The sequence below is a fragment of the Amphiura filiformis genome, chromosome 12, assembly GCF_039555335.1.
Source record: "Amphiura filiformis chromosome 12, Afil_fr2py, whole genome shotgun sequence".
Classification (NCBI taxonomy): Eukaryota; Metazoa; Echinodermata; class Ophiuroidea; order Amphilepidida; family Amphiuridae; genus Amphiura; species Amphiura filiformis.
Window position 1 is genome coordinate 58,730,545 of NC_092639.1, and position 129,364 is coordinate 58,859,908.

The 129,364-nt window shown below is 36.3% G+C and overlaps 4 protein-coding genes and 3 long non-coding RNA genes across 7 annotated transcripts; 2 read left to right on the plus strand and 5 right to left on the minus strand.

Moving 5' to 3' along the window:
• Positions 1 to 25,506: 25,506 nt before the first annotated feature.
• LOC140165445 (uncharacterized) lies at positions 25,507 to 28,672 on the minus strand. The gene is made up of 3 exons (XR_011860723.1): positions 28,570 to 28,672; positions 26,451 to 26,558; positions 25,507 to 25,608 (listed from the first exon to the last, which is right to left on the minus strand). It is a non-coding gene; the product is annotated as an uncharacterized lncRNA (long non-coding RNA).
• Positions 28,673 to 29,011: 339 nt separating this feature from the next.
• Positions 29,012 to 29,395, plus strand: LOC140166950 (uncharacterized). The gene has a single exon (XM_072190432.1). The coding sequence runs from the start codon at positions 29,012 to 29,014 to the stop codon at positions 29,393 to 29,395; it is 384 nt and encodes a 127-aa protein (XP_072046533.1).
• Positions 29,396 to 29,423: 28 nt separating this feature from the next.
• LOC140165446 (uncharacterized) lies at positions 29,424 to 32,639 on the minus strand. The gene is made up of 3 exons (XR_011860724.1): positions 32,539 to 32,639; positions 30,779 to 30,886; positions 29,424 to 29,525 (listed from the first exon to the last, which is right to left on the minus strand). It is a non-coding gene; the product is annotated as an uncharacterized lncRNA (long non-coding RNA).
• Positions 32,640 to 39,338: 6,699 nt separating this feature from the next.
• On the plus strand, positions 39,339 to 40,217 carry LOC140166951 (uncharacterized). Its single transcript, XM_072190434.1, has one exon. The coding sequence runs from the start codon at positions 39,339 to 39,341 to the stop codon at positions 40,215 to 40,217; it is 879 nt and encodes a 292-aa protein (XP_072046535.1).
• Positions 40,218 to 40,903: 686 nt separating this feature from the next.
• Positions 40,904 to 45,139, minus strand: LOC140166952 (uncharacterized). The gene is made up of 9 exons (XM_072190435.1): positions 45,097 to 45,139; positions 44,666 to 44,779; positions 44,174 to 44,287; positions 43,592 to 43,705; positions 43,099 to 43,212; positions 42,531 to 42,644; positions 42,039 to 42,152; positions 41,106 to 41,219; positions 40,904 to 40,911 (listed from the first exon to the last, which is right to left on the minus strand). Exons 1-9 carry the CDS (start codon positions 45,137 to 45,139, stop codon positions 40,904 to 40,906), a joined length of 849 nt encoding a protein of 282 aa, XP_072046536.1.
• A 114-nt stretch (positions 45,140 to 45,253) lies between these two features.
• LOC140165447 (uncharacterized) lies at positions 45,254 to 47,987 on the minus strand. Its single transcript, XR_011860725.1, has 4 exons — positions 47,889 to 47,987; positions 46,321 to 46,434; positions 45,740 to 45,853; positions 45,254 to 45,361 (listed from the first exon to the last, which is right to left on the minus strand). It is a non-coding gene; the product is annotated as an uncharacterized lncRNA (long non-coding RNA).
• Positions 47,988 to 50,272: 2,285 nt separating this feature from the next.
• LOC140166953 (FRAS1-related extracellular matrix protein 2-like) lies at positions 50,273 to 80,845 on the minus strand. The gene is made up of 15 exons (XM_072190436.1): positions 80,833 to 80,845; positions 70,288 to 70,407; positions 68,540 to 68,854; positions 63,457 to 63,714; positions 60,778 to 60,891; positions 59,277 to 59,522; positions 56,092 to 56,208; positions 55,680 to 55,934; positions 54,691 to 54,807; positions 54,297 to 54,551; positions 53,304 to 53,420; positions 52,901 to 53,155; positions 51,881 to 51,997; positions 51,411 to 51,665; positions 50,273 to 50,568 (listed from the first exon to the last, which is right to left on the minus strand). Exons 1-15 carry the CDS (start codon positions 80,843 to 80,845, stop codon positions 50,273 to 50,275), a joined length of 2,850 nt encoding a protein of 949 aa, XP_072046537.1.
• Positions 80,846 to 129,364: the final 48,519 nt, after the last annotated feature.

A 129,364-nucleotide genomic window follows, 5' to 3' on the forward strand; every position in this document is an offset into this window, starting at 1 on the left:
TTAGGGGGGCCTAAAATTCTCTAGGGGGTCAAGAAATTTCTCTTTTTTTTTAATTGCTCATAGACATTGGCACATGGTTATTTTGATATTCTTATTTGATATCAGAAGGACATTCTTCGTATTTAATTCGTATGTCTGATGTGCTCTCATGTCCCACAAAATATACTGTGCAAACGTTCATACCAGAGCCTTTAATATATACTTACACAATATGGCACCACTAGGATTAGAAGCTCCTTTACAAAGACAGAAACTGAAATCTAAATCCACACCAGTAGTTTCAGTAATCTGGAACGTTGTTCCTGCGCATTGCATGAAGCCATACTCTGGAAAGAGTATTACAAAGCAATTAATAAAAGTGGAATGATCTGTCTTTATGGGTAATTTGAAAAGGTAATCAGTGGGTGAGATTTAGACTGAGACGGTTGAACCCGGGACCTCTGTATTGCTCGTTAAGGGTGGTCTTAGCCCTGGAATTATGGAAACTTTCGGGCTTCAAAACTGCTAAATTGTTAGTCTAAAGAATATAAAACTATACATTTTTAGAATGGCAAAGACTTGATGAATTCATCTGTGAGGTAAAATTCTCATTTTCGTAGAAAATCCACACAAAAAATGTCTACTAATTTTTAATAACCAGATAAAAATATCTAGGAACAGTGTTTTTTTTAAATTTTTTTACCAACTTTGAGAAATTTGCGCCAAATTGCCAAAGACTTGATGAATTCATCAGTAAGGTCAAAATTGGGCCAAAATGCTCATTTTTGGAGAAAATAAAATATAAAAAATCTATTAATTTTTAAAAACTAGATAAAAATATCTAGGAACAGTTTTTAAATTTTTTTTTATTTTGGCCAACTTTGAGAAATTTGCACCAAAAATACTCAAAAAATGCTAAGTTTTCGAAAAAAATCATAAAAAGCCTGATTTTTGCCCAAATTTCATATGGTTGTGGTGACGTTTTCTCCAAAAAGGAGCATTTTGGTCCAAATTTGACCTCACAGACGAATGATCACGTCTTTGCCATTCTAAATATGTATACTTTTATATACTTTGTTTACCCCGGGGTGGTGATTTGATTTATGGGGGGCAAAGTTTTTTGGCAGGCAAAAAAAACAACTTTTTTTTTTTATATTTTTACTTTTTTGACACCCTAAACACGATACGCGCGTATCGTGCCTACCCACGAAAAACTACCCTTTTTCCGCGTTTTTATTATCGCGGATGGTGTACAGGGTGAGGCCACACTAGGAGGAACAAAATATTGGTCATTTTGCCGAAAGGTGTGGGGGGGCATGTCCCTTCTGTTCCCCCGGGATTGACGCCCATGGTTGTTGTGGTTGATCTCAAGTGCTATTTACCTGCCTGCTATCACTACATATTCAAGTGAATAATAATAGTGCATATCTATACAAACCTGCTGAACTTGTATTACATAATAGTTATTGACCTTGACTCGTTACGCCCTTCAATATCAAAATAGCTGCCAAATACAAACTACTTGTAGCCATGACTAATTTATATAACATTACCAACACAATGCTGGTATTCAAGATTTGTTGAGTTGCTCCCATTTTAATTATTTTGATTTAGTACAGTCCTTTAGTTAAACTTGAAAGGAGATCCTGTTGGATGTTGCAAATACATGTATGGGAATCGGCCAGCTTTCATTATTTTGGTAAAACAGAACTGTCTTTAAATGTGTATAGGTAGGTAATTCGGTTATTATGTACAAGAAATGTAAAAAAAAAAATTAAAATTAAATCGTGAGAAAATTGAAGACAATTAAGAGGCAATGCTTACAATTTTATTATTTACCAAATACCATACCCTTTTGGGAAGAAACTATGTGAAAATCATCAGAAAGTCTTAATTACAATGTTGATTATATGCAGTGGCAGCACCACAGGGGGGAGGTTGTATGGTAGTCTCCTTCGCAGCCAATTTGGTTACGCTCCCTCCAGTCTGTCAATGGCCACTTATAACGACGTTTCTGATTGGCTACACGTATGTAGCTGTAGAGCTGTACATACGGGAACTTGATTGACCTCAATCAGCTGGCGAGATGGGGGGACAAAATTGCTCATGAATAATTAAGTAGCCATCTAGCCGATCGACCAATCAAAAAGGACCAGTTCGTCATCATTGGCAGACTGTTTGTGTGGAGGGAGCGGAACCAAACTGGTTGCCGTGGAGACTAGTTGTATGGGGGAAATACTTCCATTCAAAGATCTCCCCCCAGTTGCCCCTCCAATTACTCCCAATCGACAACTGCGGCAATTTAGCAAAAATAACATGATTTTGACCCCCTCGGGCCGCCGCTGCTTACATATTCCTGCCAGACTCAAACATTTTAATTACGTTATTCCTTCAAGTTTCGAGCACCTCAAGCATAAGGCCAACCCATGTCCTTCAGTTAATTCGTTTGTTCGTTCGTTCGGTTTTTTTCATTTGCTTGTTTCATACTCTCATGCGACTTACCGCTGACACGCGAGCATTATTAAACAATCAAGGCTTATCTTTGGCTGATTAGCCACGCCACTTTTTTAAGTAAGCAAGAGGATGAGGCTATGGTTCACAAGAGTTTGATGATTAATTCATTTAATAGGAAAAATAACCAACGTTGCAAACATTATAACAAAATTGGCAGATCACAAAGACAATAATTTCACGACAAAAGCTGTCACGGCTGTTTGATGTATATAGAATTGGCATCATTATTAACTAATTGCAAATTATAGATGGCGCTATTTATCCTGAATCATATTTCTTTTTTGTAAGGGTTGGGTGATTAATACCGCCATTAAAACAGCTGGAATAGGTGAAACAAGCAACAAGGAAATTTTATAAACATATTTTATCAAACAATAAAAGGAATTATTTGTATTAAAAGCTTGAAAGGGTAATTTCCAGTAACTAAATAGCGCAACCAATTTTGTCATTAATAGATACATTTTATATTCTAAAAAGCTTTAAAAAATACTATAAAAGTGAATAATATTGTAAAAGAGGGGGAATTAAAGTTGAGAATGACTCAAAAGCATCTGTATGCATTAGCATGATACCGTATTTAACTGTTTTAGCCAAAAATTTGGGAAATTAAAGTTGAGAACGACTCAAAAACATCTGTTTACATTAGCACGATAACACTTTTAGCTGTTTAAGCCTAAAATTTGGTTATACATGATGTTTTGTTTGAAAAACTAATAAATGACCCCATCAAACAACTTTGCACTTCTGGACATTGAATAAGAAATGATTTTTAAGTTGACCAACTTCAATAATTGTATTTTTCAAATGTGAACAAGTTTCCAAAAGGGAGCAGAGGTGGGCGCTTTTTAAAGAAATTAACAAATGTACCGGAATAAACTTAATGTTTCGCAAACGTTACAAAAATTCTGACAAAATCGACACAAAAACACAAAGACAGTTTTTTTCAGCAACGTTTTTTCGTATTCATTTCATTCATTCAAATGTTGAGGTCCAATCCCATATCATGGAAGCTACATACTTGTTCAGGATCAATCAAATTCTGTATACGGAATAAGAAACGTTTTAAAATAATTAACTTCAATGACTGTAATTTCCAAATGGGAACAAGTTTTAAAAAGGAGCAGAGGAAGATATTAAATTTTGAAGAAATTAATGAAAGTAATTTGAACAAACGTGCTTTGCTTCTAGTAATTATTTTATTGCATAATGAGAATACTTGGAAGATTTCAAATTTCGCTCTTATCCTATGTCTCTATTTTCAATTTGTCACCAATGATATAATGTTAAATAATTCAAATGAAATATTTCGCCAGTTTCGGCCCATTTTAAGTAGCTATAGTAATAGTATAAATTATGTTGGAAAAGATCATCACAATTCCTATTTAAAAATACTCACTTTGGTGCCACATTTTTTTAAGACGTACCTGTGAAGACGAACCTACTGAGGAACAAGAAATTCGTCGTAAACATATCGAAAGACTGGTGAGTAAGATAAGCTTAGGTCGTGATAATATCAAATCAGATCTGATTAGATTTTATGTCCCGGGTTACAGGCCCGTACGCAGGATTTCAGTGGGGGAGGGGGGGTGCTGATTTTGAAAAAGTGGACTTTTTTCAAGGGGGGCGATTTTGTGTAAAGTGGACTTTCTTCCCAAAATGTTGAGCTTTTTTGTCTAAAAAGCATAAAAAATCAAATTGTGAAATTTTGGGACTTTTTGTATACATTTCCAAATTGGGGGGGGGCGTATTGCTTCCTTGACCCATTTCCTATGAAAAGTGTGGGTGTTCCAAGCACCCACGGTTAAACTGGTCCTGACACTAACCAATTGATTTCACATAAAGACTTGCCTCTATCAAGCCTTTTAGTGTTTAGTGTTTTTCATTAACGTTGGTGTCAATTGACATTAGTGTTTTTCATTGACGGTGTGTTTTAATTATGATTATGTAGCAGCATTTTTATCTAGTTATATCATATTTGATTTTTTTTACAATTTGGCTGGTCAAGTCTATGTGCAATATCTTGTTTTTCATTGAATTGAATGTACTCTCTAAATGTAAAAGAGTGAAAAACTACTCTAAAAGAGTGAAATCTCACTCCAAAAAAAGAGCCGCCAGGGAGACCCATCTTTTAGAGTCAAGTTCGCTCTCAAAAAAGAGTGAAAAAATTCACTCCGGAAAAGAGTGAACCAGAAAAGGACATTTATTTATTTATTTATTTATTCATTTAGGCCTATTTTATATACAAGAATATCATAGCAAGTCATAACAGCTACTATGTGCTTCAAATTGTTGTAAGGCTAGGCCCAAGGCTAGGGTAGGGCCCGATCTAGGAACGTTGAACTGATCTAAAGCTTAAGCACATAGGCCTACACAATGTGTCGAATTCAGTGTGGGATGAATGGTGAAAAACTATGAATTTAGTGAAGCTAATAGTCAAACTGTTAAATGGTGAGTACACATAGGTGTAGGACATAACACTTGGCATTTACCGTGTTTACAGACCACAGTCTGGAGAAGCGTGAAGCGGCGTAATCTACATATGCGTACATGTATACCGGCAACTGGGCCGGTAAAAAACTGCCAAACTGCACACATAATCATGATAATAGACATATATGACTTAAGCTTACTGCCGCCGTTGTCTCCAGACCAAGTGTATACTTGCTACGAGTTATGACCTACACATAAATGTAATTACTATTGAGTATGCTGTCTATTTCTTCATCAAATCCGCTTTCTTTTCGCCATTCATACACACACTGTTCGCCATCTTGTTACACAAGTTCAACAAATATCGGCCGATTTTCGGCGCTTCTGATTGGCTGACAGTTCACTCCAAGAAAGAGTGAGATTTTGTGCGAGTGAAATATGTGTACCGTTTTCACTCTTTTAAAGCTAAAACCCACTCTAGAGCTAACTTTAATTCACTCTGGTTTTTCACTCTTTTACATTTAGAGAGTAACGTCATTGAATGAAGTTTTTAATGCCTGTGTTTATTTGTGTATGAGGTCTGATAATCTGGTTGTGAGAGTATTATGAGCATTGTGTGTAGAAATACGATGGGTTGTGCGAAGGCTGGCGTGTGTGTGGGGGTGTGTAGGGTGACTCTATGTATGCACTGGGGTGAGTTTATATTTGGAGTGTTTGCAGGGTCGTGTGGATATAATTGAGTTTTGAGAATTTTGATTTTTTATTCAATGTAAATTTAATATGTGTTTTATGTATTCAACTGCTTTAGTAAGTGCAATTAATTTCTTTTAATAATCTTATTGTGTTTTTCAATGTAAATTTTTATATTTTTTATGTCATTATAATTGTAATATTTCATGAAATTTGGCCTCTGGGCCACGAATTGAAATAATTTTAATCTGAATCTGAATCTGAATACAATCAACCATGCGTCGTGTAATGTTTCAAATGTAAATAAATTATTGCTTAACCAGAAGAAACCAAATATATTATATTTAAAAAATAGATTTAGAGATTGAATGTATAACACTACAGCCATATAAGTATTACATAAAGGGTGAGAAACAGACCAGACCAGAAACAATTGGTGTCTTGTAGAGGTATGGTAATCAAGTTAGTCGCAATTGGAAGGTTCGACCCCTTCCGAGCGACTAACACGCTTACCATACTTCGCGAATATACATGAGCTCATGCATACTCACGAGCTTATTAAATACGAGTGAGGCGGGCATGGATAATTAGCATATCTTAATATTCATGAGGCGGGTGATGCTGGTGGTGGTGGATGTGGATAGTTTTATCCGGTTATATCCGGTTTTATTCTATTTCGCGATTCCCCTTTGCAATTTAATAGTACGCCACAAATACCCATTTGTATCGACGCATTTTGCTACGCAACGCAATTTGGCACAATCTGTTACACTTTGATGCATTTTTGCCGCAATTCGTTACGCAAAAACGAAATTCATTTTGATGCAATTCGTTACACAATTTAATAATTGTGACGCAATTTGTTACGATTTGACGATGCAATGACGCATTTTTGAAGCAATTCGTTACGCAATTTTTTTTAACGCATTTTGATGTAATTCGTTATACTTTGAGGCATTTTTGACGCAATTTGTTACGCTTTGGCGCATTTTGTAACGCAATCGACGCATTTTGACGCATTAGTGCATTTTGTTGCATGTGGGGGATATGAGAACCGGTTTTATTTGGTTCTATATCGCATTTGTCCTTTGGGAAATATTGGAGATTTTCGACATTCAACGCACCTTTTAAGTATAGGGAATTTGTGTTGTAGGACTAGCGGCGTGTCGGATTGAGCGGTGAACCCCGACTTGGAGCCCCACTTGTTAGACATAATAATGGTCAACTGAGTATTTTCCCAGTCAGAACTGGTATTTGGCAGCGTGGAATCATACCCATTGAATTGCCTGTGGCTCAATGTATAGAAATTGAACTTGTGAATTTTGGCATGCCACAGTAAAGACTGTCGATTTATATTATAAAGGCTTCCTTTTACATACAAGTATAACAAAATCATGAATTGGTCGACATCATGCTACACACCACCAATGCAAAAATAATTTCAATATTCCTTTTCTTCTAATCGGAAAAATGGAAAATTTTGTTTCAGATATACACCCTGTGCAATACAAAATGTTGTCTGATTAAGAAAAGAAATATCATGTACGCAACTCCCAAAGTGTGGTTACTTCGGTTGGCAGCTGGTATAAGGACTTACCTAAACCCACCAGATCAGGCGATGTACAAGTTGAACATTGTTGTACTGATCGTCCAAAGAACGAAACTAAAATACACAGAAACAGTTGAAATACGTAGTATCTTCCGTACGTAAAGCCTTTTAAATCCATTTTGCCTGATACATCATTTGCCAACGTTTATAATAATCAATTCTTTTGAAGAGAAACTTATATGCCCTCCGTCATTACCAAGATTGAAACAAACAAATGTGGTCTTCACAGTTCATATAATCTAGTTTCCAAAATATATCATTTATATATACCGGTACCGTTTTTTAAAAGGTCATATTGAAAACCCCGGTATTCTTGAGAAATTCCAATCAGACTGTTTCTTTGTTTGTACATTAATTCTGCATTTGAAGATTTAATAAACCATGAACGGGTAAATATTATTTGCTTATTTAAAATGCCCGTGTAACATGAAATATATACTCTGCTTGTTGCTTTTCATCTTCTACTATTTCTTTGTCTTATGCCGCTTGTTCTGCTCTGTTTTGTTTGTACATTATTTCTGCATGCCAACATCAATGGACCATGAACGGGGCGGGGAGTTTGAACAAGTAAACTGTAATATGCCCGTGTGTTCAGGAGGGCTGAAAATTGAAGGTGAGGTTTAGGCACCTCAAATGCAACACTTGAAATATATGTATACACTATGTACACGGCGATGTTCGGTTATGACACCTCCAAACACCATCCAAGTATCTATGTACACACAGAAAAGATTTTACACAGCATAAAGAAAGTACAATGTATAGAGCCTCATAATAATTAAGTACAATTTACCTCTCAGAACTAGGTAATATTTAATTAATTATAATTATGTAAAAATGTAATTAAGTAAAATAAAATTGTACATAATTTATTAAATATTACATACTAGTAATTTCAAGGTGAAATTTACTCAATTATTACGAGGCTCTACACTTACATAACTTTATGTACAATTTTTTTATGTGTGTACACTGGAAGTGTACGCCGGACGCGTGTTTATTTTATGCAACCATAATTTGCCGCAATACGCTAAACCTTATATCCTTACCCTAACCCTAAGAACACGTTGCTTATCAATTAAAACTTTTAATATCTGGATTAACTTGCATTAATGTATAGGACATGTTTTGTTTTTGCTATAGCCCCCGAATGAAATGTATTTAATGTTTGTACTCACTCAGGTAGCATTGTGTGTGAATTTTACATCTGAATTTTACATCTTTTTTATGGGCATTATTTTAGTGTCTAAAATGGCCCAAAATTAGAGTTTTTCAATATTGCCGTCCATTTCTAATCGTCACCTCCATAGGCTTTACATGTAAAATAAAAAGGGTCGTAAAAATTTGATAGCCTCTAGTTCGGATGTAAAATTTACACAAAATGCTTTTTGAATGATTACAAAGATAATTAAATACTTTTCATTCGAGGGCTATGTGGAATTGTTTTTTATGTATTCCTTGTACAATGACATTTCACAATAAAATGTCCATTGGAAACAAAGGTGGGGGTGTTCTCACAAGGCAATGCTTGTTGTGTGCCTTTTTGGAGTACAAAACCAGCTTGTGTGTCGATTTTTTTCTTGTGGGCACACAAGTAAGATCATGTAGGGGGCGTATAGAGGGGTGTAGAGGTCATTTGTAAAGGTATTGACAAGGACACACAAGCAACAACCAGTGATAACAACAAAAGAGACACATAAGATGGAAAAAAGGACACACAAGAGGTCCGTCGGGTCAAAAAGGCACACAGGAAAAGTCACAAAAGTCTCACAGACACACAAGTAGGTGGGGGTGAGTATATGGCTGTCTGTCAGTGTTTAATAGTAACTCATATTATTGGTATTACTTCTACTTCTACTTCTACTTGGTTACTCGTCAAAGCCTTCTCAGCATCTAGACGAGGGTGCTGCCGACGATGGACGGCTCGTGCATGTGCCAAATATATACAGCCAAGGTGCAAGTAAAAACAGTGATGCCAACTACTCGGTGCTGACGGCTTCCTTGAACTGCTCCAAGGTGGGCAGCTCTATGGTGCTGTGAGGAAGCTCGTCCCAATCTTTCATGGTCCGGGGGAAGAAACTATACTTGTATGAATCTGAAGATGTGCTCAGTCTAGTGAATTCAATTATTTACAGAGTTTTTGGCTCACGTACTCGCGCACCGGTGGACGACAGCTACAAATTTTACTTAAGTGAATGTGGAGTGTGAGCCGACGAACCTAGGCGTTTTGATGGTACGACACATCAAATCGTTTTGGTTTCAGACAACTCAAGTGGGACCACATGGCCAGAACTTGTCCGAAACCCCGAATTACTTTTACATCACTTACAATGTTTGACCTCCCTCTGCATGGACACAACTAGACTATAGATATTGTTAGGTTTAGTAAGTTAGGTGTCTTCCAGTCTGTTCGTTCGTTCGTTAGTTATTAAAAAACGCGTGGTAAAACAGGCTGCACAAACTTTGAGCTGGGTTATGTGTGGAACGTATACGGTGAGGATGTTTCACGGGTGATTGAAGATTTGTTGCTATTTAAAGGAATCCTGTCAAGCTCGACTATTGCGTGTAAATTGAGCGTACTTAACACCCGCAATGGTTATGTAGGTATTGGTTTGCACGCTTATTTACGCGATCAAACAATAAATTGAAAAGTCTGCATCCTATATACTCCTAGTGCCCATTTCTATTCATCGTTATGTATTCTTCTCCCGTGCATTATATTGTAAATCATCTAGGTAAGAGAAATTGTGCTCTATTTTGAACTATCATTGCCATAAATTACGATTAATAAACCCAAATAAATCAAACATCAAGTTAATGAGAATGATCGAGCTTCTGTTAATTATAAAGTACTAAAAATAGGGGTGATCATATATGTGACCCTCGGCACAACTGAGCCCTGGCTGAAGTCGCCAATCATCATTTTTGAGATATTCAACCAAAATATTCTGCTTGAAATTAGCTTTAAAATGATGTATATCATATCTATAGTACTTGACATTTGAGTAGTGAAAAATCAATAAAACAGTCAATAAATCCTTTGTTTCCTATTGTTTATTGTTAAGTTCGATGGAGCATATCTCAATAGTGGCACTGGCGACATCCGGGCTCAGTTGTGCCGAGGGTCACATATAAAAGTATTTTACAAATGAAATATGTCTAGGCCTATACACATATAAAATATGCACGGGAAATACACACTAGCGCATAATATCATGATCATGCTTGATAACACTGTACAAATTGTAAAATTTCCATTGTCGCGTGTTTTAATATAAATAGATTTTAAAGTTCAAATTACAGAACTATAAAGTCCCGTTAATATTGCTTATAAGTTTATTTACTCATCTCCTCCATTCGCCATAACGGGACATCAAAATCGATCGTTGCCTGGTCAACTGGTTCATGTTCTCTGTGTTCAGAACCACGATAAAAATGATCACAACATAAAGTCAATTAGTTCGTGAACAAACTAAGGTATGACGTATGGCGCAATCGATACCATTGATAGTTAACTTATACAGTGATCGATTTTCCTGACCAGTTACATGCAGCCTTGCTAAAGGGTATTTAAGATATTTTCCCTAATGTTCAAGCTAAAATATTGAATGCAGCAATTAATATTGCCTATTGATTTAATATGCTCGAAGTATATGACGCATAATGTACTCATGCAAATGCATTCGTCAAGATAATTGCACTTGCCATGGAGTTATTGCATTTAGCTATAAACATAAACTCGGATATATGAAAAAAGAAGAAAGAAAAGGAGAGAAAACAGAGAGATATAAAGAATGAAAGAGAGCTGGAGAACTAACAAAATAAGGAGAGAAAAAAATAAGAGAGTGAGATAGGGGGACATGAACAGGTTGACATCGGACATGACTCCCTTCAAAAGAATATTTTCTAGTTTTTAAAACGTTTACCCCATAATTTCCCTCATTCTTCAAGCCCTGCCCTCTTTCGGGGGCTAATTTATAGTTTAAGCTTGTTGGATATCAATATTTCGCGGTTAGTGCTTCTCTGTAGCTCTCCCTTCGGAAGAAAATGACAGCCCCGTCAGACCGCTGCGCTGCTTACGAGATTCTGTCGAACTTGTTTTCTTAAAGCCGGTCGATTCTCCTTTGTTTGTACACAGCATTATTTCTGCATTTAAACATCAATGGACCATGAACGAAAAGTGTGAACAGTTAAATATTAGTTGCTTTAAATTAACACATTTGTCATGCCCGTGTAGACACTTTCAGCCTTATTGTAATAATTGTGTGTAAGTTTTATATGGGTGGAATATGTGTCGGAAAACTACGATTCAGTTGCGATTGAGGATCGCCATTATAACGTTATGATAGATGTGTCGAAAAAATGGTTATATCATGATCTAGTAGCGCTATGGTATCGCTACGGATAGCGCTACGGGAGCGCTACAGTTTTGAACATTTGGTGTGTCATAGACCGTCCAGTTGGCTTATTCTGCACATCAACCGATCAAATCAGGTCTTTCATTAGTCTGAAAACGGTGTAAACCGAAATATATAAACGTTTCCAATTAGGGTTTAGGGCTAGGATTTAGGGTTTAGGGTTAGGGTTAGGGTTAGGGGAAGGGTTAGGGTTAGGGTTAGGGTTAGGGTTTTTAAAGCCTTAAAAGGCTAGGGTTTAGGGTATAGGGTTAGGGTTAGAGTAAGGGTAAGGGTTAGGTTTAGGGTTTAGGGCTAGAGTTTAGGGTTAGGGTTAGGATTAGGGTTTAAGGTTAATGTTAGGGTTTATGGTTAGGGTTTAGGGTTAGGGTTAGGGTTTAGGGATAGGGTTAGGGCCCAGTATCAACATAGAATATATTTTCTAGTTTTTTCAACTTTTACACCATAATTTCCCTCATTCTTTAAGCCCTGCCATCTTTCGGGGCTAATTTATATTTTAAGCTTTTTGGATATCCATATTTCGTGGTTAGTGCTTCTTTGTAGCCCTGCGGGGCAAACTAGTTGGATATCCACATTTCGCGGTTAATGGCTCATTTTTTAAAGTCATCATGGGGATGATTGTATGGACCATCCCCTATCAAAATATCGGGGGGGGGGGGGTACCCCCACTCCGGTATCTACGCCTATTATTTTAGGCTAAATGGCATGTCTTTGGTTGTATATGGACCAAAATTTCAACTTTCTCTGATTTGGGTAAAAATTGTAGTAAATTGTTTGTGTCGCTGAAAGCTGAATAGACTGGTTCGGGCCGGTCTCTGGATAATATAACGATACATAATATCCAATAAGAATATACTACAGTCCTTTAACCCCCCTCCCACCCCACCCCGTCTGCTTCTAAACACGCAACGCCAAAAACCAATTCCTCTTTCTTCACAAACACCACACTGATTACACCTCCTATGTTGAACGCTTAAATTCAGTAACCGCTCCCTACGCCGATTGGGTGGATTTTTAATGTTATATAATCTACATTACCAGTCGTTCTCCATGGACCCGAGGGAGGGTCTAGTAGCTGAATAGAATCAAAAAAGAATAGTTGTGCCTATCTGCTTTGTTCATTCACTGAGATAAGAATACAAATAAGGTCAAAGACCATTTGGTGGCAATAGTAGGCCTACTACTTTCTCGGCTTCCTCTGTGACCGCATGTTCAAACTGTTGGTACCTATCGTATGTGTTATTGGTGCAGATGTATCAAATCTATTTGCCAATTTGGAACTCTTCTCTATAGGAGTGTATTGTAGTAATTTTTTCTAGTCAAAACTCTGGTCTTCCACAGGGTTCCCCTTGGGTAGTTGCTGACAATCCGGTTGTCTAAATCTAATTCAACTGAATTGTAAGATATGCGAAGAGGATTGGACCCTCAAATACATATGATTCAACGGATGTGTCGACCCTGCTGGATGCACCCCTGTTCACTGATGATGTCTAGGAAATCGTATTTGAACTGCGGGACGAAGTTTATATTCCTCACACATGCTCACTACTAGTCTCTATCCGTTCTTGTTTGTTGTATCGTAAAAACTGTGGCGTTCAACTTCCGAGTGCGAGAGATGGCGGTAAGTTCTAACTGTAATATTGTTCAAGTCCCCCACAACCAGGTGAATATTATGTCGTTCGAACTGTTCTAGACGATTTTTTACAGTAAAACTCATGAGTAAGCTTTGGGTTGCAATATAAAGTACCAATGCTAATGCTATTTGAAATGGATTTGATGCTTTGTATACACATTTCAGTTCATGTGCCTCCGGTTTTTCGTTAAAATACAATGACTATATACAAAAACTGTGTGGGAAATGTGAATGAGTTTTTATTACAATGTCCTAATTAAAAGAAATATGTCGTAATCTGTAATAGCCGATTCATTTAAACTAAACAATTGCAGGTTTTAGAATTGTTTTTACACCAGTATAATCAGTGCTCAGGCGACTCGAGAAAGAGAAGGATGGTAAAAGTTACTCTTCTGTGCTTTTAAAAGGTTAAAAAAATATCGCAACATCCGAAGGATCCGACAAACTCAAGTTGAACGTTCATCCAAACTGCTGTCGTTTTCACATTTCATACTAGATGGCAATGTTCTTTGCTGACATCACGTGCGAGATATCACAAAATACCCAGATGCCTTTGCAATGGTTGCAAAAATCAGTATGCTTCGACTATATTTATAAATACGTATTTATAAATACGCACGTGACTACCTCCGCACTACCAAAACAGCTTGTAGACAGTAAGTGACCTTTTACATAGCGGGTGGTCTTCCTGTACATTTGAATGCAAACTCGGCAAACACAAAACCATTTTAAAAACTTTTTAAACGAGTTATATTTGGGGTTTTGATTGATTTTTTTTGATAACAATCTGCATATTTCGTGTTATATAAAGGTTATGAAAACGTTTTTAAAACATTTTGTATGAAAACACACTACAACAACATTTTTGAAATGATGTCCGAATGTTATTGTAAAATATATTTTACAAGCATTTTTGCCAAATATTCCATCAACACCTAAATAACGTTATGTAAGAATATTTCCTGTAAGTGTTCAAAAAATGTTTTTGAATGTTATGCATGACGATTTATACCCTTATATCCATTACATAAACCGGCTTTAAATATTTTCTGGCAACCTTTTTGCGAATGATGTCGAAAAAGGTTTGTATTAATTTGCTGGGAAGACGGTAAGCAACACGAGACTAATGTTCAGCAAATTTGTCTATTTTGTTCATTTTTGTGATTATACTGCAAACGTTTCCGGCGATAAATAATTTTTCCGTTGATAAATACTTTCAAAATGTTGTTTTTGATAACAAATTCGGAATCCCCCCATGTGTAATAATGTTGCTATTCAATTAATACTTAAATTTGATGATATTAATCTAAAGAGTTCCTATCTTTTTAAATGGCATGGCATGAGGATCACGCTTGCTGCTCTTGGTATGTCGTGCCCATGGGCATGATGGGTCACGAATATAGTCGAAGGTAGCTGAAAATGTTCAACTTACAGTTTGACGACTTCTTCTTTTTTAGCGATATTGCAATACTTTTGGCCAGTGTGTTTTGGCCACTGCATACAATTTGATGGCCGCTGGACATTACAACCCTCCCCTTGTTATCGTAACAATAATAAATATTTTCATAACACATAAAATGAGGCAGCACCTTTCTTTATTCCGGTATTTTATAAAGCCATTTATTTTATTTTATTTATTTTATTTTAGCAACTTACTTAATTCAACAGTTTATAGGCTCGGAGAGCGACGTTTTCAAGTATTTTTAAGGGACCTGAGCGCACATCAGACATATCGAATTGTATTTTGAATACGAGGAATGCCCCCGGGGCACTGCAATTTGAAATGGATATAGGTGTAGGGCTGGCGCTTTCGCACTAAGGGGCATTCGGTGAGAGCAACATGTAAAAAATATGGGGTCATTGGGTGAGAGCATGATTTTTGGCATTCGGTGAGAGCAAAATGTAAAAAATATGGGGTCATTGGGTGAGAACATGACCTTTTTTTAAATGGAATCTTTGGGTGAGAACCAAAACAGCGCCACAAAAACCTTGAAAATCGAATTTCTAGTTCTAAATGGCTTCAAATTTCTTTATTTTTTCAAAATAAGTAACAAAATCAGTGATAAATGAAAGTTGCTGTTCAAATTGAAGTTATAAGGGTCTTTGGGTGACAGATCAAATGGAAAAATAGGGGGTCTTCGGGTGACTGAGCGCGGAGCGAGCATGTGTTCGTAAAAAAATATGGGGTCTTTGGGTGACAGCGATGCTGAAAAAGGGGGTCTTAACAGCCCTACATACGCGTCACCTCCAAAGTTGGAGTGCCCCCCCCCCCGGGGAATGCCCTTCTGATATCAAATCATTCTGGTTTTTTTTTTAAATTCGCGATATTATACACATTTTGCGACAAATAATTGAAAATTGATTTTATGAAATTTGACAGTCCTCGAAGTAAATTGTATAAATCTATAAATGATATGCTTATAATATATGTAGCTGGGATAAAATGCCGTTTATCATATAAAAATTTTGACCTTATTGACGATATAGATTTTTTCCCCCAAATACCAAACAAATGTAGGTCTTTTTGGCAAATGTATATCTTCAATATGAAAGGTCAACATTTTCAATTGATGGTCGGCTGTTCATCCCAGCTACATACACTTTAAGTACATATTATTAGATTTACAAAGTTTGCTTCCAGGACTGTTAAAATTCCCAAAATGTAAAGAAGTGTCAAATTTTAATAGTTTGCGGTAAAATTTGTATTATATCGCGAATTACAAATTATTTGATATCAGGTCCCACAAAAATACTGTGCAAACGTTGCTATACGATTCCTTAACTTCAACACTTCAGAATATATTTGCTCAAGTGGAACGTTTTGACCAGCGCGGCAAATGGGAATGCTGTGATATTATCTTGTTTACAGAAAGAATAGTTCTTATGATGATGACGTCAAGGACATAACGAAGTCATTGAGGATGTTATAGACGGCTGTTCCGCCTTCACTGTTTATAATAATACAACAGCATCACCAACTGCTGAAGACGTTATATAAAGGCAAACTAGTAAGAATGTTCCAGGTGAGCGAATATTGTGTAGTGTTTAATTATTTTTAAGAATCACAGTTGATTGACATGTAGTTAAGCGTACAAGCTTGAAGTTTACACACAATAAATTGAAATGTTAGGCCTACATTTATTTTATAACGTAATGGTATATTATGAAAAGCAGATCATTTAACAGCTATTTAGTTGCGCATTTAATCCAACATAGAATTCGACTCAGCTCTGTCTGCAGATATTATTAGCGCCCTCTAGCAAGGTCACGACATCATTTCAATAACAATATGCTATTCAAATACGAAATTGGACACATGCTACACATATTAGCGCCCTCTAGCAAGACCACGAAATCATTTTAATAACAATATGCAATTTAAATACGAAATTGGACACATGCTACACATAATAGCGCCCTCTAGCAAGGTCACGACATCATTTTAATAACAATATGCTATTTAAATACGAAATTGGACGCATGCTAATAAGCAATTGTCATATCCTTTCCTCTTACTCTCGTCAAAATGAAATTTGGCTCCGTTCAATTTATTATCGATTGCTAAAAATAAAAAATATCTTTCTTGATCGTATTCAATTCAAAATTGATTGTAATTACAAAACGACTCATTTCATTTGATTGTGTGGCTAATACCTATGTATATACTATCGTACTAACTACATAATTATTTACAATTTAACAAAAATATAAATGATCTTTCAATAACAAACATAAATGTATGAAGATACTTATACACAAATATAGATGACAGTGCACTTGTACTTTAAAACATATTTGCTCTATGTCGTTTTATGTCACATTTTCTTTAAAAATTCAAGTTTTAGAATTGTACATTTTATGACCATATTTGGAATCAACATGAACAATGCATTAAAAAGAGTACAAACAAGCCAAGTATAGTTTCAGTGATACCTGAGATGGCTCTTGACATTGCATTATATGCTTTTTATCTTGAAGCCTATGGCTATCACACAGAGCATTAAACGCTTTTTAGCACCTTTGTATATATTACAATAATTACATGTAGCTATATTATTTACAATTCAACAAAAATATAAACTTATCTTTCAATAAAAATATACATGTATGGCTATATTATAACCAACAACATTGATAACAGTGTCTTGGTTACTTTTAAACATATTCTTTTATGTTGTTTTCACACATACATTGACACATATTGTAAAACCTGCATAATATAAAAGTGGCCATGGTGAAATATTATTCCAAACATTATTTGATTTCTTTAGATTTTTAATGGTGTTAGAAGTGTTTAAAAGTAACTGTTGAAAATTCGACACACAAAAAAGTTGACAATGAAATTTCTGAAAACCATGAAAAACATACAAGGGTCGGTCATATTATAATATTCCTAACAAAAAGTAGCAATACAGAGATGTTATTGCTTAAAATTAACGAGAAATTTGCATTTACATTTTACCCGTATATTTGAAGTTGAGATTATCCATAAAACCCACATAAGTCATTACATTTGTATTTACATCTTCTTTAGTAGAGTCCACCTTCATCCACATACCATGGACGTGTTTCAACTGGATACAGTGTCTGAAATTAAATAAACACAATCATAAAAAATAAAGCACACAATGTATGCCGCTGCCATAGATATATGAAACGTCAACATCCAAAAATATAATTTGTGGACACATTAATTTAAAATGGAAACCAAGGGGAGCAGTGGCGTACCGTGGCCGCTCCAACCCCGGGGGGCTGAAGAAAATAAAATTTTACAGCCCCTTCCACAAAAGCCAGAAAAGGTTGACCCAATTTTTTTTCGGTGGTTTGAAAAAGTGAAGAGCAAAAAAACCAAAAAGGATTTTAGTCGCTAGCGCCCTAAAAGCATAGTATAGTACCATTTTTTTTCTACTTTTTAAAAAATTTCCGCCCTTTTTTCTTTATAATTCTTTTTGCCACCCCCTTCTTCTTTTGCCGCCCCTTTCTTTTTTTGCCGCCCTTCTTCTTCCGCCGCCCTTCATTTTCGCCGCCCCTACTTTGACCCCGGGGGCTGGCGCCCCAAAGCCCCCCCCCAAAAAAAAAACGCGCATGGGAGCAAAGCAGCAGTGTTACTAGACATGTTAGACCCGGGTGCTAGAGATACTCAGACTCAGAATGTACGCCAAGTAATATGATACCAATATTGATCTCAATGTCAAAAATGAACGTTTTGTTTTTTGATTAAAACGGTATGCAGTGGAGCAAGTCAAATCAAATGCGAGAAGGAACAATGTTGTCCATCGAACGATTGGACAATTCCAGTTGAAATCCATACATCATTCCCTTTGGAAGGCATAACCTGAATGTCTCGCACAGGGGGGTGTAGATTTCAAATGGAGTCACCCGTTTAGGCAACCCCATTTGAAATTCACATCCCTGGGTGGAGGATAAGGGAACAGAAAAAAGATTTGGTGTCAAAAGTGAAAAACATATCGAAAGGTTTGGCTACAAAATTGACACTCTTGCATGTAGGCACAATTTCCACCTCGATACACCTGAGTACACACATTTGTCCAAGCCCAGTGAGTCTAGCAATGCATTGTTTCTACACAGTCTGTGTTTACACTACACGATTGAGTGTATAGCATCATAAGAGCGAGCTGTGTGAGCTTCTAGCTGCTGACTAGTGGAAAATACGACCACATGACCGATTGTATCATGGGAGGCATACGTGGGGATGGATCTGGCTATGTTTTTTGGTGCGATATCCTCACATGAATCTATGTTTTGAAGAAAATAATCCTAAAACATGGATCTCCTTAAAATACCACATTTTTGCGCGCTACGTGCGCATATTGCTTCAATTTTAAGCCCTTTTTGGAAGATTGAAGACTTTATAGTTTACATGTACAGTTTCTCTACAAAAACATGTACATATCCCACTGACAATACAGGGCCAAATTGAAGAATTTGTTTAGTCTTTCCCCCGAAATTTATATCCCCCCCCAACCCACCAAGAAAGCTGGAAATAAAGTTTTTGGTGCCACGCGAAATTTAGGTGCTACAAAACGTAAAATTGGTAAAAATTAAGCAAAACGAAAAATTGTTGAAAATATAGAACGATTAAAAAAATTTGTCTCACCGAGGAATAAAAAAAATATCTCGACGAAGTGTCAAAAAATTACTTCATTGAGGTGCTAAAATATATTTTTGCTTCCCCGAGGTGCTAAATATTGTCACGGTCCAACCCTAAAGTCATGCCTTCAACAGGGAGTGTATATTTGATAGCATTCACCGACACTGTGTTATTTGGGATCAAGCGCAGCATCCGTGGATGAAGTAATTTTGCACCATACTAAGGATCCCTATGCTTATGCAGAGAAATCTTCACAAGAAAGATTGGTGGAAGCGCCATGTGATGTCAACAAAGTTCAACAGTCTGCCACATACAATGGCAGCGTTTAGACCCCATTGTGAGCATGCTCATTACCTGACATGTTATGCATGGTTGCCGGTATGCCGGCTGCTCCAACTCTAGACCCACTAATGAATGGATGGATCAAAATTATTCAAAACTTCTCCTTACATGTGATTGCCCAGATATCGATTAATGTTATTGCTGACGCGTGAGCCCGTAATCAGAAAGCGCAGTAAGAGCCTTCCATAATGGTCATTGATGACAGGAAATATCTATGCGTGCTGACAAGGTTTGATCTCGGTATCTCATCCGGAAGGTTATGGGATAATTATAACAGATCTTCAGATTTGAAGCCTTCCGGTTAAACATGCAATGCAACAGGGTAGCTGCTCCAACTGTCCTCCGTTGATTCAGTGGTTTAATGCGCTGATCCAGGAACTCCTCCTCTGGTAGTCCAGAGGTTGATTCGCATAACTATTTTGGATAGATCAAGATGGGCTAAGGAGGGCTCTTTGGGAAGGCTGGCATTGTTCCAGAGGAGCCAATCGAAGGTTCTGCTTTGTAATTTTCTGGCGTGTGTTTATTATCATTCTTGTAGCATGGTGTGACATTTGCATACTTCCACTGAGCTGGCACGTGTCCTCTGTCGTAACACAGTTGGAAGAGGGGGGGTGCCAGCTCTGTAGCATAGTAATCGTCAGGTCTGGAAGCCTTGTTGGAATCCAGCTTTATCAGCTGTTGTTTTCTAACCTTGCTGGGCCAGAACACATGGGTGGAACATGCAGAGGTCCTCGGTTGTAATTCTCTGGGTCTTGCTGTTATCAACATTAAGGATAATAGTTCTTGTCACTGAACAGGAAATGAAAAAAACATTCAGCTTATATTCTGATAGTGAAGTGATGTAGGTTTGCCCATTGGCCTTTAGTACAGGGATTTCTGACTCGCCTTTCATCTCTGCCTTTCTGCTGGCTATCGACTACCATAAACTTTTGGAGCCAGTCTGGAGGTCAGTAGTCCTTCTCTCCTCAACTCTCAACAGCCTTCCCACATTCTTCACCATTCAGGATGGCTGACAAAATGAGCAGACAGACTTCTGAGGAATGTAAGTATACATCACACATCATGGATCATGTTTATGGCGTTAGTACATGCCATCTCTGGACCATCGTTTGTCAGGAGATTATCCCAGCAAGATCATTCCTGGGTGGAAATGGTTTTGAGGGAGGAGATGCATCAAGCGCAATCTTGATAAGATAGTAACCAGAGGTACTGTTGTAATCTATCTCTGTTAGGGTGAAGATGTTAGGTGTATCGGTCAAGATCAAGCTATCATCAGGAATGGCTTCAGCGATGAGAAGTAAATCAGGCTTAGAAATGGATGGTGTGTGGCAGATCCTTGCTTCTAATTTGCATTTGTTAGATATGTTTGTCAGCCATATGTCCATTGTCTTAACTCTTGGTCGAGCGGTGTTTCCAAACGTGCGATCAGTCCATTTTCGAAGCTTCCTTTTTCCATTCATAACTTTGCAGAAGAGAATCCTCATCTCCATTAATATAATCTCTAGATAAAGCAAAAGAGGTTGCCCTCATGCCTTCAACCTGTATCTTACTGATGGACTGTCAGTTGCAATAATCTCATCAGCTGTGTCTCATTGTATATATGAGTGGCTGCACACTCAATCAGTTGCACTAAATCAGCCCTATCTTGTACACTGAGACTTCAGCCAATGCACTGATTGAAAATCTCATGAAAGCGATGTCACGAGAAGAAGGAACAAAAATGCTCAAGGTTTCGCAACTACGACTCATCAGATTCAGAATCATCAGGTAAAACTAAAACTGAAAGAAACATTATAATCATAACAAAACAAGGTTCCATGGTCTCTAGCTTGGACTACGAGCTTGACATACCATTTCCTTTTACTAAAACCTACCTGTAACTGTTGAAATATAGGCGGTTGACGTACCACTTCACGTTGCAATGGGCGTATTTCAGTAACTCTGTACCTTCTACAGAGGTACCACCATGCAAGTACCAGGAGAATAATAAATAATAATAGAATCACGTCTATTATTATGATAACTATATTAAATGGTGTTAAGCCTGTCGGGAAAGAATCATAAAAGAAAAGAATTTTTCATGCGAGGTGCTGAGCTTTGACAAAACATAGATTTATATAGTGCAATTATATAAGATCATTGGGTTAATACAGAAAGTCTCTTGCCAATTTGGCACACCTTATAAATCATTTAACATCATTATCATCCAGGGATGTATACAGGCGCGAAAACAAAAATTAACACTGCGAGGACTTGAACTTCCTTCCGTCCTTCCTTCCACATACGAGTTTACCTCAACTGATTCAGTATCAACGCACGGGCTTTACATGCGTACACAGTTTCCCCCTCCTCGATCCTGGAAAGTAGGATTGATTGCAGATATCAGCACCGGGGATAGCTCTGACACTTAACGTTCACAGGGTTTGACTCTTCCTGTACACGGGACCAACGGCTTAACGTGACTTCTGAATCACGGACGTCGCACATACACAACCTATATCTGCACGTGCTAAGTAGTGTATGGGCGAGAAGAAATTCTACAATTGAATTATGTGATGTAACTGGACTTAATTGAAGAATTCCCGACCATATAGGAACTTTTCACCTAAGGCAAGCCCAGGGCTCGATCCATCTCCCGGATCGGATGTCCAAACGTAGCATCGTAATCGATCGTACGTGGAATCTATTCAAAATCCCGTTACAGCAGAGTGATTTTGAATAGATTCCACGTACGTTCGATACGTACGTTTGTAAATTGCAATCTTTCTCATATGAACAAACGGGCGCACGTTGTAAGGAGTAAGGCACATCACTCTGAAATGCATATCCTAATGGTCCCATAACCTCTGCGTATCACACCATTATGTGCGTCCCAGTCTCATTAAATGACATACGCACACAGGCGCAGTGGTTATCGATATATCCATCATTCTGCCTGTGACTTAGCGAAGAATTACAAGGCTCAAATGACTTCCTCTTGCGTGCGCGCATTATTTGCGCGGAACATTCAGTATTTCCGAAAATACCGAATTTGCACATAAGTCCGTTTTGGCATGTTCGATTTTTTTAAGGACGTAATGTAAATTGATTATTTAAAAAAAATAATAAATCGTGAGATTTAGTCAAGTTAGGAGTTAAAAAGTGATATGAATCTAATTAATTACTTTGCGTCAGTTATAATTATGTCGGGCATTGTGAAAAAATCTAAACATTTTGCTTTTGACCTCGAAATACATACACCCAGAAGGATATTCCTCGGTTCCAGAGCCAGGCAAAGTGTTAGATTAAGTTGACAATGCCCTCCAGATAACAAATGCACAGCTATTAACCTATAATTGAACTTCTTTAAAGCAACATACCAAGCTCCGAGTTATCTCCAGTAAAAACTGAAATACACACACCAGGGCTAACACAAACACTTCCATTATTGCATCCTACACCCGATTCTACATCGCATTGTGCTAAAAATTAACCATAAAAAACAAATGTTTAAATACATTCACACTTCCTGATTTCGAGTCGCGTAAAGAGAACTACAGTATGCAGTCATTTTCATGGGTGTGGTGCATAACATAGGGATAGAAACACTATTTTTTATGAGCACTTGTCTGATAGGTGCCCATTTCTAGGATCACCTGCATATATTAGCTAATTTCATTCCTTCAATACACAGGTATGACACAATTATTCCCAGATACATTCATTAATTTAAACATGTATCGCACCTTCTTTTATATACAATATTGCATTTGGAAGAACCAGGCTTTTCAATAACTATCAAAACTGCTGGGTACCAATCTTTTTGTTACAGCTTGTAGGTAATTTGTTCATGCAAAAGGAACCAGTCGTTTCATCCTTCAAACAAATATCACCATAATATTCAATTATACCATGCAGATAAGGCCTTGATAAGATGCTTATTCATGTCAAACCTATAGTTTTAAAAACCAGGGGGAGATGAGAGCATTGAATGACAAATTTGTAATTATATACTCTAGTTATAGACAGAAAATATAACCAAACATTACTGTGTAGATATGTTTTCAAAATTATTTGAAGCATGGAGGTTTCTGGTTTTTTAATACTTACATCATGTTCAAGAATAGGAATTAAGTTTCATTTGGCCCTGGCTTTTGGCAGTTAATTTTGGCTGTAGTGAAAGTGTATTTTTCCTACATGCCCAGTTAAGCCTTAACACTTGGTAAACAATTGCTCACCAATCACTAAAACCTGTTATAATCATGTGGTGGCTTGAATCCAATAGTAAACATGATAAAAGGAAAGGCTAAAATTTTCATACACTGTACAGTTTCATGGCAAGATTAAACGGGTTAAATAGTACGTGCCATGTGGAGCAGGATTAGAAAAATCCATACACACGAGGGTATGAGATATTAGGAATTATTTCCTAGCCTGTTAACTACAGGGTTGCATGTTATAATAGCTATTCAACACACATGTAATTTAAGGGATAAACTGTGCATATGAGATGCGGGTGCAAGTGGCATTAAAGTTCACTTCGTGAAAAAAATATTATGGATTACTTTAAAAAAAAGATGAATTTTTATGCTAACAATATTAGTATTTAAGGATGTACTTCGTTACTTCTACTTCTACTTGATTACAACGCCAAGATCTAACAGTTAGGACGTAAGGGCAAGGTCCTCTGGAACTTAACTCAGAGGAAGTGATTGCAGGTATCAGAACCGGGGATGGTTCCCCCCTTCTCTTTTCGGATAGATTTGACACTTTAACGTGCACGGGGTTGAGTCCGAAGGACCGCTAGTCCGAAGGTTCGCTAGTCCGAAGGTTCGCTAGTCCGAACACGTATTTCAATGGAGGACATGACGGTCGCTAGTCCGAATTTGAAAACGGTTCGCTAGTCCGAAAAAAGGTTCGCTAGTCCGAAGGTTCGCTAGTCCGAATGCTCGCTAGTCCGAATTTATTAAAAGGTTCGCTAGTCCGAATTGTTAATCAGGTTTGCTAATCCGAATTTAAAAAAAGGTGCTCTAGTCCGAATTTTAAATAAGGTCCGCTAGTCCGAATTTTATATACGGTTCGCTAGTCCGAATGATAAATAAGGCCCGCTAGTCCGAATTTAACAAAAGGTCCGCTAGTTCGAACTTTACATAAGGTTCGCTAGTCCGAATGTTAAATAAGGTCCGCTAGTCCGAATTCTAGTCGGCAATACTCACATTATCTTCTTTTTTGTCCGTTTTTTATTCGGACTAGCGAACCTTATTTACAATTCGGACTAGCGAACCTAAAATCAAATTCGGACTAGCGGACCTTATTTACAATTCGGACTAGCGAACCCTAAATCAACTTCGAATTAGCGGACCTTATTTCAAATTCGGACTAGCGAACCTTATATATAATTCGGACTAGCGAGCCTAATTTAAAATTCGGACTAGCGAACCTTGTTAAATTTTTGGACAAGCGGACCTTATTTAGAATTCGGAATAGAGAACCTTCGGACTAGCGGACCTTCGGACTAGCGAACCTTCGGACTAGCGAACCTTCGGACTGGCGGGCCTTCGGACTAGCGGGCTGTAACCGTTGACACTGCTGTACACGGAACCATCTTTACGTGACTTTCCGAACCACGAAACGCCGTTGATACACTACCTTGTTCTGCACATGCTAAGCAGTGTATAGGGGTGAGAAGGATTCTACATTATATTTATGTACTGCTTGAATTACTCATTAGTTTAGCTACACTTTTGTCAACATTTGTATTAAAATCGTGTTAAATTGTACATTAAGTTAAGTTTACCTGGACCGCCAAATTGACAAAGGTTTCCGGTAAAACCACTGGTACAGACACAGACGTCGGTTGCTACACATATTCCATTATTAGCACAACCATTCCCACCATTACAAACTGAAAATTATAAAAAATTTTGAACGAAACAATAAGCTAACCAGATCACCCATCGAGGTTTTTGTGCGTATTACTATATATATTTTAGGTTAGAGCAAATGAGTTTTTTTTTGTTTTTTAATGAAGGGGGACTCAACTTTTGAAGTGACTGGTACCAGCATCGGAAAAAGTGGCAAAGTGGCCGTGGAACTAAATATTTTGTATTGAGATTAATTTGTTATATTATGGATTCTTAAACGCTTGAAAACATTCCTGCAATCTTATTGGTTCTTACCCGTGTGATATGACATGATATCACACGGGTTAGCGCGTGCGCATCGACGCGATACGCGTACGCGCTATTTAAACCAATCGAAGGCGCATAGCAACAACGGGACTGATCGATTTTAAGACCTAGGGTATAATTCCTTAAAAAATGTAGGATTTAATTTGATTAAAATTGGTAATACTTATGATATTTTTATTTGAATTGAGTTTTAGCGTAAAACAACTCGGCTTCGCCTCGTTGTTTTACTTAAAATAATGATGTCGCCCGTGTTATATGAGACGATAGATGCACTCCAGGGGCTAAAAACAATACCTTTATTCTCTAATTACTAACAAAGATGAACTTTCATGTTAACAATATTAGTATTTAAGGATGTACTCCGTTTTACCATGGTTACTTTTAGTTAACTACATTTTTGTAAACATTTATATCAAGTGGTGCTTTTGGAATATAACCAACAGTTATGAAGTTGGACCTGGACTTGAAGTGCCAAATTGATAAAGGTTCATCCTTTATAATATTAAATCGTTTCAACTAGTACAATTGGAATAAAACGAACAGTAATTAAGTTTACCTGGACCGCCAAATTGACAGAAGTTTCCGTTAAAACCACTGGCACAGACACAGACGTCGGCTGCTACACATATTCCATTATTGGCACAACCATTCCCACCATTACAAACTGAAAATTATAAAAGTTTGCCAAGACTATATAATTATTTTCATTTTGAAGCAAACAATAAGCTAATCAGATCACCCATCGAGGATTTTGTGCGTTTTACTATATATATTTGAGGTTAGAGCAAATGTGCTTACCAGCGCGGCGTCGGGAAAAGTGGCAAAGTGGCTGTGGCTGTGTAACTAATTTATTTGTATTGAGATTAATTTGTTATACAGGGTGTCCCCCAAAAAAGAGGCCCCTCGTTGCGCCCTTTTTTCTCCTATTTTTGACAAGTTGATTAAATATATTTTGGTATGTAAAGAAACCTTTAATCGTTAGCTTTAATAAACCAAAACAATTATTTCAATCGGCTCACAACGTTTGAAGATATGCCCTTTTGAATAAAAGTACCCGTTTTTTACTCTGTCCACGGATAGCAAACAGAGTGGATGGGATGGCTCATGCTGTGGAGTGGCCTGCACGATCACCAGACCTCACACCACTTGATTTTTTTCCTTTGTGGCAAAATCCAAGATCTTCGCAAACGTATTACTGAATGCATTCGCAAGTATCCGGCGCACAAGGATGGTACGCAACGCAATTGATGCAATGAGGACCAGGGCTGAAATTTGGTGCTACGTGTATCTCATTAAATGAGGTACACGTAGCACCAAATTGAGGTACCTATGAATACGACCTTCATGCCCATTTTACACTGTAACTCAGAATACAATTGAGGACATTTACGGCTCATTCGTGCTGTACGGTCACATATTGTAAATGAAAAAAAGAAAGCAAGAAACAACAAATTAAGAAAGTAAGAAACATAATAAAACAAAAAGGCATAAATAACCAAGAAAAAAATAAGTAATCGCAAGTAAAGCAAAAGAAGTCCCATTCGGCATCCATTTTACAAACAAATTAATGACACTATTAACAAAATCCATTGCCCATAAACCCACCGGTAAAGCCCATTCCATAAATAAAGTTATTTTATAAAGTTATCATTGAGGAATGTTTGATATTCATGCATGGTATGTGTACTCCTTTCAATCTTTGAAGTAGACAAGCCTTCTCCGTGGACAGAGTGAAAAACGGGTACATTTCTTTAAAAGAGCATATCTTCAAAAGTTGTGAGCCGATTGATATGATTGTTTTGATCTATTAAAGCTAACAACTTTACATACCAAGTTTACATACCAAAATATTTTTGATCAACCTTTCAGAAATAGGAGAAAAAGAGGGCGCAATGAGGGGCCTCTTTTTGGGGACACCCTGTATTATGGATTACTAACAAAGATGAACTTTCATGTTAACAATATCAGTATTTAAGGATTTACTTTGTTACCATGGTTACTTTTAGTTCAGCTGCATTTTTGTCAACATTTATATTAAGAGGTGCATTTGGAATATAACCAACAGTAATGAAGTTGAACCTAGACTTGAAGTGCCAAATTGACAAAGGTTCATCCTTTATAATACTAAAATCGTTTCAACTAGTGCAATTGGCAGTGTACTTCAGTTATATCTATAAATGCGCTTTTATAAATGCGCACGTGACCCATTGGCACGACATACCAATACCAACAAGCGTGACCAAATCCTCATGCATTGATACAGAAAGGGATAGGAACTCTGTAGATAAATATCATCAAATTCATCAAATTTAAGTATTGAATTGCAAAATTATTACACATTTTGCAATTCCGAATTTGTAATATGTTATCAAAAACAAAATTTTGAAAGTATTTGACGACGAAAACAAATTCAACGAGTACGGAAACGTTTAAAATATAATCACAAAGTTGAACAAAATATACAATTTTGCTGCACAGCAGTCTCATGTTGTTCCGCCTTTGCATTCAAATGTATAGAAAGACCACTTGCTATGTAGAAGGTCACTTCGAGACTTACTGTCTATAAGCTGTTATGGCAACGCGGAGATTGTCACATGCGCATTAATAAAAGCACATTGATATATATATAACCGAAGTACACTGATTGGAATAAAACCAACAGTAGTTAATTTTACCTGGACCGCCAAATTGACAGAAGTTTCCGTTAAAACCACTGGCACAGACACAGACGTCGGTTGCTACACATATTCCATTATTGGCACAACCATTCCCACCATTACAAACTGAAAATTATAAAAACATTTGAGACAGTTACGATTGAATCGGTGCATTTTGAAAATATGACTTGAGATATTTGACATTTGACCTACTGTACTATATAATTGCTGAACCAAACACACTGTGACAGCTTTTTAAATCCTAGCAATGAGAGCAAAATAATATTGAGATAATTATATTTTAAGTACATCCTTAAATGTGGTTCATGGCCTGAACCACATTATCTATGCAGATGACACGCAGGTTTATTTGTTCTTTGATTCTGGAGAGCGCGAGATCATGATCGACTGTCTTGAAGGCTGCATGAAAGACATTAAAGCCTGGACTTTGCAAAACAAAATGAAGTTCAACGACAGCAAAACTGAGATCTTGTACTTTCACTCACGCTTTGTTAGTTCCAATCCCCCTTCCAATGTTACAATTGGTGACTCTGCAATTGATCTAACGCATGAAGCTCGGAACCTCGGCATTATATTTGAAGACAGCCTCGATATGGAGAAACAAATCTCCAATGTTTGTCGTCCTGGGTGGGCTTGCATTCGCCGCATTGGACAGATAAGGAAGTTTCTGGATGAAGCAGCAACAGAAAAGCTCGCGCATGCCTTCATTACATCCAGAATAGACTGCTGCAACAGCCTTCTCTTGGGACTGCCTGAGAAGCTGATTCAACGTCTCCAACGCCTACAGAATATTAAATCGTTTCAACTAGTACAATTGGAATAAAACGAACAGTAATTAAGTTTACCTGGGCCGCCAAATTGACAAAAGTTTCCGTTAAAACCACTGGCACAGACACAGACGTCGGTTGCTACACATATTCCATTATTGGCACAACCATTCCCACCATTACAAACTGAAAATTATAAAAGTTTGCCAAGACTATAATTATTTTCATTTTGAAGCAAACAATAAGCTAATCAGATCACCCATCGAGGATTTTGTGCGTTTTACTATATATATTTGAGGTTAGAGCAAATGAGTTTAATATTTTTTAATGAAGGGGGGGCTCAACTTTTGAAGTGACTGGTATGTGCTTACCAGCGTCGGGAAAAGTGGCAAAGTGGCTGTGGCTGTGTAACTAATTTATTTGTATTGAGATTAATTTGTTATATTATGGATTACTAATAAAGATGAACTTTCATGTTAACAATATCAGTATTTAAGGATTTACTTTGTTACCATGGTTACTTTTAGTTCAGCTGCATTTTTGTCAACATTTATATTAAGTGGTGCATTTGGAATATAACCAACAGTAATGAAGTTGAACCTAGACTTGAAGTGCCAAATTGACAAAGGTTCATCATTTATAATGCTAAAATCGTTTCAACTACTGCAATTGGCAGTGTACTTCAGTTATATCTATAAATGCACTTTTATAAATGCGCACGTGACCCATTGGCATGACATACCAAGACCAACAAGCGTGACCAAATCCTCATGCATTGACCACTATACAGAAAGGGATAGGAACTCTGTAGATAAATATCATCAAATTTAAGTATTAATTGAATTGCAAAATTATTACACATTTTGCAATTCCGAATTTGTAATATGTTATCAAAAACAAAATTTTGAAAGTAATTGACGACGAAAAAAAATTCAACGAGTACGGAAACGTTTAAAATATAATCACAAAGTTGAACAAAATAGATAATTTTGATGCACAGCAGTCTCATGTTGTTCCGCCTTTGCATTCAAATGTATAGAAAGACTACTTGCTATGTAGAAGGTCACTTCGAGACTTACTGTCTATAAGCTGTTATGGCAACGCGGAGATTGTCACATGCGCATTTATAAAAGCGCATTTATACACCAATCCGAGAAGCGTTTACTGTATTTGGCCCTCTATTGACGGCAACACAGATGTACCAGAGCGGGAGATTTAATTCGTAATTCAATACTCATGATTGTGTATTGAATATCAATGTTGTGTACAATTCCCGGGTACAATTCTGTATAGCACACAATAAATAATGGATGGAACCCCCGACCTCGGGACACCGCAGTTTTACATCGGGGACACCGCAGTAATGGCGAAGTCGGATAGGTGTATATATATAACCGAAGTACACTGATTGGAATAATACCAACAGTAGTTAAGTTTACCTGGACCGCCAAATTGACAGAAGTTTCCGTTAAAACCACTGGCACAGACACAGACGTCGGTTGCTACACATATTCCGTTATTGGCACAACCATTCCCACCATTACAAACTGAAAATTATAAAAATATTTGAGACAGTTACGATTGAATTGGTGCATTTTGAAAATATGACTTGAGATATTTGACATTTGACCTACTGTACTATATAATTGCTGAACCAAACACACTATGACAGCTTTTTAAATCCTAGCAATGAGAGCAAAATAATATTGAGGTATATATTAAGTACATCCTTAAATGTGGTTACTGAACCACATTATCTATGCAGATGACACGCAGGTTTATTTGTTCTTTGCAAAACAAAATGAAGTTCAACGACAGCAAAACTGAGATCTTGTACTTTCACTCATGCTTTGTTAGTTCCAATCCCCCTTCCACTGTTACAATTGGTGACTCTGCAATTGATGTAAACGCATGAAGCTCGCAACCTCGGCATTATATCTCCAATGTTTGTCGTCCTGGGTGGGCTTGCATTCACCGCATTGGACAGATAAGGAAGTTTCTGGATGAAGCAGCAACAGAAAAGCTCGCGCATGCCTTCATTACATCCAGAATAGACTGCTGCAACAGCCTCCTCTTGGGACTGCCTGAGAAGCTGATTCAACGTCTCCAACGCCTACAGAATGCCACGGCTAGGCTTGTCTGTCTTGTAAAGCGCAAAGAACACATAACCCCAATCCTCTACAGGCTACACTGGCTCCCAGTCCGTCAGCGGATTAAATACAAGACTCTGCTCCTAACTGTCAAATGTCTTCACAATATGGCCCCCACTTACTTAAGCGAACTAATCTCACGACACAAACCGAAGCGTACCCCACGTTCTACATATCTCACACTACTCGAAATACCAGCTGCTCCCAGGACTGTCACATATGGCTCGCGATCTTTCGCTTCAACTGCCCCATCATTATGGAATGAGCTTCCGGAAGCAATTAGGAGCATCCAATCCATCAACCATTTCAAAAAATCACTGAAGACTTTTCTGTTTAACCAGCACTTCAACTGATGTTCCTTTTTGAACTTGCAGGGCTCATATGTATGCCTTTTTAATCTGTTGTCTTTGAAGAGAATTTTATTTTACTGCTGATACTGTGTTAACTTGCCTTTTTTAATGCTATGTGACATGTGAATATTTCGGTCACCTTTTATGATGCTGTGTTTATGGTTAATAGTACTTTTAAATTTGTACCGTATACTATCTAATTATAATTTTACTTTTATTGCTTTTCGGTCACCTTTTATGATGCTGTGTTTATGGTTAATAGTACTTTTAAATTTGTACCGTATACTATCTAATTATAATTTTACTTTTATTGCTTTGTAAACTTGTGTTTGTGGAATAGTAGTTTTTAAGTTTGTAATGGTAGCTTTTAGGACTGTAATGTAGTTGTGTACTCCACTCATGTGTTTTTATAATGTTTTTATCCTTTGTACAGGGTGTTTTTATCCTTTGTACAGGGACGTCCAATTTGGACGTAAGTTGAGAAATAAACATCATAATCCAAAAATCTAAAATTTCAACGTGTAGCCCATTTTATTCTGTATCACATACGCCAATTTTACTGGAATCGATTGACTGGTTGCGGAGAAATGAATGCAAGTATAATACATATCGTTCTAGAGTAATTAAGTTACATTTTTGTCAACATTCATATTAAAATCGTCGTAACTTTGGAATAGACCCAATAGTAATGAAGTTTACCTGGACCGCTAAATTGACAAAGGTTTCCGGTAAAACCACTGTGACAGACACAGATGTCGGTTCCTATACATATTCCATTATTGGCACAACCATTGCCACCATCACACACTGAAAATGATAAAGGTTTACCAAGACTACGTAAGTATTTTAATTTTGAATAAAGCAATAAGATGACTACCTATGTATTAATAGATGTCATGTTTGCGCAAATAAGTTTCGAGTAAATTTCTTTTCATCGGGAAGGGGGACATACAACTTTTGAAGTGATGGGTATTAGTCTGCCGGCGTCGGGAAGAACCGGCCTATCGCCTATGAAAAAAGGCGAGGTGGTCTTTGGGTACGGTATAACCAAATGAAAAAGGGGGTCATTAGGTACAGTGTATTTTGATAGGGGTGAAGCAATTGTTAAATTTGTGAAAAAGCAGGGAGTGTCTGCGGGGGAATGTGCGCCCTTGCGAATTTGGATTTTTTAAATGAACGCCCAAATGAAGCTATTTGATGCAAAACATTTATGCTTTAATTTATAGTTATTTTCCGATCATATTATTATGGATTTTCATTAACAAAGTTAACGGGTCTCAAAATTAATTTTAGGCATGGACCTACTATTATACGCAATAACATGCAATTTTACTTCTCTTCTCATTTCTATTTTCCCCGTTCTCGTTCTCTTCTACTATCATCGTATCTTTTTATAACATTAATATAATAATTATTATTATTAAGGTATAACATTAGCGTATTTGAGAATCCCCTATTTTAATAGGCAAATATGCAACGTTTGAGTCACATAGTGATATCCATTAAGCTACACTATGATATGCTTCATTTATATTTATTACGCAGGTAGCGCAGTAAGTACACAGTAAAAAAATATGAATGGGGGGTGTCTTCAATTTGGCAAAATGTTCGAAATGTTAGATGAAATGAAGCCAATGGCGCGTTACCTTTTCCCCTATTTCTGAGACAGGTGTTAGTAAAAAATGGTATAGTCCTAAATAACGAGATTGACAAAGAGAATCAAGAGAATCCCCTTGTAACATTACACACATGGACGGTGCAACTTTCTTTTTCTCTCTATTTCCCACAGCCTCTATTCTATTCCCCCCCTTTTTTTTTTGAGGAGGAGGGGGTAATTGTTCGTACAGATTTAGGAGCGTTGTCTAGTGATTTTCATATGGGGAAAAACCTTGCCAAAAATAAAAAGCTTTAATATCGCGGCGGTCAGCATTCCACAGCGATAAAAGAGGGGACAAGATGTATGAAATGGGGACCCACTGCCCCTTCGCCTGCGCCTTTGCCGGGGAAAAGGGAATGGTCCATGTTCTTCTCCTCCTCCTTCTTTCTCCCTCCCTCTCTTTCTCTTTCCTCCTTTTCCTTTTCCTCTTTTCCTCTTCCCTTATTCAATATTATTCGGATCGAGTTTACTGGTGCATTTGATATAGAACCAACAAATGAATAAAAAAAGTTTACCTGGACTTGAACTGCCAAATTGGCAAAAGTTTCCGGTAAAACCACTGACGCAGACACATACGTCGGTTGCTACACATATTCCATTATTGGCACAACCATTCCCACCATCACACACTGAAAATTTTAAAGGTTTACCAAGACTACATATCATAATACTAATCATAGAGAGTTTGTCCGTCTGTCCTCGCGCTATCGCGCTTTATAGTTTTCTGACCTGAAAATTTTATGAAATTTTAGAATTCTAGATAAAAAGAAGGAACTCGGGTATTTATTACTTCAAAAGAAGAGTTCTACCCGTCACTTCTAAAGTTGAGTGCCCGGAATTTTTTATAGGATTAAAGAATCTCGCAAAAATATTACAATTCTGAACCAATTGCAAATTTTCAATTGTCGTCCTCATTATGTATAGTGCTATAACCTACAAAGACGAAGGGGCAATAGAAAAATATTACCGGGCACATCGTCAAAATTAATATTCAAACCATTGCGGAAGTTATGCAATGTCGTAAACGTGGAAACAACCATGAACAAATTTTTATTAATTACATATGCATCCAATCGACCAACAATCCCGCTATCCGGGCCAAGATATACAAGAAAATACTGTTTCAATCACGAAAATTAACCCCAAGTTACACGCCTACACGTAAGATTTGGCCATAGTCTATTTAGATCATCGTTGTCAAGCTCGAGGTGATTCACCCCAGATGGTTGGAGATAACTGTATACGCGTAGCCATGGTAGCGAGGTGCTAACGGACGCGCTGTTGACCCCGACGCGCTGTTAGGACATGGCGGCCACCATACGTGTGTCAAGGGTACATGCCACAAAATAGCTTTCCATAGACTTTACGTGCAAAATAGGGGTCACGTTTTAGGCTATAGGCCTAAGTCGAGTTACGTCTTACTTTGAAATATATATTTGATATCATCTTAATCAGAACAAAATTCTGCATAACATATCTGAAAATGACACCATATTTTAGGTCTACTTTTTGAGAAAAATAGCGCTATATAAAAAGACCCGATTTCCCCGTGTTTACGTCCGACTGCTAACCGCGTTTTGACCTCGTGTGTTCCTGCGCTCATCATCGTAAACATCACTCAAATTTTCGCGTTTTCTGTTCAAATTAGTAGAGATCACATTCACAAGTTCTAGCAAAACACGATTTGCAACACTAAAATTGTTAATATTGTACCGATTTTGCACAGTTTTTTATGCAAAGTTGGGACTATAGTCGTGATAAACTTTTACCGGAAACCGCTTCACAGGCGGATTTAGTTGTATGCACCATCAAATTTTGTGATTCGCGGCAACTTCTGTATAGTATCTCGTAGCGTGCAAATTTGGCTAATCCGCGTTTCACTGTCATCCCCCCGTATACCATACATCGCGTTTTGTTTTGTTTTTATAAAATAAGTATCAATAGATTTGAGATTTACCCAAATGAGTTTCGTGTTATAATGAAAGACAGAGATAAAAAGATTTTATGGCGTCTGACGTCTCTCTCAATTACGATTCGTGATTGGTTAAGGGGGTACTACATCCATTGATTTTTTTTGCATTTTTTTGCATTTTGTGAAGAAATTACAAAAAAAAATTGGACAAAGTGGTATGCAAAATGAAGGGGCAAATCTTCTCGTTTTATTGGTGGCATCGGTATCAATGTAGCATACATGCTTTTGAAGATAGAAGCCGAAAGGAGGTACATCACTGATGATTTAAATTCACTTCATTTTGGAAAGCTTACTATCAACGGATTTCGTTAAAATTTTGGATATGTGTTGCTAACACATTAGGGAAATAATGTTGATATGTAAAATGGGAATAAGTGGTCCCTGATTTCTTTTATGACTTCATGAACTTGGTGCTCCACAACTATCAAAAAACGGTTAAAATGCTTCTATTTTCAATGTCGAGCTATATTTTGTATTTTGAACTTGCAACACTATGTCACTGAAACTTAATTAAGCCATAGGTAACAGGTTACCACAACCACACTACAGCAATGTTGAAAAAGATTGTATTTTTTGTCACCTATACCACCATATTAGGTAGTTTTCCGTAAGCTTCATTTTTGTGATTTTGGTAACTATTTTATATTTATTTGCCCAATCCAACTCAACTAGGCAATCTAAATTGTACTCACCATTTACATCCCAAGGTATTTTAGTATATCCACCTCACACATTTCCATTATATATCCAGTAACAGACAAAATATCAAAATTGATGCCTCATTATGACATGTATGATATCACAGACTATCACATGTATTCAAAATTGATGCCTGAATTTGACTTGAACTAATTGACCTATAACCTGACCTTTGATGACCTTATAGCCTTTTTTAATCTCTTTTCCTAACAACATATTATAGAAGATACATACATGGATTAGTATTAAATTGTCTATGTGGAAGAGATTATTTAGGCCTATTTAATTTATTCAGTGTTATAATCAGTGAGTATATTTCTATAGATAGTATAACAAAGGATTTAATGTATTCTATTCATGTATTCTACTTGGACATGTTCAATAGAATAAATTATGGTTTGTTATGAAACACACATCTCAGTTACCAGGATACAGTAAACACAAAAATATATAGGGCTAAAATGATTTTCTAAAATGGTTTAAAACCACTTTGTATGTAGAGATATTTTATAAGTTCAGGACATGAGATGATGAACATATTTATATACTTTATAAATTTGCAACAAAAAAAAGAAGATGGGTACTGATGAAAATCAGGGTATTAAATCGCCTTAATACAACTTAATAGAGCGTAAAAGGAAGACCGATTTACCTGATGCCGATCGGAGAAAAAAACCCCAGAAAATGTCGAAAAATTACGTACTTTTTCAAGGCAAAAAGCAACTTTTCTAGGCATTGTTGACATGGTGCATTCGCAAAAGAAAGTTTCCTACTATAAAGACCTAACTTTTGAGATGGTTTGTATGTTTGAAGGTGCAAAATTAACAATAAGGCGTCCGGTTATACCGCCGCGTTCAGCAAGTCATCATCACGACACTTGTAAACAAACCCTGCACGAGTTTGATTGACAGATGACGTCAGACGCGATAAAATCTTTTTATCTCTGTCTTTCATTATAATATTTTTATTCTGTCGGTCCGTGCCACGTCACTTCCGGTTGATGATGAGACTCACAGTCGAGTGAAAACAAATCCTCAATTCGATTTGTTTTTTTATGATTGCAGTCATTTTGTGTACATTTCGATCACAAATAGTTAGTGGAATCAAACAAGTTTCTAAGTCTGCTCGATTTACTGTAAAATATAGTGACAAACTTAAAATAAAAGTCCATGGCCGAGTGGTGTTTTTTTTCGGAATTGAATTTGGAATGAACAACATCGCGCAAAATATGCAATGTCGTAAAAGTGGAAACATTGGATTAAAACCTCATCATATGACTCAAAAATTCAATATTATTTTGTATTTAAGGATATACATCGATAATCTGTTCAGCTGCATTTATGTCAACTTATTCTAATTAGAATCAACAGTAAGGAAGTTTACCTGGACTTGAAATGCCAAATTGGCAAAGGTTTCCGGTAAAACCACTGGGACAGACACAGAGGTCGGTTGCTACACATATTCCATTATTGGCACAACCATTGCCACCATCACACACTGGAAATTATAAAAAATTTACCAAGACTACGTAAGTGTATATTTTTTCATATACTAGTCCAAGTTAAACACACTTACGTGCAGACGTTTCGATAGCTACCAGCTATCTTTCTCAATGCTACTGTTGATGTGATGATCGCTGTACAGCAGTTGTTGATCGCTGCTTGGCAACAGAGTTGCCAGACGATTTCTCCATCAACAGGTCGTCATAAATGTGACTTAGGTTATACTGGCCCTCGTCTCGGTTCATTGTTGCTCGTTGCTTTCTGATGGTGATGGCCTCCTTTATCCATCTTGTGTATTTATCACTCTCTTTTCCGACAATCCTTGCCTCCTCCCAATTGATGATATGATTATTGTCCACAACATGGTCAGTTATCGCAGATTTATGGATGGTAGATTGCGAAGCTTTCCTGTTGGCTCTAGTGCGGATATTGGTAGCGACTTTATCTGCCTCACTTCGATGTTCATCTAAGCGCTTCCCGAATTTTCTACCGGTTTCACCTATGTATGTGAGATCACAGTTTTTGCATGGGATAGAATAAATGACATCCGTAGAATTTTGCGGCTCGCGTTTATCTTTCGGATGGACTTAGAAAACTCTTCCGTGACTTAGAAAACTGTGAACGAAAAATCGCCCGACATCGCAACCATCTTGTTTACACTCTCAGATGCCGCGATCTAAGCCTCACTCCACCTAGCCTCAAAATAAAGTGCCCGATCAACACCAAGAAAGCCAAGGACATTATATTGCAAGCTCAGCGTAATTTACTCCGGGAAAGAGTAAGAGTCATCAATAATAAACTGGTTAATTTAAAAAGTCAGAAATCGGATTTAGAAAAGAAATTAAAAGCCGTAATTCCCGCGAAATCGGAGCTGGACAAAGAAATCTCGTCCCACCTAGCGAGAATACGCGAGAACACCTTTGAGAAAACAAAATGTCGCCATGTACGGAAGCTGCAGAATTTGACAGAGAGAGACCAAAACAAAAAGTCAAAACACGGCTTGTCTACTGGTGCTACGGAACCCGACCTCACAGGAACACAACTTAAAAAGTGGGTAGTTAACTTATCTAAGTATAAATTAAGTCATGCTCAGAATAACGTGCTTGCAAAAGGGCTTAATTATGCGGTTTCGCCGACAAATGTATGTAGTGATGAGTTTGTTATTGCCACTGAGTTAGCGTGTAAGAAGCTTACGCACCCGGAAGCGATTCAGCTTAGGGCTAAAGTAACAAGTGCGCTTAAATCTTCCAAGCCCCCCAAGTAAAACTTAAGTAAAGACGAGAGACAGGCGGTTAAAGATCTTAAGAAGGAAGATAGCATCATCATTTTGCCCGCGGATAAGGGGAGAGCCACGGTTATTTTAGATAAAGATGAATATAATGAGAAGGTCAACAACTTGCTCGGTGATACAAAAACGTATGAGGAGTTATCTTCAGATCCTACTCAGAAATATAAGAGAAAGCTTGTAGCCATTCTTACTAGACTCAATGAGGAAGATAAGATCACGTTTGGTAAATACAAACAGTTATATCCGACAGCCGAGAATATTCCCAGGCTGTACTGTACTCCAAAAATCCACAAACCGAATGCACCCCTAAGACCCATAGTGGACTACACATCTACGATAGGTTATGCTACATCGAGATGGTTAGCTGATATCCTAGGTCCTATGGTAGGGAATACTGTGCACCATGTTAAGAACTCAACGCACCTGGCAGAAGAGCTTGTGGATATTCTCATTGATGAAGGGGACATACTTAATTCCCACGACGTAGTCTCACTTTTTACTTGCACTCCCATCAGCAAAGTATTAGACATAGTGAAAGACAGAGTTAGTAAAGAACGCTGGCTTAGAGACTACAACCAATCGCAAGGTTTCAATCTAACTGCGGATGATGTAGTTGAGCTTTTGGAATTCATTTTGTCCACGACGTACTTCACCTTTCGCGGCAAAATTTTTAGACAGCGATTCGGAGCGGCTATGGGTAGCCCCGTGTCCCCATTAGCAGCCAACATCTTTATGGAATACTTAGAGGAATCAGCCATCATGACCGCCCCTATTGAATGCAAGCCCAAGCTTTGGAAAAGATACGTCGACGACATTCTGGAAGTAGTAGCCAAAGACGCAGTCATACCGCTTACTGACCATCTTAACCAAGTCGATGACACACAGTCCATCAAATTCACTTTCGAGAAAGAAGTCGACGGAAAGATACCATTCTTGGACACTCTAATTGTTCGCCGCGAAGATGGGTCCGTGAAGCTTTTAGTTTATCGCAAAGCCACCCACACAAACCAGTACTTGAACTTCAAATCGCACCATCCCCTACATCAAAAACTTGGGGTTGTTCGCACACTGTTAGATAGGAAAGATAAGATTGTCACCGAAGATCAGGACAAAGAGGAGGAGGAGAAGATTATTAAAGGTGCTTTAAAACAGTGTGGATATCCGGACTGGTGTGTGGATAAAGTTAAGAGCAAAATGGCTACTCCTAAGCAAAAAGGCAAGAAATCCAAAGACGACAGTAAAAAATCCAGGGATTTGTGACATTACCGTATGTGGAAGGGGTGTCTGAGCGTGTCGCCAGAGTCATGAAGTCTTATAACATCCATGCCGCCATGAAACCCCACACCTCTTTACGCAACCTTCTCGTCCATCCGAAAGATAAACGCGAGCCGCAAAATTCTACGGATGTCATTTATTCTATCCCATGCAAAAACTGTGATCTCACATACATAGGTGAAACCGGTAGAAAATTCGGGAAGCGCTTAGATAAACATCGAAGTGAGGCAGATAAAGTCGCTACCAATATCCGCACTAGAGCCAACAGGAAAGCTTCGCAATCTACCATCCATAAATCTGCGATAACTGACCATGTTGTGGACAATAATCATATCATCAATTGGGAGGAGGCAAGGATTGTCGGAAAAGAGAGTGATAAATACACAAGATGGATAAAGGAGGCCATCACCATCAGAAAGCAACGAGCAACAATGAACCGAGACGAGGGCCAGTATAACCTAAGTCACATTTATGACGACCTGTTGATGGAGAAATCGTCTGGCAACTCTGTTGCCAAGCAGCGATCAACTGCTGTACAGCGATCATCACATCAACAGTAGCATTGAGAAAGATAGCTGGTAGCTATCGAAACGTCTGCACGTAAGTGTGTTTAACTTGGACTAGTATATGAACAAATATACAGTTTTATGGAACAGTCCTGATGAATTTGTTCAAAAGACTACGTAAGTGTTTTGATTTTTAATAAAGCAATAAACTGACTACCTAATTATATCATACATTCCATTTTTTTTATGGGAATTTCATCTTTAAAGGCCTATAACTCAAAAACATGTCTGGCGACTAGTTCCGGGTTTTGTTGGAGCAGGTCACATATGCATTTGGAATAAAACCAACAATAGTAAGGAAGTTTACCTGGACTTGAACTGCCAAATTGGCAAAAGTTTCCGGTAAAACCACTGGGACAGAGGCAGACATCGGGTGCTACACATAGTCCACTATTGGCACAACCATTTCCAACATCACACACTGGAAAAGGAAAAGGAGGAAAAGTTTACCAAGACTACGTAAGTATTTTAATTTTGAATGAAGCAACAAGCGGACTACCTAATTGTATCATACATCGCATTTTAAAGAAAATAAGCATTACTAGATTTGAGTTTCGGACAAATGACACTTCGAGGGGGGCATTTACGTCGGAAAGAGGGGGCATATTGCCTATGAATGTTGTTTGAAATTAATTGGGACGGTCGTTGGTCTAAACAAATGAAGGGGGTTATTTGGTATAAAATTTTGATATAATGGGTCTTCGGGTAGAAAATTTGGAGAAAAAAAATGCAAAATTTATCTGGTTTCTCCAATTTGCCCAAATTTACAATGCAAATTTGTTGCAAAAAGAGAATTTGAAAGTGTTTGCATTATTTTATAGGTTTTAATGACTGAATTCTAGATTAAAAAAAAGGGGATATCTGGTATATTCTCCTTCAAAGAAGGAGTCTATTAATATGATTAATATGACAAGCACATATACCCTTACGTTAAAAGTTGAGTACCCCGGGATTTTTATAAGATTAAAGTACCCCGCGATAAAATATTAGAATTTTAAACCAATTGCTCCTTGTCAATGTATTATCGTCTTAAAATGATTTAATAAGTGCTATAAACTACAAAGACAAAGATGCAATAGAACCATATTACCAGGTGCATCATCATTAAATATTAAAACTGTCTCATGTCCCTGATTAAGCCAATTTGCGTATAATATGCAATGTCGTCAAATCAGCATCTTTGGATTAAAACACCACTTTGTGCATTTGGAATAAAACCAACAATAGTAACGAAGTTTACCTGGACTTGAAATACCAAATTGGCAAAAGTTTCCGGTAAAACCACTGGGACAGACACAGACGTCGGCTGATACACATAGTCCATTATTGGCACAACCATTCATACCATCACACACTGAAAAGGATAAAAGTTTATCAAGACTACGCAAGTATTTAAATTTTCAATGAACATAAGCTGACTACCTAATTATATCAAAACATCGCATTTTTGTGAAGAATAAGCGTTACTAGATTTGAGATTCGTGTCAATGAATTTCGGGGGCATTCACATCAGAAAGTACCGGCATATCGCCTATGTACGGTATGTAATTTTGAATTAGGTGGTCGGCCATTGGGTCTAAACAAATGAATGAGGTTATTGGGTACAAAATGTTTGGTTTAAAACACCACTGTGTGCATTTGGAATAAAACCAACAACAGTAAGGAAGTTTACCTGGATTAAAAAACCACTTTGTGCATTTGGAATAAAACCAACAATAGTAACAAAGTTTACCTGGACTTGAAATACCAAATTGGCAAAAGGTTCCGGTAAAACCACTGGGACAGAGACAGATGTCGGCTGATACACATAGTCCATTATTGGCACAACCATTCCCACCATCACACACTGGAAATTATAAAAGTTTACCAAGACTACGTAAGTATTTTAATTTTGAATGACGCAGCAAGCTAACTGTATCATACATCGCGTTTTTGTGAAAAATAAGCATTATTAGATTTTGAGTTTCGGGCAAGTGAAATTTCGAGGGGCATTCACGTCGAAAAGTAAGGGCATATCGCCTTTGAATATTGTTTAACGGTCATTGGTCTAAACAAATGAAGGGGGTTATTGCGTACGAAATTTTGATTTAATGGGTCTTCGGGTAGAAAATTTTGAAAAATCTGGTTTCTCCAATTTATCCAAATTTACAATGCAAATTTGTTGCAAAAAGAGAATTTAAATGTGTCTGCATTATTTTATAGGTTTTTAATGATTGACTTCAATGGTCGAAGCAGCATCTTTGGATTAAAACACCACTTTGTGCATTTGGAATTAAACCAACAATAGTAACGAAGTTTACCTGGACTTGAACTGCCAAATTGGCAAAGGTTTCCGGTAAAACCACTGGGACAGACACAGATGTCAGCTGATACACATAGTCCATTATTGGCACAACCATTCCCACCATCACACACTGAAAAGGATAAAAGTTTATCAAGACTACGCAAGTATTTAAATTTTCAATGAACATAAGCTGACTACCTAATTATATCAAAACATCGCATTTTTGTGAAGAGATAAGCGTTACTAGATTTGAGATTCGTGTCAATGAATTTCGGGGGCATTCACATCGGAAAGTACCGGAATATCGCCTATGTACGGTATGTAATTTAGAATTAGGTGGTCGGCCATTGGGTCTAAACAAATGAATGAGGTTATTGGGTACAAAATGTTTGGTTTAAAACACCACTGTGTGCATTTGGAATAAAACCAACAACAGTAAGGAAGTTTACCTGGATTAAAAAACCACTTTGTGCATTTGGAATAAAACCAACAATAGTAACAAAGTTTACCTGGACTTGAAATACCAAATTGGCAAAAGGTTCCGGTAAAACCACTGGGACAGAGACAGATGTCGGCTGATACACATAGTCCATTATTGGCACAACCATTCCCACCATCACACACTGGAAATTATAAAAGTTTACCAAGACTACGTAAGTATTTTAATTTTGAATGACGCAGCAAGCTAACTGTATCATACATCGCGTTTTTGTGAAAAATAAGCATTATTAGATTTTGAGTTTCGGGCAAGTGAAATTTCGAGGGGGCATTCACGTCGAAAAGTAAGGGCATATCGCCTTTGAATATTGTTTAACGGTCATTGGTCTAAACAAATGAAGGGGGTTATTGCGTACGAAATTTTGATTTAATGGGTCTTCGGGTAGAAAATTTTGAAAAAATGGCAAAATTTATCTGGTTTCTCCAATTTATCCAAATTTACAATGCAAATTTGTTGCAAAAAGAGAATTTAAATGTGTCTGCATTATTTTATAGGTTTTTAATGATTGACTTCAATGGTCGAAGCAGCATCTTTGGATTAAAACACCACTTTGTGCATTTGGAATTAAACCAACAATAGTTACGAAGTTTACCTGGACTTGAACTGCCAAATTGGCAAAGGTTTCCGGTAAAACCACTGGGACAGACACAGACGTCAGCTGATACACATAGTCCATTATTGGCACAACCATTCCCACCATCACACACTGAAAAGGATAAAAGTTTATCAAAACTACGCAAGTATTTAAATTTTCAATGAACATAAGCTGACTACCTAATTATATCAAAACATCGCATTTTTGTGAAGAATAAGCGTTACTAGATTTGAGATTCGTGTCAATGAATTTCGGGGGCATTCACATCGGAAAGTACCGGAATATCGCCTATGTACGGTATGTAATTTAGAATTAGGTGGTCGGCCATTGGGTCTAAACAAATGAATGAGGTTATTGGGTACAAAATGTTTGGTTTAAAACACCACTGTGTGCATTTGGAATAAAACCAACAACAGTAAGGAAGTTTACCTGGATTAAAAACCACTTTTGTGCATTTGGAATAAAACCAACAATAGTAACAAAGTTTACCTGGACTTGAAATACCAAATTGGCAAAAGGTTCCGGTAAAACCACTGGGACAGAGACAGATGTCGGCTGATACACATAGTCCATTATTGGCACAACCATTCCCACCATCACACACTGGAAATTATAAAAGTTTACCAAGACTACGTAAGTATTTTAATTTTGAATGACGCAGCAAGCTAACTGTATCATACATCGCGTTTTTGTGAAAAATAAGCATTATTAGATTTTGAGTTTCGGGCAAGTGAAATTTCGAGGGGGCATTCACGTCGAAAAGTAAGGGCATATCGCCTTTGAATATTGTTTAACGGTCATTGGTCTAAACAAATGAAGGGGGTTATTGCGTACGAAATTTTGATTTAATGGGTCTTCGGGTAGAAAATTTTGAAAAAATGGCAAAATTTATCTGGTTTCTCCAATTTATCCAAATTTACAATGCAAATTTGTTGCAAAAAGAGAATTTAAATGTGTCTGCATTATTTTATAGGTTTTTAATGATTGACTTCAATGGTCGAAGCAGCATCTTTGGATTAAAACACCACTTTGTGCATTTGGAATTAAACCAACAATAGTTACGAAGTTTACCTGGACTTGAACTGCCAAATTGGCAAAGGTTTCCGGTAAAACCACTGGGACAGACACAGACGTCAGCTGATACACATAGTCCATTATTGGCACAACCATTCCCACCATCACACACTGAAAAGGATAAAAGTTTATCAAGACTACGCAAGTATTTAAATTTTCAATGAACATAAGCTGACTACCTAATTATATCAAAACATCGCATTTTTGTGAAGAATAAGCGTTACTAGATTTGAGATTCGTGTCAATGAATTTCGGGGGCATTCACATCGGAAAGTACCGGAATATCGCCTATGTACGGTATGTAATTTAGAATTAGGTGGTCGGCCATTGGGTCTAAACAAATGAATGAGGTTATTGGGTACAAAATGTTTGGTTTAAAACACCACTGTGTGCATTTGGAATAAAACCAACAACAGTAAGGAAGTTTACCTGGATTAAAAAAACACTTTGTGCATTTGGAATAAAACCAACAATAGTAACAAAGTTTACCTGGACTTGAAATACCAAATTGGCAAAAGGTTCCGGTAAAACCACTGGGACAGAGACAGATGTCGGCTGATACACATAGTCCATTATTGGCACAACCATTCCCACCATCACACACTGGAAATTATAAAAGTTTACCAAGACTACGTAAGTATTTTAATTTTGAATGACGCAGCAAGCTAACTGTATCATACATCGCGTTTTTGTGAAAAATAAGCATTATTAGATTTTGAGTTTCGGGCAAGTGAAATTTCGAGGGGCATTCACGTCGAAAAGTAAGGGCATATCGCCTATGAATATTGTTTAACGGTCATTGGTCTAAACAAATGAAGGGGGTTATTGTGTACGAAATTTTGATTTAGTGGGTCTTCGCGTAGAAAATTTTGAAAAAATTGCAAAATTTATCTGGTTTCTCCAATTTATCCAAATTTACAATGCAAATTTGTTGCAAAAAGAGAATTTAAATGTGTCTGCATTCTTTTATAGGTTTTTAATGATTGAATTCAATGGTCGAAGCAGCATCTTTGGATTAAAACACCACTTTGTGCATTTGGAATTAAACCAACAATAGTAACGAAGTTTACCTGGACTTGAACTGCCAAATTGGCAAAGGTTTCCGGTAAAACCACTGGGACAGACACAGACGTCGGCTGATACACATAGTCCATTATTGGCACAACCATTCCCACCATCACACACTGAAAATTATAAAAGTTTACTAGACTGCATAAGTATTTTAATTTTGAATGAAGCAGCTGACTACCTAACTGTATCATCCATCGCATATTTTTTGAAAATTGAGCATTATTAGATTTGAGTTCCGGGCAATTGAAATTTCGAGGGGGGCATTCACGTCGGATAGTAGGGGCATATCGCATATGAATGTTGTTTAAAATTAAATGGGGCGGTCATTGGGTCTAAACAAATGAAGTGGTTATTGGGTACGACATTTTGAATTAATGGGTCATCGGGTAGAAAATTTTGAAAAAAAAGGCAAAATTTATCTCGTTTCTCTAATTTGGTCTAATTTACAAGGCAAATTTGTTACAAAAAGAGAATTTTAAACTTTTTTATTTAAAAAGAATCGGAATTTTTTTATTATTTAAATCAATTTATATGTTCCAAGAACTGCTATACCCCATGATAAAGTCGAGGGAGATCATTGGAATGCTAGACAAATGCACAATCTTATCAGGTATTTACAAGAAATCAAAACGTGTTTTTACATTTTGTTTACATATCAAATTTCAAAGAAAACATTTGGTAAAATCATGGAAAAAACTTAAATCGTCCAAAATTAATCAACGCATCGGTCTTCGTAGAAGAGTACGTAATATCTTGCTAAAGGCTACCTTAAATCTTTTACCTCATTTTGATTATTGTGATGCTGTTTGGGAAAACGAGCTGGCTCGTAAGGAAATAATTCAGATGAAAGAAAATCTCTAGGGGGCTGGTAACTTTATAATCTTCCTGCTAGTGTTTCAATTTTTAAACAGATTATTTCTTAACGTTTGTATTTTACACTTGTATATTGATAATGTATTGTTGTATTTAGTTTTATTTCTCTATACATGTGCTTTTAAGAATTTGTATATTTCATATGAATGTTTTAACCTTTTGATTTATTTTGTTTGACCCCTGGGCACCCATGGAAAACAGTATTATTACTGATTGGGTATTTTGCAACTTGAAGATGAATTATTTAGCAATAGATAAATTGACATCATTGGGGGTATTTCAATTATATCCAATTTGTAGAAACAATAGGAATGAAGTAAAACAGTTAATTTGCGGAAGAAGTTCAATTAGCCTTCCAGTTAAATTGAAACATCATACTCTTGTACAAAGTTCCTTCTGATGGGCACAGTTGTATACACCACAGTGATTACCATACAAGGTCAAACTTAGACCCAGGCTTAAACCCGGGTTTAGCTCAGATCTAATTAGTCCGAGCTTTTGGAATGTCAAATAAACTTAGACTCGGGTTTAAGCCTAAATCGGGACTAACTAGTCCCGGGATAAAGTTAGAACCCAAAGTTAGACCCACTTTCGGAATATCAGCCATAATTCCTTAAAGCGAAATCATTGGATTAAAACATCACCATATGTATTTCAGCATTTGGAATAAACCAACAATAGTAATGAAGTTTACCTGGATTTGAACTACCAAATTGGCAAAGGTTTCCGGTAAAACCACTGGGACAGACACAGACATCGGTTGCTACACATAGTCCATTATTGTCACAACCATTCATACCATCACACACTGAAAATTATAAAAGTTTACGACGACTTTATAAGTTAAAAAAGTAAAAATAAACATAACCAGATTTGACATTTGCGCAAATGAATTACGCCTATGTAGCTGTGTAAAATTAGGTGTGTGGTTATTGGGTCTAAACAATTTTTTTTTTAAATACCAGAGTTAATTTTTGTCTAATTTTGCCAAATTTACAATGCAAATTTGTTGATAAAGGAGAATTTGAAAGTTTGTGCATTATTTTATGGCATTTAATGATAAAATTCTAGGAAAAAAAGGATAATCGGGTATATATTACTTTAAAAAGGTGGCGGGTATTGACATGACAGGCACACACCCGTCACTCATAAACTTAAATGCCAGGGAATTTTTTTTATAGGATTAAATTTATTATCCCGGGATAAAATATTAAAATGTCAAACCAATTGCCCACTGTCAATTGTAGTCTTCATTATTTAACTACAAAGACAACAAGGCAATAGAAACATTGCTGGGTGTATCGTCGTCAAATATTAAAACCAGGCGTAAACTATGCAATGACGTAAACGTGGAAACATTGGATTAAAAAACCACCGCATGACTCAAAAATTGTCTAATTCTGTCAAATTTGCACTTCCAAATTGACAAAGGTTTCCGGCAAAACCACTGGGACAGACAGACGTGGGTTGAAGCAATAAGCTGACTATTTAATTATATCATACATCGCGTCTTATGAGAATAAGCATACTAGATTTGAGATTTGTGCAAATGAACCTCGAGTTATTTTTCCTATAGTGGGCCAGTATATATCAGTGATAATAAATTAATAATCTGTACTACATGAAACATTATTGTAGAAATTGTCAACACTAAAGAAGAGCTTTCTAGTGATTTAAAGAGCAGACTAGAAGGAACTGACACAACCCTCAAAATTAAATTATAGACAAGACAAATTTTTAACACTTCATAATAATATATATCTGACTATTGAATGACTTATCAGAATGTACTTTTCTAGCTGTACTGGAACATTTGCGAGCGCACGCGCAAATATTTTTACCCCCTCTACGTGCCAAACTTTTTAACCCCCCTTTTCATACACCCAAAACCTTTTCAACTCCCCCTATTCAGAACTCAGACATTTTATGACCCCCTACATATTTTCCAGCCCCCACCAGAGTATTTCTAAACACTCCCTTATAAAAGGTTTCCCAAGAGAACATACATTTTCATATTGAATGAAGAAATCACCTGACTACCTAATTATATTATCCATCTCGTCTTTTTTCGAATTTATTTTTTTATAATTTCAATTATTGATCTATTTTTTTAATATTTTTTTTTGGGGATAGGGGTGGGGCACTGAACTTTAGAAGCGACGTGTATTTAGCTGGACTAATGACCAATGCGTATCAATTTGTCTATTGCATATAAGGACCCACAACACCAAATAAGATAACCTAGCAGACGACGGTAATGCAATTGAGCCTGTTGAAAGTGCCAGCAGTTGCATTGGGCACCATTGAGAAAAATTATGTATGAAAATGAATGTGTCGGTTCAAATTTGTTATCAATTCATAAATAAGGTCCTATTCCAGGACAATTTGTGTTGAAATTATCTTCTTTGTGTAATTTTCGAGAAAATGTTGAGGCTTTATAGAGATATAAATATGTTCAGAAATATAGTAATGTACATTATATATTCATGTCTGGCCAGTTACAAAACAACAATCCCATTTGACGGGTTTTATCTCAAAATTTTGGCTTTGGCAAAATAATTTTTTTCATCTTTTATGCCTACCTAGATCTTGTATTATAAAGAAAATATAATTTGAACCAACCAGTTGTTTTTAGCTGAGAAAATTGATTGAATGACTGCCCTTTTACACAAAAAGGTATAAGGTAATGTACATTTATGGTGTGGGCTCATAAATGTTGTTTAACAAACGTTGGGTCATTGTATATAAAAGTGACAAAAGGGGTTTATTGGGTACAATAATTTGGAAGAAAATTGGTAATTGCAATTGTTTTCCAACTTTGCCAAACTTGTAATACAAATTTGTTGAAATGAGAGATTTCTGGAAAAGGGGGTCATTAGGTAGAATAACTTGAAACAAAGGGGGGGGGGGTCATCGGGCATAATTGATTTTAAAAGGGGAGGAATAACCAGGCACATGCCGTCACTTCTAAAGTTGAGTGTCCCTCGGGAGTTTTATGGGATTATAAAATCCAGATATAAAATATTAGAATATCAAAATCATTGCCCATTCTTATTGTCGTCATCACTATTAAGAGCGTTAAAAACTACAAAGACAATAGGCAATAGCAAACATATTACCGGGTGCATCGTCGTCATATATTATAACTAGTGCCTTGTTCACATCACTAAGAGCATCCCCGGCAGGTGGAGACGACGGTAAACTAAGCGCAACTTGAAAATACTCATTTCCTTCGGCAATATCATCCGACAAAATAATGAGCTGTGACGTCTTCACTGTCTCGGTGTCAGCGGCAAATGTAATTGGCTCGTTCAATTTGATGGTGTAATCAAGCCCAACGCCTCCTGTTGCTGTGATATCCATTGTTGAGAGTACTGTAATAATAATAATAATAACAACAACAACAACAACAACAACAATAACAATAACAATAACAATAATAATAATAATAATAATAACAACAACAACAACAACAACAACAACAACAACAACAACAACAATAATAATAATAAATATGAGTTTTAATGAAAAGTTCACATATTCTTTTATATTTACTTTCATTGACATTCCTCCATTTCATTCTACTTACAGACAGTGGTTCCTTGGCTCAGGTCGCCCCTCTTGGTGATGGTGATCAGAATCATTGCGGTGCCAGAGTCGGTCTCAGTAGCTGTGTAAAATCCGCAGTCTAGGCTGTACCAGGTAACTAATGATATTTTTTCAATTAACAAAATGTAATTTTCTATTAAAAATCATGCTTACAATTTACTATTAACAATTTCCTACTTTTTCAAAATAAACCTCCAATGTGCATTGCACCAATTACTGTATTTAAGGAGTCATGCTCCTGATGTTTTGTTGTTTTTGACTATCAGTATCTAACTTGTTAACCAATTAGGCTTGTTCTTTGCTCAAAACATGTTTTATACTTGCTAAGTTAGAAATGAATGAGAGATTTCTGGAAAAAGGGTCATTAGGTAGAATAACTTGAAACAAAGGGGGGGGGGTCATTGGGCATAATTGATTTTAAAAGGGGAGGAATAACCAGGCACATGCCGTCACTTCTAAAGTTGAGTGTCCCTCGGGAGTTTTATAGGATTATAAAATCCAGATATAAAATATTAGAATATCAAAATCATTGCCCATTCTTATTGTCGTCATCACTATTAAGAGCGTTAAAAACTACAAAGACAATGGGCAATAGCAAACATATTACCGGGTGCATCATCGTCATATATTATAACTAGTGCCTTGTTCACATCACTAAGAGCATCTCCGGCAGGTGGAGACGACGGTAAACTAAGCGCAACTTGAAGATACTCATTTCCTTCGGCAATATCATCCGACAAAATAATGAGCTGTGACGTCTTCACTGTCTCGGTGTCAGCGGCAAATGTAATTGGCTCGTTCAATTTGATGGTGTAATCAAGCCCAACGCCTCCTGTTGCTGTGATATCCATTGTTGAGAGTACTGTAATAATAATAATAACAACAACAACAACAACAACAACAACAACAACAACAACAACAATAACAATAATAATAATAATAATAACAACAACAACAACAACAACAACAACAACAACAACAACAACAATAATAATAATAAATATGAGTTTTAATGAAAAGTTCACATATTCTTTTATATTTACTTTCATTGACATTCCTCCATTTCATTCTACTTACACACAGTGGTTCCTTGGCTCAGGTCGCCCCTCTTGGTGATGGTGATCAGAATCATTGCGGTGCCAGAGTCGGTTTCAGTAGCTGTGTAAAATCCGCAGTCTAGGCTGTACCAGGTAACTAATGATATTTTTTCAATTAACAAAATATAATTTTCTATTAAAAATCATGATTACAATTTACTATTAACAATTTCCTACTTTTTCAAAATAAACCTCCAATGTGCATTTCACCAATTACTGTATTTAACGAGTCATGCTCCTTATGTTTTGTTGTTTTTGACTATCAGTATTCTATATTGTTACACCAATTAGACTTGCTCTTTGCTCAAAACATGTTTTATACTTGCTAAGTTAGAATGATGTAAAAACCGTTGTTGTATTATTAATTGACGTTTACACATTTCAAATACCAAAATCTGAAATAAATTTAATCCAATTAAGGATCAAGTTGCAGTATTTCGAATAATTTGGCTCTTTCATACTGTCATACTCCTTTATTGCGACTATTATACAAATATTATTGAATGTTTGTACGTACAATGATAAGAATATTCCATGAGGCGAAATATAGACTGTTTTATTTAACGAAGCTCTCGTGTTGATGTATTTAAAAAGTTCATATTTTACCGAATAAAAATATTCTTTACACTATACGAATAAAATCATTCAATAATTGTTAACTTTCTTTTATTAATTTCATAAATCACCAGGACAACAAAATTCATTTAAATAGCTAAACTACATTATTCTAAAAGCAACACTTACACCTGCAATTGACAAATCAAGGTGGTTACCGCACGAGAAACTTAAAGCTATACGCGCGAGGTTATTAGCATAATAAATAAGCGGAGGTCTATGAAGAGGATGGGCACATAACCTTCACTTCTATTTTTTATAGAATTATAAAATCCAAATATAAAGTATTTGAATGTCAAAACCATTGCCCATTCTTATTACCGTCTTCGTCATTTATAGTGCTATAAACTACAAAGACCAAAGGATAAAAAACAAATTACCGTACCGGGTTCATCGTCGTCATATATTATAACTAGTGCCTTGTTAACATCACTAAGAGCATCTCCTGCAGGTGGAGTCGACGGTAAACTAAGGGCAACTTCAAGATATTCATTTCCTTCGGTAATATCATCCGACAAAATAATCAGCTGTGACGTCTTCACTGTCTCGGTGTCAGCGGCGAATGTAATTGGCTCGTTCATTTTGATGGTGTAATCAAGACCAACGCCTCCTGTTGCTGTGATATCCATTGTTGAGAGTACTGTAATAATAATAATAATAATAATAATAATAATAATAATAATAATAATAATAATAATAATAATAATAATAATTGTGAGTTTTATGAAAAGTTCACATATTTTTGTAGATATACTTTCATTGACATTCCTCCTTTTCATTCTACTTACACACAGTGGTTCCTTGGCTCAGGTCGCCCCTCTTGGTGATGGTGATCAAAATCATTGCGGTTCCAGCGTCGGTTTCAGTAGCTGTGTAAAATCCGCAGTCTAGGCTGTACCAGGTAACTAATGATATTTTTTCAAACAAAATGTAATTTTCTATTAAAAATCATGATTACAATTTACGTGTGCTATTAACAATTTCCTACTTTTTCAAAATAAACCTCCTTGATGCATTGCACCAAACACTGTATTTCAGAAGTCACGCTCCTGATGTTTTTGTTGTTTTTTACTATCGGTATTCTTAATTTTTACACCAATTAGGCTTAATCTTTTCTCAAAAACGTGTTTACTTGAATGAAAATCAATACTTGCTAAGTTAGAATGATGTAAAAACCGTTGTTGTATTATCAATTGACGTTTACACATTTCAAATACCAAAATCTGAAATAAATTTAATCCAATTGAGGAACAAGTTGCAGTATTTCGATTAATGTGGCTCTTTCATACTGCCATACTCCTTTATAGCGACTATGTACGTACAATGGTAAGAATATTTCCATTAGGTGAAATATGGACTGTTTTATTTAACGAAAATCTCTCGTGTTGATGAATTTAAAAGTTCATATTTTACCGAATGAAAATATTCTTTAGACTAAACGAATAAAACCATTCAATAAAACTTTCTTTTATTAATTTCATAAATCACCAGGACAACAAAATTCATTTAAATAGCTAAACTATATTTTATTCTAAAAGCAACACTTACACCTGCAATTGACAAATCAAGGTGGTTACCGCACGAGAAACTTTTAGCATAGTAAATAAGCGGAGGTCTATGAACAGGATAGGCACATAACCTTCACTTCTAATTTTTATAGGATTATAAAATCCAGATATAAAGTATTTGAATGTCAAAACCATTGCCCATTCTTATTCCGGTCTTCATCATTTATAGTGCTATAAACTGCAAACACCAAAGGATAATAGGAAACAAATTACCGGGTGTATCGTCGTCATATATTATAACTAGTGCCTTGTTAACATCACTAAGAGCATCTCCTGCAGGTGGAGTCGACGGTAAACTAAGTGCAACTTCAAGATACTCATTTCCTTCGGCAATATCATCCGACAAAATAACCAGCTGTGACGTCTTCACTGTCTCGGTGTCAGCGGCGAATGTAATTGGCTCGTTCATTTTGATGGTGTAATCAAGACCAACGCCTCCTGTTGCTGTGAGATCCATTGTTGAGAGTACTGTAATAATAATAATAATAATAATAATAATAATAATAATAATAATAATAATAATAATAATAATTGTGAGTTTTATGAAAAGTTCACATATTTTTGTAGATTTACTTTCATTGACATTCCTCCATTTCATTCTACTTACACACAGTGGTTCCTTGGCTGAGGTCGCCCCTCTTGGTGATGGTGATCAAAATCATTACGGTTCCAGCGTCGGTTTCAGTAGCTGTGTAAAATCCGCAGTCTAGGCTGTACCAGGTAACTAATGATATTTTTCAAACAAAATGTAATTTTCTATTAAAAATCATGATTACAATTTACGTGTGCTATTAACAATTTCCTACTTTTTCAAAATAAACCTCCTTGATGCATTGCACCAAACACTGTATTTCAGAAGTCACGCTCCTGATGTTTTTGTTGTTTATGACTATCGGTATTCTTAATTTTTACACCAATTAGGCTTAATCGTTTCTCAAAAACGTGTTTACTTGAATGAAAATCAATACTTGCTAAGTTAGAATGATGTAAAACCCGTTGTTGTATTATCAATTGACGTTTACACATTTCAAATACCAAAATCTGAAATAAATTTAATCCAATTGAGGAACAAGTTGCAGTATTTCGATTAATGTGGCTCTTTCATACTGCCATACTCCTTTATAGCGACTATGTACGTACAATGGTAAGAATATTTCCATTAGGTGAAATATGGACTGTTTTATTTAACGAAACTCTCTCGTGTTGATGAATTTAAAAGTTCATATTTTACCGAATGAAAATATTCTTTACACTAAACGAATAAAACCATTCAATAAAACTTTCTTTTATTAATTTCATAAATCACCAGGACAACAAAATTCATTTAAATAGCTAAACTATATTTTATTCTAAAAGCAACACTTACACCTGCAATTGACAAATCAAGGTGGTTACCGCACGAGAAACTTTTAGCATAATAAATAAGCGGAGGTCTATGAACAGGATAGGCACATAACCTTCACTTCTAATTTTTATAGGATTATAAAATCCAGATATAAAGTATTTGAATGTCAAAACCATTGCCCATTCTTATTGCCGTCTTCATCATTTATAGTGATATAAACTGCAAACACCAAAGGATAGGAAACAAATTACCGGGTGTATCGTCGTCATATATTATAACCAGTGCCTTGTTAACATCACTAAGAGCATCTCCTGCAGGTGGAGTCGACGGTAAACTGAGTGCAACTTCAAGATACTCATTTCCTTCGGCAATATCATCCGACAAAATAACCAGCTGTGACGTCTTCACTGTCTCGGTGTCAGCGGCGAATGTAATTGGCTCGTCCATTTTGATGGTGTAATCAAGCCCAACGCCTCCTGTTGCTGTGATATCCATTGTTGAGAGTACTGTAATAATAATAATAATAATAATAATAATAATAATAATAATAATAATAATAATAATAATGGTGATGATGATGATGATGATGATGATGATGATGATGATGATGATAATAATAATAAATGAGTTTATCGAAAAGTTCAGATATTTTATTCTACTTACACACAGTGGTTCCTTGGCTCAGGTCGCCCCTCTTGGTGATGGTGATTAGAATCATTGCGGTTCCAGAGTCGGTTTCAGTAGCTGTGTAAAATCCGCAGTCTAGGCTGTACCAGGTAACTAATGATATTTTTAAATAACAAAATGTAATTTTCTATTAAAAATCGTGATTACAATTTACGTGTGCTATTAGCAATTTCCTACTATTTTCAAAATAAACCTCCATGATGATTTGCTCTATTTCAGGAGTCAGGCTCCTGATGTTTTTGACTATCGGTATTCTAAATCTTTAGATCAATTAATTAATACCTGCTAAGTAAGAATGGTGTGAAAACCATTGTTGTATTGTTTAAATACCAAAATCAAGTAAGTTTAATCCAATCGAGTTAAGATTATTTTCGTGAGGTGAAATATGGACTATTCCGTTTAAAGAAGCTCTGCCATGTTGATTTATGGAATAGTGGATTATATTACCGAATAAAAACATTCTTTTCATTGAAAGAATAAAACATTCAATGAACATATTTTTACCATGCATGTTCGGCGTCGCAAATAATAAATGAGACAAACAGAAATCGAACACAGGCCTTCAGGTTTAGAATTGTATATTTAGTGTTTTGTTGTTCTTGGTTTTTTTAATTGACACCAAATGTTCTCTTTTTATAAAAAAAGATTATTACATTCATTTATTGACATGCGTTTCCAACTGGCGGCGCACGTGCCATTTGTGGCGTGCCGCATCTTTCCAACTGGCGCGCTGACAGAAGTAGATTTTAATCAGAAGTGCTGTGATCCTGCGACCACAAAGATACTCGTTTTTACCTTTGATTCTAGAGATAGACACACAAATTTGTGACCAAAACATAAGGCACTGGCTGGTATCAATGCATGTATGCAAGTAGAGTCACTTTGCTACGTTGCAGAAAAGGTATTTTGTCTCTGACTGGAAATGAACCTTTAATAACCTTTGACCTCAAATCTGCAAACACCCTATAGACACTGTCTAATTTTTAATGCATGTGTGGAAGTGGTGTCAACTTGCTTTGATGTTTGTGGCAGAATGAGGATTTTGAAGGTACATTTTCTCGGACCCCTTAATGACCTTTGACTCCAAATCTATTAACACACTCAAGACACTGGCTAATACCAATGAATGTGTGAAAGGGGCGCTACCCTGTTATGTTTTTTGTGGTAGAAGACGTATTTTGAATTTGTTTCGTCTTGAATCAGATGTGACCCATTACTGACCCAAATCGGTTAACACTCTCAAGACACTGGCTATAATGCCAATTAATGCGTGCAAGTAGTGTCACCCTGCTATGTTGTTTGTGGCAGAAAAAGCATTTTGATAGTATTTTGTCTCAGGCCGGAAGTTACCGCTTAATGATCCTTGACTCCAAAGCTGTGAACACCCTAAAGGCACTGACTAATGCCAATGATGTGTACAAGTGGCGTCACCCTGCTATGTTGTTTGTGGCAGAAGAAGCATTTTGAAGGTAGTTCGTCTCGGATCAGAAGAACACCTTAATGACATTTGAGCTTAAAGTTGTGAACACCCCATAAACTCTGACTAATGTCGATGATGTGAGCAAATAGGTATTTCGAATCGGACTGGAAGTGTTCCCTTAAAGACCTTTGACCCCAAATCTGTTAACACCCTAAAGGCACAGTTAATAAGAATGCTGGGGTCTTATAAGACCACGAAATCCAGCCGTGACCTTGAAATGACCTCTGATGACCTTGAAATAACTATGGACAAAATTGCCAAAATGTTTAATAAGAATCTATCTAATAAAACAATTTGACCCTTGGTTTACCTCTGCTGAACTTGAAATATCCTCCATCTATTTTGAATCTTATCAACATCACATATATTAATATTCGCTCAAATTGGACAAACTATGGAATTTAAACCTGTTGAATTTGAGCTCGATTGGATCAATTTTAAAATTTGATCTTTGACCCCTAAACTTTGACCTTTGGGGTAAAAAATATTTTTAACATGTTTAGCATGTCGTAAGAATAATTCCTGTTGAATTTGAGCTCGATTTGACCAATTTTAAAATTTGCCCTTACGCCTAAATTTTGACCTTTTGGGTCACAAATATTATTATGTTCTGCACGTCACAAGGATCATTGCTGTGCAAGTGGCATCAACACACTATGTTACATGTAGCAGATATGAATTTTTGAAGATTTTAGATTTCAACCGGAAATGAAGAAAAGAAAGGAAGAAACAGTTAGATTTCAAGACTTCCGTAGTTCAGCCGTAGTTCGGCTGGACTAAATAGAAAAGAAGAATGAAATTGGAAAGAAACAATAAGCCTTTTTCGATATATGGCGTACCCAGTAGGAGGGCAGTCTTCTATATGGGTAAACCCGGTAAATTCAAAAGACTTTACCCATTTCGTGCAGCGCCATCCTATTGTGTCCGCCATATCTCGAAAAGGCTAATAGACAGTCAACGACTGTCTAAAAATGTCAGCATGGAAATACACACCTCGTGAAATGGAAAGGTTAACATTTGACATCGAGCAATATCACATTGCACGTTGAGGGATTAATTATTTATGTATAAGCTTGTAAACTTGTTTTAAAAACTTATTATTTGTCATGTTTGTGATGTTCATCGGTACTACTAACATGCCTACTAGAAACTAGTTCAACTAAACTTATTTAACATATTTCATATCGTTTTAACGATTAGTAGAGAAAATGTTAGCCTCAATTGAATTGACAATTGGCACAGGTTGCCAGAAAAACCATTGGGACCTAACAGACTATAATCGTTCCTACACATACCATTATGTATCAGCTCAAAGGTGGGAAGACAAGAACAATGTTGAGACACGATAGAGTTCGAAACCTGAAACCCACTAACACCTCATCAGTCCTCAACAACTCGCCCATTGCTGGTAATGGTCTGCCAAGGTTTGAAAAACTCCTCTCAAATTCTCACAAAATACCCCACTGATATTCCTAATATCAGTCCATCTCACTAAAATAATCCCAAGATCTCCCAAATTTCCCCAAATCCTTCCAGAATCCACAATATTCTGTGCGTTGGTCCCTCAAAAGTAAACTTTTCGTAAAATCCGTAACATAATTGCTGGCTATGGGCCTGCATGATGACAAGTATGACGATAGTCATTCATTAGCATAACTGGAATGTAATGGCATTACCATACCTTTAGAATCGTCATCAATTATGGTCACAAATGCCTTGTTTAGATCAGCCAGTGCACTTTCGTCAGCAATGGCAGTCAACGTAAGCGCAATTTGAAGGTGTTCTAACGGTTCCTCGCTCATGTCGTCCGTGATCATTAGTGTTATTGGCGTGGAAGATGTATCATCGGCAGCAAAGTCGACAGGTACTGAAGTTAGCGCCGTGTAATCACTCGTTGATAGTGCCGTTATGTCTGTCGTCGAGAGTTCTGTAGAATTGAGGGAATCAAAATGTATCACGAATAAGAAAGTAATTATACTCTAGTCAGTATAACAATATCATTTACATTTACATTCCATGGTGTCAACAGCCAAACTCATAGATAGTCAGGAAGTGCTCAACTGCATAACAGGAGCGTAATAACAACATAGTTAGACTAACGTTTGAATAAAGTGCTCAATCCCAAGAAGTTTGGACCTTCCAGAATAGAAGTCGTTACCCTGAGTTCAAAGCGATCGTCACACGACACAGTGGAGAAAATTTGGCTGTACAACCACCTCCTTGGAATGGAATAATTTACATTCCATGGTGTCAACAGCCAAACTATGCCAGAGTCGGCCTGTACTAACATAGATAGTCAGATAGTGCTCAACTGCATAACAGAAGCGTAATAATAACAACATATATTCATAGTTAGACTACCCTTTGAATAAAGTGCTCAATCCCAAGAAGGAAGAGCGTTAAAAAAATAAAGGGTTTAGACCTTCCAGAATAGAAGTCGTTACTCTGAGTTTCACGCCTAAATGCGATCGTCAGACGACACGGTGTAGACAATTTGTATGTAGCGAGACATTGTATATGGCAAAAATAATTCTTGATTTGATTTTTCCCTAAGATGAACAATTAGATACCATTTTAAAGAAAATCCGAGCATATTACGCTATTTATGATATTGATCCCTGAAGAGCCCCATAAAAATGACATTTGATCTTTTAATAAAAATTAGAGAATGTTTTTGAAAACTTTACGCAAACAATTTTAACGTGTTTTTTTTAAAGTGTTGATAAAAAAATTTGCCATAAATATTTTCCAATAACATTTTAACAGCATAAATTGTTGCTGTAACGTTGTTATATACTGTAAATTGTTTTAAAAACATTTTCTTGACTTTTTAATGTTATTAAAACGTTATGTACATAATCAAAAATACGATTATAACACGTTTATAAGATTTTGAACACATTTTTGTGTTTTTTGGTTAAGAAAGGTACATCACAAATAAGTTAAATTATACTTTTACTATTTTTATGGCCAGAGGGAGGAATACATTGGTGCGACCAGTTTTTTGAAATTTCACTGTAAAACATAAAATTTGAATCCCCTACCCCATTATGTCCTTTGTTTCATTATAGTTTTGTAATTTGAGTTGTGAGGATAATAACAACAACATCGGTTCTACTAATGAAGCAAGAAACATTGCTAATTCGAAAGTGACTACATGACACCATGTTCTGCAAACTTACCGACAAATCCACTTGTAGCGCTGCTGGTATCGCCCCTCCTGTTCACTACAATGTCTATCATTGCGGTAGACTCTGGAACAGTATACTCAGCACATCCTAGATAATACCATGTGCCTGATGATAGGAGAGGAGAAGAGAGGGGAAGAGAGGAGAAGACAGCAGATGGGAGCAGAGAAGAGCAGAGGATAGCAGAGGAGAGGAGAAGAGATGAAAACGACTTCATTTCATGCATCGTAAGCTTATTTTAATAATGAAATATTTTAGACATGCCAAAACTCTGCTGTGGCCAGAGTACATGCACATCGAAAGTGCTTATTTGCCAAAGATTGTATGGTATAATTGGAATATTCAGAAATAATTGCTGCAAATAAAGCTTACGACATCATAAAGAGTTAGGATCAAATTATCGTAAGTGCATCTTACATTTTGTCAATGTTTTGTTGATTGCAACACCATCGTCAGTGACAGTTACGATGATCGTACACTTAACAAGAATGAGTGTTCAGTGCAAGTGCCACCGTACGATGGTCCTGCACTAAACAAAAACGAAACAAATCTGAGAATGTACTTATGATTTCTTATTTGATTCATTACAAATCAATTACTCAATTCTAGCACATGATATCATCTTTAAAATTTTGATATCATCTTTAAATATATTTACAAAATCCATCAACTACCAACAATCGCCAAAACCTTTAAGATGGTCATGCACTCTGCCTCCGATGCATAATTTCCTCACATTAAAGTACTTTTATGAAATAAAAAATAAAAGAAGAAATGAAGTAGAAGATAAATACAGGGTGAGTAAAAAAAAGTGCAATAGAGCAAAGAATCGATATTTATATAAGAACCAAGTTGAACTTTCCCATTATTGAAAGTTTCTATAAATGCCACACTCAATAGTCACCTTCTCTGAAAAAATGAAGTGACTGGCTTCTACCGTTTAATTATTATGAGTCTTTTTGCTCCGATACCCAATTTCATTATTTGTCCACGAAGTACCATGTATTTTGAATGGGAGCACACAATGCACGATAAATGCACCAGCTCTGAAACTGATTTTAACTTAAATAAGGTTGATTTGTGCGTTATTTTTATTACTTTTTTCTGTTCAAACAAACTTTCTAACATTACTTTAAGTCCTTCATACCTCACTCGACTCCAACTCCCGTTTTTTTAATCCCAATATGTCCAACCTACTGGATATTTTGAAATTCACTCCACTTCAATTTGCGCGCATTTCATTTCGACATTTGAAAAACCCACCTACAAATTTATATGGTTTTGATAGAGAATAAACATCTATAAAATAAAGGGAAAATGAAAATAACAACAAATAATAATGTTTCTTCTCCTTAAACAAGACCAAGGGTAATTAACACTTTGGGTGCTCCATTTCATTTCAATGCCAACGAGGTTAAGAAATGACAGTGGTTCCAAATCTACCTTACACAGAGTGAGCTGACATTCAAATTTTAGATGTCTCATGGACAAACATTAAAATTGGGTATCGCTATAAAATGTGTCATAAAAACAAAACGGTAAATGATAATTGCTTGTTTTTTTCACACAAGATCACTAATGGATATGTTAATTGTAAAATGGTTTAAAACCTAAAAGGTTCAACTCGGTTCTTAAATAAAAACGGATGATTTGGAGTGGCCTCCGCTTGGGATGGGTCTGGTGTTTGTTCCTGGCTGTTGTGCGGGGTGGGACGCGTGTGGCGTCCGACGGGTGCATCATTTTGTTATGGATGTACAAGACTTTATCCTGCTGGCAGGTTAAAATTTGATTTTTAGTGCTTTTTAATCAAATCTTTTGGTGATTTTTTACATTGTAATTGGCCTATTTTATTTGTGCAAATTTCATATCTTTATGTCCTTGTAATAATATATTTTCCATGTGTCATGTTTATTTATATTACCATGTGCAATACTTGTGTATTTATTTAAAATGTTTTAAATTTGTGTGTTATTCTAAGTATTTAATTATAATTGTAATATTTCTCTGTAATTTGGCCCATGGCCACGATTGTGAAATAAATATATATGATATATGAAAAAGATTCTTTTCTCTATTGCACTTTTTTAGACTCACCCTGTAATAGAAGAAAAACCCCTCCTTTGCCATTTAGATCGGACTAAGATATTACTTACTTTTTATTCAAAGATTAAGAGGAAAATGTTCAATTGATTGATTGCAAGTTGCTCTTCTTTGGATTCTCATTATTTTTTCTACGGGCCAGATTATTTTGCACGTTAAAGTATTATTGGTCGAAGCAAACAAAACAAAATCGATTTTCCTTATCTAAATCAATATATTATTGAAAAAGACACTTTGATGTTTTGCAAAAGTTCATTCTACAAATCATACTATGAAAACTTGCTTGATTGATTATTGTTAATGAGTTATATACGTTTTACAAAAGTATTGTTTTTTTAGCCCTCTTTACAACATAACTCAAGAACCACTGGACTTACAAAGGTACAGTGTATATCTGTGATATTTGATTTCTTCCATACACACGCGCTATGAAAATGATCAATGCAATTTTGCCAAAGCGCACTACCATTTGCAAGATGCTGTGAACTACCAAATCACAACAGTTTAAAATAGTTGCTAACTTTAAGGGTCATTTATTAACAAATAGGTGAATGATGACAAAAAGAAACTAACCTATTGTGTCGGCATCATAAATCGATACTACGGCTGTCGTCAGGTCGCCAAGAGTTTCTGTAACGCTGGGTGCGACGACGTCTGGCCCAGGGTTTGAAAGGAAGATTAGAAAGTCTTCTGTGCCCTCAAATAAATCGTCGCTGTTAATCGTGATATCATGCGTCATAGTGAACTCATTAGCAGCAAAGTCTATTGTCACTGTCCCAAAATTAACATAATCCGCAGTTCCTGTTGCAGTCAGGCCTATAACTGTAAGATCTGAATAAAAAATATTTTAAATGCGAATTTTTCAATAGTTAATTTAGTGTCTGGGAGGGGTCACATCATCATCAACAAACTATCAGAATCAAGGGTCTTGGCTTTCTGTTTGAAAATCGCCTGGTAAAGACCAGAAATGAGTAATGTAGTGCTGATATTATCACAATCAGTGGTCTTTCAGCGCTCTGTTTTGGTAAATTTCTGGGGTCTTTGTGAGCTACGCTATCCCAAAAAAGGGTCTTCCCGGGAGAGCATGCCCGTATGGTCATTTTGTGTCACGTGCTCCCCCGGTGTCTTCCATGTATGCAGACAATGCGACACACATACCGTTTAATATGAACTTTACTTTACACTTATTAAACACCTACGAAGGTTGCTTCACATGGACTTCGCAAACTGAAGGAAACATCTCTCTCTCTCTCTCTCTCTCTATCTCTCACCCTAGGAGCTGTTATTGGTGTACAAGGGTACATCCGCCCTGTTTTGGAATATGTTGCCCGACTTTGGCATTTTGGTCTTATAGTAACCAGGTGGCCCAGCTTGAGAAAAATTCAGAGACGTGTTTGCAAATACATCATTAGCTACCCTCTAACTTAAAACGTTGTCTGAGTGAGACAAACCAGGTGGTGAGCGCCGTGCATTCTCTAAATTCAGTACATTTCCGTTGTCAACCGTGTAATTGAATGTGATTTTGACATTTTAAAACGCTTAATCACAAACAAGTAGGCCTATGCTAATAAATAATATTAATACAAGCTAAAACCGCTTGGGTTCGATAATGAACACCACAAAAACAGATTTTTTTGTCAAAATGTATGTCATGCAAGATCTTTGAACAGCGATGGTGAAGTTTTTGTGTATAAGTCTGCATTACCCGTCCTGGAGGTGACCGAGCTGGATTCCCCCTAGGAGCGAGAAGGTTTTGTGGGGTCAAAATTTATGGCAAAATCCTGTTTAAATATTAACATAATGATAAAGACCCGATTTAGTTGCACAAAATGATAGCCCTATTAGTAGAGAGAGGGAGAGCACAGTTGTTTGATGGCATGTAAAACTAATCGTATTTGCATCTTTATAAGGGGTAATCCCTTGTATAATGGTATTAGAACATCAGAAAAGAGAGAAACAAATGCCAAGGGAATTTTCAAAAAACTTTTTATAATGAAATGTAAGGAATAACTCATTATTATTTGGCTAAATTAAATTGAAATAGGCCTATATTTAAATAGCGCCCTCAATCAGCACACTAATGTACAGTTTATAGCATAAAAATAACCACAAAAAAGCAGAAAAAGATGAATAATTCGATATAGAAACGAAAATCTATGTTATAAATAGCTGCAAAATATATGTATATCAGTATGATAGCTATTGTCCAGGTCAATAATTGAACATTATATAATGTTTTGTTAGAAAAATTAATAAATGATCACATCAAACAACCGTGAGAGAGAGGGGGAGAACAGAGAAAAAAGAAATACTTCCATACCAACAAAAAATACCTGCAATTGTGTAGGCTGAAGCTGAAGCTGATTGACAGTTAATTAGAAATCCTTAGGTCTGAAAAAAACACTGCGCTAGTCCGAATTTGAAAAAAAACCCACTGCGCTAGTCCGAATTTGAAAAAAAAACACTGCGCTAGTTCGAATTTGAAAAGAAAAAAAACACTGCGCCAGTCCGAACATGAAAAACACTGCGTTAGTCCGATTCTGGAAAACACTGCGCTAGTCCGAATCATGTTGCTATCACCTCAATTTAGCACGTTAGCCATCTTGTCCTGTTTGCGAGGGCACCATAATATGTGACGTGTCATGTCAAAAGGAGACACTTTTGGGCAGGATCGTAAATGGAGAAACAGCCAAAAATCTGCCCGGGGGTAAATTTGTCACAATTTGGGTTTGTTGCGAATTTGTGATGTTATTAATGTTAAAAATATTGTCTGATAGTTTCAGACCGGAATATAACTGGCATCTTGTATTTTTTGAGACATTTTTCAACGTAATTCCTACTCTCAACATTGTCAATAATATTTTTAAAGGCCGATATCTCAATTTCCAATTTTATAATACCATAACTTACGAACTCAATATCTTCGCTTAGGAATGTCCGATTTCATTGGGGAAAACGGCATTGTGGAGCAAAATATCTCTTTATTTAAGATATGTAAAAACCTCAAAATTGATAACCTGCCCAAAAGTGTCTCCTTTTGACATGACACGTCACATATGTGTGCAAAAACCACCCAAGTCCTGGACTTGGGTAGTTTTTGGAATTCACATGCCTGCCTAAATATTTAATTCTAATTGTTCTTATGTGTATTTTTATATTGTAATTTATTGTATGTAATTTGGCCTACGGGCCACGAATTGGCAATAAAATAAAATATCAATCAATATCAATCAATCAATCAAAATCAACGTAGAGGGTGAATTTGGGTTGTTCTTTTATACATATGATAAGCCTATGTATAATAAACAACAATTTCCCATGCTTAACCCAACTTAACCCAAGTATGGACTTAGGTGGGTTTTGTATTCAGGTATTCATTCATCCCTTCGTTTCAATTACATGTATCGCTAAAGTATTTTAATTTAGAATTAGCCCGAGGTGGGAATCGAACCCACTAACTTCTTATGTTGGACCCTCTATGCCACCACGACACCGCCAGAGACGAGTTAATAGAGGGGTGATTTTAACCATGGCAAAATAAATCAATACTGCTCTGTCAAATAATATTAGCTATATATACGATGCCAAATCAAACAGAAGTATCGTATAATAATAAATTAAACTATTGTGCATATAAAGTAGAAAGTAAAATATTAAAGTAATAAATTATGAAAAAAATGCAGATGAGGCTGAAATTCGATATGACGCTATTCAGGGGTTCGTATCTCAACAGTTAATCTCAACTTCTTTCAAAAACCCAATTTTAAATTGGATTTTAATCTTTATTCAAGACATTTGCGGCACCAAAATATTAAAAATGGTATATGGAGAAAAACAAACTTACTTTATTAAGGCGGTTCTTCCAAGTACGATTTACGTGCCACAGTTTCGGAGAGGAATCCCCAATAAAACAATTAATGGTATTTTTGAGCAAAACAAGGTTAAGTCTTTCTAAATCCAATGCTATGTACTGAAAATGTGTTCAGTAAGGAAGACGTCCCGTCGATCATATGAAACATTTGACGTTTTGTGTTCAAAAACACAATATATTAGCTTATACACGGAAAAAAAACACATTCATATCTATAGACACAGCAAACTCGGTTTTTAATAAAATCATGCGGAAATTCGTTCTACTCATTTGTGTTACCTATTTGCCAAAGGAATTTGATTTTCGGACTGAAAAATATCAAAAAAGTCATCTTTTAATAATTCACCATAAAATTAGCATTATATCTCGAATTAAAAAAAAATCAAAATTATTTGATATCAGCAGGACATTCCATGTATTCAGAATGCAATTTGATGTGTCTGATGTACTCTCAGGCCCCACACAAATACTGTGCAAAGGTCCATACCCCAGCCCTTCACAAAATCAAGCTTACCGACTGATCCATCGGCGTGTGCATTTACGCCTTTTCGTATTATTCAATCTGCAATGTCCTCGTCCCTGTTGATGGTTCAGTGACAACATAGGACGCTCTATCCAAAATATACCAAGTTTGCGCTAGAACGGATTAAAACAAACCAACAATATCACTGAATAATTATGATGAATCAGCAAACTTGTCAATTTTTATATTTTATTTATTCGTTATTTATTCAGGAAATTCCATCAATACACATGTACTGGTCTCCCTGGAAGACCTGATTTTATATATATATATATATATATATACATAAACATGATAATAAGAATATAAGAAAAATATATTTTACAAAATGAAGGAATTAAACATGATACAAAACAATATGCAACGATGTATAGCTCAGATACACAACTTACAGACCAATTATTGCATTTTTAAATTCACCCAAACTCATTAAATTAAAATTGACACGAAGATTGGGAGGAAGCTTGTTCCAAGCAACTGAAGATCTATAAAGGAAAGTTTTCTTTCCAGAAGAGGTTTTCCATATTGGAACAACCAAACTGTTTTGCGCTTGACCCCTTGTGCATTTGGAATGAGTAGAATGAGTGAAAATAAAATTTAAAGAAATATACTCAGGAGCAATGTGTGTGAGACATTTTTAAAATAAGTAATTGATGCTCCCATCTACAGCCAAGTATACAATAACTATATAGGCCAACCTCCCGGGCTACCTGTAGTTGCGAGAGTAATAGTTACATGATAGCGATACTGTAATTCCGGTGTATTACCACTAAATTTTAGTACAATAAGCATTCATAAGAGGTGACCCTCCAAAGCATTTCATCGTGTCGTCTGACGATTGCCTTTTTAGGTATGGAACTCAGAGTACTGACGGAAGTATTACCTGTTTGCAAAGGAGTTTAATTGTCGCACTTCAAGGACTGTTAATTAAATGACCAAAATGTACATTTTAAATAATTTGCCATAATCCTCTTTGAACTATGGCGGGCACAAAATGAGAGGGCGTACTTTGAAGTGAGTAATCTTTTGTCAGGTGAAAAGCATACAAAAGATTCACTCACTGCAAAGTACGCCCTCTCCTTTTATTCCCGCCATATTTCAAAAAGGTTTATAGAATATTATCATGAATTTAAAATTTCAGAAATATTCTTCGTATTATGAAAAACCCACATGTAAAACTTCCAATGAGACCCCTTAAATGTGCATGCTAAAATTTTTAACGTTCACCAACAATTTTCGGAACAAATAAAAATGGTACTAACTGTCACAATCGCAGGCTTTATTTTCAACTGGAGGTGTAGAATCATCGTCCACGATGTTAACGGTGATTGACTCGAAATTGGTATCAAACATGCATGGGTTCTCATCGTTGTCCTCGCAGTTTTCGAAAGTCAAAGTTAATGTGAAGGTTTCGGTATTTTCAGGAAGTGAATCTCCTAATATTGTTATGGAATTATCGCCACATCTCGCCCCTTGGCCCGCTATATTGTTTATTTCAATTATTATTGGATCCGCTCCCTCGTCAAAGTCTGCTGCTTCTGTTGGGTTAGCGCCACCACTATGATCTATGGTCACAACTGTGTACATACGAACAAGAAACAAATAATTAAGAGAATAAAATATAGGATTTTGTCTTTTGCCTATCCAATAGCGTGTCATAATGGATGAGCTCGCCAATAATTTAAGAAGTGGATGTCGGCGCAGCCGGTATCCACCACGATAAAAATATTGGCCAGAAATAATCATTATAATACCAGTGGAAGTTCTTGACTTTGCTTTCGTTGTTTTATAGTACGTGATATCTATACTCTCCCCGTCAACGGCAGGAAAATGCCAATTATAAGAAAGGTCTATACTCTTTTGTTGAATACTACGAATTAGAGCTGGGCGTTGCATGAAGTCAGGTAAACATCATGGTAAAGGACTAGGTCACAAGAAGTGCGGGTTACGTCTGTTGATAGCACCTGCCAATCAAGAAATGTTGAGTCTTACCATAGATAGTGAAAAGGAGCACTCTTTACTTAACCACTGAACGGACAACTATTGTAGGCCATTTAGGACCTTGGGTCTTCAAATCATGGGTTCCAATTATGGTCTACTGCATATTTCATGATTTGGTACTTCACAACTTGCATACACTTTAGATGAGTATATAGTGAGGGCCGTCTGGTTTAATGTACGCTACGATATCAAAATTGGGACCATTAGGGAGAGCGTGGCGCAATGGTTATGGTACTTGCCTTTAGTGCATGAGGTCCCGGTTCGATTCCCGGCGGTGGCGATTTGCTGGGATATTGACTTGGAAAAAAAGTCTGAAATTAATTGGCAACTTCTGTAGATTAAATTCAGACTTCCGCTCTCCCCATGGTTCATTTAGAATTGGGTAAATGAATCATGAAAGTACTCCGTCCTTCGGAGGGGACGTTAAGCCGTCGGTCCCGTGTACAGAGAGCCATACCTGTACATGTATCTCGCAGCCAGTTTCGAAAAGAGTAGGGTGTTAACCCCTGACTGTTCCCAACCCGTCCCGGTGTTCAAATGGACCCCAATGGAAATAAGCTTCAATAGAGGCTTTCTTGGGTTATCCAGGGTTGTCAAAACCCGAACAAATCAAATCAAAATACAACAACGGTTTGGAATAATGGTCTTTCAAAAGGGGGTCGGTAATTATATTTTTGATGTGCTTGCATAATTAACTCTTATGTATTTTAAATTAGAGAGTTCTGAATATGAGAAAATCGTGCTTGAAATTGCACATTTCCCACTGATAACTGTTACACATTTAAAACTGTATAACAGGGAATTGGTGGCACGTCTAACATCTAACTGACGTTAGAGCAACTGTACTGAAGCAACCGGATTCCATAAATCCTAAGTTATCTTATCATTTTCTTTATTTTTATATCTTTACATTTTCAGACTACTAGGAATACTACTTGTGTTCCTGACTTACAAACTGAACCACATTTTTTGCAACTTTTCAAAAAATATATTATTGTAATATACTTACAAAATTTGGCACCACTAGGATTTGGAGGTCCTTTACAAAGACAGAAATTGAAATCTATATCCGGGCCAGTGGTTTCAGTAATCTCGAACGTTGTTCCTGCGCATTCCATGAAACCATACACTGAAAAGAATATTACAAGTAAACAAGTAAATTAATAGAAGTGGACAGATCTGTTAATTTCCATCGGTTAAGTCTATGAGGGGGGAGGTATTGTTATCTGGGGACCCATGCTAGATCCGGGGTTCCTGGAGATAACCCCTACTGACACCAGTAAAAATAGACCCCCTAGCGGGACCAGTACCCAGACCAGTATAAAAACACACCACTAGCGGAAGCAGATTTCTATTATCCTAAACGGGACTAGTTTTCGCTGGGAGTTACAATGAAAATCCCAGAATGCACAAATACAACTACCCCGGGAGTTGGTCAATTCCATTGTGGCCTGTACACCATCCGCGATAATAAAAACGCTTAAAATGGTAGTTTTTCGTGGCTTACGCGCGTATCGTGTTTAGGGTGTCAAAAACATGAAAAATTGGAAAAAGGGGTAGCAAAATTGCAATTGCTATACGCGGAAATGAAATTTAGGGTATGAAATTTGATGCAAGGAATAAAATCCCTGTTTAGGGTATGAAAACAGGCGCGTGTTACCTGTTTAGGGTATCGTTTTAGCCAAGGGTTAAATCCTTGTTTAGGGTGCTTTTCAAAAGATGATTGATGATTATCAATGCCCCCCGAAAAAAATTCCTGGCGCCGCTACTGCCAGAATCTAAGTACCCCCGTGTACGAGTTTAAAAGAGCAATCAGGTACACTTGAATGTAATTTGTTTTGCATGTATGAATTTAGACTGTCGATTTCCGTTTAATGGGATAAACGGTTTAAAGTGAAAGCCCCACTTTTGTTTCAAGTTCCTTGGGGAATTAGTCAAGGTTAAAATTTATCCATGTAAATTCTGTTCTGTCTGTCATCAAAGTAACAGGTGTATTATCAGTTCTTCTGTGGAGAACTGACCAAGTGGGGCTTCCTGTTTAAGGTTAATTGGGATATATATATAAAATCAAGGCTAATTTGGATATTATTATGGCTAATTAAGTTTACATGGATTTGATTGAATGGTCAAAAATCACGTATTTTAGCTATTTCCAATTTCCATAATTAATAACAATCCCTTCAAAAGGGATGCACAGGCAAAGGATGAATTACAATGAGTAACATCAGAACTTGCACTTAAGGGGGTACTACACCCATTGCATTCAGAAAAAGAAATTGGACAAAGTGGTATGCAAAATGAAGGGGCAAATCTTCTCGTTCAATTGGTGGCATCAGTATCAATGACGCGTACATACTTCTAATGGTATAAGCCAAAAAGTGGTACATCACTGATGTTTTAAATTCACTTCATTTTGGAAAGCTTACTATCAACGGATTTCGTTAAAAATTTGGATATGTGTTGCTAACACATTAGGGAAATAATGTTGATATGTAAAATGGGAATAATTGGTCCCTGATTTCTTTTATGACTTCATGAACTTGGTGCTCCACAACTATCAAAAAACGAACCGGTTAAAATGCATCTATTTTCAATTTTGAGCTATATTTTGTATTTTGAACTTGCGACACTATTTCACTGAAACTTAATTAAGCCATAGGTAATAGGTTACCACAACCACACTACAGCAATGTTAAAAAAGATTGTATTTTTTGTCACCTATACCACCATATTAGGTAGTTTTCCGTAAGCTTCATTTTTGTGATTTTGGTAACTATTTTATATTTATTTGCCCAATCCATCTCAACTAGGCAATCTAAATTGTACTCACCATTTGCATCCCAAGGTATTTTAGTATATCCACCTCACACATTTCCATTATATATCCAGTATCAGACAAAATATCAAAATTGATGCCTCATTATGACATGTATGATATCACAGACTATCACATGTATTCAAAATTGATGCCTGAATTTGACCTGAACCAATTGACCTATAACCTGACCTTTGATGACCTGATAGCCTTTTTTAATCTCTTTTCCTAACAACACATTATAGAAGATACATACATGGGGTAGTATTAAATTGTCTATGTGGAAGAGATTAGGCGTATTTAATTTATTCAGTGTTATAATCAGTGAGTACATTTCTATAGATAGTATAACAAAGGTTTTAATGTATTCTATTCATGTATTCTACTTGGACATGTTCAATAGAATAAATTATGGTTTGTTATGAAACACACTTCTCAGTTACTAGGATACAGTAAACAAAAAATATATAGGGCTAAAATGACTTACTAAAATGGTTTTAAAACACTTTGTATGTAGTTATATTTTATAAGTTCATGACATGAGGTGATGAACATATTTATGTACTTTATAAATTTGCAAAAAAAAAAAGAAGAGGGGTACTAATGAAAATCAGGGTATTATTCCCCCTTAATTGTTTTTAAATAGCAGTTTTTCTCTGGTTCCAACCTTGAATAACATGAAATTTAGGGTTTTCCGTTTAATGGGATAAACGGTTTGAACGTAACACCCCAAAAACAAAACAGAGCTAGCAATGCATACTAATTCAATGTGATAGAAGCAAAAGTATCAAAAAAAGAGCAATTTTAGTTTTTTTAGTAGCAGTATTTCTCCGGTTTCCAAACATGAATAACAAGTAATTTAGGGCCTATAACTATAACAAAATGGGTGGGCCTCAAAAATCGGGTCGGTCGATCGAGTGCTTTGCATGAGTGTAATGCCCAAATACAAAAAAAAAACAACGTTGACAACGTAAAGAAATCAGCAAGTTTAAAAAACCCACCTCGGCTCACTTTTTGAAACTTGGTCCCATTTGTAAAAGGTACTGATTTTAACTTTATCATAATTATTTATATCAATCTAAAGCATTTCCAGAAGTCTATCTTTAATGTGCAGATGCGATAAAATTTGTAAGCTTTCTGGAACGACCTGAAAGGTTATTATCTTGTTCTTGTATGGTAAGCCAATATCCTATTGTGTTTTGTTTTATAATAATCATGATTAATGATTGAATTAAACGAATAACAAGTAGGCTTGTAATCTTGTTGGAAACGCTGTATTCTGTTGAAATAAAATACAAACACTGATTTGCTGTTGGTGTTCAAAATGGGACCAAGTTTCAAAAAGAGAGCCGAGGTGGGTTAGATTTGCTGATTTCTTTACGTTGTCAACGTTTTTTTGGTAGATTTCTTTTCTTTTTATGAATGTAGCCAAGCAGCTCCAAGCTTGGAAAGTCATCAGGTTACGAAGTGCTCCATAAAACGAATAAAACGAAAAATAGATGTTTGAAGTTGCTATTCTTGATTCATGACAATAAATTAAACAAAACTTTATCAGTCGTTTATTTTTTAAACTTGCTCGTCGCGCGTGACTGTAATGTTAAGAGGCGTACACAATGATCAATATACATTTTAATATACTTTAATTATTCAAGGCAACGTAAAATGTAAAGAAAATGTAAATTATGAACAACACACACCCAATGTTGACAATGCCAGAGATCTTTCGCGGTTTGTGGTCTTAATTTGTTGGATATCCATATTTCGCAGTTTGTGGTTCTTTGTAATCGATAGGCCTGCAGGCAATCTAGTTGGATATCCAAATTTCGCGGTTTGTGGTTCTTTGTGGTTTTAATTTCCCTCATCAAGCCCTGCCCTCTATCGGGAGCTAATTTATAGTTTAAGCTTGTTGGATATCCATATTTCGTGGTTTTGGTTCTTTGAAGCCCTGTGGGGCAATTGTTGCATATCCAAATTTCGCGGTTTGTGGTTTTTTTTATAATAGATAGGCCTGCGGGCAATCTGCTTGGATATCCAAATTTCGCGGTTTGTGGTTCTTTGTAATCCTGCGAGGCAATCTAGTTGGATATCAATATTGAGCGGCAGTTGTTGTTGATCTTTCGCAGTTTGTGGTCTTAATTTGTTGGATATCCACATTTCGCAGTTTGTGGTTCTTTGTAGCCCTGTGGGGCAATCTAGTTGGATATCCAAATTTCGCGGTTTGTGGTTCTTTATACACTGCAAAATTCCTGGCGGCAGAGTGACTACATCGCACTGGAACTCTGAAGTCACTACCGCCGTCACTCCAGAATAACCTACCCTATGGTGGCCGACAGATTCACTACAGGAGAGTGACTACATCGGAAACAAGGCAGTAGGGTACTATGCAGCAGTGTCATCACGTAGTGACTACAACTGCTAGCCTCCGATGTGTTACCTGCTCGATGCCGCATCGGCGACTCATAATGTACACCACCGACTAGATTCCGACAGTGGTCCACATCTTGTAGTCACATCAAAGTGACTTCCGTAGCCAGTGCCCCATGCGTCGCCTGCTCGGTGCCCAGTCGGCGAACTTCAAGGTGACTACGCTGCCGAAAGGTCGTTGACCGAACCCTGTTATGAGTTCGAACACTCTGGGGACGCGCGCGTATATCTACCAAATACGCGCTGATGATGACAAATACGCGTATCATGCTTGTTTACTGCTTGTACACGCTCATGAATGGAATGAGTTGGTTTTATAATTAATTGATTGATGCATGCTGATGTACAGTGGGTCTGTGGTTCTACTGCCGTCTTTGTTTTTTGTTTTGTTTTTATCGTGCTTTTGAATTCTTTATCATTTATATTTCAACTGTGAGACTTCCGATTCATTTTGTTTCATTTATTTATTGTTCTCTTTTATAATATTTTAATTCTTTTCGTGCTGCCTGTTTAATAATCTCATCAACTGTGTGTGTTTTATTTGCAGTTCTTGTTCTTGGGTTATTTGTTTGTTTCACGCGTATCGGGCTTGCGAAGTACGCTCTTACTGACTAGATATAAAGCGTAAAATACGCACTCACTGACTAGATACGAAAATATATCAGGTTTGCGGTGTTCTTTGATATTTCCCTTAGTGGTATGATAAAAGTAGGCCCTAGGCCTAGGCCTAAATGTGAATACAAAATCAAACATGTTTGTTTGATGAAAAAAATATAATATCACAATAGCAATGGATGTTCGAAATGGTGCTATTCTTGATTTATGACAATAAATTGGTTAATAAAACATTTAACAAAAGTGGTGGGAAGTTTCGAACTTCGCCACAGGGACGTCCCGATATAACGAGGTGTGAAAGTGGAGTACTTATTAATATGAATGTATGCTGTGGTCCGGAAAGAACAAAAGAAAGTCTAATGACCAAAGAAGTTCTTGTGGAATTCCACAAGGCTCGATACTTGGGCCGTTATTGTTTATTTTATATATGTCAATGAACTGCCTAAATATGTTAATGTAAAGGTGAGCATTTATCATACCACTAAGGGAAATATCAAAGAACACCGCTAACCTGATATATTTTCGTATCTAGTCAGTGAGTGCGTATTTTACGCTTTATATCTAGTCAGTAAGAGCGTACTTCGCAAGCCCGATACGCGTGTACGGCGAGGTACGCGTATAAAGGCGACTCGCGTAAACCGGGCGCGTAAAATGCACGCAATCTGTAATACGCGGAACAGTCATCTATTTTTGCAAAGTTTTTTCTATTTAGCAGCAATTAAAATGTTTAAAAACGTAATTATTTCCAAATTTAGAATGACTTAGTGGTATGATAAATTCGTTATTAGGTTCAGCGTCGGTATGGTACGGGAAATTATCGTGCGCTCAGTGTCATACTGGGTTCAGCCTTCGGCTTCACCCAGTATGACACTTCGCGCACGATAATTTCCCGTACCATACCTCCGCTTCACCTAATAACTAATAGTATGCTGACGATACAGCAATTTATTATTATTCAAAAGATGTTAATGATATTGTTAGAATACTAAATATTGATTTAAATAATGTTGACAACTGGCTTGCAAGTAACAAATTGAGTCTTAATGTTGACAAACCCCACTTTATGTTAATTGGTACTCCACAAAAACTTGCAAATTTATGAAATGATGATCTTAATGTAAACATAAAAGGAACCCGTCTTCAAAGGGTTAATCATTGTAAACACATTGGCATTGAAGTTGATGATAAACTGCTATGGAACAATCAGATTGACCAAGTGAGAAAGAAAGTTTTAACTGGTTTGTATTTTCTAAGGAGATCCGCTAATTTTATCCCCAAACACCATCAGTGTCTACTTTATAAAAGCATTGTTGCCACTCACTTTGACTATTGCAATGTTGTTTGGGGAAGATGTAACAAAACCCTTAGTAATAAACTTCAAGTCTTACAAAACAGAGCAGCAAAAATTATTACAGGTGTAAGTAGATATGAGTCAAGTACAGAAGCTTTAAATGTTTTAAACTGGAAAAATCTTGAAGGAAAGTTATACATAAACGAAGCAGTTACAATGCATAAAATTGTAAACAATCAAGCACCAAAATATCTGTGCAATAGATTTGTTAAAAAAGAAACTTGTTATAACACCAGAAATAAAGATGTTTTTATCATGGATAAGCCAAATACTGAATATAAGAAGCGTAGCTTTGGTTATAGAGGTGCTCAACTGTGGAACTCGATTGATGACAATCAATGTGCAATGTGCAATGTGAAGCATGTGCAATGTGAAACATTTTAAACAACTTATTTCTTAATATTTGTGAATAATTTATCATTTTGTATATTTTATATTGTTTAATATCTGTATTATTTATGTAATAGTGATCTTGATGATGTGTTTTAATAAGTTAAATTTAATTTGTATATAAATCGTATATGATGTATGGATCTCGGGTATGGATGATGCGTGTTGAGGGGATGAAAGGGTTTAACAATATGCTTGGTGAGTTGGGGTGTGCGTGTATGTAAGTGAGGGGTGAGTGGGGTGTATGTTGTTTCATGGTGGGAATATGTGTGCTTGTATGAAGATGAGCGTAGGTGCTACTTTTATAGTATTTTATATTAATATGAAATTTCTGTATTTTTGCAATAGTGGGCCTGCAAATTATCACGATGTGTTTTAATAATTTACTAGCGGGTACCCGCGCTTCGCGCGGGCCCCCGCTAGATGAGTAAACGGGAGCGGTTAGTAAATGGGAGCGGTTAGCATAAACGATGGAAAATGGTAATCATGACAATTGGTATCGATTTAACAGCTCAATTATTAGGGCCTACTCGGTCAGTGATGTGGTACAATTTGTTGCCTCCATTTTGCAAACGATTTCCTTTAGCATAATCTTTTGCGTAATTTGTGTACCAAACACCCTTTTGACTTATTTTTTTCTTTCAGTTTCTCTCTCTCTATCTCTTTCCATTTCTTGCTTTCCCGTAGAGGCGTGGGCAGCACATTGAAAGGGGGGGAGGTTGTTCAGTTCCCCGCATGGAGTCTGATTAGGAGTGTGAAGGGCAAATTTTTTCCCGCGAATCCCCGAATGACCAACAAAGTGGGGGGGGAATTGCCCGCCTGCCCCCCCTTTTGCGCGCACCACTGCTTTCCCGTTATTTCATTCCAATTCTCTCCTTTTTATTTTCTTGCTTGTTCCCTTTCTTTCTTTCTCTCTGTCTCTCTCTCTCTAGCTCTTTCTTTCTTTCTGTCTGTCTGTCTGTCTTTTTTAGTCTTTCCCATTCTTTCTTTTCGTTTCTCTCACCCTTTCTCTTTCTTGCTTGCTTTCTTTCTTTCATTCTTTCTTTCTTTCTTTCTTTCTTTCTTTCTTTCTTTCTTTCTTTGTCTTTCTTTCTGTCTTTCTTTCTGTCTGTCTTTCTTTCGTTGTCTTTCTTTCTGTCTGTCTGTCTGTCTGTCTTTCTTTCCGTCTTTCTTTCCGTCTTTCTTTCTTTCCGTCTTTCTTTCTTTGTCTTTCTTTCTTTGTCTTTCTTTCTTTCTTTCTTTCTGTCTTTCTTTCTGTCTGTCTTTCTGTCTTTCTTTCGTTGTCTTTCTTTCTGTCTGTCTGTCTGTCTTTTTTTCTTTGTCTTTCTTTCTTTCATTTTTTCTTCGTGCGAATTTGTTCCACTTTTGCACGCATGTATGTGGCCGTTTCTTTCTTTCATTCGTTCGTTCTTTCTTTTAAATTTGTTTCTTTTTCATCAAGTAGGCCTATACTATAGCAACATTGGGTTTCAAGAAGGTTGAGTTACATAGGCGTAACTTCAGGTGGTGGGGGGGGAAATGGTAATTATGGCAATTGGTATCGCTTTTACCAGCCCAATAACGCGTGTTTGCATATTAGAATTTGACCAAAACACAAATCCATTTTGCGTATTTTTGGTAGGCCATACCTTTTTTTAACTTTCTTTCTTTCTTTCTTTCTTCCTTCCGTCCTCACTTTCTTTCTTTCCTACCCTTTCCCACCATTTATTTATTTATTTCTCGCCAGGGCTCCTTGTCATTAAACCTTTCTTTCCTTTCATTTCTTTCTTTATTTTCCTTCGTTCTCAGTCCTTCTATCTCTCTTTACTTTTGCTCACATCATTTCTTTTACTAATTCTTTCTCATTTTCCCTCTCTGTGTCTTTTTCCTTCTATCTATATCTCTTACGTTAGGTTTTTCTTTCCCTTTCTCCTACTCTGTCTTTCTTCCTCTCTAGGCCTACTCAAGTTATAGTCAAAGGCATCAAAACTCAAAATTTATTTTCAAATTACAAATTTACATACCTTTAAATCAGTTGCGTGTAGCGTGATATGGACAGGCATGTGCCTCCAATCGATCTGAACATTTAGAAAATTCCACAGGAAAATTGCCGAAAAACTGCGGCCATCAAGCCCCCCCCCCCCATGGTCGGTGACCCCCCCTCAATATGATGACATAACTGCTTAAAATCTTCTAACGGTAATAGCATTTACATTGTTTACCGTCGCAATTTTCGTACCGTCTTGAGGTTGACGCGTGCTCGCTCGCTGGGTTGCTATGCGTGTGTGCGTATTACTGTGCGTAGGCCTATAGCATGGCAACGAAATGACGGGCCACCATTGGTTGATCCACCCAATAAATCCAAATAATTATTTGTATTTATTAATTTATCTATTTATCTATGCAATTACCATTCATCTGGAAATGCTAGAACTTATTTATTTATCTATTTATTAATTTATTTGTCATCTATAATCTCTGACATGATACCGATGAATCGATCAGTTCCTCTTCAAAGTATCGATTATCGGCAAGTTCCTCTTTAATAGTATAGATTTCCTAATAATATTTTGTATGTTTTTGTGCAATAGTGGTGTTGATGATGTATTTTAATAATTTAAATATAACTTGTACATAAATCATATTATAACGTTTTATTGTGAAAGATGTATGGAGGATGTGTGTTGAGAGGGTGAGAGAGGAGTGCATGTGAGAGTGTGGCTGTATGAGGAAGAATGCAGGGTTACTATTTTATTTATTATATATATTTTGTCTTTTAGTAAAAGATCGTATTAATTTTAGTTTTTAGTCTATGTACACTAATATATTATATTTTAAATTAACTTGTGTTTGTTAGTAATATTTTTAATATCCACACGGACATGTGGAAGAACAATACTGTATTGAACATGTTTTTACCGTGTATAAATAAAGCTATTATTATTATTATTAATTGTGAAAAACTTGATCTGTTGGCGAATGGGATCCAGAATTTGTATGTAGGGTATCCAGGAAAATGCTAGGGTATATTTGAGAGTGAATCTGAAAAAGTAATGCGACAGTGTCAGCCATGTATGGCTGTAGCAGTGTCGAAAGATTGTGGATATCAGTATGATTAGCTATGATTTGCCACTAATTTTGGCTATGAAATACCGCGTGAAATAAAGCAAGAATGTTTGTTTATTATCAAATTGATTGACTGTAAGATTGGTGTGACCTTTTGAAATAATGAGTTATTAAAATATGACACTTTGGACAGTAAATAAGATTTAGCATGGTTTTAGATATATTTTGTACCCAGCGAAAAAAAATCATAGAACAATAGCGTTTTGTTCCGTGTAAATATAGTCTCGCGGTGCATCTGTTTATTCTTCTTTATCAGTCGGTTTTTTTTAACTTGCTGGTCATGCTACCGCGTGACTCTAATGGTGGACTAAAATACCATATGAAAGGCTAATCCTGAAAAGCTTTAATCACAGTAAATATTTGAGTTTGTCGCACTTCGTGGAACAATCGGCCCTTAAAAATAATATATACGGTACCCCGAGAACCGCTAAAAACTGCTCAGTAAAACCCACCTGGCCAGTAAACATTATACAATCGGCCCGATACTGGCTCTATAAAAGCTGCTATAATGGACCAAGAATGGCAGCCTGTATTGGTCCGGTACGGTCGTGCACACGGGCATTCGACTGGCCCAATAGATATTGCCAGCACTGGGCCAAAATGGGTTGAAATTGGCCCAGTACAGATCCAATTTATTCAATACTGTACTGGGCCAATATAATATTGCCAATATATTCCCATTATGAAACCGTAAGTAAACAGTAATGGTCCAATTTTGGTCCTTTTTATTTTATTTTATTTTTTGGTCCACGTCTAGCTGTGCAGTGTTCTTCTATTCCTCTTTTACCTGGTTCAGGCATTATTGGTCAGTTTCACCTGTTCAACCAGATATTTCCTTTGAAAAGGAAACTTACTTGCACTCAGCATAATTGAATTTGTATTACCTGATGGGCAAAGTATTTAAGTTCGATAACAAACTAAGCTCACAAAACTGAGCCATTGATAAATGAAATATATATTCTATGGTGTCATCAGATAACAATTATGCCTTGCTCACGTAGATTCTTTACAAGGCAGTAAATGAAATATTCGGAACAAGCGTAAACTCGTTGCCTCTTCTTTATAATAATAACATGTGGCCCTTCAAAATGAAGGTGATAATGATCAAATATTGTATTTTGATAGTAAAAATGTCAGGGTTTCAAAACCACGCCCACATTAATGCAACATTGTGCCAATACAGGGCCGGTACTCTGGGCCTACAAGCCCGGCCAACAAGTTTCTGCCGCAACTGGGCCAGTATGTACATGCCGGCTCGATGCCATATTCAGGTAGTCTTCAATTGGCCCAATAATGGGCCAAGTACGGCACACAACTTATCCTGATAAGAAAACGGCGGCCAAACATTAACCAGTATCGGATTTGTACTGGCGTTATTCCGTCAGCCGTGTCCGGTATTGCCAGAAGTAGACCGGTTTAAGCCATTACTGGGCCAATATTACAATGTTTTGCTTTGGCCGTCACGATTTTTGATGTAGCGCAGTTTTCAAGGATGGTCACGGTCAAAAGAATTTGGATATTATTAAGGATATTTAATTTTAAATACTAGTAATTTGGATATTTATGGCTAATTTGTAATTTGGATATTTCAGATAATTTGGTTGTTATTAAGGATATTATGGATATTTATTTAGATTGGGATATATATACGAGGGTTGGTCAATAATATCCCGCAACCATTATTTATCTCCGCTCATGCATGACTTAGATGACTGTTACTTACGATCAATAAAGTTTGCACCTTTGTCTTTCAAAACGCACAACAATTAGTATCAGAGTACCTTTAATTACGTAATCTCATTTGCATAAAGTCATTGCTATATGTACACTGACAATTGTCAACATTGGCGAGAAATTTGAATTGGCTTTGAGGAACGTGTAATAAAAAGAAGCAGAAGTAAGGACCAAAGCAGTTTACAAGCCTTATTTTTGGTATGAGGTAATCTGAGTATATCCAATTGATAATTGTGAAAACAGAAATGTATCCGTCAACAGATGAGGAAAGGGACCGTCTTTGAACTTCACCAAAAATAGGCTTATAACAACAAGCAAAAATGGTGTGAAAATCGCGAAAAAGAGCCCACACGTCAGAAGAAAGAATCCAAATTATCTCCAAAATAAAACAAAACCAAATATGGTTATTGGTATTGTATTAGAGATCATAGTCAGGACAATAGAATTTGTTGCAACAAAAATAGAAATATGCGCATGCGTTGATGGTATGCATGATTGAAAGTACCAAAAATGTATGAAAAAAGTAAAAATTCATCAAAAACGCGCTAAAAATATGACTAATACAAGGTTTGCGGAACAGTAGCTGTGTGAGTGAATTGCTATACCAAGTCTTATGCTAAAATTAGACACACCTTTCGAAATTCACATTTCTTATTCAATCCAGAGCCTCTCTATGGTGTGCTACTATAATTACAAAAACAAGAACTTTTGAAATTAAGAGTTCATTAAGAAAGAAATGTTTATGGTTTCACCACTGGGACCTCCCTTTTTTATAATCAGTAGATACCCAATCAAACCAGGTACCATTGGTTAAATTTTATCATCGATTAATCTTTCTATCTCTTATTATGTAAAGAACAATGGGTGATAAAGCCTACTCAAAATTGGAGATATTCAACACGATTTCTTTTCTTTAACAAAAATGGTATATGTCTAAAAAGAGTCCAGCATCATGCCTATGTTATCGGTCTATAAAGCTGCAAAAACCGTGCCAGATTCTATACTTTTATTCTCGAGATATTTGGAATTATGTAACAATACCTCAATTTGGCGCGAGATTTCCTTGACTACTTTTCACCATAAATCAGGCAGTGCCCATACGCTATTGTGTTTATGCTAATGTCATTACGTAATCAAGCATTCAGCATCGCTAATACATATTCGTTTTGAAAGACAAAAGTACAAACTTGAATTTAGCGTAAGTAACAGCCATCCAAGTCATGCATGAGCGGAGATACACCATAGTTGCGGGAACTTATTGACCAGCCCTCGTATATATATATATATAGAGTCGTAGATAATAAGTAAAAACAGTACCAGTTTGTTGTATAAAACACACAATGGTTTAATATAAACACACGACGTTTCGGACCAATGGTCCTTTATCATTTGATGCCAAATATTTGAAACGAAACAAAACAAAACAATATATCGCGTACGTTGTTAAGCAGACCAAATAAACGCGGATGCGTGTACGTGCGCGGACACAAAAACTAACGCGCGTGAGCGAAAGACGCAAAAGTTAAATCAACACGCGGGAGATAAGTTTGCTGTGATAGATGCCGAGTTAAATAAAAAAAAAAACCCTTTAAAAGGGTTAAGCAGCGTCAAAGGAAATCTTTGAAATTTTGGAATCTGTGATGAATTTTTTTGTAAGGGGGGGGGTAGATGTTTTACTGTTGTATTTTATTACTTTTTAAACAATTTTGGAACTCAACATGTCCGATGTTTAGGATCTTAATACTGTCATATGATTATTCTTTGTGTTTATGTGTTAACTTCAAGTTCATGTTTGCTTTGGTGTTTAGGTGTCTTTTACACTTAGTGTGAATTGGACAGGCCTAAATAAACACTTTTCAGTGTTAAAAAGTGTTACAAAAACTCTAAACACTTTGATAAAGTGTATGCTCAACGAAATGTTTGGCATTTAATAGGTTTGTGTTTTATGCACACTGTTTGAAGTGGAAGCAAAGGAGTTAAGCTATATACTGTGAGAACACTTTGGAGTAAAGCACTTGAACACAGAAATTGCACTTCGTGTAAGTTTATTTGGTGGAAAAATATAACGTTCAGATGTACATATAATTATAAAAATATTAGTTACTGGCAAAAGTAAGGCTCTGTTGAAAGATTACATGAAAACTGGTTTGGCAGATGAGTTGTACAGTTTGTACTGGTAAATGTGGACATTATAAACGTATTTAAAGTTAGATGTGGAGAAGTACATTTATTACAAAGAAAGCATATTATACATAAGTTAAAAGTTAAACTAATCTAAGTTATAAGCATTAAGTTACAATAATGATTTTGGTGTAAAATGTTAAAATGTTAAAGACCATGCTAATCGATAACCAAGGAGTTCAGGTTTGTTTACAAGTACATTGAATGAAGATTGAATGCTATAATCGCCCCTTGCCAATCGATAAACCAAGTTTTATAGTTTTTTGGACTCGTTACCAGTCTCCGCGCGTATCGTAGCGTAGCGTATCGTATCGTAGCGTAGCGCGCTAGCGTAGCGTATCGGCTACCATGACTATGCGTTATAAAAGACATACCATTATATTTTTAGGGAAACATAAAATTGTAATCTGGCAAATCAAGAGTGTTCCTAAATTACACACAAAAGACACCATTATAATTGGTAAGGCCCTGTCAAGTTTCACTAAGTTTTCATCTGGTTTCACTAAGGGCACTGCAGTCACTTTATAAAATGGCGTGTCGTTTGTTTTTAATCAGAGTATAGTGCAAATTCACGACTGAATAATATAATATAACCCCTTCCAAATCTGGTGGTCTCACCTTAGTTAACCTCTACTTACACTGTCAATACATACTACAAACCGGCCAACCCTTGCACAGACTGTTAAAAAGACAAACTATGCTTATTCTCTTTCTCAGTCATATACTGCCATGCAAATCAAACTCATAACAAAATACAGCATGTGCATGCGCCTAACCTGTAATATTCTAGGCTCATTTGAGCTCAATTATCGTAATGTATTTTGAATGGTGTATCAACGAAAGTTGAGGAATATCACCTAATCGTATGCAAGCCATTTCAGTGAAATTAAATAGGGAAGCATCGCCTGCGGGCGCTGCTTCAAAAATATATACTGAAAAAATAAATTATAAATTAAACATTAAACATTTCAAATTTGGTATTAAGTCCTTGTGGCTGTAGCGTTCCCAGCTTAAAGATGAGACGGTTCTCAGCAGCAAGACGATCTTGGTTGGAGCCTCTAGATGCAATGACGCCGCCAACTTTGATGTCAGCAATGGTGCACATAGATGGATGGTTGAAATGCCGTGCTACTGGGAAGCCGTCAAGATTGATTCTGATTGATCTTAGATGTTCCGTAAATCTGTCAGCAAGACGACGGCATGTTTCACCGATATAAAGTTTCTTGCATCTCGTGCACATGATAACGTAAACTACGTTGGTGGTGACACATGTGAAATGGCTTGTGATGTCAAACGTGCCATGGGGTCCCTCGATGTGTGTAAGATCTAACGATACATAGGGGCATGTGTTACATCGTTTCCGTTTACAACTGAATGTACCAGGTTCATCGGAAACTGGAGGCAGCATCTATCACAGCAAACTTATCTCCCGCGTGTTGATTTAACTTTTGCGTCTTTCGCTCACGCGCGTTAGTTTTTGTGTCCGCGCACGTACACGCATCCGCGTTTATTTGGTCTGCTTAACAACGTACGCGATATATTGTTTTGTTTTGTTTCGTTTCAAATATTTGGCATCACTTGATAAAGGACCATTGGTCCGAAACGTCGTGTGTTTATATTAAACCATTGTGTGTTTTATACAACAAACTGGTACTGTTTTTACTTATTATCTACGACTCTACAATTTCAATACAGTACTACGCAGAACTTACGACTTATATATATATATATATATATATATATAGGAAGCAAAGAAGCGAAGAATAATTAAAATGTCGTAATTGAATATTTTATTACACGAATTTTTGGGCCTCGCCCTTCGTCAAGTGACAAAAATAGTGTTGTGAGGCCTACACAAGAGAAACATTTAAAACATGATTAAAACGTTTTAATCATGTTTTAAAACACGAAATAAAACAAAATTGACCAGGGCCGAGTTTACGGATGATTCGTAGTGTGCAGTCACATATGTCACAACTCAACAAATGGGTCAGTAATTTTTTACCCATTTGTTGAGTTGTGACATATATGAGCTCAATGTTAAGCTGTGACCTTTTTACTCAATGTAGAGTAAAATATTTTTTGCAGTGTAGCAGGAGAAATGGAGCCAAGGAGCTAATCTTTTCAGGTTCTCAATATTAAATTTGGTCCTCGTTTGCCTTGGAGTATTGGTTTTCTTTATCATAAAGCTTGAAGATTGAAATTCATCATCAGTAGGTCATGATCGCCTCCATTTCCAGTTCCTGTGAAACTACGAGTCTTGATCACGTTGACTCCTGACTGGAAACACTTCCTCATTAGGATATAATCAATCTGGTTGTGATGGTTCTGGTTCTGGTTCCACCCGGACTGCGCCAATTAGTCTACTGTCCATCTTCCGATATGTTGAATCCTGACTGGAAGCACTTCCTCACCAGGATATAATCAATCTGGTGGTGATGGTTCTGGTTCTGGTTCCACCCGGACTGCGCCAAGTCTACTGTCCATCTTCCGATATGTTGAATCCTGACTGGAAGCACTTCATCACCGGGATATAATCAATCTGGTTGTGATGGTTCTGGTTCTACTCGGACAGTCCAACTTTCCGATATGGTTTTGGACGAGTAACCAAGGGTGTTCGTTACCACTATAATTGAATACCTGAGTGGAAGAAGGGCCAAACTCCATTGTTTTACAAAAATGAGTTAGACCCAGCATTTTATTGCCAGCAGACTTGTGTGAAAGATGAGCCAAAATCCACTCTCTAACTAGTCTTCCACCCCGTCTTCCACATACACTTAATCATGGTTTTCATGGAAGAAAGGCCCAACTCTATATATTCGGAAAGGATCATTTCACATACCATATCGTATGACATGTTGGAAACTGAGTAATGGAGGACGAACAATTGTCTTCGTTTTTCTGATGACATTGAGGCATTTGCGGAAGATAAGATAAGCAAGCACTTAAAACCTAGACCAGGCATCTCAAATGTATGGTATGGTGATCAGTGCTGAAAAGACCAAGCTGATGACTAACAATCACAATGGCATCCACGAGGTGATACTTTCGTAAATATCAAATTTCGTAAATATCAGATACTAAATTAAAGAATCAGAATGGTAAAATTTGCTTCTAATTTCCAGTTACAGACAATTATATTTTGCCGTACAATTATCACACAAATTATCGCCAACACTGATTTTGTTACTTATTTTGAAAAAAGAAAAGAAATTTGAAGCCATTTAGAACTAGAAATTCAATGTTCGAGGTTTCTGTGGCACTGTTTCGGCTCTAACCCAAAGTTTCCATTTAAGAAAAAGGTCATGTTCTCACCCAATGACCCCATATTTTTTTTACATTTTGCTCTCACCGAATGCCCCTTACTGTGAAAGTGTCAGCCCTGCATGCACCTATATCCATTTCATATTGAAGTGCCCTCGGCGAGGGGTAAAACATGTTAAAAACTTTTCAGAATACTTTGGACTTCTATCTTGCATTATTTACCAAAAATCCTATATCTACCCAACTTTCCACTTGAATACGTCACAGCTTCATGTTCTGCTGCCCTATATGGATATGTTAGTGTGGTTGCTAACTGTTAACATTTAGTTAGTCATACAACACTAAAAATTAGTAATACACCCATAAAAGATTAGTCAGTCACTAAATGACTAACCTTTCAATCTGAATGATGACTAATTAGACATGTGTAGACTAAGTTTTAGCAGTCAATTACTACTTGCGATTTTGCAAAGACTAATAAAAGTTTTGTATTACTAATTATGCTCGTTGACTAATTTAGATCGCAGCGATTTACTAATGCAATTGGTCAGGTAAAATTACAATGACTAATTAACATGGACATTACCAATTGCATGGCTAATATATCAATGAAAGACTAATGTGAATGCGAATAACTGGCCATGCCACACCTTAATGACTAGGCGTAATTACATCTCGTGTGAAAGCCGAATTATTGTTGTTTTTTGACTAATCTATTGTCTTGCTTGACTAATTAATATTTTGCATGACTAATTAAATTTTGTGCATGACTAATTTTAATTAAAAATTTAATTAAATTTACAAATTTTGTGCATTACTAATCTAGCAAATAATTAGTCCAATTAGACATTTTTGAAAGACTAATTATATTTAGTCATTTGATGTGATGACTATTTAATGATTAGTCCAATAAGACCATGTGAATGACTATCTTTTTTGTCATTTTACTAATTGATTCTAACAGGGTTAACTTACCTAAACCGACAAGATCAGTCGGTGTACAAAGATCCGTACATTTAAAAGCTTGTGAGACTGATCGACCAAAGAACGAAACAAAAACACACAGAAACAGTTGAAGTACGAAGTTACTGCCGTAAGTAAATCCTTTTATATCCATCTTGCTTGGTACGTTATTTGAAAACGCTTATAATGAAACTTAAATGACCTCCGTCATTACCAAAATTGAAGGAAACATTTTGTGGTCACCAGAGTTTACAATATCTCACTCGTAGTCTGTTTACTGCGCATGTACCGTTGTTCTGCTCTGCGTGCCAACCACAGGCTTCAACATAAAAAGTCTTGCATTTTATCAAAATAATAAGAGCTATCTCAAAAACAATTGAGCTAGCCAATCATTGCCAATACAAGCCTTGTTTGTACTCATTTAAATTCATTTTTCATGCTGTTTCCAAATGTGGTCATGAAAATGTAAAATTCTGATTTTTGTTTTTTAAATGTTGAAGAATGAAGCTTGTCGTCTGCAATACCAGCGTGGAGAGGGTTAACGCATTGCAAATGAAACTTTATTCTATATAAAAAGGAAATACCATCAAATCAAACCAATATATCTGTGATCAATCTTTGTACGTTTTTTTTGTTCATTATTGATCGCTAATGAACCATGAAATGGTCAGGTAATATTGATTATGGTACTAATTATTATGGAAGAGTCAAGGATAGGGACCATTGACCATTAAGTTGCGTAGAAGTTGCGTACTAATGGCATTTTGTTATACGTATAAGAGAATGGTATGTAGATTCAGAATCTGTCGGGCGCCAAAATTTAAAAAATAAATAAATAAAAATTAAACGTAATTGGAATCAACTGAAATTTTGGGAATAAGCCCTTTTTGGGGGGGATATCCCCTGAAGCATAGGCCTACCATAAATTGAGGATGCTAAGATCACATCACGAAATTCTTCTTTAAGTCATTGTACATTAGGCCTATTTGTCACACTCTCTTCCCCCCTCTCCTCCTCTATTCTCCTCTCCTCGCTTCTCCCTCCCCTCCTCTACTCTACTACCCTCTCCTCTCCTCTCCCATCGGGAGGAGGTCAGCAGATTTAAGCTCTCAGGAAGTCAGCGGTTGCTGGATAGGCCACAAGAGTTACTTATGGGGCTTTGTATTTTATAATTTTACGTACATTCAATGTCGGAATCAACTGAAAATTTTGAATGATTATGCTTTTACGTGAATGTCTATTGAAGCCAAAAGAGGATGCTAAAACCGCACGAAATAACCTCTTTAAATGATTACATACTGAGGTTAACTTGGCATCAATGTAGAATCACTTAAGACAAATAGGAGAATAGCATATTAGCAATTATGTGGAAATAACAACTTACTTTCAGACAAGATTGTAGGTCAACACGCTGGTGTATGTGACATGTCACGTTTATTTGTGTATGAGATTCTTCTTTTACGAAATACCAACTAATTCAACCCAAACCAATAAAATAAAAGGTTTGGGCGTTGTGAAGTTTCTCCACTTGAAAGCACAACAGGACAATATATAGCGATTAGGATCAATGGACATGCACTAAGAACTAAGTCCTTATTACTTGATATATTTGATGTCAAATTTTCCACTCTTTTATATATATTTTTTTGTGAATTTATAGTGCCAGTCGGAGATAAGGACAAACAAACAATTGTTTCTGCCCGAAGGCCAAGAAAAACAGAGCTAAAGGAGACACTGAACTGACAATTTCACAATGAGGATTTCGTCTTTTGTCCTTTTTTGCGCCAAATTGACCTGCCTTCGGATTTATATAACCAAAACAATTTTTATGAGAATGTATCACAATATAACAGGTTATATTTGATTTTAATTAATGTATTCCGAAATGCAAGGAAAAGAATAGTGAAGTTCGACATTTATATCATTTTACTCACCTCGTAACATAACAAAGTTAAAAAGCTAAAATAATAAACTATGTCTTCGCTATTGTTAACTATAAGTAGAAGCTGAAATAAGCCATCTTCAATATATGTTTGTAGCAACACATTACACAAGATGAAATAAGCTATCTTCAGTAGATAGCAATATACTAACAAGTTTAGCTATTTTTAGTAGATAGCAACATAATTATGTTCAAGCTGATATGGTTGCTTCCCAGGGGTTTCTTTGTAGACAGCAATAGTGCAATTTATAATTATGAACCATTTTCAGCAGCAATTTTCAAGGTTTACAGCGCTGATCATACCTTTGTTTCATACCCGGGTTTCATAACCATTAAGGTTTATTTATAGGACGCTCAGGTATATCGCATTGTGGTTGAATTTTATTACGGAATTGATTCATTTTATATATATGTACATTTTAGTGCCTCAATGGCCAAATAGCCAAAAATGAGGTCTTTGCAACCTGATCCTCATAAATTTTCATGTAAAATGAAAAGGCCCATAAAATTGAATGTAATTTAGTTTGATAATAAAATTCACACAAAATAGTTTTTGAGTCGTCGCATTTACAGCATAGTGACCTATGTCAAAACACAGTGTTTCTTGAAATTCAGTGTTTAAATATTAACCATGTGTAAAAATTGTTCCTACTCAGTCAGTTAATGCTTTTGATTAATAACATTAATCATATAGTTGACTGATGTTTAAAGATTATATCAATTATAAAATTGAATTAATTCAAACATATTAATTATTTAAATTTAACGGTTAAAGTTATATGCCGGTATGTCCTAGACTTATTTTGACAGTTATGACATAGGTCACCTTTGACATAGACCGCATTTTCTATTTGTTATATTTTGTGCTAAGTTGAGTTTTGCAATAAAACGTCCACGACATAGTGGCATATCTCAGGTCCTATGGCATATCATAGGTCACTATGTCCTGGAATATGTGGTATTGACCAATATTTTGTAGGTTATTATTTTCACAGTTTTTAAATTGTGAAATAACATTAATTAAACAATTGCTTGTTGATCTCATCATGTGTACAATAAAAGCGAATGATTCATAGATTATGAATTTCAACATAACTCATTTTGTGAAAAAATGCTCATAGGTCACTATGCTGTAAATGTGACGGAGTGATTACGAACATAGTATTTTCACTCGGGCTATGCGTATTTTTTATTTCTCTTGTATGGTTAAATATAAGGAAGGGGGGGTACTCAAGTGACGGTATTGCCCCTTTTGAAGTCGCATATACCCGATAACCCCTTTTTAAGAGCCATACCCGATGACCCCCTTTTTAAGGTGCAGTTACCCAATGCCCCCCCACACACACACTTTTTTTTTCTAAAATTGTATCATCAACTTTTTGTACCGATAGGCGCCTACTTCGCGACGCCGGTAGGCACATACCCGTCACTTTTAAATTTTAGTGCCCCGGGTATATATGGCCCTTTCACAATAAAATAGCCCTCTGAAACAAATGTGCTGAGATTAGAGCTTTTTTTTCACCAGATAGAGTGAGAAAACCCACCCCCACACAAAACCACCCAATCATGATGTTATAATTTCAATATTGTATCAAACGTGAGATTTATATAATTATAAAAAAAACCGCAGTGATTTATAGTGCGCTACGCACAGGCACAGGCACAACGCCTAGACGTTGATCCACAATCCTCAGCACACTTTACAGATTGTCGCTGACCACTACGGCACCACATCATTCCATAAACCATTAAACAACAATTCAGGGACTTTGCTGCTTGTTCAAGAGCGCACACCGTAGAGATTCCACAAAATAACCTTCGCAACCATGACAGGATCAGCTCCGCGAGTTTCGTACGGGTTACAATGAGACAAATTAGTAGTATGTTACTTGTCCAGGGTAATTTCAGGCTAACTCAACTTTTCCACGAGAGCGTACTAGGCACCGTCAGAGGGTTCGAACCCGCACCATAGTCGAACGCCCTATCGATTGAGCTAAGTTTACTGATAAACAGGCAAATCAGCGGTTCAAGTATCTTACATGTTTCTATAATCTTAACCCAACACCACACACCCAGGTACAGGAAATCCAAAAAAAGAGGCCCCTCATTGCGTCCTCTTTTTCTCCTATTTCAGAAAAGTTGATCAAGTATATGTTGGTAGGTAAAGCAGCCTTTACCCATTAGCTTTAATAAACCGAAACAATTATTTCTATCGGCTCATAACTTTTGAAGATATGCCCTTTTAAAGAAATGTTGCCGTTTTTCACTCTTTATGAATACATACAGATTATATGATAACTATGAAAATAGGGCAAAGTGTTGCCGAAAAAAGGTAATTTTCTCTACAACTCTTTTATTAAATTTATACAATTTGGAAAATAGAATTAGGTAAATATACCATTTATTGATTGTATTGAAGCGAAGCGAAGATATAGCGTAAATTGAGTAAAGTAGTCCTAAAACAGCCTTGGGCGTCTTTTACGTGTCTTTGTGCAGCAAAAGTGACTGAATTGAGCTGAATCATGAACTATCTGGGTAATTCTAAACAATAGGGCATTTCTAATTTATGATTTTGAAATAAATATCGAATGGGGCAGGGTGTGTAGGGGTGTGTGTCACACACAGACACCCCTACACATAGGTGTGGGTGTCGGTGGTCGAAAACCGTCGTCTTGAATATAATACACTTCGAGCGACACCTTCAATTTTCAGACCACCTGAACACGGCTTGTCACAATATTACCCATCCATGACTAATAAGTCTGTATCACTTACCTCTTGACAATCATGTGCCACGCGCTTCATTTGTGTTCCATTATTACGGGTGAATGGCTATTTGCTCTGAAGGACCCGATTATATGTAATTTTCACAGATAATATAGCTAATTTGCTAAGTGATTATTGGCAAACATACATTTTTTTCCTGTGTGTATGTGTGTGATATGCAAATTGTGAATTAGTTTTGAAATTGTTCACTAGAGTGGAAAATGTTTCAATGTCAAACTTTGCATGTGATTAGCATGGGAGACATGTGGGTAATATGAGGAGTACATGGGAGCCTGTGATTGGTGGAAAGTTAGTTTGGCCATGAGTGAAGGCTTAAGGTGAGTGAGGGGAACAGGTGTGGGAGTGGTGTGATGTTGGATGTGGCTGGGCGGAGGAGAATGAGAGAAGAGAGAAATCAATTGGACTTTGGGTGTTATAAAACTAACATGTAGCTGAATATGATACATGTAGTATATATATTCGCAGACTAGAGATTATAGTCAACAGCTCATTACAGGGAAATGAACTGTAATATTGGCACGTGTCTTTGTCTGCTTTAATAAACATCTAAAAAAAAAGTAACTAACCCCCCTTAAATAATGGCCATTATTTAAATAGGGGCTGTTGTATTAAAAATCTGTAAAATGCGTTGGAAGCAGATTTTATTTCTGCACTCATAGAAATGACTTGTTCGCCTTGTTGGCACAATTCAAAAGGAGTAAGTTTGGACAACTCAAAAATAGTGTAAAAGTTGCCAAAACAAAATTCATTTTAGTTATCCGAACTTAAAAAATGCTGAAAAAGCTCAAAAGTTCCGTCAACTAATCAACTTTGTTGGCATTACTTAAAAGTTGATGTAAGTCGTTGCGTCAACTTTTTAAGTAATGCCAACTTCTGAATTCAAGTTCAGGGAACTTAGATAGATAAACAAGGTTCAAAGAACCAATTAGTTGAGTTATTGTAACTCAACATGTAAGTTGATGTAACTCATTAATATTAAGTTACTGGTACTTATTGTTTTGAGTTATTCCAATTTGGTACTTTGTTACTTAATTCACGTAATTGGATCATTTCCTGCACAATTAGCAGTATTCAAATATTTATTTTTGTAATCAGTGCAAAATTTTGTATACTATAGCACACCTCTAGAAAATTATGCTTACCTAGGCTAGTTTCACTTTCTGAGTTGTAACAACTCAATAAAGTAAGTGCAAATAAGTGCGACCAACATAATGATATCGAGTCAGCGTTACTCAAAATTGTACGCGTTAGCATTACTCGGAAAGTTGACGCAACGACTTACATCAACTTACTGAGTAATGCCAACGAACAATTTCTATGAGTGTGCGTATTTGGACACCTTATTTGATACGATAGCCCAGAAAACGGGGAGTGATATTCCATAGCCGCGGAGTGGCTGCTTCCTGGCTTGATCTGCAATCGACGTTTTTTAAGGACGTGTACAGATGAAGCAAGTTGGTGTTTGCTGTATCAAGCCCAGGTAGACATATAGGGTCCACAACTTATAAGTTCCCCCTAAATACTTTTTTAAATAAATCAAAAAATATTTTTACGAAATGCAAACTTGTAAAAAGGTACTACTGGTAGCCTTATTTGCTTTACACAAATGGACCAAATTATAGCGTCACACGTCATGAGTTCAGTCACAATGGTTCATTATGTTATAAAAGAGACCGTTTTAAACAGTGTTCAAAGTTACATCTGAGTCCATAGGAATCAGCTCTCAAACAGGCCAGTTCTATTTGTTAAAGAAAACCTGACTGCTATGGACTAAGGTGTAACTTTTAAAACGGCCTCTTTTCGTACACAATTAATCATTGCGACTGAACGCAATGACATGTGACGCAATAAATTGGTCCACATGTGTAAAACAAATAGGGCTATACATACCGTTTTACATTTTTACGATTCGTAAAATATGTTTGGACTTATTTTAAAAAGTATTAGGGGAACTTATAAGTTGTGGACCCTATATTATAAATCCTGTTCCATCAATCTAACATTCTGCTGCACTGCCCCGACTTGGGACGGGCGGTGGTGGGTTGAGCGCTTTGTACCCGGGAACCCTCCCTCTCCAGTGCAGGAACTATGCATCAGGGAATCACATTACAGTAGTGGCTACTCCCTTCTTTCAGACCAGGAACTGTCGGTATAAGGTGTTGAAACCAACGTGCCAAGACACAACCCCCAATACAAAGCAAACCCTTTGTCATGGATCTGCAGGACAGGACTTGCACTGCTGGAACATGTGTGCAAGTTCCATTAGAGGTTGGGCTGGTCACAGGATCATAGTCCTATTTAGGGAAGTAGAGCTTGGTCATTTATTCAACTTCAGGTAGGTCGAGTGGTGGCATATACGGACGGTTCACCAATTCCCAGTTTCCAAAGTGTCTGTTGTTGCATGCAAGCCATAGAGTGTATGTTGCTCTTAATGCTGTTCTCGCCACAGTATCCAGTGCCTTTTAGCAGCAGCTAGTTGTAGCCACAGAGAGTACACTGACCTAGTGGGTGTTTGTTCCAGGTCTTCAAGTTGGCAGGTGAGGGTAGTGTGTCTAGTGATTGAGTTGAGGTAAAATTTCAGCATCTCAGGTGACCAGGAGTAGAGGAGACTATTCCATCTTGTCTCCATGTGCATGGATGTTTTCCATCCGAGGAAGCGACCTTGTTTTGCCATTCCATAAGGAGACAAGTAGGTGCTCTTCTGAGACATCTTTGGTAATGGATGATAGCTCCTATGCTCTTGTTTAGACATCTGCTCTTGGCACTTCTGACCATTGATGAAGCCCAGGCCCTGGCGACTATGTTGCCCTCTGCATAGCTCGTTGATAAAAAGATGTCTTTCTCTTTCATGCAGCTCTTTCACACCAAAACACCGGTCAATTTAATGTAGTGACGTCCAGATTTGAAAGTTGCACTTACATACAATACAAAAACACTTAGATATCATTACACAGATTTCCTTCCATTATTGGGAAGCACGATGGTCCAATGGTTAGGGCGCGAGCTTCATAATCGAAAGGTTGTGGGTTCGAACCCCCACCGCGGCCAGTGTGTTGCGTCCTTGGGCAAGACGGCTTAATTCCCAATTGCTTCACTCCACCCAGGTGTAAAATGGGGAGCTGCTGGGGGTAATCACAATCTAAGTCAGCTGAGAGTACCTGCGCATCAGTTGCGGACTTGTGGAAGCGGAAATGATTCTGATATATCCTAATGGCAGCGGAATAGTTGTTGAAGTGTGCTGGTACTTAGGTGTAGCGCACGTTAAATCACCGACATTTATTTATTTATTTATTTTTATTTATACTTAATACAAAGTCAATACAATTTACTGCAACTTTCAAATCTTGGGTTACATTGATACGCTGTGACGTCAATATTTAGTCAATTGCTATAAATGAGATGTCAAAATGTGCAGAAATAAATTCTGCTTCAACACATTTTACAGATTTGTAATACAATCGCCCGTTTTTGAATAATGGTCATTATATAAGGGGGTTAGTTACCTTTATTGAGAAGTTTACTTATATTTTCACCTTTAACTCTATAAAAATTCCGCCAATTCGTCTCAGGTTCATATGGCAGCCCAGTGTTGGGTAATGGTTTACGTAACAGTGACAGTGTAGTAACAGTAACAGTGCACAGAGCTGATGAGAAATCATCTCAGGTGCAGAATTCACGTTCACATTCAAAGCTATTCAAGAGAGTTACATTGATTCATACCTCATGACGCAGCCAAATCAAGACTACTAGGCTACTTCTATACAAAATAATAACTATAAAGACCTATCAAACTCTTTTTGTACATTATTGAACAAACGTTGTTATCGTTAAAATCTGCTACAAAGAATAATATATTTTTCTCAGGAAAATTAGATTATAAAGTTTGTGATAGAATATGTTATGAACTCGACTTGTCGTTTGTAAATTTATCATCTCACACAAAAGATTTTTGATTCAAATCAAAACAAGGAAAATAAAAAGTTTTATTCAGTGATTCCAGCGAAGGTAAGGTGTAAATAAATTCAAATGGTTTATAAATTGCCTAAAAGTGAAGGATAAGTCATTAAAATTGTCGTTACTTTTTTGAAATCGAAAATTTGCCAAAAAAAAAAAAAGAGAAAACGGACAACGCGGTATTGACAACGTTAAAGCTCCATTCAATTACATGTAGCTAATTAACAATAAATCATGAAATAAAGAAGTGAGTGAAATTATTTAGCAACACGACCAGATTTATTTCCATTTCAAATCTATTGAAATCCCAAGGTTTTGAATTTAATCAAATACTGGAACTTACATTATTTTGCAACTTGCTACGTTGCGTATGAAACCATCAGACTTCATCAGGCAACTGACCCACTGGGCTGGTCATGTGACACTTTGAGACGGCTAGGGATCGTCTTGATGGCCCGGTCCCATGCGTGAGATAGGTTGTGTCTCAGTCCCCCTTTCGTATTAAGTGACGCCTGCTCTACTCTTTCCCAGATGGCTTCCTTGATGCCTCTCCTATGCCACTGTTCCTCCTTATTAAGGTGAAGGTACACGGCGGAGTTCTGGGCCTCGTTTGTGCTGGGCCTCCTATGCTGATTGAGTCTAGCTTTCAAGGCTTGTTTTGTTTCGCCAACATAGGCAGCAGAACAATCAGTGTCACCGCACACTAATCCATACACTACGTTGGAGCGTTTTTCTTCAGATTGTTTGTCTTTGAGAGGCTGGGTCTAATGTTAGCAGTCGAGGTATACAATCCACATATTTAAACAAATATTACGCAAGTTCACACGCGAAGGAGATCATTACTGATGATGCTTAATCGTTTCCCCGGCCAGTATAATATAAGTAAAGTAGGTAATGGGGATACACATCCTGCACAAGAACAAATAAACACAATGGGGAACGATTGCTCGCTACAAGAGGAAACTGAATATTTAATAAGAAAGAATGAGCAGTTTACCAACCCAAAGTGTTACAATTAAATATGACAACTGTTACGAGTCGTACTTGACTCAAGGCCAAAATCACCTTTTACCCGAACTCACACGAATGCACACCACAAATACACTGTTTGATTAAGCTAACAAAACCTAAATCTTTAATTGAAAGCACGTTATGATTGGTAAAATATATGACAACAAAATAATGCACATACACAATTATCAAATATAATCTTTATCTATTTTGTACTTAGCCAGCATTCTTCTTCTTGGCGATCATAAAGTTCTTGCAATGTTCTGGACGACTGATGTAATATATCCTTATTCACTTGTCCTGCGAAGATCAGCGATGTCCATTGTGCACTTGCATTTATAAATCCTTGCGTATACAATCCTTATACGAAAATGGTGTTCTCCAAACACGTTTATAACTCCTTGCGCAGTTCTCCTATGCTAAACTCCTTGCGCCGTTCTCCAACACTAAACTCCTTGCGCAGTTCTCCAAATTTAACTCCTCGCGCTGCTTTCTCCAAACTTGGTGCTATTTCCACCTTTCACACAATATCTTCAGGAAGCAGGACTGCGATGCAGTTGTCCCCACTTATTTTGACAGTTGTGTTGCTCCTTTAACCAGACTTCAGCAAATCGGCAGAAGAATATATATTCCTTTCTTGGAAGAAGTACGTTCTTGGACGTATTCTAGATCTTCTCCGACAACACTGGCAAATAGTAGTACTTTGACTACATAAAATATTTCTGGTTTGCAATTTCCTTTCTTTGAAGGAATTGGACTGTAAGCATGTTAGGTAGCTAGCCCAGATCAACACAATAAACTGTGACAATAATAAAGGCTATTGCAGCCTGTCAGATCTGTATCCAGATGATAATAATTGTAACAAAATTTCATAAAGTCGCCTCTACAATCCGCAGTAGACCCTGATGTCTTACTTTGGTCCATTTTCGTAGCTTTGAAATAACCATAATTTCAGCATGTCGGTGAAGACGAAATAATAGCCCTGTGGGCACACAACGGTATCCGTACTTGACGAGATCCATCTCCATATCTACATCGCTCAGAGGCTATTTTAAATAGCACTGTAGGAAACTCATGATCTCCATGGCCACATTCAGTAATACTTCTTGAGTATCCTGATTTTAACTGGTTAACATTAAATACCCTCTTTTTGAGAGCTGTTGCTACATCCATTCACATTACAATCATATCGCTACAGGTCTGCCTAGAATTATTGCAAACATTTTGTTTTATCCCCCATCTGGGATTTTCCCAATGTTCTAATCATAGACATTAACATTTCACCTTACATCACTTCCTGTGGGTTTTCCCGTGATGTCATTCTCTCTTTATACAGTCTCAGGGATTTCCCCTTGACATAAATAAATAGTCTTCACAAATGATGTTGTTATTTCCATCATAGGGGTTTTCCAGAAAAGTCTTAGTAAACAAACTATTGCATGATTATAAAGGTAACCTCCCCTATTTCATGACATACAATTATACAGGGTACATCACACAACAAACAATCACAAATCCCGACCGGCACACAACCCAACTTGGAAAAAAAAGCAAGGGAATGTGCCGGCATGGGAATCGAACCCACGACCGATATCCATATTCCCATATGTTTAAAAATTAATTTGTAATACTTAATTCAGAGTTTTGTTTCTAAGAACAACAACAGTATACGTTCTGTGCATTGAGAATGTTTACAGTCCCTTCTCTCAAAGCGGGCACATCTCATTTCATGACGTCAACTTTTTTCTTAGTCAAATCTGCCCTTTAAAAGCTTTTGTATTCTGTACATGGGTTGGGCGTTGGGCTGGCTGTAAGAACTTCGACGCCGGTATGGCCACCTGATCATTGTGCATCATCGTCAGTCTGGACTCTGGAGGCTTTCCTACGAAGTTGGAGGCTGCCACCCCATTGAAGTTGGGGGTCCCAAACTGTTCCAGTGTACTCTAAGTGTGGTCTTACTAACCACTTATACGTCGTCAAAATGAACAAGAGCACCAATGGTGCTGTAGCTCATTTTCCCTAATTAAATATGCAAATTAGCTAATTAATATGCTTAACATTTGAGTATTTTTTGTTTATATCAGTTACTTTGTACCAAGTTTTGAATTTCTATGATCTTCACACAAAAACCGATTACACCTGTCTCACCTTAATAAAGCAGGGCCAAATTTTTACGAGCTGCATAGTCAATAAGATAACAATAATGTTAATTGGACCACTAAGTACTTATCTTGGAGACAAACAACTGGGTGAGAAGGAAAACAAGAAACAATTATATTGAGAGTTTAGGACCATACACTCATGATGCAGTCATGTCTACAGTAGAATTCATCTCGACCTTTGCAGGACTTAAACCCCATTAAAAGCTATTAAACCAAGATAACACTCATTGAAACAGCTCAACTGATTAAATCGGATCTTCTCTGGTTGTGCACATGTGTCTGTTTTATATGTGCGGTATCGCTATGAGGTGCTATAATACAGCTTCAGTTGGGTAACTGATTATAAAGAAAACGCAAGGAAACAATGGTATGTGGACCTTTGTTCACGAAATGAGACAATGGCCTGCTTTTTGTTAACCAGCATTCTTGAAAATGAGCAACATAATGATTGTTGACTTAACACGGTTTGGAAATAATTTCTTCATATTTTTGGTGTTATCTGTCGTTTACATATCCTTCCTAAAACACAAAAGTGCGACTATTTCCAAACACCTAAATTAGGTAAAAATTTAGGACATGTTACAAAACTATATTTTCTAGAATTTCATAGAATAGTTTAAATGTAGCTTGTACCGTTTTTTTGTGGCATCCTTCAGAACGGAGCGGTCCGTTACCAATATAGCTCAATATTTTCGGTCAAATCTCCATTCAATTAACACGGGGAGTTGGCTAGCTATGAGCTAGCTATGCTTTGCCCTCACTCATATTCTACGAAAGTGCGACTATTTCTGAACATCTAACCTAGCTGTAATTTTAGGTCATGTTAGAGAAATATATTTGCTAGAAGTTTGGAGAATAGTTTAAATATTGGCCGGTTATTTTTCACACAGTGATGTTAACTAGGCAAATGCAATATACTTCTAACATACACTATTTGTAAAATGCGTCAATGGTGAGAGCACTGTGTATTGTGTATAGGAAAGCGGACAGTAACTGCAGTATGTGTAAACCCAAAGTGCCTATATTTCAGCAGATCCTCTAAAATTGATTTGGCAGTAACAATGAGGGATTAATTAAATATAGGCACAAATTTAGACCACTATTTGGGGAGTATACAATCCAGAAGATCAGACCTCAAATATAGTCTGATAAATAGACTCAAAATTAGACACTATAAGCCCAAAACAGCATAGGGTGCATTTTACACATGGGTGGTTCTGGAATAAGAAGCAAACATGGGTAACATTATGGGCTCTTATAAATCATTGCAAAGGAGCAATTTCCAGTTCAGTGAATTGCTAGCAAACAATAAGCATGGATTTCAATGGTGATGTTATTAATAGTATTAGTTGAACAGTAATTTTACATATAGTTGTACAACAATCAACATTGAATAATAGTTAGTGATCTTCATAAAAAGTGTAAAACAAACCATTTGGGCTAGTAAATTGGGAGGGAGCTAGCAGACCATGAATGTGTCTATAATTGTTTCCATAAAGTAATACTCTATTCATACCTAATCTCCAATACTAGAAGTTTTGCTGAATTTAGACGTTCTGGGTTTGCAGTGATAGCTGCTCCATAGACATTTGGGTGATTTCTGCATTCTATATTGTACACATTTTACACCTGACAGCTATTGCAGATAGGGTTTTCTTGCCCTAAACCCCTAATGTGTACTTTATCGCTTATATACAAAATTGTAAAAACACATAGGTAGGGTTTATGCAATAGCTGTCAAGTGCTTTATTTTTAAGATTATGTACAATATAGAATGCAGAAATGGTCAAATGTCTATAGGGTAGCTATTGCAGATACGACCTTCTCGATGTCATTACAACTTTCACAACATGTTTGCCTGACCTAATTAAGTGTATTTAATTAGCTCTCAGTTTATTTACTGAGTATTTTATGACTGCTAAGCCTTTATAGTTGTTTACTGGTCCCCAAAAACCTCCCAATTGGAAACATTACACATTATTAGCACCATTGAGTTATTAGTTGGCCTTGGTGCATTATCTATGGACTTGCCAATGATGTAAGGCAAAGCAACCCTGAAAAGCAAACATTGAAGGAACAAAATTCAACATCTCTTTTACAAAATGAAACAACATCGCCAGATCAAGGAGTTTCTACAGTGTTTGTAATATGATCAGCACCACAAACAGTCTGCAAAGGAGACTATTCTATGAAATTTGGTAAAAATTTTCGTAACAAAATGCTATGCTCTAAAAATGCTAAATAAGTAACAATCATGAACGATCATGCAAAGATCGCTCCCTCAAATTACCAGATCCATTGCTCAAACGATGTAGCAAGAGAAAGTAAAAAACATACAGAAATCTGGACCATGCTTATAGTTCATTGCTTGCGCAATGAGCTAAAAATGGCATCATCAACATGATCAAATAGTCAGTGGTATTAAAAATTCTGTCGAGCGTTGCTAATTAATTTTGAAAAAAAAAACTTCGCCTACTAGTGAGACGAAAAACCCCACCACTTTGCCCAGTAGTGAGATAAAAAGCAAAATTGCCTCACTGATGAGTAAAAAAAGAAAATCCCTTCAACTAACTCTGTATAAAGGTATACATTCAAATTGAAAAAAAAAATCCGCTAATTGTACCACCCCCCATTGTTTTTATCCGTCACAAAACAAAAACAAAAAAACGCACGCGTTTACGCCCAAACGACCTAAGCTAATCGTAGATCCATCCTTTGTGCTCATGAAATAGCGATAAAACTTTTACCCCAGCACCTTACCCGGAGTATGACCGGCCGTCAAAGAATAAGAATGACCATAGAAGGGGGGGGGGGGCGTGGCGAGGCCCACCATTGGTTTCTATAGTTAAATCTATGATTTTCATTTCACTCTAGTTCAATCATTCCAAGAGCTACTGACTTTTTACTTGTCAGTTAGGTGGTAATAGTCTTCCTTTGATATTAAGAAAATTCGGTGAAAATAGCATTTTTGTGGAATTTTTAGCCGATTATCAATTTGCATGGGCGCCGTCATATTATTACGTCATAGCAATTTTATGCGGGGAATGTTTGTAATTATTTTGGATCACTGGATAGAGGATACCCATAGCTATACATTTGTGCCACTTAAGCGGTATATGACGTTTATAATGGAAAATTATGACCCTTCGTAGTCCGTGTTACAAAATATGGTTCGGTAGTTCTAGGAATGTTCTGTGGTTAAAGAACCTACCAAAGCAATTATAACAAACTTTTAGAAAAATGAATTTCTTTGATGGTCTTTGTCATTTGCACAACAGGCATCAACAACCTCATAGTACCATAAACCATTATTGTACCCATATATGCCCTACATTTAATATGTGCAGGTGGCGCAGAATTCCACATGACGATGATGATTCTGCTCGCTGGATGCAAGGCTGGTGACATCACACGCCTTCAGCGTCTGCAAAACAAAGCAGCTCGCATAATCTTCCAACTCCCTCGTCGCCACTCAGCTTCAATCTTATTAGACACACTTCACCATGTTCACTGGTTGCCCGATAACAAACACATCATTTTCAAAGTTCTCCTGTATGTTTTCAAGATGTTCACAACCTGGCTCCTGACGTATCTCACAAATAGCATCACAATTCGCAAACCATTAAGACAAGGTCTCCGCTCAGCTCTGGATGTTATTGTTAACCGTCTCGCGACTCCGAAATACAACAGGAGGTTCAGCGATGGAGCTTTCAGTGTCTGTGGTCCCAAATGCTGAAATGACATTCCTATAACCATCCGCTCATCTCCCACTGTTAGTGCCTTTAAAGCCAGTTTAAAAACATATCAGTATTAAGTTGTTTTCATTTCATATGTTTTCCTTTTTCTGCATTGCTGTGGTCAGTATAGCTTCTGTTTATTTATTTTTGTTGCAAAGTCAGCCTTTGCTCCTTGCTCCTTAAATATGTTAAATCAAAAACACATTATAACGTCTATACGGAAAAACGTCAATCACTTCATTCTGTCTTCGAAAACCAACAAGTAAATAAATGTCGGGGGTCTCAATCTTCAATACGAAAGTTCAAAATTTTCACGATGGACGGCTATACCTCCCAGCTACATACACCTTAAAGGAGTAGTTCGTGATCCTAGCATCCTCTTTTTATGACATTTTTCAGTAGATATCCTCGAAAAAAGCTTATTCCGATCATTTCGGTTGATTCCGATTTTGCGTTTGAGAGTTATGTATGATTACACTGCTCCATAGACAATGTGTTGTAATTTCGTTCTGGTACACCAGAACGAAATTAAAATTTCACGATATCTTTGCTAAACGAATTAATCTGCAAGAAATATTTTGCAAATAAACATTATGTAGCCAGAGGTTTCCAGTGATATAAAAATCTCAACTTTTTTTGAGAAAAGTGGGGGATGATGCTGCGGATCACGAAATGCCCTTTTAAGTAGGCATACCATAGATTTATAAAGTATAAAGTTGACTTTGAGGATGTCAAATATAACAAAAAAAAATCAAAATTATTTGATATCAGAAGGACATGCCTCGTATTCAGAACTTGGTGTGTCTGATGTGCTCTCAGGCACCACAAAATTCTATGCAAAGGTGGGTTACCAACCCCTTAAAAACTTTGTTTATAACTTTGCACCAATAAGTCTTTTTCAAATATGGCGGGCACAAAAGGAGAGGGCGTACTTTATAGTGAGTAATCTTTTGTATGCTTCTCAGCTGACAAATGATTACTCACTTCAAAGTACGCCTTCTCCTTTTGTGCCCGCCATATTTCAAAAACTTATATTTTACAGACAGGAACATCGCATCAGCATTCAGAAAGTCAAGTATGAAGATTTGTTTAATAAGTGACATTAAAAGGGCATTTCGTGATCCACAACATCATCCCCCAACTTTTCTCAAAAAATGTTGAGATTTTTATATCACTGGAAACCTCTGGCAACATAATATTTATGTACAAAATATTTCTTGCAGATTAATTCGTTTAGCAAAGATATCGTGAAATTTGAATATTTCGTTTTGGTATACCAGATCAGAACGAAATTACAACACATTTTCTATGGAGCAGTGAATACACATAATCATGCATAACTCGCAAACGCAAAATCGGAATCAACTGAAATGTTCGGAATAAGCTTTTTTCGTGGATATCTACTGAAAAATGTCATAAAAAGAGGAGTGCCAGGATCACGAAAAAACAGTAGGGGCCTAATTTGGGTTACTTCAAATCAGTTGTATAGAGGTCTCACATGTGTTCCAGTTCAATGTTGAAATGTCTTGAATCTGCAATCGTCACTTTTGAAATACATGCCTTTTAGACCAACCAGGCTAGAATACTGGCATAGCTTAGCATACAATGGGAAAATATACCTCCAAGCACGCAGATGTGAAGATGGGACATGTGTGAAATAATAGATGTACACAGAAAATCAAAAACTATTTCAGAAAACTGTTGCTGGACATGCAAGTATACAATCAGATATAAAGACTTCCAATCCAGATCTGTTATATATTTGATTTATGGCCAGCTATCTCTGGGTAATGTAAATATAATCCCTGGGTCAAAATTCCTTTGTCTTCTATTGTTTTCTGACAGCGAACCATATCTGATTTTCTTTCCTGTCGATAATACTGTCATAGATTCTAGAAGTTGTGGTTCAATTAGCTTAGATTATTGTATTTTTTAAATATTTGAAAAAATAAAAAATTGTGGTCAAAGTCATCAAAGAAAAGGGTTATTAGTCCCAACGTGATTTATACTTTAAAGTTCAATTTAAAACCCCATTTCTTTTCAATTTTGCCTAATTATGGGCAGTTACTTTGGTTCACAAATGGAGTGAGACGGTCCATTCTCATAGGGCATACACCCTATCGAATTTAGTTTAAAAATCTACCCACCGATCTGTCCTGTCATTTCATATCCAATACCATTTCGGTTATTGGATATATTGGGTCTATAGGTGATGATGGTCCTACGGTTTTTTGTTCCACAAAATTAGGTGAAGCTCCGTGAGGTATGCCTGATTATGTTTTATGCATAACATTATTCAGAGCTTTATTTTTTCCTAAACAATGGCATTAAAATTATGGATTTTGTTCTTCTTTCAACTGGTTTCATCGATGCAATGTAAATTCGTTTCGTTTAATACCATCATTCATTCGTTTTGTTTAATTCCATCATTCCTTCCCATTTCCTTCCTATTGTCTATGTCTACATGTATGTATAAAGGCAAGAAATAACAATATAATTGTACCAAGTTCCAATAGGGTAAGTGTAGTTTATCTACAAGTATGTTTTATTGCATTCTCTTGTTGGATCTCTGTGACTTCCAATATCCCATACAGTACTCTATATGTGATGCGATCAAGCAAAATCAGGCGAAACTCAGAAATTATTGCATTTTCAGTTTCTTATAGGATAGTAATAAGCATTTACAAAGCTGCATGTTGCAGAAAATCCCATTGAAATTGAACAACCAGTTCCAAAGATATGAGCAATTAAAGTGTTTCCAAAACAACAGGAAACAAAAGAAAACATTTCTTTTGTTTGGCTATATCTCAAAATCAACATTTCCTAGTTCTGACTGATTTTGTTTGATTGCATCCACAGGTATTATTTAAAACAAAACTTTTTTTTCACTTCAAGGGAGTCTGCAATTTTGATCGCTAATCTCATACTTTTGATACGAGATATCAAATAAAACACACCTGTGATCCTATAAAAGCTTTTTTTTTTTAAATTTTTGGAAAATAGCTTTTCTGCCAAGATATGGGCTACTTAAATGCCTGGCTTGAATGCTTTGGGATACTCTATGAATGCTTTTTACTTATTTTAATGTTTACACACACTTTTAGTACAATTAATATTTTACAAACAAAATAATTATTATTGCATATAATTTCACATAAACCATGAACAACAGCAGTTTTATACATACCAGCAATTACAAAATACAATATTTCTTATAAGAATAGCATCCACTGATATCATTTTGTTTTACCAAAAAGTATAAAATATACATACAAAGTTATCTTTTCCAAACCAAAAAAGACAATTCATTTATATAATCTTGTTTTATGCTTCTATATAAGCCATGTGGTTATAAAGCAATATAGTGTTCCCACAGATTTAGATATAGTGGTTAAATATTTGCAAAAGGTTGGGCCCAGCTCTTTTGACACAAAATTGTGGGTTTTTTTTTTGTTGCATCAAAAGGGAATTTGTTTGTAATATTCACTATTGAAGAAGCACTCCTTGGCTGAAGAGAAACCAGATCCAGTTTTACAAATATAAACCTATAGGGTCCACAACTTGTAAGTTCCCCCTAATACTTTTTAAAATAAGTCCAAAATTTTACAAAACGTAAAAATGTAAAGAAGTATTTATAGCCCTATTTGTTTTACACATGTGGACCAATTTATAGCGTCACACATCATTGGGTTCAGTCACAATGGTTAATTGTGTAAGAAAAGAGGCTGTTTTAAAAGTTGCACCTGAGTCCATAGCAGTCCGGTTTTCTTTAACAAACACATACATAGACCTATCCTACTGTATTGTTTGAGAGCTGATTCCTATGGAGTCAGATGCAACTTTTAACACTGTTTAAAACGGTCTCTTTTTTAACATAATGAACCATTGTGACTGAACACAATGACGTGTGACGCTATAATTTGGTCCATAGGTGTAAAACAAATAAGGCTACCAATATCTTAAAGTTTGCATTTCGTCAAATATTGTTCGATTTATTTTAAAAAGTATTCAGGGGGAACCCTATATTTCTCTAATGCAGAGCAGTGACATCTCACATTGGATTAAAAAAATAATACATCACATCACTTAGTTAAACAATTTTAAAGAAAAGGGGAGATAAAAACTAAAATAAATGAAAAAGAAGACTTATTTAACCTGCTTTAGGACTGATTTTGGTTTTTGGTAAACATTAAAAAAACAAATCTGTTGATTTTAGGATTTCCCCTCATATTTAAAATAGTTCTGCACTGACATAGAAAAATATATTATTATACTTATTTGGGTCACTGTAAGTTTGGTATTGACATCAATGCTTTTACACAGTTGTGCAGCAAGTGTGCTGATATGCACTTACTGACTTTGAGGTGAACCAACATTTACATTGGAAATAAAACAATACAAACAATTGGCAAGAGAATATATAGTTTCACAAAAGGCAATTATAGGCATGGCAGTATTACACAAAATAACAAGTTCAAATTTAACATTACGCATATAATTATAATACAATTCATAGCAATATTGCTATCAGTTACCAATACCATGAGTAATGAGTATATTAAAATAATGGTGGTTTTATACAAAAATACCTTGAAAATATGGACAAGTACCCTGCTTCAGTATTTGAATGCAAGTATGTAATATGTACGTAGTCAATTAACTTACAGACGGTCAGATTTTATTGTTTTATTGAAAACTTGCTTGTTATTTGGTAAGTAAAGCAGCCCATACAAGTTCAATTTTATTCAAGGACCCTAGATACAAAATCTAACATTGTGCACTATTGATGATGGCAGATTTTGTATCCAGGGTCTTTGATATTGTCCAATTAAAAGTGAATGTGTATGGACTGCTTTAGAAAGAAATCTTATGTGATCTAAATTCATACCAGAAAGAAATTTTCTGTGATCTAATTTCACACTAGAAAGAAATCTTATGTGATCTAAATTCACACGATATGATACCTAATTATGTAATTTGAATAGATTTTGATCAATTTATCCAAAGTTTGAACTTATTTGCTGTGAAACATGTTAGGTCCAATATTTAATATATCAAAAATACTTTTCTTTCATGACATCCAAAAATATCTTATTTTCAAATGAACAATAAAAGTTGAATCCTATATGTTAGTTGAGCACACAATAGCACCATTGAAATTCTTATGAAATAACATGCTTTGCAGATAACAATACATAGTAAGGTGTGTTACCCCGGTATATGTCATGTTTTGCAAGAATGAATACAGCTTACACACTGGAATAAAATTGAAAAATGGCAAATTCTAAAGACAAGTAATATAACGTCACCCTCATAACCTAATTGCCTAAGTCATTTTTTACAGTTTTGAGATAAAGGCAAAAAACTAAAAATGACATAGGCAATTTGATTATGAGGGCGACATAATGATGGTGTGGTGTTGGTAGCCTTTGGGTGTTGTGTTGGTGGTGTTGAAACTAAAATGGGCATATGTGCATAAAATGTATGTATTCTAACTAATGATAAAGACAACATCACTGATATAGTGGTATAAATAAGTCCTGAAATAACTGTCTAAGTCATTGAAATAAATTGCCTAAGTCACAATCAATGACTTAGGCTCTATGACCAAGTCACTTTGTTACAAGGCGGCAATTGTTATAAAGATTGACTTGAGCAAAAACCTCAAAACCTCAAAAAAGGACTTGGGCAATTTAGTTATGAAGGTGACGATAATTATTTTGTATCACATAATGGACAATTATATTAATTCTAAACTTGGTTCACTCAGGTATTTAAAAACATGCATGAAGAAAATGAGGAGACCTATACAGTTATATTAAGTATGGTTGAAGAACTGAGGTAGGAGTGGAAGGCCTTGTGACAGACCTCATCTTTAAGGTGTTTTGGGAGGTCACATGCATACACACCAACAGAAAGAAGTGGCTACGGGCTACCTGGTATATTTTCCTATAATAAATTCCTCCCATTTACATGGTGACTACTACTGAAACAATGAATACACCCTATGCTATTCGCCTATTGCACGGTTCCACCATATGCGAGGAGAGCCTCGAACTGGCAATAGACATGAAAGGAAGTATTGCGTTCTCCTGGCATATAACGGAACCATGCAATGGGTGAATAGACGGTATGCAATACGACGTCACTCATGACAGAGTCATCATCATTTAAATAAAACTCTGTCCTCCATAAGGTACGTACCATAGGAAAATTTGCATGATACTACAATAAAACATGTGTTGATAGGTATGAATGGTTGTGGAATTGATCTAGAGACCTGTCCCTCTGTCATCTTAAATTATCTTATAACTGTCCTCCAGCATGGCTGCCATTTCAATTGTTACACCGTTCAGGTTGGTTTATTGCATACACTCTATACCATTTTTCACTCTGATGTGACAATGACGTCAGTGCAGATTTCATTGGGCGCAACTTCCAGTTAACTTATACAGTTTGCTCAAAGCGCTGGCGTGTGCACGAACACGCTTAAAGATGCTGCATAGATGCACGTGCAAAACAGCTGCATTGACGTCACGGGGGGGTGCGGCTGATGCGACCCCAAACAAATTTGGAAAAGTATACAAAAAGTCCCAAAATTTCAGAATTTGCGATAGTAGCGAGTAAAAAATCATTTTTTACGCTTTTTGGACAAAAAAATCCAAATTTTGTCAACTTTTCACAAAATCGTCCCCCCTTGGAAAAAGGTCCACTTTTTCAAAATCAGCACCCCCCCCAAATGAAATCATGCGTACGGGTCTGATCGCCCTACATTTGAACGAGGAATAAAAGTCTAAAAGTACAAGTAAAACAACAATACACAGTGATCAACTCATAATAAGAGAGAATTATTCAGTTTTGTTACTGCGTGAGTCAATTAAGTTTTACCCGCGCGCGTCAGCCACACAATACACAAAGCGCGGTTTGCATAGGTGCTGCCGCCAGCTTTGTGTATGCCATTCTTTATCAATCCACGGTGTAATGCGAGTCTCGCCTATTACGAGCTGATCAGAGTTCTGGTTCTCAAGTACTCGGATGTTTCACTAGTATTATGAGATCCCCTATAAATCTTCTCTGGTCATGGGTAGCATTATACAAGATTAACTAAAGAATTAGCACTGGCTAAGTGCCAACTCTCCCTGATAATACTGGGTCTACAGGTTTAATCAAAATAATTGGTACCCCTCAATTTTGATTTTTATTGAAAAGCCTGCTTCTTCCAAATGCAACATTGGATACTCTTGAAATGACCAAAATGTATAGTTTATGACTTGTTATACAATTAATCTACAAATTATTTGAATTTTATGTTGAATTTTGATGTGTGAGACTCATCCATTATCAATGAAAGCTGATGGGTACCAATCGTATATAGCTGGTATGGTTGATGGCCACTTTGCACTCTCTCATGCTTCGTGCATGTTAGAAAATGAGCCAGTTCTGGAGGGAATAAGAAACTATACAAACCAAAAGCAAGGAAGATGACCAAATTTACTTGTGTAAGCTTCTGAAAGACATAATGTGTGTTGTGATGATATCATCAGTATGTAACAAAAATGGTTGCAAGATGTTATACTTTGCCTTGCATCTTAAGGAGGCTGTGTACTCTCAGACATGCATGTAGTAAAAGTGCAATAACTTTGTAATTATTCGTGCAAGACATATAAAAGTATACATTTTTATGAAGGCAAGACATCAATAAATCTTAATATAAATACAGATTTGGGGTAAAAACAACAATTATGAAGAAAATCACAAAAAGTGAGTTTTTGGCAATATTTGTTAGGTACATCATAACAAAAAACACTCTTTCCAAAATATTTTATTTTGTTTTTAGCTCAATCTTGAGGCTCCATTCCAAAAAAAATTTTTTTATTTTTTTGATATTGGCCTTATTTTTTGATATATTGACCATATAAGGCATCAAATTGAACTTTTTAAAATTCACAAACGCCTATTTGCACAAAATGATGCCTAAAATCGGAAATAGACCAAAATATAAAAAAAATGAGAAAACCGTTTCTTGAGTCGATCATGCTTTTACGATGATCATATTTGCTTACCTATAGATGCTGTATTTATTGAGTTATCGTGTACCTAAATCGTCATTTTACCGAGAAAATGAACATTGAAATAATGGCTGTTGAAGTTTAAAGTGGTCACATTTTGCACTTTCATCGAATCTCGCAGGAGAATGCGGCAGTTTTTATTTTTCTACCTTACATTACATAAGCATCGGGTAAATCCACGGCCCCTTGAGAAGTTTGAGCGAAATCCATTCATAACTTGATATTTAAATCGGGGAAAGAACTTGAAAAACCCCACATTTTATCAGCTAAAACGGAGCCATTGGACCACTAGGTTTTTGTGCTTCCGTGGTGTTTCCATAAGATGCACCTCGCATGCAGATAAGCGTCGCGTATGCGTAGCGTATTTGTGCGTTAACAAATTGCGCGATACGCAACGCGATGCGTTGTTATGCTGCGTGTACCCTGCTGGTACAACAAAGATTTTCTTTCCTTTTCAATTTCAAACACGAGTGGAATAGTGAAATAAAATCCTTAAAATATTGCAGTTGGAGTTTACAAATCTGGATTTTCATTCCTTATATTTATAAAAAACATAACAAAGTACAAACATATCAAAAAACCTCAATTTTGCGAAAGAAACAATGTCTAGAGTACACAGCTGCCTTAAAGCCATAATGTACGATCTTATAATATGAAATGGGTTAATTTTGTCAAACCTGATTTTTTTGCATATTTGTAATGTTTACACATGTCCAAACTTGCACCTAAAAATAATTTGTTGTCTTTGTAGGTCAACAAAGTTCGACATCAAGTCATAAATTCATGAAAAAATGACTTTATGTCCTCCCATAGAACTGCATGTTAAATGGCCAAAATAACCAGTGGGATTTCTTTCAATTTACCTTGTTATTTCAGCTTAAAATGGACATGAACCCTTCCCGGCAGTTATTACTAATATTATTTCAACACTTTGAATGAGGAATAACAAAATTAAATTTTGACGGAAATCGTACATTAAGGCTTTAAACTGAGATTGTTTCACAACAGCTAGATGATATTTTCACATTCCGCGGTGGCACTAGAGTGAAGAAAATAAAAAAGAATTCAGTGTGGGGAAAGTGAATTTGCAGGGACCAAAATAGGAATTTGTCAATATTTTTTTTATTCGGAAATGCTCCAAGCCCCACCCACCAATTAACCTACTTCCACACCATGGTGATTTGACTGATCAAATGTAGCAAAAGGGAGAGCATATATGACTGTACAGCACAAATGAGATTGTAAATTCCCTAAATTGTATTCTGAGTTACAGTGTAAAATGTGCCTGAAGGTAGTATTCATCGGTACCTCTAGCTGGCACAACATCTATCTCATTTTGATAGTCAAACACCAATCAATAATCCTATTGTTGAAGAGGATAATAAGTTTCTACCTTAGCACTAGGAGAAGTGAAACGGCGTCGTTTTCCCAATTTTGGCGTCGAAAGGCGCCACTTGGCGTCAAAAGGCGCCAAATGGCGCCACTTAGCGTCACTGGATCCATTTTAGCGTCACTGGCGCCAAATGTTGGCGCCACTGGATCCATTTTGGCGCCAGTGGCGCCGTTTTGTCATGAAGGTAATTTTTGGCGTCACCGGCGCCAATATGGCGTCATTAGGCGCCATTTTGGCGTCAGGTATTTTTTCACAAGACATATGGCATCAGTGGTGCCATAATGGTGGTTCTGGTGCCAAATCGGCATAACATTGCAATAATAAAATATTTATAATTTGATATACCGTATTTGTTCCAATATTAAGCGCCCATACCCCAATAAGTGCCCACATGTTAATTTCAATTTGCTTAAGGGTACCACTATAATGTTGAAGTGACTGATGCTGATAGACGTTGATACAGTGAAATAGCTTGAGGATTTGAAGTCCAGTGTAAACTTGTAATACATTTACTGCATCAAAAAAGCTACTAGAATATCTCGAGATCCTATTATAACATAGGTAAATCTGTCTCTAAAAAATGGCCCTTATGAAAAAATTAGGTAAACCAGGTAAAAAATAAGCGCCCACCCTAAATGACTTTGTAAAGCGCCTGGGCACTTATTGGAATGAATACGGTACTATAAGAAGCTAGGTGAGCATGTTATTACAATTCCCCAGATGAAAAGGTAACAAAAATTCAGGTCAGGTGTTCAGGTTTACTCACTTTAAGCTCCTTTACTACACTGTGCCAAAATAGCTCCCCAATTTCTACTGGATAGAGTTTCCAGACATGACAGAAGTTACACTGGAAAAAATCTAATACTTGGTCAATGTTTCTGAAAATCTTCAGAAAATCACTTTTGTGCAATATCAAGAAAATAGATACAGCTTATAAACAAATGTGAACAATATATGATAGTACCAGTTTGCATTAATTGGGTCATGAAGAACAACACTGCTTTAATGATCTATGATTGCACAGGTGAATTACATTGGCTGCACTTTTCCGAGGTTCAGATATTGACGAGTCTTGTTGCAATTCGGCTTAAAAATATGTTTGCTTCTGCAGGTTGGTCGTCGGATAAAAATTGCTTTTAAGGTTATTAATTATTTTAAACTGTTGTGATTTGGTAGTTCACAGCATCTTACGAATAGTAGTGAGCTTTCAAAAAAACTGCATTGCTCAATTCATAGCGAGCGTGTAGAAGAATTAAAATATCACAGATATACTTTTATAGGTGCTGCGGTTCTTGAGTTACGTTGTAAAGAGGGCTGAAACAATAACACTTTTGTAAAACGTACATAACTCATTAACAACAATAAATTAAGCAAGTTTGCAAAGTATACGATTTGTAGAATGAGCTTTTGCAAAACATCAAGGTGTTAATTTTCAATAATATATTGATCTAGATAATGAAAATCGATTTTGAGGTTGCTTCGACCAACAATACCTCATCTACCCTTAATGTCATAGGCAGTATGTTAGGGGATGGTAACTTCCTTCGGAAGCGGCAGGCTGTAGTACCTAGGCAAAACTCGTTTATTTGCCTTACTCTGTTCTGTTAAGGTTTACAGTCCTGAGATTGGGGATGTATGTATGTAACAAAGACACAGCTCACACAGGGCTTTCACATGGACCAATCAGGTCCCTTCTAACCTTAAAATTAATATCGCAAGGCCACTGACTAAAAAACAAAATAGGGCGAATACTCTCTGTTCTCCCCGCCACAATTTTTTGTTGCTTATCAGTCAGTCTTGAAGGATTATAATTGCACTAAATGGTTATTTTAAAAACTAAATTTATTGGCATGAAGCAAATGTATGGTACCGACGACCGTACCGTATGTATAAGATGATTATGTTAAAAGGGTTGGGTATGACAAGCTATGACAATTCTCGCGTTTCACAATACGATGCGCCTCCAGCGGTCGCTGGGTCAAGGCCAAGATACTAAGTGCATCATGGGAAAATGAGTCGACATCCAAAGCCCGCATAATACGAATACAATACAGGAACATGCATCATTGTGAGTTTGAATGTCATTATAATGATGTTACATGCAAATGTACACTAAAACAACAATATACAACTATAGTAGATCCATTTTCTATCTATTGATCACAAGGAATCCTTTGTGGAGCTGTTTTCAACACATTTATTATCACACTCGCGTGAAAATTCAATAGCAGCTAAAACGGCAATGTCGACTCTGGAGTCGAAAATTTGACTGCCAAAAACAACCGCTAGCAGCGCATCGTATTGTGAAATGCAAGAATTTTCAGTATAGGCCTAAAGGGGGCCTGGTCACTCGCATGTAAAGGTGGTACTGATATGAGGGTGCAGCAGTCTAGGGTCCCTTTTTCACTAGGCTTTAATACATGCAGTTCCTTATAAGACCCACATTTGGTTGCTCTAGTCTTTGTGCCTCAAACTCTGAAAATTGTAACTTTTTAGCTCAAATTTGGAAAGTTTTGAATTGTTAGCTCCACAGCCTATAGCTTGGCCTGATTTTAGTTCACTATACCCCCCCCCCCACCTATTAAAATGTTGCCCCTATTTTGCCCCGAAATCAGTTCTTAGTACCCGTGCACTCCCCTTCCAAAATCTTAGTTGAGTGCCCCTCCGCCTACCTGAAACCTCCTGGGATAAATAGGGTAGAGCAAAAATAAAAAGGGCCCATTGCGATACCCTGGTAGAATTGGGTCAATATGCAGCGTGGTAAATAAGGCGGGCCCGGGGGCCCATAGCCCGTGAAAATCAATGCGGGCCCGACGAAAATGTGCCATGAGGGCCCGAAAATAAGTAAATAAATGAATAAATTTAAGCTTACTGAAAAACGGGACTGAAAATACAAAAAATCTTCCAAGACATCGTCCATACTACACTAATTCATAATGGAGATTCATTTTAAATGCTGATTTTTTCAAAAATGTGTTTATTTTCCACTCTCAATTTATTCGGGCCCGCAAAAGTTTATGAGGGCCCCTAAAGATTCAAGAACAAGGGCCCAAATTGCCCGTGGTCATTTTTGCTTATTTACCACACTGTCAATATGGAACCAGGGTTGACAGCATTCGATGCGATCTGACTTGTTTTTTTTGCTTTTTGTGGCAACAAAATGGGTGTGAAAAAATTATTTATGTGTGAAAATATCAAAAATGTTGCTTGAAGTAATGTTTTCTTTTCTTTTAGCATTGTAAAGTGCACTTGTACAAATTTTAATGGTCAATGTTGGCAGAAAAGCAGCTATAAGCAGCTTGCTTGCTAGCTCTTGTGAATGTTTGACTTGGAATCAGGGGTGCACCAGGGTATTGGGCTATTCAGATATTGTCCACACTCCCCAAAGATGACATGGTTAAAAAAAATTAATGTGGGATTTCCATGGGTGAATTCACAATTTCCCAAGGTTCTCATAGTGGATTTCCCATCCTTTAAATTTCAAAGGAAATACCTGTTTGAAAGACTTTTAAGATGACACAATCAAGATCAGTTTATTTTTTCCATGGGAATTTACTGGTACCATTATTTGCAGGGATTATTCTGGGAAATCCCAAATACCCAAAAATGGCATGCATGACAATCATTTTTTACATAGGAAAACCCAAAAACCCACAGATATGTAACATTTTAAAACAATTGTTTATAAATTTATTTCACTTTCAAGATGGGAAGTACTATAATATATTCATTTGTTTAATTTTTTATTCTATTGTTTTTGTACAAGAAACAAAGAACAAAAAAAAAAAAAAAGATGTATTTTGCAATTGATGGAGCACTAATGAAAAGGCATTAAGGCCCACACAGACACAGACCTGTACTCATCAGGAAGAATATTATTGTAGGCCTACACTGTTAATAAATATTATCATGCAAGGAAAACGAATTTGCAAGTAAGAAACTCATAGTTTAATATGTTCAACTTCAAATTGACATAACATTTCCTAAACCAGAAATTTACTATTCATTCATACTCATATTTATTGTCCAATCAACTTTAAAAACAAGCAGGGGTTTTCACTGTTTTATTAAAAATTGTATTGTAAGCTATTGTATTCATACACATAGGTCTATGTAAGCCCTAAAAAATGTTTGATTGGCGCAGCCTGACCGACCCTAAAGTTAGGCTCGACCCTTGAGGGTTTTTTTTTATATTTTTTTTGCAAAAAAAAAAAAAAAAAAATTGATTTAAAAAAAAGGAAGAAAAAAAGTTCCAAGTTACAGCTTAATTAGTGCTAAAGTATAAATTGAGTTATACCTAAATATATGAAGAACACAACCTTTACCTGTTTTCTTAGTAAGCGAATGTGATTAATTTTGCCACTTAATTGTTGCATTTTTAGATTTATAGGCCTATACTCTTTAAGTCTTTTATTCATGTAAATAATTTTAATATATTGTACACAGAAGGCATATATTTTAATAAAGATTCACTGATACATAATGGGGTTTTCAAAACACTAGAATGTGTTTAATAATTTACTCTAAATATACCAGTGCACCTTTAATAGCAGTGCTAGAATTCTAGAAACATACCATAAAGCATGTTGGCCTCTTGCCCCTAGCTCGCCCTATTTGACCTTAGTAACAAAAAGTGGTAAGTTTGAACTATCTTTAGCTCTACTAGTCATAACTTGCTACTACATACAACTGACTGTGACACAGTATACTAAATAGGAAATTTAAAATAAACTTGAACAAGAATATGGTGGTCTATAAACTTATTTGCCGATCTGATATGATTCAAATTAGGTTTTGAATGCCTTTCAGACTCAAGCTGCAAACTGCATGTTTATTTGAGGCAGTTTTTAAATCAATATTTATCATCATCTCTTCATAAGTATTAACAAAGAAACATACATCAAAGTATTGAAATTTATTAAAATATTGCTATTTTTACGGTCAACATTTGGAAACAAATTGTGCCCATTGCATTAAATGGTTGGATCGATCTAAAATTCAACAAACAAATCCATGTTACATAACAATCTACAGCTTTTTAAAATTGATCGCTGGAAACAATCAAATTTGGTGGTGTTTTTCATCAGGTTCTTCAAGTGGAAACAATAACCTGATGAAAAACATAGCCCCCGGGACATAGCCAAATAATTTTGATTTTGAAATTTATTAAAATATGGAAGACAAAGATATATGCAATCAGATTTTGGACAAATGTGTGGACTGTAGTGTATGCATAGGCTTAGGAAGCTTTTCAACATGGGGGGGCTGAAACTTGAAAAAAAAAATTTGTTGGGCCAGACTGGGGTGTGTGCAGGGGGGGGGTTCCCCTGGCAGTCAGAAAATTTTGCAAAATATAGGTCACCAAACACCCATTTTAACACAATTTTTTAACTTCACCTAGGATTATTGGGGGGATGAAAGGTATTCCAGCCCGCACCAAAATTATTGAGGGGGCTCCCCGGTTCCTAAGCATATGGTATGTTAGAAATAATTTTCCAGACCTTCTAAAGGCCTAAATAGCCCTTGAAAATGTGGTTCATTTTTCAGCAAACAAAATAAAAAAAAATTTTTGGTGGGGCGGTTGCAGTACTTCTTAAAAGTGGACCGTTTTTAAATAAAACTCTATACTTGGGCAGATTTGTGGACCCAAAACCTGCTACAAATTGCCATTTGCAATGGCCCTTTTGTCAATGTTTTTCTCCCACTTTTAGACCTAAGCTTTTATTGGAAAAAGTAACATCTACAATTATGTGGTTCATAAAGGTGGCCCCATACAGTCCCACAAAGGTGTGTTGAGGAGCTGTGCAATAATTATGAGCCCTGGGTGAGGGTAAAATGGAGGGGGGCAATTTTGGCAAGCCAGAAGGGGGGAAGCAATTTTTTGCAATATCAATCAAAACCCTGTGCAACACAAACTTACAATATTTGTAAAATACTTATTTTGTAAACAAAGTCTAGTTTTGGTTTTCAGGCCACCAGCAAAAAACAATATAACTTGTTTGAACAAGTAGGCTATACTTTAAATAAAAACATATTTTAACATTAAGTCATAACACATCCCATACCCCTAGAACTTCGCACACACATAAACAAACACCACTACCAACAAACACACCAAGAAACAAACAATAAAAAAATGTTATAAATACATATATAGAAAAATAAACTAAATAAATATTAAGAATAATAGATCAAGAATGATAAACAAATAAAATAAATTCAAAATAGGCAAAGAATGTACTCTACATGTATTTCTAAGCTAGGCATATAGTGTTCTGAAATCCTTAGTTCATCTTGGCATTACATTTACAAATCCTTAGTTCATCTTGGCAGTACATGTTTCAACACAAATTCCTCGCAAAATATTGCTATTTTTACGGTCAACATTTGAAACAAATTGTGCCCATTGCATTAAATGGTTGGATCGATCTAAAATTCAACAAACAAATCCATGTTACATAACAATCTACAGCTTTTTAAAATTGATCGCTGGAAACAATCAAATTTGATGGTGTTTTTCATCAGGTTCTTCAAGTGGAAACAATAACCTGATGAAAAAATAATAAATAATTTTGATTTTTTTAAAAATTCACAATATAATGCACATTTGATGGCAAATGATTAAAAATTGATTTTTTTTATATTAAAACAGTTCTCGAAGTAAACTTTATAAATCTAATGATATGTACTTAAAAAGTGTATGTAGGTGGAATGAAAAGCCGACAATCAATTAAAAATTTTGACCTTTTGTATTGAAGATATGGATTTTTTCCCCAAAAAACACAAAAAGAAAATAGATCTTTTTTGGAGAAAATGTTTAAAAATATCAAATTTTAATAATTTGTCATAAAATTTGTATTATATCACAAATTTCAAAAATCAAAGTTAATTGATAGGTCTATCAGAAGGATATTCCTTGTATTTGATATGTCTGATGTCCCACAAAAACATGAAAAACATCATACCAGATGAAAACAGATGTGAGTTGAAATATTTGGGATGAAAATGGATCTTGTATGAAAAATAGCAAAAGAGACCCTGTCCCTAGGAACAGGAAAGTTCATTTTTTTTTTTTTTTCGGAAACTTTGTTGAGCTTGAGTTTACTTGACAAATCTGAACTTTTATTAATAGACTTGTTTGACTAGAAAGGTCATATCCACATTTAAGAATAAGTCAACATTTAGTTCATTTTTTGGTTCCCAGTGGTGTACTCTAAACTGGAGTGTGGGGGTTTACGTTTACCACAACTAGCCTAATTGATGCTGTGGGAATATTTGAGGAACCATAACTGGAAACCCCATTATAGTAGAAATCAAACCTGTATAAAGTATGAGATTAAAAGCAGTGCTGGAGGACTCGATTCCTGGACTGGGACTCAAGTCCTTTTTCGAGGACTTGGCTTTGAGACAAGTGGAGTCAAGTCGAGTCCAGCAAAATTGGGTCTTTTTAGGTCTTTTATATTCATTCATTTTAATCATTTACCTTAATTTGGTTTCGATGTGGAACTGAATTCAGCAGTCTAGTCCGCCGCTTGCAAAAATTGCTAATTAAATCGATATGTCAGTTAATTTTACCTGCTAATTTGTGGGACTGTACTACTAACGATGGTCGCAGGCCCGTGCATGAGGGGGTACCCCAATGTGCAAAAGTATACAAAAGTTCCAAAATATGACAATTTGCAAGCGTAGCAAGCAAGAAAATCAGGGTTTTTCCGCATTTTTGGCCAAAAAGGGTCCAAATTTTTGAGGAAAAGTCCACTTTTTACAAATTGCCCCCCCTTGGAAAAAAGGTCCACTTTTTCAAAATCAGCACCCCCTAAAAAATCCTGTGTACAGGCCTGGATGGTCGTTACAATTGCAAAGTGCTCAGCCCAGGCATGGGATTTTCCAGTGGAAACACTGGAACCAGTCTTTTTTGATGTCAAAATTCCAGCAGTTTTATTTATTTTCAGCCCATTTTCAGGTGTTTTTGTCCAATTTTACACGCTTTTCCAGCTTTTCCAGACTTTTTCATAAATGCGTAGTCCCATGCCTGTCAGCCGTACTGAATCAACGCCATGCGCCATTGGGCTCGAATGCACACCCATTTAGTGCACACAGGTGCTTTTTTACACACCCTGTGAAATGGTAAAAATGATAAGTTGTCCAACATGCCTTGGATGCTTTCTGCAAATGACTGGAATTCCAGTTGCCAATGTTACTTGAAAAAGCTTGGAAATCAAATTAAATGAAGGAAAAATCACGGAAATGTCCAAAATGAATTCCCAAATTGAGGATTTTTAATTTTGAAATATTTTTCTGCCAGATATTTTTACCTTTGGACACATTGAAAGTCTGGATTTCCAACAGTCACGATTGGACAAAAAGTTCGGAAAACCGAACTCCTCTATAGGGGGTGTATCTATTTTCTGGAATAGCCCAAATCATGACACATGGGTATTTAATATCTATGAACAAAATCATCACTTTTCAATATATGGCATTATGGGTAAAATGACATTTTGTTGTGACTTTTGAACATTTTTTCCAAAAAATGTAATTTTTATATGAGGAAAAAAGTCAATCACAAAATTTTTCTGTGATATATGATTATGACCTCTTGAAATTCCTAAGTAGACATAAAACACATTTTTAGTCATTTTGGCCAAAAAATGGACCCTTTTTCACCGTTTTTATCAATTTCTTGCATTACAGAAGTTTGAAACTACACTAAAATATAAAGTATTGATACAGCGTGGCGCTTCTTTAATTTTAAGCTATTCAAAGAGAAGCCAGATTACATGAAAACAGCCATTTACACCCATTATTTTGGGTCAATTTTAGATGAAGGGAACAGGGTTTACTTTAAGGTGCAAAACATGCATAGTTTCGCGTTTAGGCACTTTATGGACCCCTTCAAATCTAAAGTCCCAAAGTCCAACGCGTATAAAATCTTGAAAACATACTCCTGCCCAATTTTGTGCCTATTTTTGCATTTTTCTCAAAAATTATAGCGCATTGGTGACAAGTAAGATATATATATTATAGAAGCAAGAACTACAACTACTGCATTGGAAATTTTATTTCAGCACAGACACCAGTTGTGGAGTGAGGGAAAACCAATATTTGATCAATAAATCAATAATTACTTGCCTTGAGTTGCTGAATTTACAGTGCAGTAGATGTAGTCCTTGCCCCTATAATATATACATATCTTACTTATCACCAATGTGCAATAATTTTTGAGAAAAATGCAAAAATAGGCACAAAATTTGGCAGGAGTGTAGTACCCCCTTAAGCAGTTTGTTGAAGGGGTATTTTCAAAGAAAACCCTGGAAGGGAACCATTACAGTAAGTTGAATTGGTTATAAGACAGTTAAGGCAGTGTTCACAATCTTCCCAAAATTGACAGCCAAAGGTGCGAACAAATTATTTTTGGGTGGAAAATGCTGACATTGAAGATTTAAAAAGGTATAATTTCTATGTTGAAACTATCTGCAGTTTCTGATTTTGCAATCTTGCTATTGGCCGACAAAACTGAATTTAAACAAGATATTTTAATATGCTCATTGTACTCTTAAGGGGTGGTGCAATAATTATGTGTACCCCGGGGGGGTGAATTCTCAAAATGGTCTGCCAAAATCGCTTGCCCCCGCCTTTGGCCGTGCCAAAAAACGTTGCCCCCCTTTCGACGTGCCAAAAACCTTTGCCCCCCTTTGACGTGCCAAAAAACTTTGCCCCCCTTACACATGCAAGATTTTGGGGAACCCAAATTTAAAACCTTAAATTGTCTTAACATATAATGCGAGCGCAGTGAGCAGGAAATTTTGCATATTTGAACATGTTCAGTAACGTTTTCCTCACGCCTTTTAGGGCGTAATATAGAAACGGTGCCCAAAATATCTGTGCCAAAATTGCTTGCCCCCCTTTCGACCTGCCAAAAATCGCTTGACCCCCCCTTTCGACCTGCCAAAAATGCTTGCCCCCCCTTTTGGCCTGCCAAAAATCTTTGCCCCCTATAATTCACCCCGGGTACACATAATTATTGCACCACCCCTAACCCTAACAGGACGGTATACTACAAAATACTACTTGATATATGCGCTGTTCGTACATGCATCCCACGTGGTGTGATGACGCAATCGCCCTAAGTGATATATAGGCATGGTTTAAGCTGGCCAGCGAAGCCCAAGACCCGTGGCAAAGTGTCGCCGACCCAGTGCCTGGCATGCGAAGGGTCTCGGGTTCGAATCCCGCCCAGAGCAAACAACTTCTTTCCTTCTTTTCTCTCTTTATTCCTTCCTTCTTTCCCTTCCCGTCGCCATAAAGCCCTTAGGCGGTTAGGGTTAGGAGCCAAATTAAGTTCACATCTTTTGTTTATTAAAATCAATATGTTATCCTTTTAAATAATATAAGTTTAATATTTACATGCTTGTACCAATCATTCAAAATTGACATTTGGTTTTACACAAAATGACAAAAATAGTGATTTTGGGAAAGAAAATAACTTGGGCCCATCATAACATTTGATAGGAAAGGTCTCAAAGGGTAATTTACCCCCCATTTTACTTCTTGGTAAGCCACAAAATAAAGCTAAATAATACCATTTAAATTCCAAATAAATATGTTACCCACTTACCGCTGAATGGCACAATGCGTTCCACGCTGAATGCAAACAACAATTATGTACATTGAATTCAAATTTGCAAATTTTGGTTGTCCGTTCGCCCGGGACAACCAAAACATGCACCGGACAACTGAAAATAATGCTTTAGTTGTCCGGCGGACAACCAAAGATATACAGCCAAAAGCCACTTTTTCAGCATATTATTTTGCTCAAACCTGACACAACTGATGAATTGTTAAATATTTAAGAGTAATTGTTCATAAATTGACTACACTCACTCCACTTTATTGGTCACATGTAGTTGTTTCAGATTGTGGCAGCTTACAGACAACCAACAACTTTGGTGGATAACCAAAAATTACAACCTGGTTGTCCGTGGGACAACCCCTTTTATTTTCTTAATTCGGACACTGGAAATAATCAAGAGATACAATATTTTGCCATCATGATTGACACACAAAAGCTCACAAACATGGTGGAGTCAGTATGCTTTGGTTCTACCTCATTGTAATCAATGAAGAAACATCTGATCATGAAAAACAGTCTCCTCTTGTTTCATAATGTAAACAGGGGCTTGGTTGGGAGAAAAGAAAAGTAAAACTTTACACCAATAGAAATTGATCTCTGAAACCTGGGCATTTGTTTCAATGTTTACTTTATCAGAAGATGGCAGTATATGAATGTAACTTGTGGATTTGCCATGTCAGTTGTTCATTTGGGGGCAGCAAACACAGTTTTATACAATAATAACTGTATCAAAAAACAATATTTTGTTTTCATCAGTAATGATAAAATAAGACTGCATGGTAGAATATTGTCGCATAAATAGAACAGAACAAAAAGGAAAGCAAATATATGTGTACATGTATGCATTATTTCAGTTAGTAGGGATAAAGGAAATATTTTGACACATGTAAAATAATTACTGAAATCATATATTTCATTTTTACCAACATTTGAAATGTTCATCCCCAATTTCATATTAACAAAGGCGGAGTCCCTTGACCCCTCCCAACGCAGCTGGCACACATGATGGAAGACAAAATGTAGTAAACATGTTATAGTTCTGGAAATATCAACAGTTAGTTCAGGATGTAAGAGGGTTTAGTTTGCAACCCCTTTGGTAGTTAATGACACCTATTTGGTTCTCTCACACAGTCAGTGTGAGTATCACAAACAAGACACTTTCTCATGCCCACACGCCAAGGTAGTTTTAACTACTTGATGTTTAAAAATATCATGCCAAGGTAATAATAATATCACACACCATGATATAGTAAAGTCTTGCACATTCCCAAAATATAATCAGAGAAAATGTTTTGTGTCTCTTCCCTCCCAATTCTTATAGATATTTGAGCGGCAGGGCGTAAAAATCAATAACAATTTTATTTAGCAAACAATATTTCCTTCCCAGTATGCCTGTTCAATATCTCAAGCCAAGCAATTCTGAAAAATTGGCAACCATGCGTTACAGTGTTTGTAGGTTTTGGTACCATGTTTACCTAAAACAATATAGGGTTTTTTTTAGTGACATTTAGAGCCAAATCAACACAAACTGCTAGATATTTTCAACAGCCAAAACCTCAAATACCATGATGCCCACAGTCTATTTGAAGATGTGGACAGCCCAACAAAGCTTGACTAGCATTACCTGCTGTTGATTTGAACGTTTGAAAAAGTGTCACAAGACATGAACCATTTTAACATAAATTTTACTATTTGATTTTGGGCTTGTGCAAATTGATGAGAGCCCAGATTCAAACCATAGACCATCGTATGTTTCGATGGTCTATGTTCAAATCCTACGACTTGAGGGCCCTTGAAGTTTTTGGATGATTATTGCGCATGCAAATACTGGATTGTGTGGTTTGTAGCATCCCAGATCCCCCATCTTCCCTGCCATTTGGACTAAAATTGTAAAATATTTCATTTCAGCAATTGGGATTCAATCCCTAATGAGTCCTGATTTTTTTCTCACAAAATTTTCATATGTCAGTTTGCTCGAGCTCCAACCACGTCATTATAAAAAAATATCTGAAAAAATCAAAGAGCCCTTGGAGTAAAATTTGTAGTGAAATTTAAGACAGAGACAAGTTAATCAATAACAAAAATCAATGTTTGTACTTGATCAAAAAACAAACATTTTATATTGATTTTGAATTTAGCCTGATTCGAAAATATGGCACCTTTAAGCCCTATTTTTGGTCCAGGTTATTTTTACTATCGACCAGCAAACCATTAGGGATTTTTTTTTTTTTGCAATTTTGTTTGTTCAAAATAGTTCTTCAACTAATAGAGGAACTCAATAGTAATGGAAACCTTCACATCTAGTGCATTTTTCAAGTAGTTGCTGTAAATCTGTTGTTTACATACATTTTGGGCTCAAATTAGGCATTTTGTGGAACCATGTACTGGTATGTAGGCCCTACTACCAAAGGATATTTTGAAAATAAATTGAAAATAATTTTGGGCTCAAAATTATTAGGCATTTATGTGATATGTAAGGATATTTTGAAAATAAGTGATGAAATGTTTTAGGTCCAGAATCACTATTTCAGTAACTTTGTGATTACATGATGATAAGGTTAGGAATTTAGCATACATTCCATGTGCGCTAATCAAGGACTGTTTTTTTTTTTCAAGTCCAAATCATTAGGGGTGCATTCGAATACCAACGCCCAACGGTACATGGCACATATGCTGGTTGCCGGGGCTGGTTGTTGATGATTTCAATGCTCACACAGATGCATATTAAGCAATGTTTGAAAGTTTATTTGGACACTTGCTTGAAAAAGCAGCGTTAATTTAATCTTTCCTGACTTCGTTAAAGAAAACAAAATTAAAAAAGCCATTATTGAATATTTATAATAAATCAACCAAATATACTATTTTAGCAATTTCGGCCAATCTGCAGACAAATTAAACCTGAAAATGACTAAGTTCAGCTAATTAATATGCAAAATTGATGCCATACATGATATAAAGGTACGGGGTTTTTTGCACACATATGTATACAAAGTTCTTTCAATTGATAAAAAAAAACCCACAAAAAGTAATTAATTATGCAAATTAGTTAATTAAAGCTAATTATGTATTCATGATATTATTATGCAAATTAGGCATGAGTAGTTTTGGGTTTTTTTTTTCAATATTTAATGAACATGTATTCATTCATCATAATTTTTTAAGTATGAATCTGTTATGAGGTTGAATTAACTGCAGTTAATTAAAAAATAATACAAAAAAATAAAAAGTTTGACATTTTGATGGTGTCTGGAATAGAATTTTCATTTTTACTGTAAACATGGTATGTGGCACCATTACTCAAAGCCAAATCCGAAAAGTAAAAATAAAAATTCAGTCGCAATGAGACTTTAAATTAACATTTTGTTATCTGGATTAACATGGGAGGACAAGGAGTAAAAGGAACCGCCATTACACTGTACCGCGTACATACAAAAATAGCGTGGCCTTGGGCACACACAATTGCTTACAGCAATTGTGGTTTGAAAAACTACTCCCTCTGAAATATATTTGATAATGTTATGTTTCAAACAGTTTTCCTCAAGTGCTTCATTCGTTGTCGACTGAAATAATTTACATGCCAAGAGAGGTTAGTATTTCAGCTTTAAAATGGTGGTCGGTTAGACTATTTCAATAGGCCTATATTACTGATTTATGACCGATCTTCAAAAATAAAAAAAATAAAAACATGCAGTAGCTCTTAAACAAAGCAATATTTAATTTTGTCTGACTCGATGGTAGCCTCGGAAAGGCTTCACATATTATATTAAAAATTCAAACAATTGAGATAAATGGAGCATATGAGGAAATTCATTTTTCGACATGTTTTCTAAAATTGACCAACTTTGAAGCGTCGCTTTTCAATTCACTGTTATGCTTAATTGCATGCACAGTGTGGCAGAATTATTGTGCAGCCACTGTGACATCCCTAATAGTAGAGAATTGTGTGAAGAATCTGTGTAAAAACTTTGCAGAATATCAAAAATTCAACAAAAAAAACTTTTTGGAATTTCCAAAATTAGGGTTGGTATTCTTTTGTAAAGTAAAAAAACTTTTTCCAGATTTTCAAAATTAGGGTCAGGTTGGAAAAGGACAAACAAACAATCTCTGTGGCGGGATTGATATTTAATGGGCCTATAAATTAATGCATGTAAAAATAAGGAGGGAAATCAAAATGCACATAAAAAAAATTAAAAAATGCTATTTTATCATGTCTATTCACCAATTAATGGTAGACAATTTCACAATATAAAATATTCATTATTCAATTTAATTGCAATGTTAGAATTGGCCATTGATGCAGGTTTGGCACCAGTATCACCACTTTAGCGCTACTAACACCATTTGTCATGTGAAAGAATACCCCGATGCCAAATCAGCACAAAAATAGCGCCAATGGCGCCAAAAAGTCTCATTATGCCGAAACGGCGCCACTGGCGCCAAGTTGGTGCCAGTGACGCCAAAATGGATCCAGTGACGCCAAGTTGGCGCCAGTGACGCCAAAATGGATCCAGTGACGCCAAGTGACGCTAAACGGCGCTTTTGACGCCATATATGGCGCCTTTTGACGCCAAAATTGGGAAAACGGCGCCAATTGGCTTCTCCTAGTGTAGATGGCTATAGAAATTTTAATAGCTCTGGTCTTTGTTTGCTTTGGCTAAATCCTGTTCAAGTGGTGGGTTACCAGGCATTTTGTATAGGTATGTATAACCAACAATTAACAACATGAACAATGAGAGAACTTTCTTGAACCTTGTTGACATGGGGATGATTTGAAATGACCGCCAATTATGACTGTTTGATATTTAATGCCAGCAATGTGGAAAAAGAGACACATGTAGAAACAAACAAAGCTACCATTTTGTTAAAGGAACAAAGTTCAACAAACCATAACCCCGCTTCTGGATATCGTTTGAAGTCAAATAATATACCGTTTTAAAGCTCATGATGTATATTTTCTAAACACGAAATAAAACAAAATTGATCGGGGAGGAATTTACGGCTCATTCGCCGTGTACGGTCACATATGAGTGATTAGACAGGATGATGAAGAAAAATACCAGGCAACCACAAATGAATATCTGTCTGCATGTTGATGAATACCATAATGTAATACATTAAAATTTCAAGTTAAAAAACATAGCTATCTTACTCAATATTGGCCAAAAGCTAGATAGATTTCCAAAGCTTACAAAGCAACGGTGTAGCAGTAGCTATTCTTACCATACAACAAATCTATGTGGGTTTGACCACAAAAGAAACAAAAACCTCTGTGCTATTGTGTTAGTGGGTGATTGACCTTTCCATGCCAACTTCATACTGATTTTGAAGGAGATCACGATCATACACTGGTGAAGTTTGAAGAATGATGCAAACTAATGTAGTTTACAATTTTTTTCAGAAACATGTTTATGCAACTTATACCACAGAATAGAAAACCAGATAAGTCATAGTACCACAAACATACAATTCAGATTTCACAATTTCGTTTGGTCCAGTATACATAAACTCTGTCTGGAACATGTATAGGATGTTTTGCATATATATGTTGTTCAGACA

Coding starts and splice junctions, on each gene's coding strand:
- LOC140166950 (XM_072190432.1), top strand. CDS start 29,012: ATGAAGTTCAACGACAGCAAAACTGAGATCTTGTACTTTCACTCACGC.
- LOC140166951 (XM_072190434.1), top strand. CDS start 39,339: ATGGTAGGGAATACTGTGCACCATGTTAAGAACTCAACGCACCTGGCA.
- LOC140166952 (XM_072190435.1), bottom strand. CDS start 45,139: ATGCAGACACATTTAAATTCTCTTTTTGCAACAAATTTGCATT. Junction 44,780..45,096: donor TTTTGCAACAAATTTGCATT/GTAAATTTGGAT, acceptor TATAATTTCCAG/TGTGTGATGGTGGGAATGGT. Junction 41,220..42,038: donor ATTTGGTATTTCAAGTCCAG/GTAAACTTCGTT, acceptor TTCCTTTTCCAG/TGTGTGATGTTGGAAATGGT.
- LOC140166953 (XM_072190436.1), bottom strand. Junction 68,855..70,287: donor TCCTAGTGGTGCCAAATTTT/GTAAGTATATTA, acceptor GTATGTACACAG/TTGTGACCATAGATCATAGT. Junction 60,892..63,456: donor TTATGATGCCGACACAATAG/GTTAGTTTCTTT, acceptor TCCTATCATCAG/GCACATGGTATTATCTAGGA.